At 42.5% G+C, this 142735-nt stretch overlaps 6 protein-coding genes across 8 annotated transcripts; 3 read left to right on the plus strand and 3 right to left on the minus strand.

The window, feature by feature from the left end:
- Positions 1–10766: 10766 nt before the first annotated feature.
- On the plus strand, positions 10767–26409 carry APCDD1L (APC down-regulated 1 like). Its single transcript, XM_072349802.1, has 4 exons — positions 10767–11665; positions 21456–21585; positions 21919–22477; positions 24289–26409. Exons 1-4 carry the CDS (start codon positions 11629–11631, stop codon positions 25051–25053), a joined length of 1491 nt encoding a protein of 496 aa, XP_072205903.1. The 5' UTR covers positions 10767–11628; the 3' UTR covers positions 25054–26409.
- Positions 26410–30353: 3944 nt separating this feature from the next.
- VAPB (VAMP associated protein B and C) lies at positions 30354–58309 on the minus strand. The gene is made up of 6 exons (XM_072349803.1): positions 57968–58309; positions 43440–43592; positions 37839–37942; positions 36189–36269; positions 34980–35156; positions 30354–33606 (listed from the first exon to the last, which is right to left on the minus strand). The coding sequence occupies exons 1-6, from the start codon at positions 58023–58025 to the stop codon at positions 33448–33450; spliced, it is 732 nt and encodes a 243-aa protein (XP_072205904.1). The 5' UTR covers positions 58026–58309; the 3' UTR covers positions 30354–33447.
- A 3205-nt stretch (positions 58310–61514) lies between these two features.
- RAB22A (RAB22A, member RAS oncogene family) lies at positions 61515–81113 on the minus strand. 2 transcript variants are annotated; one of them, XM_072350615.1, is made up of 8 exons: positions 80808–80977; positions 79376–79455; positions 75371–75452; positions 72454–72525; positions 72218–72324; positions 70288–70397; positions 69452–69582; positions 62898–63035 (listed from the first exon to the last, which is right to left on the minus strand). In XM_072350615.1, exons 1-7 carry the CDS (start codon positions 80841–80843, stop codon positions 69485–69487), a joined length of 585 nt encoding a protein of 194 aa, XP_072206716.1. In that variant the 5' UTR covers positions 80844–80977; the 3' UTR covers positions 62898–63035; positions 69452–69484. The 2 variants fall into 2 exon arrangements, with proteins under 2 accessions (XP_072206715.1, XP_072206716.1); XM_072350614.1 differs by having other exon boundaries at positions 61515–69582; positions 80808–81113.
- Positions 81114–81141: 28 nt separating this feature from the next.
- On the plus strand, positions 81142–97998 carry LOC140259369 (serine/threonine-protein phosphatase 4 regulatory subunit 1-like). Of its 2 annotated transcripts, XM_072350611.1 has the most exons (20): positions 81142–81264; positions 81372–81416; positions 84294–84426; positions 84784–84890; positions 85122–85264; positions 85776–85922; positions 86113–86220; positions 87317–87382; positions 87897–88055; positions 88509–88702; positions 89043–89479; positions 90343–90575; positions 90956–91045; positions 91556–91741; positions 92070–92231; positions 92719–92819; positions 93606–93726; positions 93947–94081; positions 94485–94626; positions 95099–97998. In XM_072350611.1, exons 1-20 carry the CDS (start codon positions 81258–81260, stop codon positions 95251–95253), a joined length of 2871 nt encoding a protein of 956 aa, XP_072206712.1. In that variant the 5' UTR covers positions 81142–81257; the 3' UTR covers positions 95254–97998. The 2 variants fall into 2 exon arrangements, with proteins under 2 accessions (XP_072206712.1, XP_072206714.1); XM_072350613.1 differs by lacking the exon at positions 81372–81416 and having other exon boundaries at positions 81143–81264.
- A 1175-nt stretch (positions 97999–99173) lies between these two features.
- On the plus strand, positions 99174–102588 carry ANKRD60 (ankyrin repeat domain 60). Its single transcript, XM_072349833.1, has 4 exons — positions 99174–99354; positions 99503–99633; positions 101621–101786; positions 102317–102588. Exons 1-4 carry the CDS (start codon positions 99174–99176, stop codon positions 102586–102588), a joined length of 750 nt encoding a protein of 249 aa, XP_072205934.1.
- A 14219-nt stretch (positions 102589–116807) lies between these two features.
- CIMIP1 (ciliary microtubule inner protein 1) lies at positions 116808–120525 on the minus strand. The gene is made up of 4 exons (XM_072349886.1): positions 120446–120525; positions 119956–120037; positions 118934–119032; positions 116808–116960 (listed from the first exon to the last, which is right to left on the minus strand). The coding sequence occupies exons 1-4, from the start codon at positions 120484–120486 to the stop codon at positions 116808–116810; spliced, it is 375 nt and encodes a 124-aa protein (XP_072205987.1). The 5' UTR covers positions 120487–120525.
- Positions 120526–142735: the final 22210 nt, after the last annotated feature.

Here is a 142735-nt window from a genome sequence, read left to right on the forward strand (position 1 = left end):
CGGGCTGCAGCTGCCCTACGGTTTGAGTGTTAAAATTATCTGCAGGCAATGTGGCAGATAGGAGCAAAAGGGCTATAGGAGAACTCTCCTGGTCCATTTTCCTCTGACCGCAAGCACTCAGCTATCAGCCGCGAGGAACCCACACTTCTGTATCATGGGCAGGTTGTATGGGCTTTGTGCTGAGCCCTGCTCTTCTCAGGGTGGATACATCTCAGAGGCCATGCTGAGCCCATGGAGGCTGTGAGATTTGAGGCCTGATAGTCAGCTGCTCATGGGCACCAAAGCACAACAGGAGGGCAATGCCAGCCATGAGGAGAGAAAAAAAGAGTTGGCTATGTACGGTATCAGGGCCATTCTGTGTTATTATTTTCTCACTCCCAAACTGACTCCTTTCATCCTTTTTCCTCTTGTGTATTTTCATTCACCTTCCTATCTCTTTCTTGTTTTATATCAAAAGATAAAGACGGATAATGGTTGAGTCTCCAGTAACCCAACAGTGTATCTGTGCACTCAAAGGAGATGCGAGTTCCAGAATTTGTGATCTTTAAAAAGGCTGCAGATTTTTTTTACGAATAGTTCTCATTCAAACCAGCCAATACAAAAGTCGTTCCTAGGTAATATTTAAGAAGATATTTCACTCAAGTTCTGAACAATCTTGGAATGTTTTCAAAGGAGAAAATGAAAGAAAGTCCATCATTAACAGGCAGTTAGAGGAATGTTCAGATTACTTTCAGTTTCTTACTTATCTTGGCACTCCATTAAAATCAGTACATTTGCTGCAGTAACAGACAGATTGAATAGACAGAAAATTTCATTGCTAACGTGTTTAACATTATATTTACCTCACTTAGCAGTTTTAATTCAGAGTGAGACAGTGTGCTGAGTGCACAGCCTGAACAATAAAAAATGGATAGTCATTTCTATATGGAGTCTTCAATTTTAGTAGCTGTGGTGTAATTAAACTCTAGTTTAATATATCTCTTCTTGAGATTAGAAGGATTTTAATTATTACTTAGTGTCAAGATTCCCAGTCTAGCATGAAGGAGTTCATTAAAGCTGGGATTTTAAAAGAGCCTTAGGACAAGAAATATGACCATAATTCAGTGACAGTGGGAGCTGAACTCCCTGCTTCCTTTGAAAATCTTGGGCTTTACTTCAGTCCGGAGAACTTTTTATCAAAATCCAGTGGTTCCTCAAAATGGGAACCTCTGAACCACAGTGGGTGAATCCTCTGATCATTTCCAGAGACAGAAAGAAACGAGCATCAGCTTCAAAGACTGCATGACAGGGTGGCTGCAGAGTATCACTGAACTGATTGGTCCAGAAGGCTGGCAGAGTGGTAGCACCACGTGTGCGGCTGTGTATGCTGCATCTTTGTGTGTATGAGAGCCCACGAGCTTGGGGAGCCAATGTCTGTAGGACCTGTAGTTCTCAGGGCCTGGGACACTACTTTTGCTTGTGCTAAAGACTGAACTGATAATGGCCATTTCTTTCCCATCTGGTAGAGGTTGGGATGTCACCTACCGTCCTACTCTGGCAGATTTTCCCAAATGCAAACCAATGCACCCCTGTTCCAGGCAATGCTCTTGCTGCTCAGGGACCCGTCCCTAATACTGTGCCCTGTTAGCCCCTATGGAATGTATTTAGACAAAGCTCCTGCACTGAAAGTGGCATTTCTCTTTAATTCTTTCTCCCCCAAAGTTTCCACTGGATTCCCATTACAGACAGAATATTGGCAACTGTTCAGATTAAACACCACAGTGAATTTTTTTGGCTCCAAGGAAGACATTTCTGTATCGAAAGCTAAATTATGTTGCTGTTTTTCCACCTGCTAATGTGTGGATTATATAATAGAGATATTTTTTTCACTATTTTTTCTTCTTATGATTGCACTGATGTAGAAGGCATCATGATCTTTTTCTTTTTTTCTTATTTTTTTATGCTCCACAGAATGATTTCAATTCTTTCATCATTAATAGAAAAAAGCTACTTGCTTGCAGCTTACAGAGCAGTTTTCAGTAGGAAATCTTACTGAAATTTTAGTCTAAAGCAATTTTTAAGGTTTAAATCTTTGGCAATATAAGAGGTCAGTTCTAAAATTCAAATGGTTGTGGGTAATACTGTTGGAAATGCAGATGTTTGGGTCCCAATCCGTGTGCATTTTGGGTTTCTTTGATTTCAGGGTAGCCAGAGTGCAACATCTTTTGAAACTCCCAGCTTCGTATGGTGTAGTCAGAACATTTGAAGATCAGCCCCAGTGTATAATGAAAGGGCAAGTACAAGTGGTTAGATACCTAAATTGATGGTCTTACCATGCAAGTCAGTGACAGGCCACGCTATAAGCACTCTGTTTATGTCCTTCAATGGACACAAGCTGCACACACTGCAGCAGCACAGACATCACATACTGTGTCCGCTAGTGCAGCTGGGATGTATATTTTCAGACTGCTATTGAATTCACAATGGCAATTTCTTCTTACATTTTAATCTCTCCTTAAGCACAGTCATAGTTCTTGCAAGTCATCTCTGAGACGGGGAGAGAAATATTTTCCTAACAATTACTGCAGTCGGCTCAGCTGGCCGTTTGAAAGTAACTGACATTTAAAAATATACAATAACGGTAATCTTTAAAAATACTTTATTTTAAGAAGTATATTATTTGGGGAAGAAAGTCCTTATTCTCCTTCTTCATCAGGAAATGCCCCACAATTATCTTTATTTTCTTACTGTTTGTGGGATGAATTGAAAATCATTGTTTTAGATGAATTTACCTAACAGCAATTAAAATTTAATATCCTTTAAAAACATAGAAACAAGATTAAAATGCCCAGTGGAAGGGTCACTCCTCCATGGCTGAAATTTGAAATGGACAAAAAAAAACAGCTGATGTTCAGTGCATTAATCAAGAAGTATGAGAATGAAAGCTTACATTTGATATTCCAGAACTAACCTAAGAAGCGACTCAGAAACTGGTTTTGCTTATTTTGGTTATTGAGAAACAAGTGTCTCAGATGAGCACAGGGGTGGCTATCACAGGGAAAGGCTGAAGCACACTTCCCACTGAACTCAGGGAGCCGTGGCTTTGGCATGGCTGGAAGGTGGACTAATATTTGTAAACTCAGTACTTCAGTGTTTCCTTCTGTGTAAAAGGAAAGAAGGGACTCAAATATGGCCTGAGATATCCAAATTCTAACCATACTTACAATGATACGTATTAACGTATTGCGTATTATTACCATTATCTAACACTAACCCACCTGTGGCTCTGTGAGTTCATGTACTGGAGTTGCTTTGAAAGGTAAATAATTTTGCATATGTTTTTCTCAAAGTACTCAGTTGTCCTGTACTTAGAAGCCTTACAAAGATGAATAATAAGAAACATTTTTTTTCCTATTTTCCCCACTAGCACCTGGAGCTCTAGTACATTACTGAAGGCTAAAAGCGGAAGCAACCCTTTTTCTTATGGCAGTGATTTCAACAACAGTGACAGTGTATGAACAGCTTTCTTTAAGCCAGAGAAGAAGAGCAAACAGCTAGAAAAACAAAAATGCAAATTGCTTATGCAAAAATCTGTCATGGACATCTGGACCACCCTTATCCTGCTCAGTAGAAGTAACAACAGTCATGCCTGTAACCAAAAAGAATCAATTGCACTTTGTGTTTTTGGAGGATCAAAGGTCCCCTGTCAGCTCTGAGTTTTGGGATGGGCAGCTCCTTGCAGCACTGTCTCCTGGGGCAGATCTCTGCCATCCACATGCAGCTGCATCACAAGGAGTTTCAGCATTCTGGTATCTGTGATTTCCTAGCATCCATGCAAGCAGGCAGCTGAAGAGTGTGATGCCACAGTGGTGATACAGTGAAAGAGAAGCTGGTACTGAAAGACATAGAATTCAGTTTCTTCTGTGAAAGCCTGATTCCTGACCCTGAAGACAGCACAGTTCACAGCACACATTCACTTGGATAGAGAGGTAAAGATCTTTTTTCCTGACAATGGAGATTAATTTATCCATAAGGTTCTAGGCTTTCTAGTGAGGCAGAGTACAGATTTATAACCATCTTATTTTGGAATACCTAAACTGCCACTGATGTGATAGACTGTATTGGCTGAAAAGGACTGATATGCCTAAACAGCCTGATTTAAGATGAGGTATTTTTGTAAAAACAAAGCTTTACAAAATACAACATGAGAAGAAATTTGCCATCTTCATAGCTCAAATACCAAAGAAATCTATCTCCCCAGCAGTACTGGGTCAAGACATCTGTTTTTCATGCATAAAATACAAATGCTGTAACAGCAAACCAGTTCACAACTGCAGGAACTGACGCCTGCTAGAAAGAAGAATAAAACTGGCTTGTCCTCCAAGGCAAGCAAGAAGTGGGAGGAAAAAGTCTCTTGTAATTAATGGTGGAAAATAAAATTAAGTTTTCACAATTATTATGGCCATACATAAAATGGAATTCCTCACCACTAACACCACAGGCAAAACGTAGTACTGTAGTACTCTTCACACACTGGTCCCTACAAAACAGGCAACAATTTTTGTTCATAAGGCTTTCTGCTACCCCATAGAACTACATCAGAAGATGCCAAAGCTTTGTGTCCCTCTGCCGCACACTTCATTCCCCCTGGAGAAGGCTCAAAGAGCAGTCCAAACCCAAGCCCCTCTTCACCTGTCTGAGGTTACATCTATCTTCCCTCAGGTCTATTCTTTGTATAACGAACTATGCCGTCTGCAGACTGAATCCCCCCGAGGGTCATTGACTTACAGCTTCAAATGTAACATGGATAACATGAAAAGAATCATCTGTAAAGAAATACATATGGCCCAATTCACTGGCTGCTATGGACAATGTTTCTTTAAGTTTAAAGCCTCTATTGTGCTAAATACCCAGATGTTAACAATCTCTTCTAAAGGCTATTGAATGCAGGAAGGACATGTTTTTAGCAATTAGAAAAATAATAGTGCACTTACACATGGCAATATTTAGCAGAGTTTGTTTGGTTAATAGGTCAGCCGTTTGGGACAGTTGGTGGTTGTTACGGGGCAGCAAGGAAGGTTTCTGCAACACGGCACACAGGGGAGCACGCTGAGCTGCCAGATACCATGGGGCACTCACAGAGGGAAGTGTGCTCTGCAATCCAAGGCACCCAGAAGACGTCCCTTATTCCACCATTGGTTTGATGCACACAGTGGAATAATGTGTCAGGCGTACAAGGATATGCCAGAAAGGATACTGTATATATAAGGCTTGAACCAAAGTTTGTGTCCTTAAGTACCTCCTGGGTAGAGCAAGAATTAAGTAAGTGATTAAGTGCTTTCCTGAATGGAGCACCACTCCTGGCTGCTGCTCTCCTGAATGGATGATTCTCATTCTTTGCAGAAGCAGAACACGCAATGGATCTCGCTCAGGGAGCAGGTGTATGCTAACATTGCTTCTAGAGGAGACATGTCTGCTGCAACGATTTATGATGCATTCCTCACAGTAGCATGAATTTGGCTGGTGGCCTTTGTAATTTATCTTTGCTGATATCATCATGTGCCTTGAGAACATTTGTCTTCCTGAACGTAAAGAGTAAATGATTGTTCTAATGAGGAGAAAACAAGCCTTATTATAACAGCTCTAGACCAGGCACCACAGAAAGGCTTGGATTTTCAACACTCTAATCTGTTCTAACAGCTGCCTACTGTAACTACAAGCTTTGAAGAAACAAATGCTTTTGTTTTTTACCTTTCTTTATTGATGGCCCAATTTTCATCTTCCTCTGTCTTTGCAAAACAGCAGAGGCCACAGACCTTTGCAGTCAGCCAGATCTGTGCAGTCTTCTGCATGTAGCGGTGCAATTGACACTTCTTACACTGAAATCTTACACTGAAAATTGGATTACATATACACACGAAAAGAAGAGCTGTATCCAATCCAAATAATCCATCCACTGAGCTCAGTAGTCATTTCCAGCTTTTTAGGATCCACGGACCCTCATGGAGTCCACTGACAACAGACCTGCTGTTTTGTTCTTTACTACTGAACCCTTAGATTTAGTTCAGAGTCACCACCAAGGTCCACGGAAAGAGACTTTAAATCACATATCTATGGTATTTATAAGATGCTAGCACCTGAATGTCCACAGTACTAATGAGTGAACACTAATAAACCGTGAAGATGTTTTATTACTTGCCTAGTAAACAGACTAGAGACAGGATTATCCTTGTTTTCACCTTCTAAGCCACATGCTGCCACAAAGACACAACAGCCTGCATCTGTATGTACACAGAATCCTCTCTTCTAGCAAGACTCAGAGTTGGTGGTGATTTTGCAATTCATAAGAATGAAAGCAATTTCTTTCCAGACTGTTATTCTTCTCCCTTCCTGGGTATGGGCAGAAATGGAAGAGAACAGGATGTCCCACTTATCTGACAAAGCTAAACCTCACAGTGTTAAAGTGAAATTTTAACAAGGAACCAGGGCTGTCCCAGCTCTCATGCCACTAGAGGGGAGAGCAGAAATTCATGTTGGGCTGCTGGGAATGTGAAGGAAGCAGCAGATTCACAGAAGCAGCACCAATATTTTGAATAAAGGCCCAGGTTTTGCTTTGGAATAAGAGCTTGGACTCACATGAATTATGTGGGGGCTCGGCCTTGAAAACTCAATGGGTGCTCAGTATCTGGCAGGATCAAGTCCATGCTGAACGAGAAACTCGGCCCAGATGTGAAACAACACTTCTTTCCAGCCCCATGGTGTAACCACCAGACCACAGACGTCTTCCCCACTTTTTGCTTTTAAGAAGGAAGCGTCAGTTTTCAAGCTTGGAGAAATGTGGCGGACCGAGGGCAGGAAGGATCTGTCATTCATAAGAAAACCTGGGCTAGAGTTTCAAGATCTATTTTAATTTTAAATTTCCCTAATGCTGATAGAGTCTGGGGGCAGAAGGTTCAGTTGCCTGTGGCTCTCAGTGCAACATGCAGTGAGAGCTCTCCTCTAGCTGCCTTTTAATAGCTAAAGACACGCTTAATTTCTTCACACTTTGGAAATCAGTGGCACCTTGCACAAGATAGAAAGCTGGCTCACTTCTTATGCTTTCTTCTTTCCTCAGCTCCAAAAGAGACCTTGAATTAATGTGCATTCCTGATTAGCGTGATTATATAAATCACAGCACGCTGCTTTCATGCCGAGATGTGAAGCCAGTTCTCCACAGTGCCCCGCAGTACATGTACTCTCAATAACTTGCAAACCAAACCAAGTTGCTTCTGGTGTAATGTGCTACACAAACTGTTGCAATTATCTCCAAGGATGTGGGAAATTTATCTGCTTCGAGCCTCTGCTCTTAGATATTACAAAGTTAATTATAAAATGTGCCAAGGGGGAGGCAAGGAGAAACCTTGTTAACCTTTTCTTTCTGTGGTTTGCCCCCCTGCACCCCCCCCTCCCCTCCCCGCCCCTATTGCATTTACATTGGCCTTGAAGCTTTGGGACATTTTGCAGATGGTTTAGGGTCTATAAATTCTTATTTAAATCTTCATGAGCCAAGTATAACAGGTAGCGGTCCAGACTTCTCCAGAAAAGACAAACCCCAGCTAAGCATGTAAATAATATTCCAGTGCTTTTTAGCATAGAAATACATATACTGAGCCAGGTATTCTGGAAAGCTTATACGCATTTTCTCCTATTGTTACTCTTTAAAGTGTTCTGGGTATTTGCTAAATGACTCTGCAAGATTTTTTTAAAGGCTTCTTCTCAGTGAGCAGATGAAAGCTAAGGACGGTGCCATGTCCTTCACTGCTCCTCCAGCTGAAGGTGGCTGACAAAGGCAGCCCAAACAGCTGCAGTCAGTGAGTATCACCACCAGCCCAAACAGCCTGCTGCCAGTCACAAAAAGAGCAAGAGGAAACAACCTGCCTGGTGTCAGGTTGGCAGAAGAAATAGAGGCAAACAACGTTATGCTTTCTTTACTAATGCTGAAGAGAGTGGCAATAATATAGCACACTGCACAGCAGGGGAAGTACTATACTCTGCTGCATGCTGTAGCTGAGCAAGTCCTGGGACTTAAAGTGATGACACCAGCTTTGTGTTTGGAGAATTATATCATCCCTGGAACGCAATGTCCCTGTGGGGAAGATAATACGAGCTCCATTTGGCCATGTTATGAGATTTAATGAATAAAGGCTCTGTGCATTGTACTTCAGATAAAGAATCTTCTGGACATATCAATTATTTTTACTTAAGAGTGAAAGAAATAGATTTTGCACCTTCTATTTGTCTTCTTCTGAGAACCCTTTCCAGGCTTGTTTATTTTTTATAGCTTTTTCTATCTTTGTTGTCTGTACCCACCTGCCAGCTCTGCATTACGGTACATCTGTTGGTGAGTCAGAGTGTTAAATGTATATAGCTCCCTCCAGAGTTTCCCAGGGAGATCTGGTGAAGTTCATGCCATGAGGGATGCGTCGCTCTTCTCCCACAAGGCACCCCCTGCCCCAAGTTTACCATTCAATTCCAACTATTCCTGACTGAGACTTGTCAAAAGCAGCCATGGTTTGAAAGTCACTCACTAACACTGGGAAAAAATGTTGGCTGTGCCTTTAAACTCTATCCAGAAGCAGAACGATACCTTATAGGTGAACATCCATAGCAGATTAAATGATCTGGTTGAAAACAGAGTCTGAATGTTAAGAAATATCTTTCTTTTTAATATCGTACTTTCCCTCATACTTTTGTAGCAGTCTTGTGCCTAAATATACAGCCTATCCTAGAAAGCAACTAGGCACATGAATTCCCATAGTCCCATAAAATGCTCCCCCTGAAACTAAAATAGAGTGCAAGTGGTTCTACAGGATAAACATTAGCTGTAAATGCACACACTCAGCACTTTCAGGACACCCAGCATTTTCAGCTCTGCAAACTCTATTCCCTGGTACCACCTCATAGAGAACAAGTTTCAGAAGTGGAGTTGCTATGGCTTATGGCCATGGATTTTTTGGGGACCCGAGTATCTACTGAGAGGATCTCTTTCTTCAGACAAACAGTATTTTCATGGCTGTTAGCCTATTAATCTTTGGTTTCCTGGCCTTCTGCCTTAATGTGTGGTTGCCTATCCCTACTAGTCTGGCAAAGAGAAGAGAAAATATTTGGCCTTCGGGGGCTAGGCAACTCATTGCCCTGTGTTCCTGACAAGAGTGCATGACTGTGAGTTCAAATATTCTGTACCTGTTTTGCACAGAAATGAATTTACACAAGGTGCCAGGCAAGTGAAGCATAGCTAATGTAAAAACACCTTGGTCTGGTTCCCAGCTACCCCACAGCTGTGTTAGTATTTACAGCACGGTGAGTAAAGGGCTCCTGAAACAGAATAGGAACCATTTATATTCACTTTGAATGCTTAAATCGGGCCACATAGTTCTGTTAGAATTACAGGCTATTTATTTGCAATCACTTGTTTCCCTCCACGTGCTTTGCCCAGCAGGTAGTCAGTAATTATTTGACAATAAAAATTACAGGCATTTTTACATTGCTGCTCCTCTGCAGGAACTGAAGATTACCCAGCAATTTTTACACAAGTTGAGAATTTAAGCCTGATGTACTGGCAGGCTTCCAGGCTGGAAGACCTGATTGCCTATCTAAATCCTCCTGCATTTCTAACAGGCTGTGGCACTCATCCTCATGGGGTGGTGCACAGCAGAGCACTGCGCTGTGGTGTGGCAGGAGGAATCCTTCCAAAGGAAAACTGCCTGGAACCTGGTTGCTTTGATAAAGGCCTTTGGGAGCCGCAGGGATGAAAGGAGCTATAGGAATGAAATCTATCACTGTGCCTCGTTAGTCTGATGGTTATGGGATAAAACTTACGGTAGTTTACACCTGTGTAAAAGATGCTTTGAAAATGCTTTGGTTTTACTCCTTCCCTTGAAATAAAAAGCCCCATACTCCAACTATTGCAGAAGGAATGAAGCGGATTAGGATTAAAAGTCAGAAGATGTGAAGAATCACAGTCAAAATACAGAGCCAGAAACTTCTGGTTTGCTTCTGGTGGAACCTGTGCCATCTCCTGGCAGTGCTTCACTGTGCTGCGTCCTGCTTCCTCAAGGTACCCACTGTAAAACCATTCATTTCTCCCCTCATCATTAAAAGGTTAGCTTTTTTTTTGTTGTCGATGCGTGTGATAATTGATGTGTTTGTAAATATAAGAAAACCACAGCAGTTTGGCCACTTACCGAGAATGACTGGTCTGGGGAATTTGGGAAACAAAAAGAGATAAAAACATCAGCTAGAGAAAGGAGTGTCTGCATTACAAATGGACTCTGTTATTTTTATCTTGGCAAGTATCGTTAAACTCTAATTCTTTAGGCACCCAGGGCAGATAAGTCTGTCCCACTTTGCGCTAAAGATGTTATGTTATTTCTGACAAAGTAATAAAATTGCTGCACTTACTGAGACCTCCCTCCAGGGCTCCAACGCCTCTGCTCAGCAAACATGGGAACCGGGCCTCTGCTTCTGCTCGTCGCCATCTGCAGCGTTACTGCTGTGAGCGTGGAGACCAGCTTTATTCGCCTTAATGTTTCCGTTCGTGGAGTGAAACAGCCACTGTCATTAGGGAGAGTCTGCAGAGTCGAGGGACATTGCAGTGGGCATGTCTGCGTTTTGGTTTGTGCCTCTCTCATGTGCAAAAACTGAGTCTAGTTTTTCAGTCCGGAAATAAGCGCTAAACCTCAGCCTTTAGTGCAGGCACTGCAATGAGTATTAAACTATCCGAGTCATTACAGCTTGGCCCCTTCCCCTCACTGCTTCCCAAGGCATCCCAGTCCATACGTTACCGGGACACACATTACTGAGCTTTGTTCAAAGGGCAGCAAATGACTGGTGTCACCTCTAGTCAGCATCTCATTTCCCGTTCATTGCTAATCACCGATGCAGATGAGGAAAAGTGCATTTTGCCCTAGACTCGTTTAAATCCAGATCCGAGCTGGTTATAGGCCTTCCATCCATCACTGCCACCCTGGGGGCCTAGCTCACTCAGTGGCGCCCACAGCCATGTGGGATGGGAAGAGGACGTTAAATGCTTTTAGGCTCTTTAGGGTGCACGCTGGTGTCTCTTGAGGGCTCCAGGTGAAAAGAACTGTGTTCAGATGGCGGTGCTGTGGCCGTGCTGCACGGCGGCCGCGGGATGTGCGGGATGAGGAGCCCCCGGTCAGGTGGGCGCGATGTCCGCCGAGGGGCCGCCCGGCCCGCCGGGATCCCGCCCGGAGGCGCCACGACGGAGCGGCGCTTCTCCGCGTGTGCGATGCGCGGCCGCGTGTGGGGCGCGGGCGGCGGAGTCTCCACCTCTTCTGGCAACTTGAACCTGTGGCTGCCAAGCTCCATTAAAGCTATCAGCAGTCGGAGGGGACGCGCTTCGCAGCGCAGGCGGGATAAGTTGTTGGCTTTTTCTTTTTTCTTTAATATCTGGTTGGTTTTTTTTTCTTACCCCCCTTCGAAACCCTGTGGCTGCTCCCGAGCCGGCCCCGCGCTGCAGCCGCTGACCCGAACCGCGGGCAACGCAACGTCCCATGGCCGCACCGCCGCGCGCTGCGCACCGCTGAGCTCCGCGGGCACCGGCGGCGGTCGCGCTCCTCCCGGCCAGGAAGCGGAGCATCGTCCACCATGGTCCGGTGCTGGTGGCTCGCCGGGCTGCTCGTAGGTAGGTGGCAGCCCCAGAGCGGCGGGGAGCGGGAGAGGGTGCTGGGGAGCTGCCCGCCGCCTCCCCCCACGGTGCAGCGGGGAGCCGGCGGGGAAGTCGCGAGGCGGGACGCGGCACGGGCTGCCCCGCCGACCAGCACGAGGGACCCGGCGCTGCCCGGCTGAGCCGCGGGGGGTGGTTCCGTGCCGGTGGGTTTCAGGTCTGCACCTGTCCGGTACAGGAGCGCTGCAGAAGCTCCCCCCGGCACGCGGCTGTGGGACCCTCCGAGCGGCACAGGCGGCGTCTTTGCGGCCGCCTTTCTGAAGGGCTGCGCTCAACTCCACGGTTCTTGGAGCGGTTTCAGAAGTGAAGGCTCCGAATGAAGAGTCCGGGTGGGAGAACAAAGACAGCTGAGCGGTGGAAAAGGCGAAATGATTTCTGTCGGTGACAGAGGGCAGAACAGGGGGAAGGATTCCTCATCCTCGCACAGAGGTTGCCCTGGGAAATGCTTGGAGACCCTCGTGTGGAGCTGCGTGCCCCCGAACAGGTGGAAGGAAGGAAGGGGGCAGCGTGTCCCTGTGTCCCTCTGCCGAAGCTGGGTTTCCTTTCTTTCCATTCTTTTCTGCCATCTGAGTCTCTGGGCAGCCAGATATCACACTGCCTGCCTGTGAAACTCTGGGCTCCCTTTAGTGACTGTTGTAGAGGAATTGTGTAGTGACAGCTGTTGGAAATTATTTGCACTGGGAGTAACGGAACAGACTACAGAAAGTCTCTAAGTCTCCATATGGTAATGTGGGGTTACTTGTCTGTTCCTTACCTGGGATCTTTGTCATACACGGTTCCCCAGACAGAAGAATCCACAGGTTGAGATATACATATTCTGCCTCTAGAGATTTCATTAGCTCCTGTTGCTCTGCTCAGAGATCTGCTGTGCTGCATTATGTCACATTACTCATGTAAGCCTAATTAGAATACCGCTTTCTTAGACCGTCCTGCAATTTTAGTCCAATCAAATTAAAGCCCAGTTCTTTTCCATCTAGTGTCAGTGACAGAATTTCCACTGATTTCAGTAAGAAGTTGGACCCTAAAAGATGTGTTTGAATAGCTAAGTTGGATCCAGAGCTCATTAAAACCTAAGCGAGGTTTGCCAGGGTTTACAGAGTGTGTGAGATTGGCACTGGGAATTTTGCATGAAGCTGAACATCAGCATGACACCAGTGCATCATTAGGTGAAAGAACCCCTCGGTTAGGTAACCAGACCTGATCTGGGAGCTCCTTCCAGCAAAGAATCACTCGTTCTTAGAAATGTCCCAAGAGACTTGCTAAGTTTTCTCCTAAGCTTTCATTGAAGTCTTTACGTTCCAATAACACAACACTGCTATTTTCATGTGGAGCTTCTCCTACACGGTTTTAACACGTTCAGAGTTTATTTTTAAGTTAGAAAATGACTGTGTTCAGTTGTGAGAATAGGAAGAGAATCCTCTAAGTGGTAGCACTGAATCAAATATAGATGTGTGCATATGTATTACGGGTGCATATACGTATGTGTCTGCTATTAAATTAACATCATCGTCCCTGGTTCAGATGTTTGATTTGGGCGAAATTTACTAATTTAATTTGTCCAAGTTGGGATTACTTTTTTTTTCTTCTCCAGTTCTTGAGTTGGCCAAAAAACCAACAACTAATGCATTCTGCTGGGTTGTGTGACTTGACTCTATTTGTTCTTCCATAATTATAGCTTAGCCGTGTTCAAAGTATGTGGATATAGATAAAAACAAGGCTGAGATGTGAAAAAAGCAAAAGTGAAAAGAAAAAAAAAATCGTGTGGTTTCTGTATTTTCCCCACAAGCACAAATTGTTGAGTAAGGAGATTTTCAAAAGCCAGAAATTGCTATGAAGAAAACCAAAGCTGGAATCCAGTGCTGGGGGAGGCTGCATCTGGCAGAACAAAGTTTGGAAAGAGATTCTGCTTTCAATGGGATCCTGTGTTTCCCCACAACACGGCGTATATCATCTGTAAAAACAGCGCTTTCATGGGTGAGATACAATCACTGCTGAAATCAACCTCAGAATTAGGAAGCACCTACACTGCACTCTCAGCCAGTTCCTTTGGTTTCCTTATCTGTTTGTTGAGGATAGGGCCGTGAAAACAGAGACTTCCTAATTTCATCATTTCAAGACAATGCACCTCAGATACATCATTAACCAACGGTGAGAAAGTGGGAATTCCAAAGTGTAACCCGTTTTCTATAGGCTGAGGTTGCTGCCAGAAACTGAAAATGTGATTCATATAACTGCTTCCTCTCTACCCTGTTTAAATTGTGTAACATCTGAGGGCTCAGCAGGCTGCAATCTGTTGGGCTGGTTTTGTTTCCCTTTAGAGAGTTCCGACAGTCTCATACGGTAGAGAGCAGAATTGGGAAAGTTGTATTTCTGTGTATTAGGGGAAAAAAAAGCTGTTTGAAATTCCAAACCTTCAGTTTGTTAAGTGATAAAAGGGTTCAAACCCATCATTAGTTGTAGCACTCTGATGGTGTAACGAGGTCTTTCATGCTGATGGTTTTGAGTTGGTCTGAACCTGGGAATGCTGCGATGCAGCTCAGCTCCCATGGCCCTGTTAGAAGCAGTTGCATTGGTTCAGTCATGTCTCTCTTCTTACAGTTGGTGTGCTGGTACATGAATCAACAGGGGAAACGTCACCGCTGACTGTTCAAAGAGATTTGCTTGAGTCCAGCTCATAAATTAAAGCTTTAAACTTGAGTGCAGCCATTTGATCAGTCACTGAAAAACTTCCCCGTGGTTTCTTCTGCGCTGATAGGAAGCTCTGTCAAAAATGTGACATTTTGGTCTTGTCCACATCAAAGAGCTTTTACCCCTGAGCTCTGGGATCAGCTTATACACCCAGCTCCCCACTGAGGGAAATGCATTTACCTGGCTCATACTGAAGCCACAGGTGCTGGACATTGGCAGGTTATGGCTTTTAATTGTCTCCTCTGACCTGTCAATACAAAATCACAATTACACTTTTTAAAGCTTTTCATATATTTCAGAGAACAGCTCAGTTTTCCTTGTTTGTTTTGCTGTGGAAAAAGGGAAAGAAAATCCTAAGTTTTGTTAATTTTGAGTAGCACGGTTCCCGTTATTAGATTATGCAGTGTGTAGGTTGAATGTCAACTTTGATTTCGGCATCTGTCGGCTGTGTTTAGAGGAGCTGGAACACATCAAAACTTGGCTGATGTTGACAGGAGAAACAGTAGGCTGAAATTTCAGGCTATCTAGAAACCAACCCAGACCCCAAAACACATGTTAGGAGTAACTTTAATCCTCTGCTTCAGCTGAACAGGTAACCTTTTTCTGTGGTCACTTGTGGTTCTGTGTTAAGTGTGTGTGTATTTCTGGTGTGGGACGTGTATCGGTTTATCACCTTTGTGCAGAATGTGTTGATTTCTGAGGATGGCTTCTGAGTGCTTTTGAATGCCCTCCTCATCCTTGGTTTTGTGTGGGCCGAGTAGCTCCAGACTATTAGATCCCATTAGATCCTGTTTTTATTACTATAAACAGTATCCTTGCAGCAGTGCCAAGACTCCTATTGTGTTAGGTGCTAAATAAGGAGAGAAGAAAAAGATCGCTCTTGCTTTAGAGGGTTTATAATCTAATTTCCTGGACTTCGGTTTCCAACAGCAGGGACATACTGGGATTCCCAGCTGTGTCCAGCAGTTAGAACCTATTGCAGTTGTTAGATGTTTATGTGCCTCAATGCCTTGGTGCCTCTGGCATGAATTTCTGAACCCACGGAGGCGATGTTGAGGAGGAGGAGGAGGGCAAACAATGAGCTTACACAGGAGAGCAGCTGTCTCCCATGGGAGCTGGGGACCGGGAGTGCTCCATGGCAGCGGGGGACTGAAAGGCCACTCTCAGCATCCCACCAGCTCCCTGCCAAGAGCGGGTTATTCCCTGCTGTACTAAAGCTTTGTTCAATCCCTCAAAATCCTGCCAAGCAAGTGGACTTGTGCTGCCTACTGGACTGTGCCTCAAGAAGTTCACACTGATATACAAGGCGCATTTTTTTCACTCTTCATTCACTCCCAACAGAACCTCTTTATTCGCTGTAAGGAATTCCTTCCCTTCCTTGGTGTTTATGCTTTGTGAATATTTATAGGCTGTTATCATGTCCATCTCTCTCCCAGTTGTCACTCAGCCAGGCTGCATGTGCTCTGCTCTCTTAATTCTTACTCCGTAACTCAATCTCTCCCACCCCCTAATCATTTTCTGTTGTTCTTCTCTCAGCTCCCGCCAGTTCCAGTTGCTCATTTTGCTTGGGGGGAATGCTGTATTTATGTTAATGTTATGTGGTGGGTGGTCCTCTCTGTGCTTATGGTCCATGTGAGTGATTTAGATGTTTAAAATGAGGTTGGCATTTTATAGCCAAGCCATTGCCTGATTACCAGTTCCACTCTTCAAAGCGCTCTGGGAGAAAATATGCTTAGCCATCACTATTAAAAGCAGCCACAGTAGCCACTGGTAAAGTGTCTGTGAGGGTTGGAGGGTACTGACAAACCTCCATGGATGTGCTGTAGAGTCAAAACGATGGTATGCCATTACTTTCAGAACCATGCACTGTGTTCTGTATTGAGTTTCCATCTCGTCTAACTTAAGGAAGATAAGTGTCCTCTTTCCCATTTGGTTAGAACATGAATTCTGGTTAGAATTTAAGTGAGTCATGGTTTTACCTGTATTGTTCAGCATGGTGCTGAGCTGCTTTGCTTTTGTTTCTCCAGCTGCTCTCACCCATCCCTCACCGTCCAGGTGTCTCACTGGGATCTCAGCCGTGTCACCAAAATCACACTGAAGTTCTCATCGATGTTCTAGGAGGAAACGTTCAAGCATTTCTTCTCATCCTTCAGTGTCTTTCACCTTTTCCCTCTGCATTTCTCTGTGCCAGACACCTGTGGCAGTGCTGCTCAGGGCTTAACACAGGTCACGATGTGTTCATGCTGCCTGAACTAATATGCTTTTTTAGTGACTTTCTGAAGCCAAAAAAGAAGGCACGTAGCAGTTATTCCATTAGTTATCCCATCTCTGCTCATTAACCCTCAGTGCTCTGGCTGTCAGTCAGCACAGTGCTGGTGGTGGGCAGGCTCCTGGCTGCATGCAGGCTGCTGCTGCCCGCAGGGGCCGTGTGGTGCTGCTCAGCTGCTTTTGACTAAGTCTTTTGACACTGGCTGGTCTAGTGGAAGGAGAGCATGACTCTCCTCCTCCTGAGGCTGCCCAATGCCATCTGAGCGGTGGGAAGAAGGAGGGAGAAGTGGCGTGGGGCGGCGGGGCCTGTGGCTGTCAGGGCAGCGAGCACACGGCAGGAAGGGCTCTGCTGGAAGGGAAGAGCGTGGCATCGTGATCAACATTAACTGTAGGAGATCTCTGGGGAATGTGTGCTCACATCTGCCACCAGAGCTTTTATCTCTCATGCTGCCATAGTCCTCTGTGCCAGCTGCGGTGTGCCTTGCTTTGTTCGCTCATACCCCATTTCTCCTTTGTAGTGCTGTATTCTTGCAGTGGAGTATTCATGCCAGTTCATGGAGAAGGGCACCTTCTGAATAAGGTCCTGACTCTGTGTTGTTGCAGTCATGGGATCTTTCCTATTTATGACTCCAATGAAAGTGGGATCGAGCCCTGCAATCCTATTGACAGTGTCAGGTCTGGTTTTCTTCAGTGTAAACAGCCAGAGAGAGCAGTTTTAAGAGCCTTTTTATTTAAATGTAGTTTACACTGAAGATCTTTGACATGCAGGAGAGAATATCTTCTCCCTTCTCCCTTTCCCTCCTACAAATTCCATCTGTCTTGTCATCTACGCCTGGACGTGACACTTACAGGAGAAATAAATGGTTCCATGATTCCAAGAGCAAAATATTTACTTCTCTAGTGCCTTCAGAACCTCTAGACAGCTCACCACAAGTGCTCCACTGCTTTAATTGTGGACCTGAGACAGATCAGACAATGATCACAGCCACAGAAGACAGGCTAAAGCCACACAACACAGCGTCTGGATTTGCTTTCTGTTATGCCTGAAGTTATGTTGTGAATTTATGTTTCAAGAAGTTCTTCTCCAAAACCTGGAGCTGCCTGGGACTTCTCACTGAGCTGAGTTCCCTCTCTGGATCTGCAGAACGCCGTATGTGGTCACGCTCTGTACTGCACAAGGGGCTGCTCTGCAGTGATAGCTGACACATCTAATACGTTTACTGTGCCGCTCTTCAAAGAACACAAAGAAACATTAGTGAATTCAAAGCAGCACAGACAGCATCAGCCTAGTGAAACAGCTCTATCTATGCCCACTTTACTGAAAAATAAGGGATGAATAATAGAAATACTTTTCCAGAAGCCAACCAGAACTCCAGCGAAAGCACTGGCATCGTCCCTCAACCACTTGACCACATTCTGGCTTCGGTTCAGGGAGGCATTACTAATCAGGAAAAGTGCTCATGAACTGGTTTAATTTGGAGCTCATGCTTAAGTTTCACTGAAACCAATTAGACTTAAGCATGTGCTTAAGTTCTGTCCAAAACTGGGTTCAGTTTGAATGTAAGCAAAACGCAAAGTTGTGCAGCGATACGCTGTTCCACCCCCAGTGGGTTATATTTACGTTTTATAACTTTATAATATCATAAAATAAAATAGATCTGTTCCCACAGACTTGTTCTCTTGGGAATGCCTTGTTCTGAGTCAATACAAAGCACCACTGCCTTAATCTCCACACAAATGCCAAAGAAATTGATTTGCTCAGTACGGATGTCTTTGCTTTTGAGAGAATGCTTATTCCTTTAGTGGCCACCCCAAAACCCATTCTGCATGCTCTCAGGAGAGAAGAATGCTAAGGAAACACTGCTTTGCTCTCTTAATGAAGTCTGTGCGGATAAGTACGATTTACTTAAGCAGAATATATTGATAAGTTTCTTATCACCCATTTCATTCCAGTCTGAACATTCCTCAGAAACATATCAAAGGTTTTAGGTCATCTCTAAATGAAGAAATGTGTAATGCTCCGTGACTTCAGGCACTGATCTTATCCCTGTGAATGGGTGACTGACTGAAACATTAGATTTATAAATGGGAATAATACATGCTGGCCATAGGAGGCAATAACAGAACAGATGAAGCAATCTAGCTCTGGAGAAGGGTTCATCTTCAGTAACTAATGTGGTGCCAACTCTAATGTAGGCATTTTCTCCTCCATTTACAAAGGAACAGATGTGTGACTCAACTTTGCTTTTTTCCAAAGTCAGTCTGCATGGAGAGACACAAACAAGGTTTGCTTCCAACGGAGCATATTGCAGGATTTCTCTCCTGGATGGCACTTTTTTTCCTTCAGAATGGAGAAACGGGTCTGAATCTGCAGCACGGAGTCCTTGTGGAGCACAGCTCCTGCGGCAGGTTCTCATTTCAGGCTTGGCCATTGCCTAGGAATCTTTCGTCCTAATTTTACCAAGAATTTACTTTGCGTAGGAATTTCCAGTTCTGCCTTTCTATCATTTGATGCCGCGGGTCTGATTCTTTCTAGAAGTTGCTTATACAAATGGGTGTATGGAATAGTCGATTCATATTTGCTGCTGCAGTTGTCTCAAAGCTTGGTCCAGTTCCTGCTGGTTCCAGGGATCAGCCTGCCGTTCCTAATTGCCTGAGTGCTTGTGCAGCCCTCTTGCCTGGAGACCTTGGGCCAGTGCTTTGGATGCAGCACGCACCAGAAGGCTGGAAAAAGATCCTGTTTTGTCTAGCTGCTGCACTGAGGAGCTCTCTGGAAACGCTTGTGGTTAATCAATGCAGACAGACAGGATAACAGCAGAGTGGAAGAGATCACAGTTGGAGGGGTTTTTTTTAGATTTTCCTATGAATATTTTTGTCTCGAAGATGAATTGTCATTAATTCCTCCCCCCTCTTGCCCAAGAACTCTATCAGGCCGTCAGCTCGTGTCTCTCTTAAGATGGAGAGAGGAGCTGAGCTGACGTGCGTCCCCAGGGGCTGAGTGACAGAGTGACACATGAGTGACAGCCACTTTCTGCTGCTCTTGGAATCAAAATGTGCCCGAGCTACAGATTTTAGGTCTGGAACTGAACCTTTCCAAGCTGAAACGCTGTTTGGATCTGGTGGGGCTGGGCTGGAGGATCTGAGAGAGAAAAGCAGCCACAACATTTGGATACAATCCAGTAGCTATTGGTTGGAGGATGCGTTCAGCTTGGAGTCCTGTGCACAGCTAAGATAAAATCCCAAGGAATTCCCGTCACGTCAAGTATTTACATTCTGCACGGTTCTTATTTTCACTTTTTCTCTCTCTCCCTTTTTTTCTTTCTTTTCTCCCCCTGTGGGGTTTGATCCTGATCATCAGATATTCCCTTTCCTATCGAATGTGTCAAAACCTTGCGATGCTGTTGCCACAGTGTCTGTGCTCTCAAATAATGCAGACTTTTAGTGTCTCTGCCAAAAGCAGCAATAAGGCTTCAGTCAAACACTGAGGCTTCTGCCGCAATAAACACACACACAGCAGTCAGCAAGTTCAGCACGGGGCTGTGCTCACTGCTGCTCCCTTGGTGGGACCACAGACTGACTGCACCAACACCTCCGGGGCCCTTCCGTGGTTGTAAGCAAGAGCAGATTTGGCCTGTATGATCTGCAGCGGGTGAGAGCACAGAACAAACGGTGCCATCTGATGGGTACCATGGAGCTACCAGGCTGCAGTCTTAACCAGTACCAGGCCTTTGTCTCCAGGTTTGTCATGTTTTCATGTGAGGGCTCGCAAGAACTGATATTTAGGAAGCACAATGCAATGCAGGCAGTTGAGAAGGAGCAGGCAATCCCTGCTCGCCCTGCCGGGCCCTTCACAGATGATTAAAACAGAACAATTGTGGGTCTGCTCCAGAAAGACCCCTCAGCACCAATAATGTCTCTTTCCAGCCAGATCCTGCACTGCAGCGCGTGGTGAGCTAACAGCACATCCTCCTGCTGTGCCTTTGGGCCGCTCGGCTGCTCCTGTTACTGCTCCCCTGCTCAGCTGCGCTCCGAGTGCCGTGCGGTGATTCCCTGCGGTCGTTGCAGGGTCTATGTTAACATCTGCACACACGATGAAGGCGCTGTTCCTGCGTTGTGTAGAACCTTTGCTGCGTACAGAAGTGGCTGAATCTGTGCATCAGACTCGGTCTGAAGCCCCGGCCGGGCACGTGTGGGGCAGGAACAGCGGTGGGGATGTGGGAGCTTCGCTGGGCCCGTGTTTTAAAGAGGCAAATCCCGCCTTCCTTCCCGAGGCAAACTCAGCAGGAGGGCAGCGGGAGTTTGCGAGTGAATAACACACAGCAGTACGCGTATACATTTATGTGCGTGCAGGCAAAGGTCTGCAGCATGTAACCGCGTGCTCACACGTCCCCACAGCCAATAACATCCGCTGTTATGGGAAATGAGGTAAGTGACACAAGTGCCGTCCTGATGGCGGGCGACAGCGGGGCCGCCGTTCCCAGCCCGTAATTCCCGTTTCGGTTAGTGCCGCCGCAATGGTGCGGAGGGAGCGGGGACAAAGGGCCGACCGATGGCTGCGGGTACCGGAGCTGGGAGCCGACAACCGCGGGGCTCCGCCGTGCGTGTGTGTATATATCTGTGTGTGTATGTGTGTGTGTGTATCTGTGTATGTATCTGTGTGTGTATCTGTGTGTGTGTGTGTATGTATGTGTGTATCTGTGTGTGTATCTGTGTGTATTTGCGGGTGTCCGCGGTCTCCCGGCACTGACCGTCTCCGCCCGTTCTCTCCCCGTTCTCTCCCCGCCCCGCTCAGTGTTGGCAGCCGCGGATCGCTCTCTGCGCTGGGAGCCGCGGTGCCGGCAGCAGCTCCGCCACCTGCAGGACGGCGCCAGGATCGCGGCGCGGCTCCCGCCCCGCCTGGAGGGCCAGTGGGTCTCCACCGGGTAAGGCCCCGCGGGCGGCGCGAACCCCAACCCGGCCCGGCCCGACCACCCGGCCCGACCACCCGGCCTCCCTCCTCCATGGGCCGCAGCGCTGCGCAGGGCAGAGCGGGCCGCAGAGCTCCTCCATCCTCCACGTCACACCCAGTGCCCGGCCCCACCGCCATTGCGTTTTGCTAATGGCTCTTAAAGATCTTGCGGGCTGCTCATGGCGCCGTGCCCGCCCGCACTGCCCCTCACCCCCCCCGTGCCCCACACTTCTCCCCTCCCCAGCCCCGCTCCCCACAAGGCGCCCATTGCCTTTACCTGGTGGCTCAGCACCGCCTCTGTCCCCAGGTGTGAGGTGCGGCCGGGGCCGGAGTTCCTCACCCGCTCGTACCTCTTCTACGCCAACCGCCTCTTCAAGGCCTTCCAGTTCTACTACTGGGACCCGTCCTGCCGTGAGCCCTCCTACTCGCTGGTCATCAAGGGCAAGCTGCGGCTGCGCCAGGCCTCCTGGATCACCCGCGGGGCCACCGAGGCCGACTACCACCTGCACAAGGTGGGCATCGTTTTCCACAGCCAGAAGGCCATGCAGGAGGTGGCATCCCGCATCAACCAAAGCTCGGGTGAGGGCTGCGGTGGGTTCCTGCCCCCGGGCCGTGCCTGGGCCCCCGGAGCCCTCTATGAACTGCTGAGTGCCAAATCCGAGCGTGACTGCACTGCGGCCCTGGGCTTCGCCATGCACGAGCTGAGCCTGGTGCGGGTGGAGAGGCACCACCAGCCCCTGCCAGGGCTACAGCAGAGCGGCAGCAGCCTGGTGGAAGAGCTGTACCTGGGAGACATCCATACGGACTGGCTGGAGCGGCTGCACTACCGACCCACGGGCTACCAGCGTCCGCTGCAGAGTGCCGTGGTAAGTGTGGGTGCCCAGCTCATGGGCTTTGCAAAGCACTCCTAAGTTCTGTGTTGTTAAAATGCCAACTGCCTGCATGTTGAGCCCCAGGAGGAGACGTGGGTTCCCCTGTCCTTTCCTGATTGCTGGAGTGGGATGGGTGAGCACGAGAAGTCAGGCTGCCTTGGCCTGGTGCTGCAGTTAATGGCTTTTCTTTGGCTCTGCTCTTCTTGGAAATGCAATTTCCTGGTTTCCTGCCCCACAGGCAGTGAAGGCTTCGGGCTGCGTGTTGCTGCCCACTCTGCTTTTTGCCTCCCATCCCTCTCCGTTACGTCCTTCAGTTTCAGAGAGGAGCAAGGAAGCCAGAGTCTGCCATTAAATTGTTACCGCTCTGTGTAATGCCATTAGAGGAGGAAGCTGCTCCAAGAAATGCTATTACACTGAAACCAGGCGTTCTCTGTGGCAGAAATAGAGCTGAGCAGGAGCCCTGCTTGCTTCTTGTTTTGTTTCATATGTTGCAGCAGGTTGCTTTAACTCCAGGAAAGCACATTTTCATCTGAATCGTGGCTGATCCATTCAGAAATGACTGAGCAGTGAGATGGGGGGGAACCTCTCCGCATTCTGCCAGATGGAGCTGAGTTAACAACAACAACAACGATTCTTTTGGGTCAGATTATGGGGGGCAGCATTTCCCCACACGCCGGATGACAGCAGCTGAGCCTGGAAAAAGAAAAGCACAGGGCAGCACCCCTTCCTCCTCCACAGTAACCTTCCCAAATTGGTCGAAACTCTGTAATCTTGGGCCAAACCCATATATATGAGCAAAACCAGATGGTAAACATAAACACTTCTCAAAGTTAATTTAAACCCAAACTTAAAGATACTGAAATCCACTCTCTGAGTGCAGCACTGTAATTAATCAGCTCACAGCTCTCCGCTGCATGATGTCACCACTTGGCCATCGTTAGGAGCTGCCATACACGAGGAATACTTCACACGGTGCGAGAGTGCTGAGGGAGCCGGGCAGCTGGCTTGGTGTCCATATAGTGATCAGTGCGTTGGACACGGCCTTCTCTGTTTTCTTTTTTGGTCACTGGACTCAGATCCTTCTGCCTGCCCTACTGAGAGCAGCACAGCTATGCTAGGAGCACTTTGGAACCCTCTTGATGAAAATATCACTCTTTTTCCCTTAAATTTATACCTCTTTTAAAGAAACCCATTCTCCCCAAATTACCTTTCATTATCAAAGAATTTCCTGTCTAAGGAGAGCAGATGCATTTGCCAATTTCTGGGATTATTTAGCCATAATGTACTGTGTACTGTCAGCACTCATTAAGGTGACAGTAGCAGTAAAACAAGCTGAAAATGACTAAATTACAGTAGGCTCCAATCAACTCGCATGTAAATTACCCACTCTCCAGTTAACTACTGAGTTATTTAACCTTGCTGCATACAGCGGTTCAGCAAAGATTAGCTCGTGTTCTGGAAATGGCACAACGTTCCAACCCTGCTTAACAGGACGTAAAGCAGTTGTGATGCACGGAGCGCCAGGAGGTGTTCCAGGCTGCCACAAACCCTCTGTTGGACAAAGGATGGCGGAGATGCAGGGCCACGCTCTGCAGCAGCTCGTGGCCTTCTCCAGCTCCACTGCTGCGTGCGAAACCTCAGCTCAGAATGGCACGGAGCTCCTCATCGCATTGAACCTACTGGGATGTGTTGGACTGAGTCTGTTGCAGTCGGACGTGCTGGTGTGGGAGTGGGGATTTTTAAAGGTTGTGGAAAGGGGTTTTTTGGGCATATCGGGTGACGTGAATATTTTCTGTCTCCCACAGCACCATGTGCATCCCTGCCCGGCCTGCGGGGTTATCTACAGAGCTGACGAGCACCACCCGCCCATCCTGCCTGCCCAGGCTGAGCTGCCGGTGCAGCTGAGCGGCAGCTGGGTGAGCACCCGCTGCGAGGTGCGTCCTGCCGTGCTCTTCCTCACTCGGTACTTCATCTTCCACGGCAGCAACCACACCTGGCAGGGCTACTACTACCACTACTCCGACCCGCTCTGCAAGCAGCCCACCTTCACCATTTATGCATCTGGGCGTTACACCCAGGGCGTCCCCTCCTCCAAGGTGAGGGGGGGCATGGAGCTGGCCTTCAAAGTCACACAAGCACGGGTGACACCCATGGATCAGGTGACGGTGACAATGCTGAACTCCTCTGAACCGGGGAGCTGTGGGCTGGCGAGCTCCTGGAGCGTCGGCGTGGAGCAGGATATAACGCCAACCAACGGCTGCTTGGCTCTGGGCATCAGGCTGCCCCACACGGAGTACGAGCTCTTCAGAACAGAGCACGACCCCAAGGAGCGCAGCCTGCTGTACATTGGTGAGAGGCCCACGGATGGATCCAGCCCTGACCGCCCCGACAAACGGCCCACGTCCTACCAGGCGCCCCTGGTTCAGTGCGCGGCTGCATCAGAGGAGTTCCCTAACTACTATAGTCTGAAATATGTGGGGAAAGAGGGTGCTAATGGCAGTGAAGAACTAAAACCTTTGCCTGTAGCCCTCTTGCTGTTGATAGCACTGCAGCTGTTAAGATGGGACTAGCTCTCTATTCAGGTACAGCACAGAACCCAGATAGTCTTGGTGCTAACATGACTTTTTGTAACTTCCAACTGAGCGCATCTGGAAGCAGTTTTACGTAGGCTTGGAAACACTTCAAAAGAAAAAAGGCAAAAAATCAAAGAACAGTGAACGAAGCCAAGAAGATGTGCCTGACCACGTACTGCCTGATGGCTTTATCGCCTCATCTCCCCTCGTCTTTGCATACCAATGTAATGTAGTGAGATGGATGCACTGCACGTTGCAATAAGTACTTCAGCAGTATGAGGGGAAAAAGAGCAGCATCAATTGCAGCTGATGCTTTGAGCTTTTGGCACTGCTAAGATTTAATCAAGGGCTTAGTTCAGATGTAATTCAAACATGCAGAGTGTCAGCTGCTGAGTCTTTTTGAGGTTAGGCTCCCTCCACTGTAGTCCTTATTGCTGTTCGTGCAAATTTGATCTGCAGTGTCCATCAGCACCAGATACAGTGTCAGCAAGTGCTCTAAGGACACAGCAAATCATGCCACTCCGTTTATAGATGCTTTCTGCAGTTTTCATGTGTGCACACAGTGGAGATGCAGAGCAGCAACCCCGGAGCGTGACCTGACAGGCTGCTGTGCCTGACTCTGGTCATAAGATGCAGCAAATGGAAAAGGCTCCTGTGCATAACGGTGCCAACTCCCAGCATTCTGTAGCTGCAGACACTGCATCCTTGCTGCACCATTTTGGCACTGCCAATCACAGCTCCCACTCACAGGCAGCGTGCAGAGCAAATCGCTCAGGCCTTCTCAGGCCGTATATTTTCACCGTTTCCTCTTCTAAGTGCACTGGCAGTTAATCCAGCTGTGGTATCCATTGGGCTGTCACTGCCAGCCCTGTTCACATGAAGGTGGTTTATAAATCTGCCTGCAGTGAACAAAGCGCTGAGGAGACAACTCTGAGCAGCACTGTCAGACCGTCCAGAGCTCTGCTGGCAAGGACAATATAAGAAATTACACTCCCTTTGCTACAGCCAAGAAGCATATAACTTACTTGGGGAAGACCTCTTCCCAGTAACTAAATCCCCTCCAAATAAGCCTATATATCTTACAAAGGATATTTCTGTTAAACCATCTATGCAATAGCTACCTTCTTAATGCTGTTTTTACAAACTTGCAGCTTGTACTTAAATAATTTATGGGTTTTATAGCATCAAAATACTTTTTTTTGGGGAACTGTACATTAATAATTCAGATGAGATGCTCATTAAATGTATACAGTTGTGACATAAACGTTGTCAGCATGTTCTCATGTTCCAGGCCCACATAAGCAGCCACACCTCTCATACGCACAGTGGGCAAACATTTGAAGAACTGAAGTGCACCACGAGGAACGGGGCTTTTGTCAACATGGGACACCCTGGGAAGGTGCAGTTTATGAATGAGGGCAAGCCCAGCATAGCAGCACTGCCTCTCATTGGAGCTGCACGCCATTTTTTCCATAGCAGAGCCATTTGCCATCACCAATTAACACGATGTAGAAGGTTATGGTACTCAAAACTGGGAGAAGCCCCCAGCTCCCCACAGCAGCCGCGGTCCTCAGCACTGCTCAGCTCTGCAGCACCGAGCACAGCCCTGCACAGCAGGTGGGTGTGCTGGCAGCCTCCCCAGGACAGCCTCAGAGCATCCTCGTCCTCTGCTATTCCCATTTACTCTTCAGAAAGGAAAAAAAGCCAGGAATGCATAAATACTGCAACTTTTATTGTTCTTTTCACAGTTTAGGGAGAAACATTTCTGAATTTTACAGCTCTTAAGAATTGGTGCCTTTTGTTCCAATCTGAATTTGCCTGGCTTTCACTGCCAGCCAGTCTCGTTTTGCTCATTCTCAGATCAAAGACAGTGTGCTGGTTGGTACCGTCTGTGTGTGAAGGTTGTGGTGCACCATCACCAAAATGCTCCCAGACAAACCCAGCCAACCCGGGTTCTCTCTCCCTCTATGAAATTTCACACTCACCAGTAATTCAGTAAGTTCCGAACCTCTTTTTGCATCTACCCCAATTATCCACCTTCTCTCTCAACATGCAAAGAGCCAAATTGTATCAGAAATTCCCATCTCCCGTAGCTGAGACATACAGAAGTACAATCACTGCCAGGGATAATCGAAAACAACACGACCTTCTTTGTCATTTGTCACCCTGGGACTGCCCTGGGAGCACACGTGGAGCTCTTATTCTCTGACTCTGGGCATGGATACGTTCATTGTGTTACCGTTTTCTCAGGAGTGATTTTATGTGCATTTTCACCAGTGATTTGGAAGCACCGAATTGTATCAGATCCCTGCAGAAGCCTCCTGTGAGCATCCCCATTTCACTGTGCTTCTCTTGCAAAGAGTGCTTCTGAAATGTGATCATCACAGAACAGCAGGCTTTGCTGGGCTCCAGCTACACTCAACCCATATTAATCCAAAAGAAAAAAGAGAAATAAAGACAGGATGGAAGAAGTGACTTCCACGACACCTCCATTAGCGTTCATCTCCTTTTCTATCCCTTCCCCAGTGCTGTCTGTAAGCACCGTACCTGCTCAGTCCATCCTGTATGTCACCCTCATCAGCAGGGATGGCCTCAGCCATCTCCCTCAGAAGCACTGACAGAAGTTTTCTAGATTCAGTGTAAAGATGTTAATGTTGACTGTTAAGCACCGCTCAGGAATGACATCACTTCTCCAGTTCTCCTCGCTTGTTTCACCACCTGCATCCAGGAACAACCCTTGTCTGCTGCCAACATTTCCTTGGTACCTCAACTCTTCAGCCCCCCCAAGCACTCCAGCCCATACACTTTTCCTTTGGCTATTGCTTTCCTTATTAATTTTCCACACTTCATAACTCTTATCCTTCGTGTTGATTGCTGTCAGTTTCCCTTTTTCTTGTCTTATATTACATCTATTTTTCCCCTCATTCATTACTGAGATAGGATGGGCTTTTTGCCAAAGTTGTTCTCTTCCTTAATTGCCAAACTGTTGAGGTTGGGCCATTTTCTACCTTTCTTATAGGAAACTGCCAGATCTAATTCTGTTTGCCATCTAATTTCTTCTTCACCAGCAGATTTAGTGCTGGATTTGCTGAGCTGTGCCCTTTGGAAGCACCACGTAAGTTCCCTTGCAGCTTGCAGGCCTACGCCTGAATGCAGGGGGGATCCCCCAGGGAGCACCAACTCCTGGTGCTCCAATTCCTTTCTCCTCAGCCAGCACAACCACGACAAAAGCAAATACCGTTATGCCTAACACTGTATTAAGATCAAGGACATAAGAAGCATCAGACCTGACTACTGAGCTCTGTTCACTGAGGTTCACACCTGCCTTCTTGCTGTAGCTGTGAAGAAGCAGCACGCTGAGGGCTGGTTGTACCAGCTGAAGTCAGCAGACACAGCAGACACAGCCACACATGCCTCCAAAGCCTCCCCCCGAACTTCTAATAGAGTTTTGATGATGAAAGGTACCATCTCCAAGACCAGAAAAAGCAGCAGCGCATTTCAAGCATTCTGCACACACTCAGCATTTCCTGCAGTGCAGCTGAGCAGTCTCACACCTTCAGCCCCACCATTACTCAGACACACAGCCTCGGTGATGCTCTGCTCCTGGAGCAGCACACTGATGCACAGCTGTCAACTTCAGCCTTGGGTTGGCTCTGTTCAACTTTTTCCACCCTCATGCCTGTGTTTAAAATGCTTCGGGACACTTCCTAATTCGACACCCACAAACTGAAACAACACACAAAGTTTTAAAACGCTCCTGGATAAATCATGAGCGCTGAGTCAGCGCTTTGTCTGATAACCAATCCACACTGAATCTTGTACTGACTGTGAGCACACGGCATTGAGGCAGAAGGAGACAGAAAGGAGATGGCTGACTGCACCCAGCAACTGGGAGCAACCTGACCAGCGGACCTGCAGCCCGAAAGCACACAGCAGAGTCGGCCCTGATGGATGGGGTGGGTTCTGTGTTGTACCACGCTGACTCAGGTGACCTCTCAGAAACCAAATGATACAAATCTTAAGGGGACTTAAGCTGATGCAGAGCCAGGCAGTGCTGTTGCTGCAGAGCCAGGCAGTGCTGTTGCTGCAGACATCCTCTGGTCAGCCACAGCCCAGAGCTGCAGCAGGCATCAGAGCCACCTCCCACCCCCTCCAAGCAGCCAAACCCACAGCTCATCTCTGCCATCTCCCAGCTCCTGACTTTGTACGGCCTTAATAAAGTCCTTCTAAAAGTAGTTGTGTGTGGATAATTACACATGGGAGCTGTGCCAACCCAAACACGAGGGAGTTCAGAAGGACCTTCTGGTCATGCAAGTTTCTTCACTGAAGAAAAAAAAATGCACCAAAAAACCCCTATAAAGTATGGTGAAAGTGGGGACAGCACTTCCCTGCAGGCTGCTCCTCAGCAACTCGTAACTTCAAAAGCTTGAAAAAAAGTCACAGAATTGGGAACTTATTAAATGAGAATGAAATGTACCGATGGAGAAATATAAACAGAAATGCCAGATGTATAATGTCAACTTGTAATATGCAGCTTTAATTAACTCTCCTTAATTCATTTGTTTTCTTATCTTCTTTTCCTTTGCCATCTGGAAAAGGCCTTTCTCCAATGGTAGATTATAGCAGGAAGAGCCAAGGTTCAAATCTGCTTCAGGGAAACACAGCCCTGTTTCTTTACTCACAGACTCATGAAGATGCTTCAGGACCAACCTGGGCCCGGCCTGGGGGCCTGGCCTGGTGTATGTGGGCAAAGGGTCTGCCCTGCTTGAGCAACAAACCCCTGTTTGTCCAGCTGCCGCTGATGGCTTACAGCAGCACTGCAGCCCTCTGTCAGCTCTTAATGGAGCGAACCTGCAGAAGAGCCAGGTTTCAGCCTGCAGGAGCAGGCAGCCTCGCTCAGTAGTTGGCTTTTCTCGCTGAAATGCCCACACATTGATTTATGCATCTCCTCAACAGTAAGTCAGATCTGTAGGCATGTATCCAGTTACAAAGAACAACTTCCATGCAGTTACAAAGAAGAGTAACATCCACATACGGCAGTAACTAATCCCAGTCCTGCACAGTCACCTTCTTTTTTCATGTTTGTTTCTGAATAATAATAATAAAAACAACACACAACTCCCCTCCCCCCAAAGACAGAGATGTGCTCGTTGCTACTCAGTCACCACCCGTCCTTCCTCAGCCTGCTCACTTGAGGATGTGAGTAATGGGTGCCGATCCATTTGCAAACAGGACTGAAAAGCAACCCTGAGCTGCTAAGTCAAGGTCACAGTAAGAACTGCAAGTTCACAGGTGCAGCGATTAGAAACCCTTCATGGTTTATTGGGGAGAAGAAAGCCCAGCAATATTTAAAGTGAATTTCCAACTATATCCCACTAACAGCAAAAAAAGTAACACGGAACGCCATCACCACACTATTACAGTCTTATAGTTTAGAAAATCACGTGATGATACACCAACCCCTCTCAGCATTACATACGTAGTATTAACTCTTTGGGCCCTATGGCTACTTGACAAGAACCCAGAACTGGGTGCCCAGCCCACACACACAGCTGCTGTTGACGTGCACTCACACTCCATGGCTGCAGTGCACAGTGACACCCTCACTCACACACAGAACGCTGCTGCAAGGTGGGAACAGCCACACGAGAAGAGCAGGAATCATTTTCTCATTCACTTCTCAGCACATTTCGGCTCTGAGATGTTTTAGGACTGTTTGCAGAGGGGCCCAAATTGTGCAGACGGCAGCGCCAGAGCTCCACAAGGTGAGCACCACCAAAGCAGCCCCTGCTGGCTCTTAGCAAAACTAACAGAAACCCTATCTTAAAAGAGCAGTAAGGACAATGAGCAAGTCCTAGCTTGTTTTCCACATACCAACCAGTTTCCTAGCAGCTGGTGCTGTGGGAGGACACCAGGTGATAAGCGCTATCCATGAGCTCTAAACCTCATGTGTTTAAACCTTGTGTGCATTCTAAGATACACAATGCCCTCCAGAATACCCACCTCCCATGACTCCTGAACAAAAGCTCTCCTAGCAGCAGCACCTAAGGGACAGCTTATAAAAGCTGGATTATTGTTGCAGTATCTCCACAGACGGCCTTTAGGAACTTCTTTCTCTTGCGCATGAAAGATGGGCCCAGCTAAAGGGCAGCTGACAGGGATCCTACTGAGCAGTCATTTCAAGTCCAGCAAAAGCAAAGCTACTGTCTAGGCTGTTAGGAAAGACCTTGATTATTATTATTTGTTAAAGCTGCCAAAGATATGAAGATAATTTGAGTCCTGTTTAGGACTGGAGGTGCTGCCCCTCCTGCAGACTGCAGGAAAGTTCTCAAACACATTCTTTAAAGCCAAGAATGATCTTTTTTCCCATTATTTACAACCTCGTGTTTCTGAAAAGGCCCCCTCAGCTGTTTCTGCAGAAGTTTGCTCTAATCTGTACCTGTCTCGGTCCCTCAGCCCAGTCTGTCCCACTGATCTCCATGCTTCGCTCTCCAGGTGCATCGCTGCAGCCACACTTCAGCTCTTTGCCCCTTCCATCCTGAGCAGACAAGAAGGCAGTAACATTTTAAAGTAACAAACCTCTCCTTTCTGTTGCTACTTCCAGAGCTGTGCTCCTCAGGGGAACACACCAAACAGTTTTCCACCCTCCAAAGCCATTTTCTTATTAAATCTCACTTGAAATTTCACTTGAGGAACAAATGAACAAACACAAAGTCAGTGATGGAGAAGAGCACGACAGGCAGTGGCTGCCTGAACGCCCTTCTCAGGGAATCCCAGGAGCAAAAAAGGAGCGAAAGAAGCCACACTTTGAAGATGTTTCTTCACTTTGAATGGTTACAAAGATTTTGTCAGAAATGGTTTCTGGGCATAGCATCTAAGATTTATACAAGGGTTCACTTGCTCAGAAGCCAGTTCATCTACTGAAGCCCAACACATTAAAGCAAATGAGTTCTATAAGAAAAGAAACAAAATTACCTTTGCTTCACGTTCGATACGATAGTGAGCATCTTAACTAAGGAATCCAACTAAAGTGAGAAACGAGAAGTTATGCAGCAGCTCAGCAGTCAGCGCGGCTCCTGTGAACAACACACAGCACACCAGTAAGGGATGCTCAGAGCGGGGCTGCTCACGTGGATTTTAAAGTGAGGCAGGGAAAAGTCTTCCTGAAACACAGCTACTGGTTTCCTTACGAGATAAACAAACTAAGCTGACAGATAATGCTGTTCCCTCCCCGCCAAAACAACAGTAACAAAAGAAACATTAATTTGGGGGCTTTATTTAATTTCTTTTTTTCTTCTTTTTTTTTTTTTTTTTTTTTTTTTTTTTTCTTTTTTTAGATGCTACATCATCAAACAGGATTGGTCTTTTGACAGCATAGGACTAGTTTACTACTAATATTTTTTCCCCTAGATAGTCTTATTTACATACAAAAACAGTTTCCTGACCACTGTTTCCCCAATGCTCAGATGATCAAAACTCCCAACAATTGTGTAGTGCCCAAAACTACAGGAGGCAGAAGAATCTTGCATCACTACAGCAGCAGATTTTTAGTTCTAGTCACTGGCTTTAGAACAGGTGCCTTTTCATACCATAAAGCATTAGTCAATTCTGTGACAGGAAGGAAACATGAGATGAAATACATTAAATAAGTTAAATATGCATTAAACATCTCTGAATAACATTTTAATTCAACTAAATGAACCAATAGCAATGTAGCTTGGTCCCTCCATAAGAACAAGGCATTGACTTTTACTCCAAACTAGCATGATACCAGTCAATACACGCTCTTAATGATGCCTAGCACATTCAGCGTAGCCACGTACAACTCTTTCCGGCTTCTCACTATTCATTTAAGTGTCAAGAAATCGGTAACTTGCACAGAGTTGAAGACACTGACAGAAAAACTGTTAAATTGATGAGCAGAACGGTGGGTTAACATATCTTACAGAAGTTATCAACACCTCCTGCCTAACCCAGCTCCAAACACCCCACAGGGCCAGCTCCAGCACTGGAGGAATCTTTTTTTTTTTTTTTCTTTTCTATTTTTCCTTTTTTTTTTTTCCTTTTTTTTTTAAAAAAGAGGTCATCCAGCAACATGTACCAGGGACTAAGAATGTTTAAAATGACATATACAATATTCCATTGTAGTGTTAAGTCATGATTTTCTTCCCCCTTCATCGCTGAAGAATATTCTTTCATTCATTCCCTCATTGTACATTTTAAACTTCCTAGATTATGTTACATAGTATTTGTGCAGGGGTAATTGAAAGGCAAGACCTGTGAGATGTCATACATTAATTTCTTTTTTCTTTTAAACACTGTTATGAATAAATTTAATCCAATGATATGGCAGAACCATCAAACCAATTTACAATTTCCAGCATGCTGCCTCTACAAGGCTATTTTTCCTATAATTACACCAATGACAAAGAACAAAACCACCAAAGCAAGTAGTCTGGAGCTGTGCCCTTCATCCTTGACAACAGCTGCAGAAGCAGATATTGGGTTGTTTGTCTGGGGTGCCTTTCTCATCCGAAGTCCATCTTCTTCCTAAAGGAAGACAGATTCATTATTACTTCTACTGATAAAAAAAAAAGGAGCTGAAAAGCGTGAGATGTTGAAGCAAAAGCTGCTGGTCTATGCATAAAGAAATACTCAAGAAATAAAATTGTAACAGAAGTTACTGCAGCCTTAAAATCTGACAGATGAGAAACTCAAAGCACCCAGTCAGTGTTTTTCCACTTCAGAATTCAAAGAGCAACTCATTTTCTTCAGGAACACATTAAAAGTCACAGACTGCCCGATACCTCACTGCTGCTCGAAATCTGGATGGGGGGGAACTGACGTCTGGAAACAGTAACTACTGCAATAATTACTGCAAGGAAACAAACTTTTCACTTGAATATTTACCTTCCTTTACCTGGTCTGGCACTGACAGCACCTGGTGGCTGGCAGTGATTGTTAAATTACTGTTTTTATTTTTTACTGGAGTTTTCCGAAGTTTTACAGATGCTTCTAACACTCCACAAAAGGGAACAAGCAGCTGACAGCTCTGTGATGTTACTGTAAGATGTCTGCTCAGTTCTAGCGATCTCCTGTACAGCATCTTTATTCTGTCCCAGCTGAAACCAGGACATAAATGAAACACACTCGTAGAGCTTTTATTGTACTGGGAGACACAAGAAGGACCAGGACACAAGAAGTTAAGCTCGTGTCTCTGCTACACACACACGTTACTTCTATGAGTAAAACACAAATGTTTTACAAGCACTTCAAAGAATTTCGATGTGCATCAGCCAGCCAAACAACATCAGAGCTGACAGAACAGAGTTCCTTTCATTGGGGCCCAGCATTAACAAATGCCGCATTCTCCATCAGCACTGATACCTCTGAAACTAAATATCTATAATAAATGAAACCAAAACAGGTCCCCAGCTCGGTGGTAATTGTTTCTCATCTGTTTGGTTTCGCAGTCACATGCTGGGTATGACCAGAAATGCATTTCTTGTGTTACTTCAGTCATGTCAACTATGTGCTACAGGCATCACGACTAATACGTAGCATTGGCACACAGCTGCCCTCAAACTCCCATCAGTCAGAGAGCACAGGGCCAAATCCAACACTGAATGCTTAATCCAGACTCAGGAAATTAGGTGGGGGAAAAAGAAATAAAAATGAGTGGGGATTCATTCCTTTGGGTCGCTATCCCATCAGCTTCTCCAACTGCATGAGCTGTGAGTTCCTTTCAGAGGAACCATTGATTTCCAGACTATTTTTTTTCTGGCTTTATAAAGAGAAACATAAACCATCTTTTTGTTGATTGACAACATTAAAATATCGTGCCAAGGATAAGCAACCAAACCTTTCAGTCTGAATCTTTTATGTCAGGAGAGAAACAAACATGGAAAAGAAGGAATCTTTACCTTAAACTGTTTATTCTCCTCCCGTAACCTCTGAACTTCTACTTGAAGCCTCTTATATTCTTCCATTACTTTCTTAACTTCAGTGTCATCCAAGGAAGAGCTTATTGATTTAGACATTACAGAGGAATCTGTCTTTGTTGCAGTTGTGGATACAATTTTGTTTATTTCTATGTCATGCTGTTAAAAAAAGAATGACTTCTGGTTAGTTATTAACACCACATCTGATACTCACGAGTAGTATTTTCTATCTTCAACCCTTATTTCCCTTTCCTGACCTGATCTGCAGAGGTAAGTGCTGACAGAAGGACCCCTTGTTTTCAGTCCTTGCACATATGTGAACATAAATGCCATCAGACCACGTCCCACAATATCGGAAATGTGACTTATCTGCTGACGTTCTGCTTGGAGTCGTGGTGCTTTCCACACCTTTCCCTCTCCAAGCACAACACCAGCAGCTGCTCCAAGAAGCAGCATGTTGTCAGGAACCACCCAGCTGCTCTGCTGCAGTTCTCTCATCCTTCCCCCCCGCTGGCTATCACATCTCCATCCTCCTGTTTTCCTGTGGCGAAGAGGAACTCCCAGCCCAAGTCAGAAAACAAAAGCTGCAGACTCCAAAGCCCACTGCTTCTCTTGGATTTGAATCCTCCCTCTGTTGTGCAAAGGGCCTGGGCTCTAGCAAAAACAAAACGCTCATTCCCCACCCAAATTTCTACCCATCTCTTAAAATAAAGCTTTTATTTATAAGGTATCAGGAACTTGTTACTATACCTGCTTTGTTTTCTCCTGATAACTTTTACAGGTTATAGAAGAAGTTACCCCTAAACAGAACAGCTGTTAATTCCCACTTAATTCAGATTTCTTTCCTCATCACATCTCTCAACAGGGAAGCTCTCAGCTTTATCAATACCAATCAGTGCTTTGTTTAAAAATCACATTTTTATCCTATGCGATCATTTGCTCAACAAAGAAAGGACAACTCAAAGATTTCCTTGTGCTTCCAATGCACTTAGAAGGTTCAAGTTAGCTGCTAGCAATGTTAAGCATCACTAGGATTTAAAATGGTATTATTTTATATTTTAAGAGGACGTGATGTAGGCAGCAAAACAGAGCGCTCTGCCTGTTGCTTACATGGCTGCCCGGACACACATGCCATTTAACATGATTTACTGAGGCATTAAAGTCACTTGATATGCAGCTAAAAATACTCACAGGCTTATCATTTTCCGTCGGTAGCTCAAACACACACCTAAGTTTTGAATCCATGAGTTCCTCCGGCTTTGCCTCTTTCCACTGGAATAATTTAATATTAAACAGGATAGTATAATAAGACACATCGAAAAGGTACTGTAGTACATAAACAAATCACACCATCCTAGGAAAAACTGCACAAGCGTTTATCGCATTACCATTAAACACATACAGAACCAGAAATGGAAACCAAATGCACAGCTGAGCAGTAGCTTAGAAGACCAGACTCCATCACTCTTAAAAGTCTGAAACTCAGATAACTTAAGAGAGAAAAGGGACTTCTCATGGCTTTTCCTCACTTTGACCACGCTTCTGGTATCACAGTATCGCTCAGCATATCTCAAGTAGGTGTCAAATTCTGGGTAACCCCTGTGCAACCTGCAGAAGAACTTGACTCATCCTAAACAGCCGAATCGTACTTCAGTTCTTCTCTGTGGTTGAAGTCAGAGTTCTATTTTAAGCTTGTTGGCTGCCTGAGAAGCGTTGAAAGCTTTATAGTAGCCCAGTAATTTGTCTCACCTGTTTATCCAGAATAGGAAGATATTTGGAGAGTGGTAACAAAACTGAGAAGTGATCAAATGTTACAGGAAAAGAAATGGCACTGGGCTGGAGAGCTCCAGGAAACTGAAAAGACCATCTAGATCCTTAAAAACATTCTCTGCTAGCAGAATAATATTTTATATGGTATAAAGTAACTCATAAAATTAAAGGGTTAGAGATGCAGACTGGCTTATAACGAGGCAGACATTTCATTGCTATTGCTGTTTCTCTCACTGGATCTTATTTTAAGGCCATTAAACAAACACAGTGCCATTAATCCCTTCCAAAAAGGGGAAATTCTCAGCTCTAGCAAAAGGCCTCAGCTCTGAAGAGCTGTTCAGAAGACGTGTAAAGACTACTGAAAAAACCCATAATTTTACAAAAAAAAACCCACAACCCACCAAAAAACCATGCTGCATGTTCTATGGCTGTTTTCTGTTGTTGTTGGTTTTGTTTTACATAAAGTAATATGCATACATTCAAATATACACGTAGCCCCAGACATTACAGAATAATGGACATTTCTTCTTACTTATTGTGTCCTCAATAGTTATTAAATATTCTCTCAAACTAACAGAAGTTGGAGCAGGGTAAGCTTCCTTTTGCTTTCCTATAGTAGTAGCAAAACCATCTGCTTCTGTTACTCTCACTTGTAATCCACCATATAAGATCTATACGGGCAACTTAGTTGTTTAAGCAGCAACAGAAGGGATAAAGAAAAAATCAATACTTGTAAGCCATCTTCCTGGTTCCCACTGGGCAAAGGAGCTGCTCAAGGGAAGAGTCAAGACAGACTACAAAGATGTGCAATATAAAAGATATCGCATATCATATCATATATATATATATTTAAAAATAATAAATTACAACAATTTCATATGTTTCATAGCTTGGTGCGCCATTACTAACAGCAGCCTTCCAAAGAAGCAACCATGGTTGTAATAGCAATCTGTTGATGCTCTCAAGGAACATTCAGCCTGGTTTCCAAAGAGCCCTGAAGCAATGATGTTAAAAGGTCTTATAAATTACAGAAACAGAAATACATCCATTTTATTTACTTTCAATACTTACTACTGCTTCCATATCTGAAGTATCAGCTGGAGCAAACATAGACTGAACCATAAACTTGTGTTTACTTTTCTCATTGGGGTCATAGTCAAAAGGCTGTAGCATCACTGCAAGAGAAACCCCATAACATTACATTAATTCTGTTCTGACGCACAGTCATGCACAGATGATTAGTTACAAGATTTGAGAACTACAAACATTAACATGATTGCAAAGCAGTGCATCCCTCTGACAAAAGAACAGCTGAGATCCGCAGCCCTGCATATAATAAAAATATTGAAGAAGTTAAAAGAAACAGAATTCTTCAGTCTGCACTGATTTCTGCCTGTGAAGTTTGGAACTGATGAGCACAACGCAGTACTCTGTACACACCTATGGCAACATGATAGCAATTTATAGCAAACAGGACAACATACAGATCTTCTGAGGCAGCAGGAAAGCCTCTCAATGAAAGAATCAAGTTTTTTTCTCCATCCTTGCAATAGAAGTAACAAGCCAGCAGTGTGATCAGCTGCACACAGCATTGCTGATGGCTGCTGAGAAAGGCTGCAGAGCCAGGTAAAGCCAAACACTTTAAACCTCAAGTATGGCTCAAAAGTCAGGATGGAAATTTCCTCTACAAAGTCTGAATATCTCGTGATATTTATTGCATTGAGTATTGTTTGTCCTTCAAGAATAAGTTGCTGAAAGTTTGTTAATATACAGCCAGAATGTTATGGTTAAATGTTATAAAAGCATCGCTTATGAAAGTTATAAACATTTTTTCTCCATCCGAAAACCAGAGGAATTCTGTTTGTCTTAAACGCAGAAAACACCCGCATTTGGGGGTCAAAGACATACTGCAAAAATCCTCCAAAACGTTCTAAATGAAACTGCACAAACTTCAACAGAAATCCACATTCCATGTCTGTGAGGCTCTCAGTTCAACTGCGATGAATAGAAGCGGTTCAAGACCTGGGATTACTTTCAAGCACCAGTGTTATTAACATGCACTGAAATTCACACACACCAATTGCAGGGATCTGTAGTGTACGAGTGTTATCCAAAGATCCCATTTATTGCAAATGAAGAAGAGCCAAACCAATCTGTCTCCTTTGATGAGCAGAATATGCTATGCCTGCGCCATTTTTACTGCACACACAATCTGTGGCCATCAACAACCACATGCCTTTTAAAGCTGCAGGAAAAAGGAGACAGCAAATTGTCTCAAATGTGCAGTCAAATTCATTACACACTTTAACTTGCCTTACAATAATTAAATACTAGTCCAAAATAAACACTTTCATTTCAACAGGCTCCACGTAAAACTGTTCTTCCAAACAGAAGTGACTGAACTGTGACGTGTATTTCAGCACTGCACACCACACTGCTGAAAAGCAGAACAATCTTTTTGTCCCCTGTAACAGACACCTAACATTTATTTCAAGTCCACATGATGTGCAAGAGCCATTGGGCCCATGAAGCTATTCCACAGCTGAGGGAACTTCTCCAGACCTGCAGTTGTACCAGTTTGCTTTGCTCGGTGTAACCATAAGCTCGTCTGCAAATCATTATTTCCACAGTGATAGTGCTGAAACCCGTCTTGAACACTGAGCAACTGCTGCTCTGAATTCCACTCACTGAATCACAACAGCAAGCAGCTAGAGAGGGCTTGACAGTATCAGCGTTGTTAGCACTTGTATTTTTAGATCAATACACGAAAGCCACATCGACACAAATTATTCAGCAAACGCCTTGTAAGCCAGATGGGAAGCTCAAAAATACTCCCTTTGTTCAAGAGGAAACCAAACCATTCAAAACCATTCAGCACACACTCTCGTACTATTGGGGGTTTCTGTGAAAGAGCAGTTCCATGGAAGTGCCCTAATTGTGACACAATTCACTACTGGGAGTACAGCTCCTTTGCCTGACTGCCAGTTGCATACCTTACACCAGAACCACATGAAAACCGAGGCAGGGAAGACGTTATGCAAATCTGCTGTAAAATGCTGCCAGGATCCGACCTTCCATTCCAAGAGCAGGAAGGAACAGCCTCCCTGCTCAGATCATCAGCAGCCTTCCTCTGGTTTCCATCTAAATTTATTAATGGCCCGTTCACTTGGTCTTGGACCAACACTGTGCTTACGCTTCAGTATCAAAGAAGGGGAAGAGTCCTTTACTTGTAGCATTCCAAGACATCAATCACAGTAACTCGTGGCCTCCTGGTAAACTAAACAAGCCAGACTTGGTCTGTCCTCTCTGAGTCAGGGCCCCCATTCATTCTCCACACCTGTTCTGGCTTGAATTCCTCTGCACAAGTTACTCTGTGTATACAACCATGAAATTTTATTAATGAGAACATTTACACTCTTATCTTTTCCACTGCCTCGTTTGTTTGCACACACTGCATCTGCCCTATTCACAGCCACATGATGTCAGCAACTTGGTCATCTCTGATCTGTTACAATATCCTAACATCACTCATTTTGTTCGGAACGCTCGCAATTACAGAAGAAGAAATCCAAGTACATGATCCTGCAGTTTTTATGACAAAACTCATCCTGTTTCTCTTACTGAAGCCTCCAAGGACACTCAGTTCTTGCTGCATATCTTCAGCCTCTGAATTCTACATCATCATAAGGGTTTTTAGTGTACTCTCTTTGAGCCAGAACTGCTTACAAAAGCATTTAACAAGACTAATACCAAACATCACCAGCAATTTCTATTATCATTTGAAAGCCATACATCCACCGCGGCCCATGCTCAGCACTTGCTACGTTGGCCAGTGAGGCCTGGGGGAGCAGCATGCAGCCAGGGGCAGCATATGGCTGGTGGCTGAGAAGGGGCAGAACTGCTGTGGGCAGCCCCGTCCTGAAGGAAACACAACCCACCTCTTCCTAGTGAGGTAACTGCACAAAAGATTAACTCCCAACCCCTGCAGGGTAACTGACAACACGAGGATAACTTCAGCTCTCCCCATGTCCAGGAGTCTGCTTGGGCTGCTCTGTGTAGGGCACACCATGCACCCTTCATCTCTCCCGTTGCACACCTAGCTGCAGACATCAGCACCTGCTTCTAGTTTCTCACTCTTCATCTGGAATTCATTTATATCTTTTATTTAGATTTCAACCTCTCGGAAGCCACAAAATCAGCTGTCTTTGTTCAAATAAGACACGCGTAACAAAAACAGAATGGGTGCAAATAGCCTTCTTTGCCAAGTACTTACAACCAAACGCAATCAAACAGGGTGACAGCACACATACACTTCCTGACAGTTACGTAAACTCAGCTGTTAAAATTACACACCATTATATAACAGGTGAAAACATGGGCTACAAACCTGACGTTGCAGCAAGCAGTGCATGCTGACAGAGACTAAAGTGCTGGTATTTAGGAGCAGCTGTGATAGGGCAAAATAAGCCAGTATCCAACACTTCAGTAGAATAAAGAAAGCTTTGCTTTTCTAGTGTTTTATGTGTGTGAAACGAGCCAAGACCCGGCATGAAATAATGTTCTGAGAGCAGCCTCTAAGGACAGAACACCTTCTTATGAACCTCAACCAAAATAGGACACGCCTGTAGAACTGTATGTAAGAAAGGCACTCAGCTGCTATGGTGCAAGGAAGACAAGGCTGCCCTGAACCCAACTGTCAGTAATACTCCAAGAAACCAATTCACATCATCTACCCATAAATATACCTTAATGTGCCACCTCCAGGACAATGTATGCGAACAGCTTGCATTTAATACATAACATTAATAGAAGGGCTGGTAATTTAGCACAGTTTATTACCATGACTAAGAAAAGAGAATCATGAAAGTAAGTAAAACAAAAAATGTAAGCTCTGTGATTAAATATACTGAAGTCATTTGCAAAACTGAATCATAAGTCACAAATACTACAATAAAAGTTATGCATAAAAAAGGCAAGTTTTTTCACAGCTTTGTGAGCAAAGCATAACTTAGGGTAAGCACAGCAACCTTTCACAACAGGATACTTCAGGTCACGTCTTGGACTGGTTTCTGTTTGGGATGCTGCTGGGAAGAATGGGACTGGAAAAGCACATAAGATACAGGTTCACACAGCACTTGCCTATCTTATGTTCTGCTCGAGGCAGAGCAAAGGGTCACCGTAAGCAGAAGTTTAAGAAAAAAAGTTGAGATCAAGAAGATGTTTTAAAAAGCGTGTTACTTGCTAGCAAAGGAAAAGAGCTTTTCATTTTGAAAGTTCATCTGAGAGATGAAAAGAATCCCCATCTTTAGAGAGTAAAGATAATTTGTAGCTAGAAACCACGCTCATTTTCCTTATCGCTTCATTGATTTCAGTGCATTTAATATGCTTGCCTGTAGCTAGCATAGATGACAGGCAGCTTTACTTGGGAATTTTCCCCAGTTTTAAAAATTTCAATTCCTCTCCAGAGACCTTTTTCATTTACATATTAGTCATTTCAGAGCTTACTGCATATGCGCCAGCCTTCTCCTGAAGCAGAACTGCTCCGCCTTCCCCTCGCTATAGGTACCACGTGGCACTGCTTACTGCCTCACTGTGACATGCTCCAAAAATTAAGTGCAAGTGAGGCACAACTCTGCAATCATAGCCACACTGCATTGGATGCAACTGAAAGCCTAAACAGAAAAGGTCAGTGAGTGTGCAAATGCAGGGTACGTCAAAACCATTTCCCATGTCTTGCCACTATCCACCCTTGCAGCTGGTAGGAGACTAATTGACAGGTTATGTGTTTTGCCATATATAACTTCTGTTCTGATCATTTTCCCATTGGCCAGTAACCCATCTGCTTCCATTATGCAGCATTAAAATTTAATTAAAATAGTAAAAACAAATCTTCAGAAATCATTCCTGAAATTCAAAAACCAGACCTGATTTCTGCAGCCTGACACTGAGAAATGCTTTGAAAGAGTTCTTTAGACTATAAAAATACTCCTTTATGCTTCCAATGTAACCCACTCCTTTGTTTTTTCCATTACCAAACTTTGGCAAGTGAAGAACTACTGACTCATTAGAGAAAATCATTAACCTTTCATATGAAATAGCACAGTTTTAGTCACTTGATGTTTCTAGCACCAAAGCATATTACATCTCCAAGGAACACAAAACAAGCATGGTTTCAAAATAAATGTTTTCTTAACTGGTTGGTTATATTGGGTAGTCTGGCAACCAACTATCAGCCTGAATCGGCGTGGCTGCAGTCCACCCATTTTTATTCCTCCCTCAGTGTGCCTGTCCAAGCACTCGTTAGATCCTGCAGTGAGCTGGTTCAGGAAGTTAAGCTGGCAAAAAGCTGACTGTACCAAAATAATCCCACTGGGAGGGCAGGGCTGCAGCAGCACTGCCTTGGATAGGCTGGCTAAGGCTGCTACGGAACCATATAAATTATTTATATATTCCTCCTCCCTCCCTCAAAACAAGACGTCAAAACAAACCCATTACTGCTAGAGCAGGACTAAGAGAAGCAAAGATATATGAAATGGCTGCTCCTCCATGAAATCGTAACCTCCTGCTTTTACAAGCATTCTACACAGTACTTCTGTATTGCAAAACAGTCCAAGAAATAATTCATTTGATGAAGCCATCCTCAGTCACTAAAGAACTGCTTGTATGACTTACCAGAAACATTAATTGATGTTCCTGCATCAATAATTCCACTGTTAGGCCTTACACAGTATCTACGTGGTGCTGTGGTCTTAACTTTGAAGCACACATTTCTGTCTGTAGGGTTGCCGAGTTTCAGGTTCGTAGTGACAACATCTGTGAATGGACCTGAGGAAGAGCAAAAGCAGGATTTAGATTGCATCAGAAAGCACTTGACAAGTAGAGGCTAAGCAGGTTACAAATCTCTGCTCACAAATCTTATAAAGTAATTAGATGTTCAACTTCCATCTATGGCCCGTACAGATAACCACACACGCAAAGTCCAGAATGTAGTGAGGCCACTAAGCATGGCTGTATGCTCACAGCGCAACAGCTCATCATTAATAGCAAACAAAAAGGGGGGAATCATTTATACACACTACCAACACAACAACGTGGTATTCAAATGAAGCCAAATTCTCTGCTGTATCAGTTATTCCATTCTAACTGTTGAATCACCCAGGCTTGCAGAGAAACCAATTACACCAATGTACAGAGAGCAGAGGAGGATACTGAAACCTACAGATGTCAGTAAACTGTGCCTTACACTCATAAACTGCGTGTGTAAGCAGCACCTCCATGAAGCCTTCCACCCGCTATTTAGAAAGGCTGTGCCAAAACCAGCAAGACGAGCGTCCACTGTGCATCACATGTGCTTGTTTTTAAAGAATCCTTCTGGCTACAACAAACGATACATCAGAAGAGATCTTCATAAAAAAATCCAGCCTTACTGAGACAGGAAACAACCACACGCAAAGAGGGGAATTCTTGGATGCTGTCAGCACTGGCAGTGATTTCTGTATTAGCAAAGCCGGAATCAGACCACTGTCAAGTTCGGAAACAACAAGCAGTAACTTCTCATAGACTCACTACCTACTTGAAACCATCAGAATCCCCTGGGTTAGGGGAAAGGCTCATTACTGACTTTCTATAAGACACAGATAAATGAGGCAGGTGTTGTGTGACTGCACTCAGACTGTGGAGAAATAAGATTACAGCAATGTAAACCCTCTTTGATCAGCTGTCTTCTGCACAAGAGAAGTTATCTGCTAACTGAATGAAACACCTTCACCTATCCCCAGAAATAAAAGTAAACTCGAAAAAGAAAAAAAAAACAACAAAAACTCTGTCAATTCTTTTCCTTGAAGATATGACAGCCCTAATGTTTAAAAACTGTGAACGATCATTTTTATAATTAATAGTAATAATAAATATGCTCATATGCTCAGCCAGCAGCGTGCCACCTTTCTGCCTGCTCTCCGAGCAAGCCAGCTCTGCATTCACAATGCAACCTGGCAGCAAAGAAGGTGAAGCAATAAAACGCTCAGATCCAATGAGAAAGACCCAAACCTGCACCTGGTGAAACACCGAGATGCAAACAAGAATGAAATACAGCTGTTGAAGTTTTGTCTGCATTCTGCATGCGGGCTCTTTAGGTCTGATGGAAAATAACTGAGCAGAAGCCAAGAGCTGTTAAAGAAACTCAACAAGCCCAGCTATCAGAAAAATCCAGCAAAACATTTCGGTATGTAAAGATGGCAGCAGATCTTTCAGGTAGACCTAATTGGGTCTAACATTTCAGAAGAAATTACTTGATGCCTTAACATTATGAACGTCCATTTACAAAAATTACAGTGTGAGCTATTCCAGCAGAGGGAGGCTCGTCTGCACACAGCCCTACATGTGCAGCTGCAATCCTCAATAGAGCTTTACTAGTCTGCATGCTGGGACAGATTTCCTGTGGGAAATACGGTGTTTTTACTTGGCTGATCCATGAATGCATGTGGGATTTGTGCGCCCCAGCACAGAGCTGCTGTTTGTAAAAGTAATATGACAATAATTCTATGTGTAAAATAATTTCCAAATGGATTTACTTATTGCTAACACAGACCATACCGAAATATTTGGCAGCAAAACCTTCCAACAGACTGAAATAATTTCTTCTTGTCTGCTCAACTTTTCCCTCTGCAAGGCTACAGAATGTTTTTTAGATACATTTCCCCCAAATTATGGCTCTTAGAGGTCAGCCAGCACAACTGCACCACAGGGCTGACGTCTGCTTTCAGCAAACTCCCATTCAGTACAGCACCGCTATTAGAATAGCAGAGCGAAGCAAATAGAAACAGACAAGTGCAGGATTAAAGTGTCAATACAGGTGTTTTGAAGTACAGAAGAGAAGGAGAAATAGACTACTGAGTATAACGGGTAATCAGGGCACGGCAGTGAAATACTATCGCCCTGCTTGGCCTGCCTTCCAGAAGCGAGTGCCGTGGGCTGCCAGCTCGGGCTGAGGTGAACTCTGAGCACCTGCTGCTCTGGGACTGAGGCCTGGGTCAGGCTTCCAGGGGAGGCTGGCTGTGGGAAATGGGAGATTGGCCTTTGCTTCCTGCAAGATGTATGAACAGCAGCTGAGGGCACCTGCCTCAGCCCAGAGGAGGCTGAAGGGAGGGTTCATGGCAGCTGCAGCTCTGCTCTCTAGTGACAGCCAACAGGCCCGAGGGAATGGCATGTGGCTGTGCGAGGGGAGAGCAGGTTTTTTCCCAGGTATGGCCACACACCTACCCAAGAGCTCTGCTTGTCAATGTGGGGCACTGGATCTTCTGGAATCGGCTCAAAACAAAATCATCTTTTTGTGACTGTTTTCATTCCTAGAAAAGTGAAACTTCTATTTCTGTAACAAATGCACTGACAAATGTCAGTCCGCATTTAGAAAAAACAAACACAACAAATTATTCCCGTTTATAAAGATTGTGAGAAAAAAATGCCACTGGTACCAAAGGAAGGGCAAAGTTATGGGAGACTCGGGCTGTGTGTGCATCACGTGGCACGGAGCTGCCATGGGAGTGAGCGGTCTAGGAGGAGGAATGTAGCAAACAGAATCTGGTGGTTAGAGTTTGGAATATTCCACAAGGACCCAACTTCTCCCTGCAATTAGAATGAAGTCAACTTATGTTAATGGAATAGCGGGCATCTACTAAATAGCAGGCACTAAAATAAAAGCAACAACACAACAAAACCAAACCCAAACCCACCACAGACATCATGTTCAGGACCAACAACAACTATAATGCTTTTTCAGGGCATTACTTTTCATCAGGCCCAGTTTCGAGCTACAACTGCAGCCTCCCACCCAGAAGATACGTACACAAGCTTTCATATTTGAAGATCACAGCATTATCTCCGAATTTGCCATGCTCCATTTCCGATTCAAACACCAGAGCTGTACCAATCTTTCCTAAAACTGTCATTCTGCAGTACATTGCATTATAATACCCCAGATCACTTCAGTAACAATACAAATGCCTGAGAATCAGGTCAAAAGAACATGATGTCAATGCTATTTAAATTTTAAGTAAGTCTCACTGCAATAAAAAAAAGTGCATGTAATTGAAACAGCAAACCCCAGCTGATCATTCTTTGGTCAGCACAGCACTTGCTTTAAGTTCCTTACTGCCCTGCTTCAGTAACCATGTTACACAGCTACACCCCTTGAGCAGATCCATATCAACTATTCATACCTTAATCAAAATTCCTTGCTTTAGTCTGGCGAATAACCCACCCTCATACACATGCATTTCCAGTGCAGCAAGACTACTGCTGTAGCATGACTTGCTGTGTGAAAGAAGTTAGTGTAAAAATCAGAGGCAGAGCTTGGATGGCACATGTTGGATAGCACACGCTTGGCAGACTTCAAACTAAACAGATACAGTCCTCTGCAGATCTGCATGTGCAAATATTATCATCAATACTTCTTTATCATGAACTACAAGCATTAGCTGGGCCACAGTCCCATGGTCAGTTTATTCGTGCGCCAGCCTGTCTCACTGCAGAGGGAGGTGGCCTGACCTCTCATTTCTACCAACTGCTTCAGCAGTGTTCATCTGCTGCACCAAGAACTGAGCCAGGAGCTGCTAAGGTTCAAAATTAATCCACTTAAAAGACGGAGTGAGAGAGGGGACAGTGAGGAAGGGAAAAAAGAAAATCAGTTTTCAGCCAGACCGAGCAGTGCTCAGACACTGGCACTGGGGACCTGCACCTTCCTGCAGAGCAGACATATCAAATTAAGGTAACAAGGTCTCCTACTTAGTAGGTTAAAACTAGAACATCCAGGCACACGCTTTGCAGTCACGCTTCCTCTTGAAGTGCTGGCATAGTTGTTTGAAGTAATGAAGGCACATGCTTTCGTACTTCAACCTAGTGCAAATTCTTATCTGCTTAATGCGGGGCATCCCCCCAGCAGTATGACATTACTGAACTAGTCTTATTCAGAGCAAATGCACTGAAGTATCATTTGGTACAACCGCAGACAAGTCAGGTGAAAACGGCAATCACTGACTAGGAAGACTGCAAATAAATTCCCGTCAGCCTGTCCATATAACTCTCAGAACATCTTAGATGCACTTTCATCACCTGTCCCTAAATAAGTTTTCACCACTCCAACTCAGCACCACATACACGTATTAGAAGGCATTAGAAGGCACCAGCTCCACAACCCAGGGCTTCACACTTTATTCAGGGGGTGCCTACCAGCAACAGGGAGACAGTTAAAATAAACACACCAGTGGCAAAACTAAACATTAGCAAGAGGGCTCAATACCAGGTGTAGCATTGCCTTACTATGTATTTACTTTGAAAGTTACATATGAAGTTGGCGACCTTTAAAGATAAATACTGAAATGAAAAAAGCTGAAATGTCAAGCAATGCGTTCTGAGCCATCAGCCAGGTGCCTGTGAATCAAGAAGACCTAAGATCCAATCAAGGTCTCCCACCACCTTACTCATCTTTAGGCAAATCAGTCGAGAGCTTGATCTTTTGCTATTAAAAGCCTTAAGAGTTGACAGCAGTCCCAAAACAGAAGCAGGTTTGGACCCTTATAGTTTCTCTCTCTGTGAAGTCAGGAGAATACTTACCTAATTACAGAAAATCATTAGTGTTTTAGAAAGCACTGGATGCCAAGTTTTAATCACCACCACCATCTGGCTCTGGAGACATTCATAATTAAGTGAGCATCAGCAACTTTTGAAATCAAAGAAGTTGAAGAAAGAAACAAGAAGTGCCCGTGTTGCATAAACATCTTTATTTCACAAGTCTCTCACTGCAAGGACAGAGCAAACCCAAATTCGGTCATTACTTTTAAGGCAGAACTCAGGCTGCTCTTCACCCTTGTGTAAATTACTTGAACTTTTCAGTCCTCACGTGGATATTATAAAGAAGCCCCTAAAAGCTGCGCCCTTGTGGGATCACTTTTGTACCTTACTATGACCATCCTCACCAAAGAGCCCTCAAAGCAAAGCAAATGTAGTCAAGTAGCCACTTCTACTTTTGCTGTGCAAGCCATGATGAAAAGATTATTTTAAGTGCCATCCAAATCGCTCTCCATGCAATAATTTATGCTGTGATTTATTTTATTTTTTTTCTTATAGCATGTAATCAATAAAATGGTCTAAGAGGTGGAAAAAAGGGCACGTAGAACAGCAGCAAAATTACATGATCAAGGTCTTAAAGTCAGGTCAGGGCTGGCAGTAAATGACTCCATTTGGATGGATTAATCAGGGTCCTTCCCTGGCCTATTCTGACTCTACTTTTGCCAGAGCATGCCTCACATTCAATAAGAAAAGACTGTCAAAAGACAAATACGAGACTGAAGACTATTTTCAGAATATCTATTACCATGTAGTTTTTGTCACCTCCTGTTCCTCAGAGGATTATTAACAGTTTGACTTCACAGCTCTAAGAACTGTCAGGCCTCACAAGGTTGCAAGCAAAACGGAAGAATATGCCCTTCCTATAGTATTGCTATCAGTGTCATCTGGGGTTTTCCTTCCCCCAGCTGACCTCTTCAGATTTTTATTAGACTCAAACACTATTTACAGAAATCTCTGGCAACAAAACCATACACGAAGAAATATTTATTCTATATCCTCACCTTAAATCAGGTTTCCGCACACAATTAAATAACCAAAAGCCCAACAACAGCCGGCTAGCTTTTAGAGGTATATCTGTTTCAACTGTGCTTTCATATCCCTTCAGAACCGAGTGCCAAGCATATTGTGTTACCTTGTTCATTCCATTCACCAATACCACACATAACAACTCTCCGCAGGTATGAAAACAGGTCAGAAAACAGGGCCACACTCATCTTGGTGGAACAGCAGCCACATCTCTTTCAATAAGCATGAAATACTAAGGCCCGTGTATAATAAGATACCTAGTTATTTTGCATAGCCTCATTCACACAGTCACAGCTGGTATCAAAAGGACTGAAACAAAGCACAGGCCCTGGGGAGCAGCAGGGATGCAGCAGTGGAGTGGGGTGTGATGGTTTGCTGTGCAGCTGCCCCAGAGCTGTGCTGGCTGCAGACTGAAGGTGCTGGGAAGCATCTCCTGGCAAGAGGCAGCACTGTTTTATCTTCCACACCCCACCCCAAAGTACCCTTTTCCTTATACTTGTCAAGCAATTTTGTTGAGTCTAATTTAATCACTAATCTCTATTTCAGATGCACACGCAAATGGTAGGGAAGGAGCAACTGAACCAATCTAATTTTATGCTCATAAATACTCTTCAAATAGACAAATCTGATGTGTAACTTACATAGCAACTCTGCAAATACGTTAAGTGCAGAATTATGCCCAAATTGCAAATACCAAAGAAAAGAGCAAAATTAGAGATTTTGGGATGCACAACAAGTAGCAGATTTTCTAAGTAAGTTAAAAAACCCAAACCCACAAAAATTAAATAGGCAGTGAGATACTAATTACATCTATAAATGAGAAGGAATCCTGCATTTAGCAAGATGCTATTCTGAAGAACCATCTGAAAACCAGCCCATTAACTGTGCTGTAAAGATCAGAGTAAAAATAAATAAATAGGAAATCAGTCAGAAGCAGTGGGAGAACTTAATGAAGGCAAAAAAATACCCATGGTTTATACTGTTTGGCACAGGACGATATACACGTATGAAACTGCATTCTGCAAACCTAAGCTCTCATAAGCATTATCTGCATCATTGTATGAGTGATATCAAGAAGTACAGCATAAAAACAGCTGTAAAAACACTTAAATTAGTGCCCTTAGACCTTTGTTCCTGGTCTGGTGAACATGCAGGAAGGCCACAGGAGGAGCCACTGCAAACCAGTGAAGGTGACACGTGCAAACATTCTGAAAAGATGCAACACGCACTGAAAGCCAGAGATCTCAACAGCTGCAAATACAAGCAGGTGAAGGGCAGTCCGAAGAGCTGCAGGTCTGGGCTCCTGCATGAGAAACAGCAGCAGCACCAGGAGGATGAAATAACTGGTTAGATGAAAAGAGCAGTCGGATGGAAAACAAAACATTCTGTGGTTGTTTTGTCTTATTTATTTATTTTTTAATTAAAGAACTACACAGTCATTTTACACGCCTTCTAAAGCACAACCAAGTCAAATTAAGTCTCCAGAAGTGTTTGTGAAAGCCCAGGATCTGGTTGCATAGTGAGTCCTACACAGATGCAATCCTACATTCTGCACTGAAAGTAAATGGATCACCAGGCAAACCTCCCCCTCCTCTGTTCTGCACCCCTTGTGGCAACCAACCAAGAAAACAGGATTAAATTTAGAACGATGAAATCTTTAATCCACCGCACCATGGTGTGAAGGACGTTGGTTACCGCTCAGAAAACCAGACGCTGAAATAGTTTAGCAAAGAGATTATTTTCATAAAGAATTTCTAATGACGCGGGATAAAGTCCTGCAGGCAGCAGACGTGCCCAATTTGTAGGAATGTTTTTGAGGCCAGAAGAATTACAGTGGAGGTGAGCAATTTCCAGAAGAGCTGTAATGCAGGAAGGACACATCCAGTCAACTCCCAGCCTGGATTGCCTGAATAGCGTAAACACTCCAGCACTTCCATCCACATATGCTTTAATCTTGCACTGAATTAAACATGGAAATGGCAATTTGCTTTGCATACATTCTCTATGCAAGATTGTGACAGCTGCTCCAGACTGATGGCACAAATCCCTCTCTACAAAAGGTGGCCCAGCAGATCACATCTTCCAGTCCAGCAACAGCCCAGACACACTAAAAAAATATATTTGCCTTCTGTAGAGATCTCAGGTATAAGAAGATTTATATATTGAATAAATATTGAATCAAAAGCCAGAAGAAGAGATTTGGCACAAATCTGTCATTAATTTAGATAAATTGGCACTTAAATATTGATATAAGTAAGCAAGATAGGCTCCCTTTCTGCCTCGCTTCTCACACAGCAGGATGCTGCCAGCACTGGGTGCTGTGCCTGGCAGCGCTGCTGGAGCACCTGCCGTCCTTGGAGCAGAGCAGAGCGGAGCTCTCACTGGGAAGGACTCCCAGCCTAACCAAATCATCACGTAAAGCAGCGAGGATTTATTTGGAGGGAAAAAAGGGCTCACGGCAGCGTGATGATAATGTGAAAGATCACATTCCCAACAAAAACAAAGATGAAATTTAAGTCTGAAGCAACAGCTGTTACCACTAACAAAACTGCTGCAAACATCATCAATAAAGCTCTCAAAGACAACCAACCTCACTGGCAAAAGAAAAAAAGCCATAAGACAGTTACTGTACCAGCTGGGAACTGCTCTCAGCAGTTATGAGTCCTTCCAAGCACATGGACTGATATGGTAACAAGACAGTAGAAAACGAATGTGACCGCAAGACGTGGGCAGGCTTAGCAAGGGTCATCTGATTCCTGCATTGTCTGCAGCTCAGCAGAAAGCTGTGTTTAGAGGCACAGGGAAAGCAAAAACAAGAGAAACTCCCAGGTCACCCGGTTTTCTTTAAGAACTGCACTGTAACCTATGCAGAAGTGATGTTGCCCACTTAATCCAAAGCTCATTGGACACAATACCTTACAACAAATTACGCTTCTCTTAAGGCGGGCACTTGTTCACAGATGCATGCTGAGCTGAGCTCATCAAGTTGGATCACTCCCTATGGCGATGATGCCATTTTTCCAGCTGAATATCAAAACAGATCTGACTATTTAAAGGTTTACACTGATTTTTACAATCCTAACTCTGAATTAAAGTACAATTAAGCAAAATTCAGCTTTGCATTCAAAGGTAGCTAACCCGTTTAAAAATAAACACACCATTGCAGAACTACTGGTAAGTCTTTACAAAGCCTGAACAGACAGGAGATGCAATAATTCATTTCCAGTGCAAAGATCAGACAAACCCATGCAGGTTCTCAGTGCCCGTTCCTCTTTCCCAGGTGACAAGGCACCGCACGCAGGCAGAGCAGCAGCTGGGAAGCAGACTGTGCTGCCATGTACTTGTCAACCTGCACCTGCTGTGACACATTACCTGTGCCGTTGTTTCAACATGACTGCCACATTCCCAGGGCTCAAGGCAGTCACTCTCTGCCCTATATTTATATATACATATTCAATGTCATTACCAGGCATTTTCTGAAGCGATGAATAGGAGAAATGTGCCATCATCCCATCCGGACAGGCATTCCACCACCCTGAGGAGCTCTCAATAACCAACTAGATAGCCTTGCTTTCCGTGCATCAGTGCAGTGGTTCCACAGCTGAAACTGCACAAGAGTTTCCAATACAATGGCCACTTAAAAGAACAGTTACAGGACCTTCCTAGAAATAGTAATATTTTGCTCCCATTACTGCTCATTACTTCAACTGCAGTTCTTAGAATCAGCGTGGTACAAAACAATTCAGAAGCCCTTAACCCATACACCACACCAGCTGAAGCCTTCAAGATGACTGCAAGAAATCAAAGCAGTCTTAGGAGACCTAAATACATTAATTAAATCTAATGGAAAACGTGGCTAAACTTCATCAGCTCCACACATCTCGAGTCACTGTTACTTGGGTCTCTAACCAAAAGCACATTCTATTTTAAGGCTCAAATTTTTGCTAGCCCTCTCTTGATTAGCTCCTCACCCTGTCCCTGTGGACCTGACAGTGTCCTGCATCATGCACAGGGCACCAAGCAGCTAAAGAAGCACAAAGCAGCCCTGCCTCCAACTTCCTCCACCTTTCCAAAAATGAGATGCACCATCAGTCACCAGCACTGCTCTTGTAAAGTGAAGAGTCTGTAGAAAGTGATGGAGTATTTATAAAATTAATACATATGAAATCAGAATAACACAGTGAGACGCAAGCCTGTCCAACTAGAATGAACGCTTAATAGTTAGAATAAGCTACTAATTTTGCCAAAGTCGCAGTAATAGCTAGCATAACATGAACTGCAAATATTTAAACGTGACTAGAAAATGAGTAATGAAACATAAATTCACACAAATTTATGAAGGCTGTTACTGAAATACTGTGTTCTCGTTTTAAGTGTAAAACTTGGTAATTAAATTCAAATATGCAGAAGGATGTGAGGGCTTACTCCTATTTGATCTAACAGTGACTTTATTAGAAATAGGGCAAAGAAGAGGGCAGCAGGTTTTCCAGCAGAAGAGCAGACAGCCATTGGCACAGCCTCGGAGAGCAAAGAAACCCAAGCACCGACTGCCATTACACTGACAACACCAGAAGGGTTCTAACAGTTAAAAGGAAACACCACATAAATTCTCAGCTTAAAAGATGCATATTAATTACACTAAAGAGGCAACTTCTCACAACACTGTCAGTATTTCACATCCATAAACAAAGCCTGTTCCGGTGGCAGTGATGAGAAATCCCTATTTATCCAACACAGGATGAGCACAGTCAGATCCCCACGCACACAGGCTGCAGCAGGGCGGCAGAGGAGCTGCCAACTGCAGCGCCTATGAAGTGCTGAGCCTCTCCTCTGAGGCCGCTGGTAACACATGCACACCAGGCCAACCACCCCCATACACTGCTGCGCTGAGCAGCCTCAGCTCTGTACCCACATTCAAGGCCAGGCTGGATGTGGCTCTGGACAACCTGGTCTGGTGTTGGCGACCCTGCACATAGCAGGTGGGTTGAAACTGGATGATCATTGTGGTCCTTTTCAAGCCAGGCCATTCTGTGATTCTACAATCTGTCCGACAGGAGGTCTGCACACCTGCTCTGCCATACACAGACCTGGCTACAGCGCACAAATGCACAAGAAAGAGCTCAAACTCTCCTGCAGTACAGCAGCCACTGGTCTGTCATGCAGGCTGCTCCAGGCTGCAACCAGCACTGCAGGAAGGCCCCAGGGCCCAGCACAGCCCTCCCTGGAGGGGAAGCAGCACCGCCAGGCCCACAGCTTCATGGGGAGCACTGCCCGTCCTGCTCTATTGTTGTGGCCTTTCCCGCACAGTCACACAGCGATGTATTGCACGCATGCAGGTGGAAAAATCACACACTGGAAACGGGAAACAGCATTTCCAACAGGCAATAATTTATGCTGGCAAGCAAGGAATAATTTATCCTGGCAGTACTGCTACTTGCCACTTGGGGAGCACTGCAACAGCGAGTGCTGAGTCATTAGTCCAGGCTCACCTGGAGCAAAGCCCCGTGTGGTGCGCAGGGAGCAACCTCCACCGGCAGCACCTCAGGTGTGAGAACGCTCTGCCAACCTGCATCGTGACACTGCGCTGCAAAGAACATAGCATTCAAGCAGCTAAAGATCCAGGCAAGTTCTAAAATGAGTTATAATCGAACAGTATTCTGCTTGCTGGAATTGAATCTACTCCAGGTGGGCCCGTGCTGCCGGAGGATGGATGTGCTTCACCAGGAATAAGGCAGCATCCTACAGCAGAGACACGGCACTGGAAGGAACGATTTTATCAACATGTGCTTCACAGAAGGCACCAGAGCTGCACATCTGTACTGAGCTTGCAGTCAGTACCTTCAGCCAGGCCCCTGACCACTGCAATTTAACTTACCACCCTCAGCAGGTCGTTGGATGCTCTTTAGTCCTAGATTAACAGAAAAGGAAATGTAGGTGCAAACATCACATGGAACAAATATGGTCTTTTTCATCGCTCATTACCAGTAAAGCCTGAACAACAGCCTCATGCTTCAGCCTTTCTCACCCAGGCTGCAGGACTCTGCTGACCAACCAGAGGAAGTCAGAGCTGCCAGCATCAAAGAGCACAGCGAGGAGCAGAGACCCGCGGCCAGGAGGGGCACATCCTGCAGCCTGTCACTGTGCTTCAGCACACGGCCGAGCTATTTTGGAGCACATGTGTTATGGTGTAGGAGGCGGAGGTGGGGAGGAAAGACAACCCCTGTTCATGTTCACATGCTACGAAAAAAACGTTCTGGCACAAAGATCTTCTCTGGTGTTTCTGCAAAAAGACACAAAGGTGGCGTTTTGAAAGAGAGCTCCAAACACGCCGAGAGGAATTGCTGCGAATGAAGGGGTACATAAGACTCTTAAAAAACATCTTCAAACCCTCCTTTAATTGCAAGCGCTGGCTGACAGAGACTGCTGCAGTCCTGCATTGGGACACACAGAACAAACCTGACTTTGGTATCTTATTCCTGCATTCCTCTCACTGTCACACCTCCCTCTACATCTTAAGATTCAAGAATCACGCTGTAACAACAGAGCTGGTAACAGTCTGCTTTTTCCACCCCACTGCATTCTGACCAAGGCTGCTCCCCACTCCTGGTGTTGTGGAGCCCAGCCTACGGTCTCACCTCACCAACACCGCTGCCCTGAGTTTTCCATGCACGGCAGCAAGGCAGCAGGAGCACAGCAGCACCACCGCCGTCTGTCATGCATCAACCCGCTCCGTGCAGAGCGATGCCCTGCAAATAAACACCGCTATTTACAAAGGTGAGAAAATCACAGCTCCACACTGCCAGGCAATACACCATCACAAACTGCAGGACGGGGACTTCTTAGGGCAGACGTTACTTGGTGAAAGCTTCAAACGGGCCCTTCCTGAATGAAGGACAGCGGTCAGCACTCCTGTCAGGAAGGACTGGAGGGCAGAATTTATGGCCAAGGCAGATGAAGGCTATCCGCAGCATTAAGCCTATCTGAACATTAATATTTAAGCACACATTAAAGCTAAGCCATTTGCTACTTGCAGCTAGTCGAGCCGTGTTTTACATTACGAGGAATATATGTTGCTGGCTGAAAATTGGACACAGAAAACCTCCGTGGTTGGTGGATTTAACAACTGTGGCTCCCGATGGCGGAGGCCAGGCGGGCTGACCCAGCAGCACTACCCCAACAAGCAGCCAGCCTGCTGCTGTACCTGCCTGTGCTGAAAGCAAAGCCTCGAACCACAACCGCAGCCTCACTGCTGGTCAGCACCAACTCAGGACACACGTTTTGCCCACCTGAGTTTGGATCTGCCTTCTGGTTGGAAATAACATTACTTGCATCCAGAACAAGATGAAAATAAGCCTTTAACATAAACAATATTGGAACAACAGCTTACTTCTTAAGCATGTTTGATTCCGCTGCCATAACAACATGCAAACACTACAACTTACCACAAGGACACATTCATTCCAGCCAGCATTTATTACCAGGCTTTTTTGATAAGCCCACTCTGCACTATTAGTCCTGATGTGTTTATTGCTAAAACCAGGTAGAGACTTCCCCTAAGTGTAAAGCATTCCACGAAAGCCTTTCAGATAATGAGCAGTTTAACCAGGCGCCAGCAAATAAATCACTATTTTTAAATAAAGGCTACTGGCCAGGTATTCGTATGAAGCTGTGAGTACCTCTGACTCCGGGAGCATAAATAAACTTGCCGAATGCTTCCTGGTAATCCCTGAGCGTTGTATTACAGCAGCACTATCTGTCAGGTTACAACCTTGGCATTTCAGTGCCAGCAGTAACTCAAACCCATTCAGAATCTTTATTTAACATAAAAAACGCTGAGTTCTGGGCAGTCAGACCGCGCACAGTGCGCGCACCGAAGGGGCTCGCGGCGTTATTCCGGCGCTGACCACAAAGAACGCAGCCGGGAACGCGGCCGAGCCAAGCGCTTCCCCGGCGGCAGATGCCCCAACGCCGCGCGCCCTGACAGATCTCGCGTCCCGCAGCGCCTCGGGGCCGGATCTCAGCGGGCAGCGGCCCCGCGCTACGTCAGCTGGAAAACCTTCTCCTTCCACCACACCTCCGCGGAGGCCGAGGCCCCTCCCGACGCCCGCGGTTCCCTTCTCCCCCGCCTTCCCGCTCCTTCCAGGCCCGGCCCGGGCGGCCCACGCCCTGCGGGGAAGGTCAGCCCGGGGGAAGAGCGGGGCCGCGCTGCCGGGAGCCGGGCCCTGCGGGCGGCGGCCGCCTCCCCGCACCCCGCGCGCTTTCCCCATCGGGCCGCCCCGGGTCGCGCAGCACCGCCCGCAACGCGGGGTGGGTGCGGGCGGCGGGGGCAGGAGAGGCCCGGGGCGGCGGGGAGCCCGCGGGGCCGCGCGCCGGGAGCCGCCTGTTCACCCGGCCCCGCCCGGGGATGCGGGAGAGGCCGCGGCGATGAAGGACATTTTCGCGGCGGCGCCCAGCCCCGGCCCCCGGAAAATGGCTGCCGCCGGAGCGGGGCCTGCGAGCGGCGGATCGGCGGGGCCGGAGCGGGGCAGCGGCGTAGGACGGCGGCCGCGTACCTTTGAATTTGAGCTCGTGCTGCGGTTCGAGGCTGAGGACCTGCTCCGCTTTCGCCATGTTCCTCCTCCTCCTCGGCGGTGGCGGCACCAGGCGGAGAGAGGAAGGGCCGGGGGAGGGAGGGAGGGGAAGGAAGGAAAGGAGGGAGGGAGGAAAGGAGGGAGGAAAGGAGGGCGGGCAGGGCGGTGCGCCCGGGCGCTGTGCTCACAGCCGAGCGGCCCCGAAGCGGTGAAGGGAGCGGCGCTGCGGGCGGCGGAGCGGAGCCGGGCGGGTCGGAGCACGGCGGGCAGCTGCACGGAGCTGAGGAGGGACGCGGGCGGAGGGGGCGGGGCGGCGCGGGGCGGGGATGGCGCAGCGCGGAGCGGCGCGGGGACGGGCTGCGGATGGCGCGTGCCCCGCCGCGGGGATGGGGGCGGCTCCCGCCGCGCTGGGGCGGGCGGAGGGGCCGGAGGGAGCCGGGCTGGGGCGGGCGGTGCAGCCGTACGGGGTGAGGTCGGGCCAGTAATAAGCCACGCGGTTCAGTCACCGCGGGGTGCGGGTTACCAGCCGGCCGGTTTAGCCCTCGCGCTGCTCGGACCCCCGGGCGTGGCGATGTCCGGAGCGGCGCTGCGGGGCCGCCAGTGACTCAGCTGCTCCGGAGCGCTCCTCCACAATAAGGAACAACGACGGGCCGAGCAGCGCCCGACCCGCAGCGCCAGAGAGCGGCTCTGCACGCAATGAGATCCGAAGGCTACGAGGGCGCGAGCGCAGGGCAGGAGGAGGAGCGTTACGGGACTGGGAAACGGTGCTGCAAGCCGGTCCTGTTATCAAGCGCTAAGAAACGCTAACTTGGTCATGAATAAAAGCAGAATTAAAGTCAGCGCAGTGGCTTTAAGGCTTTTTTTTTTTTTTTTTTTTTAACTCTATAAAATAACTTAAATGTACAGGTTGCTCTGAGATGAAGTACTTACTGCTTTATTGGTGGCCTTAGGCCAGGGCAGTACAGCAGCACCGCTTAGGTCCTCCATACCCACTCCTCTTCAACATGCCAGAAGTTCATAAGAATCCACAACCTGTTTCTGTAACACAGCAGATGGAGCAGGAGCTCACCGTGACCAAGGCTTTAAGGTCCTAAAACCTGATCGCTTCGATACAAGTTAAAAATAGCTTATATACACACAAAAAATGTTTATTAGGCTGCTGTGCTTGGGATACGTGGCACTGGGGAGGAGATAGCGCATTTGGAGGACTAAAAGCAATCCTCTCGACACTGAAAATGTTTCAGAGGATACCAACTATTACAGTACAGTTATGTTAGAACAAGTGCTAATGGCAACTGGTTTGCCAAAAAAAGGCAGAAAATGGCTAAAAAGAACTGGAATAAAAGGGCCGTCGGCACTGCTGGCAATGCAAATGACTGATGGACACGTTAAAATTAACACCACTAAATGGGACGATGACATTCAGTGCTGTAAGGAAGCCTGCACAGTATGTCTGCAGTATTTATACCACATCAACACTTCAGCTGCTCTTGTCCGTGAGAACCCTTAGTTTTCACCCAGAGTCATCTACAAACACGTTTTATCCTTTGTGGTTGTTGCAACTGCTTTCACTCCACACCAAAATAACCCCCCGTATGTATTTAGTATAACTCTTCATTTTACATCATGCAAATGAAACTTGGTAACACTTTCTAGCTAATAAATACAGCAGGAGGAGTCAGAAGTTTCAGCCTTGTGTAGCAACATGCTAAAATACCTGTAACTGCTGCTCTGCCTTAACTTCCTTCCCTGTTGGAGAAAAGGTGGTCACAACATCATATATGTGAGTTGGCTTTGGGGTTTTTTGATACATCTGTGCTATTCTATTTCATTAGATTTGGAGCCTAGGATGTCCTTATCATTTTTGCTATTTTGAGGAGTCTGATTTATACTATAAACTACAGATTATGTCATAAGATTTTGTTAGACCTCAAATTAAGAAGTGATTCAGTTCACTCACATTTTTGAGCAGAGCTTTTTCTTGGCTGATATTCTGGAAAGATGATCCTCTTCCATGTCATCTCTTCGATTGTTTTACTTTTATAAACAGATTCTCTCACTGCGCTATAAAACACAGCTGTCCATAAACATTCCAAGTAACTGGTAGAAAGAGATAAGCTTTATATATATATCTGCAAGTTAATTGGAACATAATGAGAAATAAGACAGAGGAAACCTTATACAACATACAGTCATACATAATAAAAGTCCCCAAAGCAAACAACAGCTCAGCATTGCTGCCTGCACCCTTCCACTTCTTCTGGCAATATAAAGTACAGCCTTCAGTGTTGGATGATAAAGGGTACGCCAGGCTGGATCACCTTACAAGAGCAGATTGCACTGAGCAGCTCTGAACTTACCTGCTTGGATAGCGAGCATTCCCCTGTGTTCATCCATGCTGAAACATAGATAAAACACAGCAGGTTTTTTATGCAAAGCGGACAACTTACCAAGTCTAATGAAAGCAGTTTTCTGGTTGTATGTAAATGTGCACGCAGTCAGTATTGTTCAGATCAGAGTAACTGAAATGGATACGCGTCACAAAACCACCTGCAATGCCGCACCATTGTCAGTTAACAAAACAACCTTCATCTCATTAACAGTTCAGCCACTCCAAGGCTGGAAGGCACACGTTGCCAACATGCATTTCTGGTTAACAGAAGGAGCAGATTGGGATGAACGCCACTGGGAAACTCTGCAGGGCACTAAGGAAGCTTTGGACAGGAGCAGTTTTAAAGAACACTTTAAATTCTATGGAAGTCTCTATCCACATTAAATGAAAACCAGGATACAGGTATTTCAGGTGAAGGAGCAGTTCTAGGAGCAGGATTCTGGGGGGCTTATGCTTTTGGAGGCTGCTGTCAACACGTTAAATTGCATCACACATTGAATCAATAAAACTACATCTTTTAATCACCAAACAAGACAAGGGAGATAACTCTAGCCAAGTCCATTTTGTGCTGTACATAACCAAAGCAGCTTAAAGCAACCACAAAGAAAAAAGGAAGCAAGCACCCAGCACATCAGAACAGAACCCTTTCAAGCACAGCAGCCCCCCAGAACACTGTGCAGATATTAAAAGCACTTCACATTCTGATTGACAGAAACCTGGCCTAAGCAGTCAAGAATTCAGCTTTTGATGCATTTTAAGCTAAACGCAATGCATTAAATAACTTGATCCCATTAGAATTTGTCAGGCCTCGCACAAGCTGACAAGGCTGTGTGTGGCCTGCAGTTCCTCAGCCATCATGCTGCAAAGGAAGGAAGCATGAGACAAAAGCTGCATTCTCTCTGCCATTTTTACTTCATCCCTTTCTGTACAAGCTTGTCTTTTGCCCGTCTGTGTATACATAAACCATGGAAAACAGTCAGCTTCTGAATGATCGCTAGCGATAGCTTCTGGAAAACAGCTATGCGAACTATCACTTACATTCACTTTGCAGTGATATTGCTTAACCTTCCTCTCCCACAATTCTATTCCTAGTTTTGACAGCACTGAGAAATTTGGAACCACTCAAACAAGGCCAGCGAGTTATAAACAAAGCTTTTTATTAATAAAATGTTTACACCTTTTTTGCACAATACATCGGACTGGTAGTGATTCAGCATGTTATTACACTATAAAAGTTTATTATGAATGCGTAAGCCGAAAATGCCGTTTACATTATGCCAAACCAACATTTCTTAATTGTCATTCTATGCACTACATGGGAGTATAACAACACAAACCAAAAGGAGAAAACAAAAGCCTGGTTTTCCTCATTAGCATCTACAAACCAACAATACAGACAAACCTGTACACACCCTCGGGACCAGCCCAAGAGAAGACTAGAAAAGTCTCAGAACATTCATTAGCTTGGGAACTCATCACTGTAAGATTTCATCACTTGTGATCTAACTGCGTTTCATGCAGTGAAGCAACGGTAGTAAATTTGTGCAGTTTACAGTGCTGCAAATGCTCTGTAACTTTGAGAGGCTTTAGTTTGTTTCCATAAGAGACACTACAGTAAGAAGGCACAGACCCTTCCATTTTTTAGCAGGTTAACCCAATACCGCAAGGAAAAGGCAGATCGTTCTTAAGAGGGACAAGAACTGCTGAGTCAAAAGTTAACCTTCATGCTTAATTTTACAGGCATACGTGTATTACACTGCAAGAGCTAAATGCACATCAGGTTATTCCTGTGCCCTGAATACACAAATGCAAAGTTCTTGTTTAGACACTTCCAGAATGATTCCCTTTTTTCTTCACCATACCGGGGAATGAGAGGGTGCAAGGGGAGGATTGCCAAGAAGTCTGAAGTGTCCTACATCTAAATATCCTCCATTTCTTTGTCTTATGTCAATTCACCGTGCCACAGTTTCAGTGCTGGAAGCACTACATTCAGAAATGCCAAGTACAAAAGAAGTTAATCACTTCTGTACTTCACACGATGCTGTTAGGGCTTTACAATAATTTACTTCCTGCAGACGAATGTGCTTTTTGCCCTTACCTAGTGGAGTGATGCAGTGGTACATGTCTCAGCTGCTATGGATTTCTTAGTGCAGCTTCATGAAATCGTTAAGAGGTGACCATTTTGTTCACAAATATTTGCTGCTGTGACAGATATTTCTCAAACTTTTGAGGAAAAGACACTCGTCACCTTTTCTTGGCTAAATCCCAGAAGGAAACAAACAACAAATAGTCAAGAAAACATAACGGATTTAATAACAGGAAATTCACACTGTGACAAGAGTGAAAATGAGGCAAGAAAGCAGCAGTGACTTTATCAATGGGTCTGAGATGCAGCAAACCAAAGTGCAACAACTGGATGGTGTCTTCTATCCATACCAATAACAAGAACAGCAGAAAAGCTTGTCTGTATCCTTCAGCATTAGAACCGGAGTAGCAGTTGGTTTGTTTGGTAATTCATGTTAAAAACCACTGACAGGAATGAAACAAAGAAAAACCCACCTTCCTTGAATAAAAGTTAGTGTTTAAGCGAAACCTTAAAGCTCCTAACTTGCAGGATGATGCAATGAGAAGAGCAGAACCATTTCTTCCAGGGATTTTCTGTTTTAGAATAAGGACAGTTTCAGTAAATGTTGCACCCATTTTTGGGGGACAGACTCATCTTAGTGCTTTGATTTTCCACATAAAACAGGAGGCATCAAATAACTGAACTACTACAACACCTGTAAGGATTTTGAAATAGCTGCTTACAGCAGGTGCACTTAATTCAGGGTTGGGAGGGGAAAACTGTGAGGGGAAGGACAGAAGGAAAGGAGGACTTTAACATGTCAGAGACGAAGCTCATCAATAGTCTTATATCCCTCAAAAGCCCTAAGGATCAGCGACACTTCATGGACAGTCTGGTAATGCTTATTCAGTTTTTGCAAGTCAAACATTTTTGATCCTAGCTGATAAGAAAAAGTTTGCATGCAAATTTTCAGAGACTACCAGAAGATCAAGAGGGATTCTTTTAAAAACAAGTAATGAGGTCAGAAGGCCCAACAGTTACAGAGATATGTTTTGGCAATTGAATACTTGGTAAGAAACAAAGATACAGTTTCAAGCTTATTTCTTTTGACGTGCTGGACTCCTACAACTCTGAAAAGGTCAGCTGACATTCTTGTTCTAAAACACTGCTAAGAAACGTTAGAGTAGTAATTGACAACAGTATCTTCCATGAATTTTCTGTTGCCTAACATTAGCAGGGATGTGATCTATTAATAGAGATGTGATGTGAACACAGAACAGTTGTAAAGAACCTACAAAAATCATTGAGTTGAACTGCCTGACCACTTCAGGGCCAACTGAGATTGAAAGCACAGAAAAGCATCCAGGCAGGATTTGAGTATCTCCCCAGGAGACTGCTCTGGGCAGCTGTTCCAGCATTTCCTCACCCTCAAATTAAACAACTATTTTCTCAATTAAATATGGAACTCCCTGTGCTCCCATTTTGCCCACTGCCCCATGTCCTGTCGCTGGGCACCACTGAAAAGTGCCACTTGTCTGCCCTGATGAGGGTAGGTAAGATCCCCTCTCAGTCTTGTCTGTGGTTCTCCAATGCCAGTAACAAGCATCAATCACTGGATCAAGGATTCCTGAACCCATTTGGATACACTGATAAGAACTTGCAGAGCCCAGAGCTGCAAGCAATATCCAAGGTGAGGCCACACCAACTCTAAATATGGCAGGAGATGCACCCCTTGACCAGCCAGCTATGCTGTGTGTAAAGCACTCCATAACACAGTTTGCCCTCTTGGCTGCCAGGACACTCTGCTGGCTCATTGTAAGCCTGCTGTCACCAGCACTCCCAGGTCCCTTTCTGCTGAGCTGCTCTCTCCAGCTACTTGTCTCCTAGTCTGTACCTGCATATGGCACTGCACTGTCACAAGTGCAACACCCAGTGTTCTACTGTTGCTGAAATTCATGCCACTGCTGATTGCCCAATGCTCCAACCTATCTAATCCCTCTGCAAGGTCTCCTGTCCTCCAGGCACGAGCACCTCCCAGTTTATTATCATCAGCAAATGTGCTGAGATTGCATTCCACTCCTGCACCCAGACTGTTGATGAAATGATCGAACAGAACTGGCTCTAGAAGCAAGCCCTGGGAACACTGCTAGGGACTGGCTGCTGACCAGATGTAGCCCCATCCACTACAAACTTGAGTTCTACCATCAAGTCAGTTTATCAGCTTGGTGGGACAGTTTGTCCAGAAGGATGCTGAGAGGGAAAGTATCAAAGGTCTTATTATATCTACTGCCTTTCCCCCACAGACCAAGCAGTTGGCTTGTCATTGAAGGAGATCAAAGTACAGAGGCAAAGCATCTGTGAACTCACGTTGTCTATGCCTGACAAAAGCCTTTTTCCTCCCTCTAAGAGCCTTTGAATGGTACTCAAGGTACTGCTGAGCAGTAGTCTTTTCCATAATTTTTCCAGGGACCAAGGTCTATGGCCTTTGGTAAATTAAGTCCAGATGTTAAGACTTCTCTCTGGAGAATTCCCTGCAGATCTTTGAAAAGCTTATTTCCAAGCACAGAACTGTTATGCTTTAAAAAACTGCCTCACTGTAGTCTCAGATCACTGCAAAACAACTCCCTGCTAAGAAAACTTATCCCTATCTCTTGTCCACAAAAAAGATGAGCCACAAAAAGTGTTTAAGAGAGATGCCTGAAGCTTTTTTTAACAGGCAGTAAAGAAGCTTAAATTACTTGGGTGTTCAGACTCTGCCCATGCTTGCAATGTTTTTTCACTTTTATGTGGGTATTGCTACTTACAAGTGAGGCTCTCCCTACAGTCACCTGCCACGAAGCTTAGACTGCTTCTGTCCCATAAACCCTCAATTCCCAAGGCAGCCTTTGCAGATTACTGACACACCACAAAGACTACTCCACCATTACCAAACACTAAGCACAGTTTCACAAGAAATCCATTCAAACAACAATTAAGCTTCCTTTCCCAGCTCAATAGATTATAGTGAATATGAACACTAATGTTGAGGAACAATTTAGGATTAGCATCAAAACAATAAAGCTTGTTAGTGCTAATTTTTAAACCATTCAAGAAATTAAAAATTACATATATATTTTTTTTAATAATTAAAACGTAGATTTAATCATGAGGGTAATTTCCAGTGCATCTCCTATCTCTTGGCCAGACTGGGGGACCTCAATTCCAGATCAGTAAGAAGACACTGGCTCCTCTCCTCTTACTCTCCTCCCAAGCACATCAATATCTTTTCTTGAGCAGGCTGGTAGTATTAAATTGGTGCTACACACACCAACATATTAAAAATGAGTTTAAGCTAAATACCCCTCTAAGCTGTTAACTGCCTGATACTGTGGCACTTAGAGAAAAGGTCTCACTGAAGTCAGAAGGGATTTAAAGTGCAGTGATTTGTTTTGCTTCAACATGTGTCTGACAGTATAAAAAGTCTTTGCCACCCCGTCAACAGCAAAAGTTGTCAGAATTCTCCTAGAACTTTTTAAAGCACCTATTACAAGTTTCAGTGGTTTGGCTACTAAATGCCTCTGTTTTGTTAAGCACAAGCTTCCACATTTCACCTAAGGCATTTAGCATGTCAGCTTTGAACATGTATATAAAATATACTACAAAACTACTCGGCACAGATCAAGAGCATTATGGGTCCTTTAAGAGACTGGGAATTTATAGGGAATGATGAAGGCTCCCTACAAAACATAGGTAGCACACTGAAGTAGCTCCAAAAGAACAAACTATTTATCAAAGGACATTTTTGTACAGATCTGTACCTTTGTGAGGGAGAGTTGCTATTGTTAAGAAGTGGAAATGGTAATACTCTCAGCTAAAAAAAATGCTCAGGATCAATGATATGACACACAGCTCATTTCCTTCTACATATCTGATGTTTGCCCCTTCAAAAAACTTTGTGCAGCATTCGTTTCCCTTTTATAGCATTTTAAAATCTGGTCTCTGTGACAAGTGCCATTCATTAATGAGAAAGGCAAACCTCAGGACTTCAGATTTATTCCACTATTTCAACAGCTCCTTAACAGAATTAAGAAGTTAGCTGAAATGGTTGATTATCAGTACTTCAAACACTCAAAGGCTAATCTGCCTTCAAACAGAGAAGTTATGTTAGGACAAAATATAATTAATTTCAGTCAGCCTAGTACAAAATGAAAGCAGATGGCCTAAAACTAATACAGAAGAATCCATTTTCCTCCAACGAAAATGAGACGTTGAACATGTGTGTCTCATCTAGCGAGGACTGCACATCAGCTTTCAGCTAAAGCCTACCGATCAACAAACAGTTATCTTGGCTCAAACCAACTTACATGAACAGTCTGTCATTTTACACAGGCACAGTCTTTAGAAGCAGCCTCACTTCAACATCTGGGCAATCCAAAACAACGGCCTTTTTCATGGATTCATTAACTGGAGCACTTCAAGATCATAACTGCAACTCTCTGTCTGGAGTTACAGCTACAGCAACCTCTATATGAACACAGTTCTCAGTCTAGCCTAGAATCCAATATTTTCTTCTCAAGTCAATAAATGTTGGATAAATACCATTAGACCACTTCATTATTTCATTGAAAAAAAGATTTGAACACAAGTTTTATTCTGTGCTAAAAACCAACAACAAAAAGCAGCAGGTTCCAATACCCTTCTCTACAAGCCTGCATGGAAGATATCCCGATTAGATTTTCCTTTTCTCAGTTCAACAAATTTTCCAGATTTGTTATTAAATAAATGCACTATTTTCTATCACAGTTAAGATACTACAGCACCTGTAGTATTTTATTATAGACTTCTAAAGCACCACAAACACCAAATCTAGATTTTAAAAATCTGATTTATTGACATAACCACAATTTGTATTTTAAAAATTTGCCAGGAAGAATAATTGAAATACTGCAGAGAAATTAAGGATTGCCACGGCTGCCTCTGCTGCAAATCCTGCATCCAATTGCAAGGCTACTCTTTTAAAAGAAGAAATCTGTCTGAGAGCAGGCTTAGTCTGTTCTTTCTTCACCAATTCTACCTTCCACTGTAGGCTTCCATCAGGCATTTTGCAGGAGTACCATTTTGTTCTGTTCACACACTATTAGCTTTCAATGACACACCAACGTATCAACATAAGGCCAAATATTGACCATTTTTTGCCTCTACCATCTCTGTTAAGGTCCATCATTTCAAAAACGTTTCAAACAGCCTTTTAATGAAAATAAAAGCTTCCTAAGCATTCTGTCAGCATGAAACCTGCGCAGCTGTGGCAAAGAAGGCAGAATCGAGCAAGGGCATGGTCAAAACAAAATGTAGTCCCCACATTTCATTAGAACATACAACTAAAAATCTCATCCCAATAGTTTAGCTGTTTTGCTCCATAATAGCTTCACAAGAATTTTGATTAGTGCAAACTAATCTGAATTACAAGTCCTTCCATTTACTAATTCTTTATGTGATTCCTTCAGAGAAAATACTTCAGATGATAGAAGGCCAGACTGCAAACAGAATTTTCACACTAAAGCTTAACAACGTCTTAGTACGTACTTGAGACTTTTGAAGAACTTCAATAGTGTCAGCAGAAAACAAAGAAGTGAAAATAAAATAAAAAAAGCACAAAAATGTATGGTCAATCTATGGTTTAATTGCAAGCAAACTTAAACCAACACATTATAAGGTAAGCATTGAATTAAAAAAAAAAAAAAAAAAAAGAGAGAGAGAAAAGAAAGAAAGAAGGAAAAGCCCCCACCAAAAAGAATCAAAAATCCAACCCTAGCAGGAAAAAAAGCCCAGGAACTTAGAGGCAACGATCTACATTACCACCTGTCTTAAGGTTACTTTTTATTTGTACTTGTGCCCAAAACAAGAAAGACTGGGCGCACCACAGGTGAAAACCTGTTCAGACAGACCTCACTCTGTACCAATAGCAGCCTCTATTGGACCTTTCAAATGTGATTTAAAGAGAACTAATTTTAGCTTGTCTCTGGATGGAATTACAGCAACAGTACCTAAAATATGCTGGAGAAAAAAACCTGATGGAGAACCCCAGGAGTGCACCCATAGGTGTGGAATGGAAGGAATGAATAAGACTGCTATTTTTAAAAGACTGTTTTCATATAACTTATAGTATTTTAAAAACTGGTCTTATAAATATAATATGAACACTTTACACATGCTAAACAGTTAAATGCTCTCCCCCAAATCTTTTAAGTCTTATCAGAACTATTGGAATCATCTGTTTACAGCATCTGCTTTTAGTCAGTAATCACTTCATTTAGTCAGAACTACATTTAGGCTTTCTTTGACCAACAACTTAACGTCAAAAACTTGTAAGAGCAAGAAGATGCCTATAAGCACATCAGTTTGCCTCAAAGTGATTAAGTCAGCACAGAAAAAAAAGATTGTCCTTGGTTTAAGATCTGTTGTATGTGCCCCCACCCCCACTGCTTATCTTTAAATAAAAAGTGCAAATGGGCTCTGGGGAGTGGACGGACTGATTTGACTGTTATCTGCCTTCATTTGCTTATTCTGTAGCCACCTCAAAACCAACTGTCCCATTGTACTTTGGATTAGCTACACTTACTTTTCAAATAAGGCTCACTGAAGAAAAGGAAGAAGCGCCATCTCACTAACCTTCAAAATCCAGACTCCTTCTATCCACCCCCAAGTCCCACAAAAGTGCTCATTTCCCTTTTTACAAAAACACAATCTCGATTACAAAACTACTAAACATTTCAGTTCAACCATTCATAGTCAGCTTCCTTTTAAGCAAGGCCAAAGAAGTGATGATGGATTCCCTTTGAATGCAAGAGATACTACAACTTTTTGTAAGTAAACAGGCTGACATACGATGGCAGTCTTTTCTGCGAGCATACAGATGTCAGATGAACTGGTCCATTTTTACTGGACCGTTGGCGTATGAACACCAGCAGATAGAGATCTAAGACTGATAATATAAATCCAACGTGAACTATTAACTTCCAAGACCACCTACTGTATAAACAAGTCTGATTTTCAAATGGATCAGTCAACAGCAGCTGCGCTTTGTCACCGACGGCTGTCTTCTAAGCTTGAAGCCCTTACCACTAGACGGGGGGTTGGTGTCAGTTGATGGAATTCTACGACCTACAAGGAGGCAGAAAAAGACATTTATGGCAAACATATTTGAAACTAATTCTATTCATTCAGCATACATTAGATCATATGTCATTAACACGTAACAGAAGAATGGCAGTAAACAGTCTATACCCTGTCTGCTGGAGGCATGGAACCACAAAAGAAAAGTGAGGCAGCATTAAGCTAACTTTACACTTCAGGCTAATCTTGTCTTAGAGATCTAAAGCACAGAAGCACCCAGAGAATATGCTCTGTAGGATGGAATACCTTATGGAAACTCTCCGCTCTTGATCTGTCTTTTCCCAGCAGACCACCTGCACCAGGCTTAACACCAAATTGCTTCTAAGAATAGCTGCTTTAGTCATTTTATCATTTTATCAGCTGTATGAAGTCTGGATATTTGCCACACCATTTACTGTCCCTCCCATAACCTTGGAAGTATTAACTGAATCATCCAATAACAGACATAGTAATGCGATACTGACTGCTGTTTATCTGGCAGCACTAGAGAACATGAAGGTTCCATGTCGGGACTTTACATAAATCATTAGATGAGGAAAAATGTATGCAGCTCATTTTGCAGTTAGTATTCATACTTGGATGCAATACTTAAATCAGCACACTCTTGCCTAAATAGCACAAAAACCAAACACTATCAAATTTCTACTTGAGCTTCCTTCAGAAGAAAAACACATTACCTGTTTAAATACTTACTAATTTCTATAAAGAGTTCATTAATGTTTATTGCATTTTTCGCACTTGTCTCTACAAATATTGCATGAATGGAATCTGCATAGTCTTTAGCATCTTTTTCCATGACTTCCCTGAAAAGAAGCAAAGAAAGAACTGAATGTAGAAAAATACATAATTCAGAACTTTAAGAGACTGATAAACTTCTGAGTGTCATGGTTAATGAGTATTCTGTATTGCCTGTTTTGCATCACCCTGCTCCCCCATCCTGAAACTGATACTCATTTTTCACTCTGTGCTGTCTCCTTGCTTAGAGGCAGGATCATCACTAAAGCACAATCAAACTAACAAGGCCATTTAACATGACAATGGAGTTTCATTCTAGACTACTCTAAGTGTAGGTCTGCAATCAATCATTGGGAGTGGTTTATTTTTTCCACACATAAAAGTTTTAGATGCATTGAAATGACCCTCGTGTTCATTCCCCTAATCCAGTGATTTCCTACAGCTGCTTAGAAAACCAGGCATCTCTCAGTGCTGCGCAGATCATTAGTATGGCATTTAGTTTACTTGAAGCAATGAAGACATAGATATGAACAGGAACTTACTTCGACTGCACACAGCTACAGAGCCAAGAAGTGAAAAGAAATATTTCACAGCCTTAAGCAGGAAAGTTGCTAGTGCAGCATTTCCTTCAACAACAGAAAAAAACCCCAAACCAAAGCCCAGCAAATAAAGAGAAGGCTACGCTCTACGTGTCTTTACATAATGTTTCAAAAACACAAAATTACTTTCAGTAACAAGAGACTTAGGACATCAAGACACGAAAAAACGATCAGTGTCTCAAACACTTCCTCTCACACAGAGAGGAATCTTATTAATTAGCTTCAATTGCAGTATGTACATGATTTACAATTTCAACTAAGTATCAAGAAATAAGTGTAAGAATTAATACTGCATGCTTACAATTGGCACATAGATAATTTTATTCCATACTGATTCCAAGAGACACACTATTTCTATCAAGTTATTACAGCATGCTAAGTAACTAAAACATAGGAACAATTTGTAAAACTATACCAACTTTGCAGTGGTTCTTCAAACACATAACCACCTGTCTCCCTTGGGACAGCAGCTGCAGTACCTTTTCCAATGAAAGCTAAAAACAAGGAGTGTGTGCGCACCTTCATTCTGAATTCTGGATTATTTAACCTGGATACAAATAATAAAGGGCACCTTTTGTTTTTAGTACATGCCTGCTTGAAAGTTTGGCTGTTCATAACGTTTCTCGAAAACTTTTCCCACTCCCTGCAACCATTCAACCACAGCCAATTCCACACTAATGCTTAAGCAGTGAGGGAAGGCACCTGAACAAGCAAGTCAGAAAAACCTACACAATGCTTTCCAACAGCCTTGATGCTTTTCATAACAAAATGAGGTGCTACAGATTGACAGGAGTACTTCTTATAAAAGGTGGTAAACTGCTTGTATTACACTGTAGTTTCATAGGCGGTTTTAAGCTTGTGTAACTTGGCACTGCCACCAGAAAGGTAATCCTGCCTCCCTGTAAACTTCTCATTCCTAACCCTGCTACCCCACCTCTGCCATGCTAGCAAGTTATAATGTTGTGAGCAAGTGAAATACATGTGGATAAGTTTTCCTTTTTAAAATTGGTTAGTTTTAATCTCGATCAATCTTACAGCCTGATTTAGTGCTATATCACACGTACTCATACCAACAAAGGGGAAGATGTGGGCAAGAAAAACAAAGGCAAACTAACCAAATTTTCTGGAGTCAACACAGCTGAGTCTCCTTGTGAAACTACAACGGCAGTGCAAAGAAAAGCTTAAATTGCTCTAAATCTTTTACTAGCTTTGAAATCTTAAAAGTAGCATCTTTAGCACTACGAGCCTGCCTCTGAAACAAAGGCTCCAAAATGACAACAATTATTTACCTTACGTCGTTAAGATCACATTTATTTCCTGCAATAGCTACAACAATGTTTGGAGGTCCGTGTTGTCGAAGCTCTTTAACCCAATTCTTTAATGTTGAGAAAGTTTCCTGATGTGGCACAGAAAAAACAAAACAGAATTAGGAACCAGAACTGCTTCATAACACAAAAAGAAGAATTGGTAATGCTGAGTAAAAAAAAATATATATATACATATATATACATACTGAATTTCTTACCTCTTTTGTGATGTCATAAACTATAATGGCAGCTGCTGACCCTCTATAGTACATTGGGGCTAATGCACGAAACTAAGAAAAAAAAATAATTTATTATGAATCGGATTTTTCTCTGACCTCCAGAATTTGCTTCTTAATACTAATAAGAGAGAAAACTATTTTTAGATGTAACATTAGCACAAAGCTTTTCTTTGCAGAGAACCAGCACAACAGAATACGTAAGCTTCATAGAAGTATTATATGAAGGCCAACCAATAAATAGCTTGGGGATCAGCAGCACACCTGCCATAAAAAGCAAGCAGCCTAACTTGATTTTGACTAAACTAAAAATCTCTCCATTAGTAGACCAGTTATAAACAGACAAACCCACAGGACATACAGTCAACTTTGAAGGGAACAAGGTCAAAATTGAACTTCCTTATTCTTGATAGTGCTTTTGGAAAGAAATAATTCAAGAAAGCCAGCATCTATCACTGCAGATCAGAACTGTTCAGAGGATCACGTCAATGGCCAGTCTTGCTGAAAAGAGGTTAAGTCATGCCACTCATTAAATTAAAGACTAGAAGAGCATTTTTAACTTCTGGCTTTAGGAATTTTGATCAAGTTTTTCCTCAAAGCTCAGAAACTTGAAGCACATTTAGAACTAAAAATGGCAAAAGCCCAAAGCTGCGCGATCCACTGCAAACAGCTGTTTAAGGAACATTTTGGAGAATAAAAGCCTACAGTAATGTTATTGCAATACTCAAAGTTAAATCTATGTAAAGATATTCATCTAGTTGTGAGTTTACAGGGTATAAACCAGGTCCATACCTTCATATAGACAAAATGTTATGAATCAATCATGGCAAGTAAAAACAAAAAGGTAAGGGGGGGGGGGGGTACATGATTGAATATATTGCCTCAATTTCCTAAATATTCAATGTGATATTCTGCTCATTAAAAATGAGGAACCAGACAACTATCCTGGAAGCAGAATAAGCTACATGTGCCCTTCTGATGTAACCATATGCAACTTTGTGTATCTTGCTAGCAAGGAAAAAAATCATGAATAGGACACAGATTTTCATGAAGGCTTATTTGGTTCCTATAAAACATCAATTTCCTTTTGCTTAGTACAGTTAAACATATTATATATGATATTATATATCACAAACATTTTGCTGTAAGGGAGAATTCCAGATAATCTACATTTGGCTCTCAAATTTTGTTTAGAAAACAGTATTTTGAACACAAAGTTCACTATAGAAAAGTATTTAATAGTGGGAAAGGGAAACACAGGCAGACATTCAGTTCACTCTGGGGGTATAATCCCTCCCCTCCACAAATACTAAAATGTAAAGGGAAACATATTTGGTAAACCACCGCTTGGACTGGTTGCAATTTGGCTTTTTGATTACTTGACTGTTTACCTTGGGAACAAACCAACTTTCACTCGGTGATTTTGTAGTACTCTCATTTCCTGCCTGCTAACACTTAGATACATTTTTCCACTTAAGAGCAGTCAGCAGATAAAATACATTAACAAAACAGATGTTTCCAGAAACACTAATTTTTCCTTTTGCTGTTTTCGAAGACTTCAGCTTGCCATCTCGACTGATTAGCATTTTGACAGAACTAAGATGTAATTTCTACAGAATCCTAACTTCTTTAAATAGCCTTCTACTGACTTTACTCAGTGCAGAAGAAATGAGAGAACAAATATGGTGTATGTGTGTAGCTGTATGTCCAGTGAACATTTCCAGCACAGAGCAATGTTAGTTTGCCACTCCCTGAAACTATTTAGAACCAGAGGCTGCCCCCAACTAGTTTACTAATGGGATTTAGAAGTAGAAAACAGCAAGAGCTCCTCCAAAAGCCAGGACCAGTAGTTGTGTTTATAAGTATCATAACTTCTTAGAGATTACAATTCCATGAATGGTTTGGACATTGTTGGTGTTCCATACCACTACAAAAGGGATTCTTTCCATGACACACTGTCAGATGTGCTGCATGGCCAGAAAACCATGCAAGACATTTCAGTACAAGGCATGTTTACAGATCAGCTGTGACCGGCAGAAAGTTACAGTACTGGCTTTTCCTTGGAAATATGTGGGCCGCACAGAAATTTCTCTCAGGTGTGGAATAGGCCTTAGAGAAATCACAGATCTCAGGCCAGGAGCCAGGCTAAGTCATCCTTCCTTTTTTGAATAAAAAAAAAAAAACACAACAAAACACCACCAACAATAACAATAGAAGAATTGAATAGAAGAAAAGTAGAGATACCACTCTGACTAAAAACAGAAAGACACGGAACGTACCAGTCATGTACAGAGAGCTTCCTCAGATTGTAGCATGCTGAATCCAAACAGGATGGAATGCTAATACGTAATGGATGCTTCCTGCCAAGTTGTTGCAGGCACATTTGTAAAGCTTTCTGTTGAAGAGTACCACTCTCTCAAAAGTTGTATTTTACTGCTCAGAAGACTCACATTCAAACACTACCATTTCAGAATGCGCTGTGATGTTCATATAAGGCAAACTATTAACAGTAAATGCTGACTGATTTCTGAAAATAGAAGGACTGGGACATCTTTGATAACACGCATATACACACGACATACCCTTGATGATGAAAATTGGCTTTATCTCATGCTGCTGGGAGGAAATTGGTAGTCATTTGGAATCTAGAGTTCTGAATGCAATACAGATCTACCAAAGTGACTTTCTAGACATCAGGACTGTTGGCACACTAAAAATCCAGCAAGTCAGTTTCAGCAGGACTCCTGAAGGTCAAACAACTGCACAGGAATAAATGAGCCTTTACATGATAATTTATTTTCCCTCTTTGTGGTTTGGGCTTGGGTATGGGTAAAAAACATCCCAAACCGTAACCAGAACTGTATTTGCAGACAGGATGAAAGATATTGATGCTACTTACCCGCTCCTGTCCAGCTGTATCCCAAATTAGGAATTTATGCAGCTCATTTTGATACTGTACAGTCTTGGTCATAAATGAGGCTCTGGAAAATATGCCAAAACATGTCATCTTAGAACACGACCACCATGAACTGTTCAACAGGTTTCTATTTCAATTAAATTGCTTTTCCTCCCTAGATGTGACTGATCAAAGTTTTCATATTTAATGTTGAAACTGAGGCAAAGGGCCCTATTCAAAGGATGAAGTTTAACTAACAAACCAGAAGACACAAGAATGCAGGCTGTGAGCATTTTGACAAAACTAAAAAAAATCTATGATGACCAAAAAAAAAAAAAAAAAGTCAGAAAGGTCAGTTTTCTCAATAACACTTTTCTTAAAAGAAGGAATTGTTACCACAAATTATCTAAATGTGTACAGGACGCCTTCGGAGGGTAAGAGATCAAAGCCTAACCCTCTGCATCAGCTTTTTATTTTTTTTTCCCTTTAACATCTCAGTACTAAAACTCAAATGAATTCTCCATCATTCCACAGTTGGGAGTACAGCACAGGAGAGTCTTATCTCCACTTGTAGGTGTTAAGGGGACAGACATCAACAGTAACTCACTTGCTGTCTCCACTCTGTACAGCTCCCATAACCTGCCTGTCATTATATATTTCAGCCTGCAGAGGCTCCTGCAGATCTAGAAGACAAAAGAAAATTCTCTTCTTCAAAGGCCTTCTCCCACCCAGCTTCCACTGTATTACAGTAACTACTTCTGTGTTTTGCTTGATCTGCTTAATGTGAATCAGAGTATATCCCAAGAGCAGGAAACTCACAGACCTAATATTTTAAAAGAGAAAGTTCTTGCCTGCATCTGTAACCCGTAGCCATTTTTAATTAGAAAAAGAACACACTGAATGCAGATTCTTGTAGACAAGGATCTCTAGATGCCATGATTACTTTTTAGACACATGAGATCATTACAGCTTTTATATGCTAAATTTCCATCACTAATGATGTTGCAGATTTCCAAATGCATGCTACTGACAGTTTTGCACAGGATGGTAGATAGTAACCTGGAGGCATCCTTTGCTAGAGCTTCTTAAACTACATTAAACTTGGTGTAAATTCAAAGCAGAGAACAAGGGTCATTCAGAATGACAACAACACTAAACATCAACATCCAAGACTCCAAATTTCAGTTTTTCTTGTGCCCTACATTTTACCAGGGCATGAACTTTTAGCACCCATTACACTTTTGTAGCAAATAGAATTGGGATCTTTCAGCATGTCTCACCATCACAGGAGGAGAAAATTACTATGCATGTTTAAAATAAAGGGTAGCAATTATGGAATGCTTTCCACTGTTAAGAGGTAACCTTCTCCCCATTCCTTAAGCTCACATATTTTGCCAAAGTGCAGGTCACTGTCCAAAAGTTCACTGTTCATTTAAGAACCTAAATATATGATCGCAGCATCCCTACAAAGAAAGGATCTAACTACAATTTCTTTAAATGGAATAAGCTAGATTTATTTTAGCAATGAGTAAAGGTAAAGAAACGGATAGGAACATCTGTTGAGAAGTGCAATGGAGTTTGGTTTCTTTAAGATTGCTGGAAATTAAGCATCACTTCCTGAATTAGACTCTCACTGACAACTTCTCTGGTTCTACAAACCAAACCATACCAGTACATTCAATTTGAATTGAATGGCCGTAATTCACCTCACAATTAAACATGCCCCAAATGGCAGCTTACTGTAAAGGCTCAACTCCATCTGAAACTCTCTGAGGAGTGTAACAGAAGCAAGCAAGAGTGCATGAGCAGGCGAGTGCAACTCAAAGACAAACAGCTCTGGGAGCATTCAAACTAGAGTTATCCTTGACTTGTTCTAAGAAAAGCAGCAGCAACCCTCCAAATTTCCCAGCTGCTTCTCCCAGCAAACACCATAACTACATGAACACCTGTATTATACTCTTTCAGTAGTGATATAAAGAGTGGCACAAGATTCTGCAGTAGCAGCATGAAATGCCCCCAGCATTGACAGCACAGAATATCCAACATTCTAACAGGGTTTCTACAGGCTGCCCACACTAAAATTTGAAGCATGAATTAATCATAGTGAAGTATGATTGCTCATATATTCTTAGAACTGTGAAAACAGGACAGGAAACATAAGATCGTATCTCATGCACTCAAATACCCAGGAGGAAATATTGCTTTAGTTCTCACCTTTAGCTTTGAAAGATGCTCTAAAACTCCTCTCTAGTCCTCACTTCTACCTCCTGGTCTCAATTAAGAAATAAAAGCATGGTCTAGCAAAAGATCCAATCAGCAAATTTATTTAACTTCACACAGTCCAACACATGGAAGGTTTTGATCAATTATATTACCATTGCAAAGTACTAAAATACAAAGTCCTTGGACCATTTAATTTACCAAGATCACCAAAAGACACAGACTTATAGTCTGTCACTTCAAAAACCACAGGAATCCCTTAACTGTATAAATCGAGGAGAATGCAAATTCATACCAGGTTACTCCAAGGTTTAACTCAGTCAACGTAAATGCGTGGTCACACACATCTAACTACAAAACAGAGCATCCCACAAAAATAAATAAGCACTCCTCACCTCCACAAAGCCTATGATTCTGTTGCCACACCTGCACGCCTACTAGATAAGCAGATTTATTATTATTATTTAAATTAAATATCAAAGACAATGAAAAGACCACAGCATCCAAACAAACAGGATCTGCGTGCATGAGCACAACTGCTAACTCTGGGCCTGTGCTGATACCACCCGTACTAACCAGCTATTTAGCAGACTAAACTATAAGAAAGCAAATGTTTTTATTTTTGTTTTTTAAAGTCTCTGGACAGTCAGGAATGAAATCAGGTGCCCAATTTCTCAGAAATCCTCACGTAATACAAAAAGTAAACTGATCTTTCAGTAGTGCCTGTCTCAACAAGGGGTTTCGCTTGTAGCTGATGTCACTGTGAGCAGTAGGTCTTAACTTTCTGCACACACTAAACTTAAATGTTTAGAACACGTTGTCCTTTGGCTTAAGCAAACAGTACCACAGCTACTGTCCCCACAGCAGTTTCACTGTCTTCCAAAGAAGAACATTCTTGTAGCTAGCCTGAGAGCCAAGAATGTTCAGTCCTTGAAAGCATAACAAAATAATCTAGCAATCTATCTCAATGGCTACCTCTGTTAACAAGAAAATTGGAATAAAAACATAATTTCTACAGAACGTCTTGCAGTTTGATACCAGTATTTATACTGAAAAAACAGGAAGAAGAGAGCAGCGAGGAAGAGAGTGAAAAGAGAGAAAGATCAAAGAAACCACGTTCTTTAGAAGGACAGAATGAGATGTAGCTGATATCTAATCAGCAGAATCTTTTTGATCAAAGCTGTAATAGATGCTGTGTGGCACCTGAGACAGGAAGATGCACTGCCCCCCTTCTCAGCATCAAGTCATGTCCTCCTGTAAGTAAAGAACTGCTTCTGAGCAAAGCATAAGGCATTTTGAAAATAAAATAAAAACAGCAAAAGAAACCATCAGAAAAACTTTCAAGCACTCCAGGAATTCCTGATGTCCTCCTTCTTATCTATTTGAAGATCTGAGCTCAGTATCATTGCTCCTCTGAGGCTTACCCATAAAATATCCTTAGCTGTGATACCAGCAGCACTAGCAATTTCTTCAGTTACTTAAGAGAATAGGTACAGCATGTCAGTGTATAACATTAAACTGAATTAATGAGAAGAACTATCACCTAATTTAATATATTAATATCTGCAAAAGCCTTGGAGACTTGATACTGTAATTGACTCAAAAAAGAAGGTCACAGTTGCATTATAATCAGACTTCAACATTTAAGAATAGAGTAGGAGAAATGCATATTGTTCACATAGCAGAAGCACCTAAAGTAGAATACTCCTAACAGGATTTTAGGAGCTGACGTTAGCAACACAATATGGGTCCAGATCTTACAAATGAAAACTTTTTTTAGTTTCTTACCCTATTGTTGGGTTGATGTTGGGATCAAAGCTATCTTCCACAAATCTCCACACGATACTTGACTTGCCCACACCAGTGTCCTAAAACAGAACAGAAACATGAAGGGGATATAACTTGCTGTAAACAACTCTTTTTGTCCTCCCATCTTGCAGTACTTTGTAGGAATAACAATCTGCAGAGAATCTCAGTGAAGTCAGAGGTTCAGAAATATTTCAGCTATTATTTTCTTTGTTAGCTAGAAAAATCTATTCCTTATTATCAGTCATTCAACCTTCCCTCAGCCCCCTAACGGCGTACACAAACCATGAATGAACTTGAGCAGAGAAAGACCTTCTACCACATTTAGCAGCACACACAGAAACTGAATTTGTTACTTCACCTTTGTAAGCCAATCCAGCACGTGGAATTATACAAATGTGACACACGCATTTCAGCTTCTGACTAATGCTGTCCCACCCTGCTTAATGAAAGGCCTGAGATGTCTCCTATGACACACACCTAAGACATGTCTAAAATACAACTTTACACGGTCGTAAATGGAAGAAGAGGAAATATCACATCAAAATTTCATGTCATGTTTGTATTTGTACCATCAACTTGATTGTTAAAAAAAATAAATAAACAATATCAGGCACATCTAGGAGTCTGGGAAGCAGTTCTCTTTGGCGCTTCCTCTCCTCTTCTTAGACAAGGAAACGCTTACAGGACAGGGTGAACGCAAAGCAGACATGAACTCTGCATTGCTTGTTTCACATCACGGCGAGCACAGAAACGCACAGCTTTCTCTCTGAAGGGCAGTGGGGCCATCTGGGAGCCACGAGAACCCCACCTGCGATGCCCCCAGCACAGGACGGGGCTCAGGGCACTCCATCGCTTCCCACAGCAGCTCCGCAGCGCAGCCCCGGAGCCGAACAGAGGACGGCAGCGCTCAGCTCCTTCCAGAGATTTTAGAAACTTCGACGTCACTTTGCTCCAAGTCTCCTCCTTTCCCACTGCTACGCTTAAAGCGCTTCCAAAGGCTGCATATACCGTTAAACAAATAAAGTTCTGCTTCCATACCTCTTTCGAGTTTGATTTTGGATATTTGAGATCTCCAAGCCCGAGTTGGCCTGCTTGGGAAGCATGAAAGCGCCCACCGGTTGCCCGGGCCTCCTCTCTGCTCCTTTTCAGACGATAACGCTGAAACACCGCAGCAGCATCGTCCCGTGAGGAGCCCCGTCCCTCAGCGCGGCTTCCCGCGCTCCGCTGCCGGGGCCGGACAGTCGGGACCGAGATCAGTCCCAGCTCCGGCGGGGCCGCGGCCCAGCGCTCAGCAGGGCAGGGCCCGGCACTCAGAGCCGCCAGAAGGCCGCGCCCGGCGATCCCCGCAGCGAAGGGCGCGGATCGGACGGCCGCCTCCCTCCCGCCGCCGTGCCCCGCACAGAGCACTCACCCCCAGCAGACAAACTTTCAGCTCCCTCAGAGCCATGGCCGGGCAGGCTGCACCTTCAGCGAGCGCCAGAGACGCGGCCCACAACGCTCATAGCCCTCCTCGTCGCACGAGCGAGGCCCGAGGGCCGCTGGCAGCCGAGTGCCAGGAGCGCCACCGCCGCCTCCCGCTACCAACACCTCTCCCTCCTCAGACGCCGCGGACCCGACGCCATCTTGGGCGGCCGCCGGAGTCACCTGACCACACCCCCCAACGCGGCCGCCGCCGCCCGCAGCTTTCCTCCCTCAGAGGAAGGGACGGCGGCCGCCGAGGGGCGATCCGCCCGTGGGGAGCGGCCGGCTGTTAAACCGGTCGCGTTTGGAGGCTGCACCGCGGGCAGGAAGTGCGAACGACTCCTCCCTGCGCCCTCCCGCTCCCGTTCTCCTCCTCCTCCTCGCCCATGTCCGATTCAAGATGGCCGGTAAGTGGGCGCGGGCGGGGGGCGGCACCGGGCAGCACCGCCACGGACCGTCCTCATCGCCACCCCCCAAACCAACCCCTCGGTGTCTCTTTTGTTTTTGTTTGTAGGGATCCCTTTGTATTTTGTGGATTTGCAGGATGACTTAGATGATTGTGAGTAACTGTTTTTTATTTTTCTGCCTCCCTGCTCAGGCCCTCCCCCGCCCCACGGCCCTGCTGTCCGCGCTCTTTTCACCTCTGCGTTTTTACCCACGGGAGGGCTTTTCGGACGGTTTGCGGGGTGTCCGTAGGATGGCGGTGCTGGCAGGGCAGCCCGCATCGCTCATAGCTGTGCTGAGGGGGAGCGGGCCGGGGCCGCCGAGCTGCGGGGCTCAGGGGCGGACGGTGGGCCGGGGGGGGACGGGGTACATCAGGCGGCGGCTTAAGGGATTAACTGCTGCTGTTGTGACTGAAAATTGGCCGGGGGCGTCTGGGGGATTTTGTGCTGCCGTAATTCCGACGGGTGAGGCCTCTGAGGGCTTCAGGCGCTGCTTAAGGCGCTGTGTTTTGCTTTTGGAGCATCACTGAAGTGTAGGAGTTACTGTGCGTGCTGCTGGAGCAGGGGGGGAAAGAAAATCTGCCTCGGTGCTGCGGTTGGCCGACACGAACCCGTGTTTTTAGGTTAAGTGTCCTTCATTGAGTTCTGGATAAGGCAGCAGCCCCGACACCGGCAGGTGTAGCCCGGAGGTGCGTTGTGCGGTTGGAGCTGTAGGAGTGTGGGGCAGCCTGGAGGGGGCTGTTTCTCAGGAGATTAAGCTTTGGTTGCTGATGGTTTGAACTGGAAACCAGCTGGTGCACAGGGCGGTTGGGATGCTGGCTGGAGTTTTCCATTAATAAAAAGAACGAAAGCGGATGCAGAATTTGTTTTCAGTGGGTGCACTGATTTGTTTACCACATGGATGATACTGTGTAATAGTGCTTGAAAATGGTAACTGGTTTTGCTTTCAGTGCTTGAGGCTTCACCCTTTTGGTAGTAGGACAAAAAGTGTTCATTTGTATTTTAGGAATGTTTAGAAAATGTTGGGATTCTCTGAGATGAAATTAAATGGGTGAATGGTGGGATTAACTGTATGCAAGATAGTTCCTGTTTCAATTTATGCTTAAATCTGTAAGCGTAGTACAGATTGTCTTTGATATTTGTGCAGAGAATTAAATTGTAATGGTGTGAGCCTCAGTGAATTTTAAAGTATCATTGAAAATGAGGAAACCTTGGAGGGTAATGCTTAAGTACACAAGTTTTTTGGTATGTAAGGACTTGAAGCCTTGTTAGTGCTATAGGGAGTTGCTTACAAGTAGGTATTGAAGGTTGCTTCTCACTGCAGTCATTAAAGGAAAGAAGGCCATGCTAAGTCCTCAAATGACAAAGCATGCAAGTTTTTGAGCAGGATTTAGGTGGAAATGAAATTAGATGATTCATTTCAGCATGCTTAAACTGATCTGAAGACTGTTCTGTAGAGCAGAATCAATCTCACCTGAGTTTTTCTAACAGCTGGAGAGCTGCAACAGCTTAAGGCTTAACACTTGGAATTCGTTTATTCTTTCTACTTTTAATTTAAAAAAAAACAAAGCCAACAAAAATCCTTTTCATAGTGCTAACGAATGCTTAGCTCTGTGAATTGATCTTTCTGAATTGTTCCCAGTTCCCTGTTTCTTTTTTTTCTCCGCAATAAAACAAAGATAGTAGTGTGTCATCTGAGTTCTGTTTGCTGAGTGTAAAGCACAAACAGCAGAAATAAGGGCCAATTTCTGTGGATCTTGTCCTGGAATTAGGTGCTCATTCTCCATTAGTTTTTTTTCTCTCTCTCTCTATATATAGTATGTCCTGTTCTTCCCATTTTTGTAAGTGGGAGAAAGTGATGCTAGAAATGAAACTGTATCTGGTTTGTTTATTTGTTTAGCCATTGGTTTGCTGTTTTCTTTTTGGTGATGCTTTTTGGTGTATTTTTTTGTTACTTTCCCTCCCTGCCAAGAGGAACTCTCTGCCTATTAGAGGCATAGCCTGGACTGCCCAGATTTTAGTTTTATAGGCAGTTTCCAACACAGACGATTTGGCTTGTCGTTGTGCTTACAAATTATTACCAGTTTTGTGGTTTTTTTACCAGTCAAAACACCTAATGTGATGTCCTGTCAAGCCAGGAACTGGAGTCAGTTTTGCAGTGGTTGTCACTCCTAGTGTGTATGCTGCTCTGAGATAAACTATTTCTTGCATCTGAGGGGCAGTACTGGCATTATTTGTGCTTAAGAAGTATCACATTTGCTGTTATTTGTGTGAACAAAGTCTAAATAATTCTATGCGTGCTTTGCTGGAAAAGTTTTAAACCGAGAAATGGCAGCTACTGCAGTGTGGTATTTTTTTGCCACTTTGATTGCTGTGTGTGTTTCTGTATGAAATGAGAGAAACTCAGTAGTTAAAAATGTTTGTAGTAAAAGGCCCCCTTACAAATGAGGTAAAGTTGGGGTGTTTTCCAAGCTACCAGTGTAATGCGATTTAGATGAGCGAGACCCATGACTTCAGTGAGAAAGATGAGCCTCAGCAGCTTTGAAGCTGACACGAGTTTGTGGGTTCAAAGCAATATGGTTTGGGATTTTTTGTCATTGCTAAAATTACGGTTTCTTTTAATGGGTCTGATTCTCTGAATTTGTCTGTTAGTTTGCTGGCTTGCAATTCTTTTAGCCGAACCCTCTTTAAAGTGCATGTACTTAGTTCACTCAAGGTGCAAAGTAAAATGTGTTAAAAGGGAAAGATATTATGACAGCTGAAATAGATTTCACTTCAAGGTTTGACTTTACAGTTCTGTACACAAGTGTTGCTCTTTACTGAATTAGGACAACTTAGAGATTTTTTGAGCCGTTTTCAGTGCTACTCGGATAGTTTTGCTTTGAAGGATAGCTCTGACAAGAAGTGTTGGTACAGGGTATTGCTGACTTCTGTGTGATTATTTTCTTTTTTTAATTTTTTGTTTTGTTGTTCTGTTATACTTGTCTTTCAAGTTGGATTTGAAGATTATGGACCAGACTGTGATAGCATGAGGATAACAGCATTCTTAGACATTCCAGGACAGGATAATTTGACTCCACTGGCTCGTCTAGAAAAATACGCCTTCAGTGAAAATGTATTTAACAGGTAAGGGTACAGCAGTTCTGCTGGATGACAGTCTGAGTCTGATAGCGTTGTGGATGTCAGCGGATCACCACTTCTTTCATCATTTTGCTAAATTGAACTTTTTTTTTTTAAAAAAAACCCAAGCTGTTACAAAATATTTTCCACAAAAAGTATTTTAACTTGTTGGTCATCTAACTAATGTCTTTGGACTCCATCTTCATTTTGTTGGAGTCTGGCAAAATTGCATAACTTGTATGTCTGAATGATTAGAGTAGTTCTTGATTTTAAGGTGCCCATTTGGTTTTGCTGAGGTCCTCCCACGTTCCACCCATGTTGCTGACAAGAAATTAAGGCAATTAATATGTTGTGTCTTCACAGGCAGATTATTGCCAGAGGTCTTTTGGATGTCTTTCGGGATTTCAGCAATAATGAGGAAGATTTCCTGACTGTAATGGAAATTGTGGTCAGGCTCTCTGAAGATGCAGGTTTGAATGTATTCATTTTAATTCTTGTAATTAAATTATTCTGGTCTCTGTGTGAGGTTATTCTATTTATTTCCTTTAGAAACCAGCAATTTCAGTGGTGGCATTTTTGTATGTTTTGAGTCCGTTCATTTTTGTTCATTTTGTAAATGTTAAACCAAAATGAAATCCTTCCTTTTTAAAGTTTTTAATTTTGAATTTACTGATTTAGTTTTTCCTTTTTTTTATTGGCAGAGCCGACTGTACGTACAGAGCTGATGGAACAAATACCTCCAATTGCCATTTTTCTGCAAGAAAGTCGACCAAAATTCCCAACAGCATTTTTTGAATACCTTATGCCCATAGTAGTGAGATATCTTACGGATGTGAACAATCAGGTAGGAAAAAGAGGCTGTGTGGGTTAAATATCTGGAAATTTTGCTGTAATCCCAAAGCATGCAAAAAAAAGATAATAAGAAATTCCTTGTTAATTGATATCTAGCTCTTCTATAGTGCTTTGTATTTATTGATTGCAGCACAATTTTCTTAGGAAGTCTGAATAAACATATTTTTAGCTACTTCCCTTAGTGGGGAGCTTGTATGGTTTGGATTTTAGATCCTGACTTATACTTCAGATTTTGGCTTCTCCTCAAAATTGGATACAAAGTCATCTAACAATTATATTAATATTTAATACATATTACTACTTATGTATAGTGTTAAACTTTAAAAAACAAACAAACAAAAAAACCACTTATTTTTAATTTTTTGTTAATTTTTTTTCCTGTTTCTTTAACTTCTACCTTTGTATTCAGTGGAAACATACCTCTTGTGGCCATACCTCTTGTGGCTCTCTCATCAGTAAATGTTGTTTTTAGAGCTGTGGATTTTGTTTGTTCATATTAACAGGTTAGAAAGGCAGGTCAAGAAGCGCTTCTCATACTTTTGGAACAAGATCTTGTTTCTCAAAGTGACATTGAAAACAAGGTGTGTCCAATTCTTTTGGACCTCTCTGCTCCTGACAGTGATGATGAGTACAAGGTGGAAGCTGTGAACGTGAGTGAACTTGAAAGAAAGCTTGTATCTTTACCTTGTTAGGCTCGTAAGTTCTTAAAGAATTTGAGGTCAAGACTTGATACCTTATATTGAGAGGTTAAAAAAATTAAATGTTTAGGAGCAGTTTGGGACTTTGCTTATAAGCTTTCTAATTTTCTTGTCCTTCCAACTATTCTCTTCTTGATTTCAGATAATCTGTAAAATGGCTTCTATGCTGAGCAGAACAACAGTTGAGCACTTGCTACTTCCTCGTTTTTGTGAACTTTGTAGTGATGGGAAATTGTTTCAAGTCCGAAAGGTCAGTGTATATTCAACTGAAAAAGAATTGGGGTACATGTAGTTATTCGAGTGCCTACTTAAAGATTAAAGCATAACTTTTGCTGGTGAAATTGAAAAGATTCTTAGAAGAATACTTTTCACTTTTTGGAATGGCTGTAGTTTCTGAAGTTCAGCAAAGAAATAGGTAACAGTCCTTTGAGAGCAAGTTTGGCACCATACATTAGTTTTTCACAACTGGTACTTAAACCACCACAGTCAGTTCTTTAGTGCACACAAGTTCATATTTCAAGATTGTATTTGAGACATTCATCCTTCTTTAAAACTTGATGTTATTGAACAGAGAAGTCTCAGAAGAGTGAGATTTATTCTAAGTCATGATCAAGTACAAAGGAAACTCATGGTATGGAGTCTTAAAGTAGTTCAGTAGATTTAAAGGTCATTTAGAACTTCGGTTTGGGCCCTAACATAAGCTGTGGTTGTTGGAATGTGACCTGCCTTAGAGCATTATAATTTTGACTTACATTTAAATAAATAATAAATAAATAAATAATAAATCATATATTAATTCACGCCCATGTTAATTGATTTTAGATTTCAGCTACTTTTTTTTTTTTTTTCCAACGCAGATGAATGTCCTTTCCTGCTTTAATTATAGAATTTGTAATTTAATGCACTGTAAATGGCACTAACTTGAGACCTTGATTAAACTTTGCTTCAGCAAAGCACTTAAGCCAGCAAAGATAGTTCTGTCAGTACACCTAAGTCCTGACCCTCATATCATATTTTAGTCTGCTTTATTTTTGACAGCTGATGTTCAAAGTCATTAAACTTCCAGTAGGCTTGTTAGGCCCTTTTAATTATTAGTGAAGCAAATGAAACTCATCACAATGCAGAAGACCTTTCACTATTGATTTCAAAGACATGTGGTTTATGGAAGTCGGCTCTATTGAGTCTTTATCTGGGGTGAGTTAATGTTACAGGATGTAGTTACATGGCTGAAATTTGAATAGTCAAATGTGCAGTTGTTACTGTGTGTAAGTGGTGAAGTTCATGATGAAACTAAAGTACTTGAAAAGTCCAGGATGTTGTTACTGACTTTTTTTTTTTTCCTTTAGATTTGTGCAGCTAATTTTGGTGACATTTGTAATGCAGTTGGGCAAGAAGCCACAGAAAGACTTCTGGTATGTCTGGGGGGAAAAAAAATCCAAATCCATTTATAACACATGTATTTATCAGTTCAAACAGTTCAATAATGAGGTATTTTCCTGTAATCGATGTTGACGCATTTTTGAAATGGTTTTGTATGGGGCTTGGTTGCAATTGTATATCAGAACTGGAATTGAGCAGGAATGAACAGCTCTTGTTTTTCAGAATGTTTTTAAATATAATTGATGGGTCACATGTACGCTTTTGAACTACTGACTCTTTCCCTGAACTGGATGAATGATCAAGTTATAATTATAAATGGCTGATTTTCCCTGAAATTGTATTTTCTAGGGCATACATAAAGTCCTAATAAAAGTAAATGGGAAATATATATTAACTGAAGAAACTGGGGAAAAACTACCTGTACTCACTCATTCATTTGTTCTGTGAGTTTTCATTGTCTCCAGTTCCAAAGCAATATATTGATAGTAAGTTGCTGCAGTCTTTGCTTAGTCTTTAATTTGTCTTTGTTTTGCTTATTTTTGGCAGATTCCCAAGTTCTTTGAGCTTTGTTCTGACAGTGTTTGGGGCATGAGAAAAGCTTGTGCTGAATGCTTTATGGCAGTGTCCTACACCACATCTCCAGAGGTCCGCAGAAGCAAACTGTCCCCACTCTTCATCAGTCTTATTAGTGACACTTGTAGATGGGTAAGTAACTCACTTTGTCACTGATGCATCCCCCCAGGTAGATCATACACAAATTATGAGCAAGTCAGAAGCACACTGTGAGTTCTCCACACAGCGTTTGCTGGGATTATACTCTAATCTAGTAAAACCTAAGTTTCTCTAAAAAGATTTTAACTTGCTTTACCTCTCTTTTGTTACTTCTAAGAGAAAACTGATAGTGATTATAAGTCTAGTCTTCAATGAATAGATTTAACAGAAGCAATCTAATCTCTGAAGTCTGCAATGAGACCCTTACCATGTCTGTAGATGCATGTTTAGTATTCTTTGTATAGATGCCACTTATTAGTTGATTGGTTATATTTGGTATTAAATGAAGCTGTTATGGTAAGAAACAAATTCAAACCTAATTTTATTTTCAGCATTAACTCTACAGAAGTTGCATTAATCCTGAATGTTGTCTTTCTCCTACACCAGGTTCGTCAGGCAGCTTTTCAGTCTCTTGGCCCTTTTATTTCTACTTTTGCAAATCCTTCAAGTGCTGGACTCTACATTCGAGAAGATGGGACGCTGAGTATCCGACCACCAGCACAAGATGTAAATTCCAATTCCTCTCAACCAAGCAACGATATAACTGTAATTGCCTCTACTGCAAATGCTGCATCATGCAGGTAAAATCATAGGAAAGATGTGCTGTAGGGGAAGGGAGAAATAAGGTAATTCTTTTAGTTCCTGCTTGGGGCTAAAAGTCTTGAAAATAGTTCCAGGAAAGGTATGAAATAAGATGTATTTCTGTTTGAGTGCATGTATGTATGTCTGTATAATTGATTTTTATGGCTTCAAGGGGAGATAAAGGGAAAACTGGTGAAATAAAGCATAGTACTAACATCTTTTCTGTCCTTCTGCAGTGAAAATAACCTTCTGTAGTTGAAACTATTTTTTTCTGAAGTATTTCACTGAGGAATTATTGTTATAGATATTTTATATGGATAATTATGTGTTTGTTATCAGTTTGGAACAACCAATGGAAATCAAATCAGAGTCATCAACTGATGAGACTTCAGCTGAAGTTAATTTGCCACTCTCTGCCGAGAATTTCAATAGAGACACGTGGGTAGCAAGTTCAGATTGCTGTATGAGTTCTGGAGAAGATCTATCTAGATTGTCTCAGGATGATGGAGTTGGTGCTGGTGAGGTAGAAGTCACTAAGGACATCACTTTCCCAGGAGTTACCTCAAGGCTACAGTCTTCTGAAGATGTTTTTAATACTTTCCTATACTGGCGTCCTCCGCTGCCTGATATAAGTCAGGATCTGGAGTTGCTTCAGTTCAAGACTGAGAAACACAAAGACAGCTGCTCAGTGCCGTGTAATAACTGTGTTGCTAGTAGTGAAATAAAAAAAGTTCTGGAAAGCTTACAGGAGCACATAGATGATCCAGATGTTCAAGGTGAGTCTAACAAAGAAAATAACATTCTCTCCCAGCAGACCATCACCTTTACAAAAATCCTTGGCTGCTTTTTGGTGTGATGAGATATATATGACAAGTCAGTCATTTGTAATCAACCGAGTTTTTCATTCCACTGAGTCTCTTGAATGTTGCAGTGAATTATCTTGTAAATATGTCTGTTACCAATTCTACTGTTTCCTTAATTTTCAAAGCTTTCTGTTATTCTTCACCTTTAAATTATCCTCTGTTGTGTCTTGAGACTATGCTTGCTCTAGGCATGTGGAAATATAGCTACTGCAAAGTTTCTTGCGTTGTGAACAGTTAGTAACTTCCTGTTCACAGGAGTGGTGCACCATAGCAGTGCAGTTTGCCCTCAGTTAACTGGTGATAACTGGTCAGTGGTAAACCTGACCTTTTATTTCCATCTGCTTCTGCTAACCAGTTTAGAACTGGTTTGACTAATTTTCTTCCCTAAATAGAATTTCTAAAAACATTTTAATATGCATATTCAGCTGCCTGGAAAAGGCATTAAAAATTCAAGAACATGAAAAAAGAATTTGTATTAATATATTTGACATGGTGAGGAGTGGGATGTGAGCTGGTGTGCTGTGATGCTTCATGAGGGATTTTCAAAAATATCTGTCAGTAGTAGAAGTCAGTAGATGCCTCTGCTGAAAACATAAATTTAGAGCAACAATTTGGATATATTAATGTGAAGGTTTTGTGCTTTCCAGATATCAAGTGTTCGCGTACTGTTTTTTGAAGCTTAGTTTGGACTTTTTATTCCTTCAGTTTAAGTAATTACAAGTTTAATTATTTTAAGTTCAGAAAAGAGACTAAATGGTCTCTTTTGCTTTATACAGCTCAAGTCCAGGTGTTGTCTGCTGCTCTCAGAGCTGCTCAGTTTGATTCTGTTGGGGACTGTGAGACCAGAAAAATGGAAGAGAGCAGTAGTGAACTTCAGAACAAAACCATTTCAGATCAAACAGCTGTTTCAGATGCTACGTGCAACCAGGTGGAGGAAGACACTCTTTCATGCTCTATGTCCCAAGATGGCATCAGTGAACAGCCCACTACCAGTACACTGAAAACCACAGTAAGTTTGCATTGTGCTCTGTGGCTGATAGGAAATGTGGTTTGTTGTTTCTACCTTGTTGAATATTTAATTTCAATCCAAGAGTAAGAACTGTAGTAAAAGTAGCCATTCAAAATCTGAATGAATGTTGAGTTTATTGCGTTAAAATGTCTTTGTTTTTATAAGTAAATCTACCTACCGATCCCCTTTAGTGTTTGTCTTTAGTATTCAACCATTATCTTTTTTGCACTTGTATAACCACACTGAGCAAGGCTTTGCCTGTAGAAGGTTTTGTTTATAAAAGGTTCTTTTGTATCTGAATCCTTCTACTGTGATGCTTTGAAATATTGCAAACGGTGTTAAGTCTGTCTGATTTCCTTAGCTAGTATGACCTGTTGCAGGACTCAGAAGAACACAGAGGAACCAGCGTATTTTTAAAGAAAGAACAGGAAAATCATCCACCATTTGAAGATGACAAGTCAAAGTTACAGGTAACTAAAAAAAAGCACCTGCTTTAGCTAAGTACTAAATACAGTTCATCTTATCCTTAATACAGAGTTAGCTTTTGCAATTGGTCAGCTGTGGAATGTGAAGAAATGCTCTGAACATTTAAGGAGAAATTTAAAATAAATTTGAAAAGTAGAAAAATTGCTTCTGGTAAATAAGCTTATCCGCTGCCTTTTAGGTAAGGTAGGAGTTAGCTGTACTTTTCACTGGATTTATTGTTTGTTTTCAGTGAAGAATTTGCAGTCTGATTTAATGTAGCATGTTGATAAAGTAATGTTTACTGTTCATTACTGACTGGTGTATCTTAATGGGAAGACAAATAACTAGTCATTTACTATTTGTAAAGATAACCCAGAAAACAGGGTTGCTGTTGTCTTAATTTAGATGCCAACTGATTGATAGCAAGAGAATACTGTAGCACAACAGGAATGTTTTCTTACTGATTTTAAGTTAAATGAAAATGTGTGTTTCTCATGTGCTCCCTCTCTCTACAGGATATCATACCTCAGCCTTTACTAGACCAGTACTTGTCCATGACTGACCCTGCTCGAGCCCAGACAGTTGATACTGAAATAGCCAAGCACTGTGCCTACAGTCTTCCTGGAGTGGCCTTAACACTGGGTAGGCAAAACTGGCACTGCTTGAAAGATACCTATGAGACACTGGCCTCAGATGTACAGGTAAAAAACAAGTAAAAAAACATAAGCAAAACAAAACAAATGAAGATGTCTTCTCAAGCCAGAGTTTTGAGCAGTTTTTGTTGTTGTTGTTGGTTTGCTGCATTGAAGCTATAATAGACTTTCTTGTAAGTGATTAAATGTAGACTAAAAATAAAACAATCAGAATTTAAATCAGGCCATAAATGTAATTGACACTTCCTACTGCCATGTAGCTTGGTCCACTTCTTATGCTCTCAGTCCCTCACATGGGTGTATTTGAAAGCTGTCTTTGTTGTTTTTTTTTCTGATAATTGTGCCTAATCTATGTCCCTTCTTAAATTGTTTGCAGTGGAAAGTGCGTCGAACGCTGGCTTTCTCTATACATGAACTGGCAGTTATTCTGGGGGATCAGCTAACAGCTGCTGATCTGGTGCCGATTTTCAATGGTTTCCTGAAAGATCTAGATGAAGTGCGCATTGGTGTCCTTAAACATCTCTATGATTTTCTAAAGGTAGGAAAGTGTAAAAGCGTAATGTAATTTCTCAAGAATATGTAATTGAGTAAGAAACAAAAAAAGCGTTAGAGATGCAGACATCAATATCTAATTGTACAAGCTATGTTTTGTGCTATACTGCTATTTCTCTTTTATGTCCCAATAAAATATCATACCTGAAAACTCTTCTTTAAATGTGGTTGTAAATGCTCCTGATACAGGGAAAGAATTAGTGCTTTGTGCAGGCAAGTTGGACCACTAGCAACTTGTATTTGTGGGCTGGGAGAGAAGGGAGCAAATTTTTTGTGGTCTGCTGCATAATAAACAAAAATGTGTAGGTTTTGATTGGTAATTGTTATGCCTAGAGATGGTGCTTTGTCAGATATCCTTGCAGAAGGGAAGACTTGCTTTTTTTCTCTCTCTCTTTTTTTTATGTCATTGTATAGAGAAATGCACCAGAGTTTTTAATTTCAGTAGTTTAATGGTAGTATTGCTTTTCTTTCAGTTACTTCATGCAGACAAAAGACGAGAATATCTTTACCAGCTTCAAGAATTTGTGGTGACTGACAACAGCAGGAACTGGAGGTTTCGTTACGAGTTGGCAGAGTATGGGAATTTTCATGTACATTACTAACCTGGAAATGGATAATCTTGTTAAGGAGTTAGTGGATAGTAATCCTAACTAGCTTTTTTTTTTTTTTCTTACTTTCTTAAATGCAAATTGTATTATAATTGCATGATAGAGGCTTGAACGCTTGTCACATATCAGAGTGGACATCGACTTGCATGAACTTTTGAAATAAGGTGGTCTGATACATGCTATTCAGTGAGGTTTCAGATTTTACTCAGTTCTGGACTGACTAAAGTTAAAGAAAGGTATTATAAAATGTGCTGTGGTGCAGCTCTGTTGTACAGCAGTCCTCTGACATCTAGTGGAGACTGCTGTTACTTTCTGGTTGGTTTGTTGATTGCTGCAGTAATGTAGTTGGTGTGACTAAAGTGAACTCTGTGCAGTTTCCTAAATCTAAATCATTTTCTGAAACATAGCCTTAATTTCCTGTAGAAATCTGTCATTTTTACTTTGCAGTAAGGTAGTTGATACTGGGCTGAAGTTGCAAAGAAACTTCTCATTCTACTTCCATTTAGAGTTTTTGTTTTTTTGATGCACTTGTACATCTAGTTTGGGTTAAAGTTTCTCTTGCACAGTTTCACTGAATAAAGCATGTGCCTCTTAAATGTGTGTTGTACTTTTCTAAAGAGAAGATCTGTTCAAGTGCTTCATAATAACCATGGTGATTTCAAGGCTCTGAATGATCCTTCCTTACCTCTCACCGTCAGTGTTGAAGCAGGTTAATGGTGCGTGTGTGTGACTCAGTTGCTTCTTTGTTTCAGGCAGCTAATCCTGATACTGGAACTCTACAATCCCAATGATGTTTATGACTACTTAAGACACATTGCATTAACTCTCTGCTCCGATAAAGTTTCAGAAGTTCGGTGGATCTCCTTCAAACTGGTTAGTTTTTTATTTAGCTTAACTTATGCTTTCTTTGCAGAAGTCTTTTCTCCATAATAAACAAAAGTAATTCATTATATTCTGTAAGCAGAGCTGTTTGTGCTGTATATGCTTGTTTTCTCTTTGTGAGATTCAAATACAATGATCTCCTTTTCCAGAGGGCTACAACATGTCTGATTTCTTTCTTTTTTTCTTCTCCTCCCCTTCCTTTGCTTTGCAGGTTGTAGCAATACTACAGAAGTTCTATGCAAACAATGCAAGTGCACTGGGATTAAATTTCATTAATGAACTCGTAGTGAGGTTTCGTCACTGCTCCAAGTGGGTTGGAAGACAAGCTTTTGCCTTCATTTGTCAGGTTGGAATTTTCATTCTTTGTGGTTATACATAAATACAGTTTGGGAGCAGTTTGAGGCTTTCCAGTAATGTAGTCAAAGCTGAGATGTGGAATCCAGAATTTCTTAAAAAATTCTGTAAATTGATCTGGCCTTGGTGGTACTGAATGGCTGTCCAGTTTTGGAACTGTCACCTCTTTTGTGCTATGCCTCCTGCTGGAAAAACTGATCCTTGTAGCCAAGACGGTAAATAAGTCCTAGTGTGATAAACATTTTGTAGCATCTACTTTGAAATGATTGGATGAAAGCTTACAACATTGACTTTTTTGAAATTTCAGGTAAAATTAAGGACAAGATAAAAAAAGAATGACAAAAACAGTCTTTTTAACACAGATTTTGCTCTTATTTTTTGCTTTTATCTTGTAGGCTGTGGTAGAAGAAGAATGTATGCCTGTTGATCAGTTTGTTGAACACTTGCTTCCCAGTCTTTTAAGTCTTGCTTCAGATCCTGTGCCAAATGTAAGGGTTCTGCTCGCCAAGGCTCTGAGGCAGACGTTACTGGAGAAAGGTATGGGCACTAACTTCATCTGAAAGGACCAATGTCTCGTGAATGTTGTCCTTCATCTGCCAGTGCAGTTATTCATAAATTGGCTCACTTGACTGGTAAAAACTTGTTTAGTTGTGCTTATAATGAAAGCACAGTTATACACTGTAATCTAGGATATTGCACCGAAATCTATATTCCTGAATCTGAATTTACACATGTATGGCACAGTGGCCTTTTTGACTTGGAGTGATTGTTCTTCATCATCATCCATAAAGGGCCATAAATTGTCATAGATAGTACATCAAATGCTTCATCCACTAGGGGGCAGTTACATACTTGCTTGTAGCAGGAAATAACACTATTACTACATTACTGCATGTGTTTGTTTTTTGTATCTACAATGCTTATGGCAAATACATTTTTATTTAAAAATTTAAACATCGTCTTAAATACTCTTGCTTTATTTTTATTTTATTTTCTTCCCTTATTCTAGCTTATTTTAAGAGTGTTGGCAATCCTCATCTAGAAGCTGCGGAGGAGACTATTCTAGCTTTGCAGTCTGACAGAGATCAAGATGTGTCCTTCTTTGCTACCATAAAACTAAAACAAAGCAACATGGACAGTACTCCCACTGAAAAACAAAACTAGTATGTTCTTCTCCAGTAAGCTCTGAACATCAATATGATTATTTGCACAGCATTTGTGGTTAGTATGAATAAGATGGACAAACAAATACTTCTTGCCGCCTTGAGTTAAAAAGGGCCTATTGAGAATTGCCGTAATCTTCATTCCATGACCACCTTTCATCTACAGCTGTTTTTCTACCTTTGTTTTTGAGCAGTTGATTTTTGGTAATTGAAAATTATGTTTCTTTTTTTAACAAAACAGTTCCAGTAGTTGTTTCCTTGCTATAAGCCCATATCGTTTTCTAAATCTTACAGTTTGTTTATTGCAAATTTACCTGAAGATATTATTTCCTCTGTTTTATTGTGGTTTTTGTATTGTTTCAAGCATTGCATTTTATTTTAATTGGAGGAATTGTATATATGTGTATAGGTCTTAAATTTTTAAAAAAGGATGAAGAGTTTAATTCTGTATCAGTGGAAAAAAGCTCAATCATTTCATTTTATAAAGCAGCCATTCTGCTGGAGGTAAAGCGCGGTTCATTTTTACTTAATATAATGTGGTATTTTTCAAAGCACAGAGCTCTGATTTTTTTTTTCTTTGTGACTGTTACTTTATTTCTAAACTATACTCTTAAAGATGTAAACACTGCTTCCATTACTGCTGGTGCTTGTAGCTGTAGAGAGACTGTTAATTTCCCCAACTGAAAATGACTTTATTCTACCTTAGTGAAGTTCCCTTCAACTAAAGGATTCAGTTCTTACTGTGCGTGTATTATCTTTAGAAGGATATTACAGAATTTTACAGACTTAAGCTCTTTTACAGGTTTATTTCATGCCTGCTTCATTTGAAAAGCACTGTTAAGTGGGCCAACATTCAGTGTTCCAGGGTAAAGGTGTTAATTCAGTTAGCTCTAGAACTTTATTATATGGTAAGTGTTGAGGCAGACAACAAAAATAGGCTATTGAGATCCTTAAGCTTGAGCAGGACATGCCTTTGTTTTGATTTAGACAGGTGTTTCAGAAAACAGATGGAATTAAATTCCATTAATCTGACAGCTTCTGACTAGTTTGTGGAATTATAAAGCTAGTACTTTTTGGTGGATGCTGTCTTCTGTCATAGGTAATGTAGGGCCTGACACAAAAAGAGGCTCGGTTTGGTTTGGTAGTTTGTCCTGTTCAAGAAGAAGTTCTCAATACTGGAAAAATGGTTTCATGTAGTAAGTTACTTTCTGTACCCACTAATTTGTTGTCAGTAGACCTGTGGAGATATTTCTGTCCTCTTCTTTTACTTCCTTAAACTATTTTTTAAGATGTGGCATGTCTAAGATGCAGAGCCAAGCTGAGGAACCTACTTGCTGTATTTTTTAAGGGTACAGTTTTGTATAAGTTTGTCTAACTTGTCTTGTATTATAATGTACAGTATTTGTAATAAATTGTTTTCTTGTGAGTTCACAGTACTTTTGGAAGGTAAAGGCAGAAATGTACCATGGCCATCACTGCTCTTACAGAAACAGTATGAACTGTAAATTCTGCAATGTTCTACATTTAATTTTTTACAATTTTTTAAATAATTTTAAATGGTTCTTCACTACAGACTTTTTATGATTGCAATTTCTTAAAGATTCTTCAAGTTAATTTTTTCTAGTTCTAATATCTTTTTCTAATGCTGGCATTATATTGGTATTTTATAACAGTTCAAATTTTCTAAGGCCTTTCTGATAAGGTTTTACTTCTGTTTTTCTATTATCAGCTCATTAAATTTCTCAGCACTGATCAAAATTTTTGTGTGTATATGTAAGTATGTTTGTAATGTACATGAAGTTGAACATTGACACAACCCAGGTTTCTGTTTGTTAGATAATGTTTTGTCACCTTGCAATAATCCACTGAAAAACACACAGGCTTTTGTGTTTTGGCATGCTGGATTAGTGTTCATTAAGAATTTTTAGTTAGAATATATATATGAACAATAAGCCACCATCTGTAGAAGTTCACTAAAAACTAAATAAAGGTCTTTGTTTTTGACAGTATTTAATACCTCTCTAGCTCTGGAAATCACATCTGTTCCAAATGATAAAATTTCAGCAGAGCATTTATAAATGTGTTTCAACTCTACAGTTGCATGCACTAATAGAGGACACCATAGCTCTTGGGTATGTCTTTTTTTTTTCTTTTTGTGGACAATGTGCAGGTCTGTTAATGCAGGTTTACCCCTTACAAGGCTTGCCTTTTTGGTGTAATTTTCTGCTAGAGATGATTTCAGCATGACTGAAGACTGCACTTTACATCTTGTTCTAGACAAGTGTATACAATGATGAGTAAAGCTGTGTGTTAACATATAATTATCTGGGTTTAGATTATGCAAAAAAGTATGTATTTTAAAGCCAGATGAAACAGAGTTGGTTAGTTGATCCACTTCCACAACAGCAGTAAGAATATCACTTTAAAGCATTTCTAGCTAAGGAACATGAAAATAACGTTTGTGGGTGCAATATTGCTTGACTGTTATAGGAAATTATCAAGCACTTGTAATCCAAAGCATGTTAGTCATGTTGCTTGGAATTCAAACTCACTGGTATCTTGTTGATGTACACTTGGCATCTGTGGGGATGCTGCCCTAGTGGCAGTTGTGACTGTACACAGTGTTGTTTAGAACCCAGTTAAATGGAGACACTCTGGAAGTGTCATTCATTTGTCAGAATAGAGAATATATGTAACTTTCTATTTGTATTTATCTCAATAAAATCTGTGACTGTTTTATAAATCAAATTGTAGTAACTGACTTTTGTCATTAGTGGGATAAGATCGTATTCCTTTGGTTACTGAAACATCTCTTTAAACCAGCATCATTTGGAATTCATCATGATGTGTAATAAAAAAATCCATTAGATGTCCAGAGATTTGAAGTAGCCTTCATCACTTACTCCTCAAAGCAAACATGCCAGCAGCACTTTGAGACTAAGATTCTGTCAGAACCGAAGCTCTAACAAGATATATTTTAAGTGGAAAAGCTTGTGGACGTGTTGGGTGAGTGGCATTGAGATCTTTATACTAAATCCTTCCAGACTTAAGAGCAACATTCTGGACTTCTTTCCAGTGTGATGTTGCTCTCAGACATCCTGCATAAATGAATGACTATGAAGCTTTTAGACTTTGACTGAGGAATGAGTAATCAACACCTGGCTGGTTGGATTGGCTTCTCATATCAGGAGTCTTCTGTATCTTGCTGCAGTCGTCCTTTTGTTTGTTTCAGACACTGGCTGTTCCTTCTCTTGCTCTAGAACTTTTGCCAGCTATTGCAAAAGAATAAATGATCTCTCCCCTTCTTTACTTCTCCACAAGCTTTAATGATGTAAAAATGGAGAGAATGAGCAGCCCCTTGCACCTCCCAGTAAAGTGTTTCCTCACTCTGAGTAGGAAAAACCTACGTAGTAAAAATGGAAGCACAAATGGAACAGCCATGTGCTCTTTTTAGGACACATCAAGTTAATGTGGATATTGTGACCTGAACTTGAACAAAGAAAACAGGAATGTGAAATATGGGTGGCTTAGATGTTTACTTGAGTATTTACTTTGTTTCTTTACTGCTCATCTTCCAAATAAGTTTGTCATCCTAGTGAAAATCAGGAGACGGTGAAGAACAAAGAAATCCTTCTATTACCATCTTGGAACATTACTTTTGGTAATGTTCTTTTGCTTTCTTCATACAGGCTATTACATCACACAAGCAGGCTGTACTTTTGTGATGTCAGTTTATGCTGCATAGATACTGTAACATGCTAGTGTTTCAGGGCAGTCTATCCTTAGTGACATCTATCCTGCTGGCAGGGAGAGTGCCAAGGGAAATGAGGAATTACTACTGGTATTAGACCCCTGTCCTTATAATGGTACCAACCTTTGTTAAGAGGAAAGCCTCAAACTTTCCTAATCAGTAACAACTGCATGGCCAGTTCTTCCTTGCCTCTGAAGACCTTTAGAATCCAGCTCCGGTTAGCTGAAACTAATGAGATATTTTCACTACCTCGGTGCCAGAATGACTTGACTCTGAAGCAGCTTAAGTCTGATTTAGAATTATTGACTGGGATCCCCTTTCATTTCCAGCGGCTTCACTACCTGGATGAAAGTAAGAACCTGTAACCTCTGTTGTTCTTGAAGGTTATTGATAGTGTCTCTTTATCTGCTTGTTCACTCACCATCTATTTATTATAGTTTATGTTTGTCATACTCTATGAGGGTATGTTGACCTGCTTTTATTTTATAACTCCCTTCAGTGGATCTGCCAGATGATTCTACATTTATGGACAATGATATTGTCCCTGGTGGAACAATTACAATGCGCATTTGGAGACAAGATGGCTGGGGACAACTCGTGGCAGCTGCTGCAAAAGGAGACACGATGAAGGTTGATTCCATTGCTTCTGTGAATGGATGGGGTACTGTCTGTACAAATGCTAGAAGTGTATTGCTGAACATCATAAGTGCTTTTATAAAGTAAGAGTTCTTAGAGAAACGGGTGGGGAAGTCCTTAATGGAAGAGAAAATCATTAAGTAGGTTAATTGTATTTCCTGCAACTCTTAATAGTGAAAACTGTAATTTGGAGGGGGCCAGCGATCCAAAAGCAAGAGGAGAAGTCAATCCTTAATGCAGGCTGTTCAGTTCAGAGATGTCTTTTTGCTGTTATTTGTGGACAGCATATACAGTTGAAGCCCAGTTTTTTCTTTCTCTGCCTTGGGACTTCTTGTAGGGCTGATGTGAGTATATTCGTGGTTTACTTTTCTTGTTCCTGTTACCTGAAAAATGTTGTTGAGCTGCCTGCTGCTTTCTTCTTTTGATGTGTTCTGTAAAAAGGTACTTAATTTCAGTACTTTTCACATAGGTAAGAAAGATGATGCATAGTACTCAGTAAAGGCCATTTTCTTAAATACCTTAACCATTAGAAGGCTTTAGATTATTTCTTCTTAGGGATTAAAGAGGGGCTGAGTGACTTGTTCATATTATGAAATGGAGGCAGAAACTTTCCTAGTCCATCCTCCTCTGGCAATACTGTTGGCAAAGGAAGGATGGGAACTGATGCTTTTTCAGAGCATGTAGCAGATTCAAAAATCAAGGATTGGGAAACATTTTGCATCCCTTCCACTTCACCTTCTGAAAGCTTACAGATTGTCTTCAGTTTGCAATGCTGTCAAGCCTGATTAGTAAGACAGCCTTAATTGTGGAACAAATAGTTTCTGTGGCTCTCTGATAGAGGACATGCTGCTTTCTTGATTTAGGACTGAAGTGTTGTCTCAGCAGAAGTTGAGGTACTCTGATTTGTACTGTAAACCTTTAGGCCCAAGCAGATGTGATCATGAAATATCCTTTGGTGCCTTTCATAAAGCACCATTATCGCTGTTGTCCTGGCCAAATTCCAGCTTGGCTAATTATATTCTGTTCCTCTGTATCTCCCCAGCCACTGCCTATTGATACTGCAGGATTCTTCACTTGCTGTCATTAACTGTTGTGTAGTGTTGCAGTTCATTGGTAAGCAGCTGTTCTACTTCATGCCACAAACGGTTTCCATTTTGCCATTGGGCCAAGTGTTTTTTTTCTCCATGCTTTAAGTTCCTTGTGTATCTTCCCTCTCAGTGTAGAGGCAAAAAGATGTGCCAAAGGCAGTGGTCTCCTTTGAAATGAAAGATGTATTAAGAGCCCCACAAGAAAATTGTTGACACTTTTGACTCTCGAATATACTTAAAAAAAAAAATCCTCAAAGAAATAACTGTGCTTCCTTTTACTAGGTGAGAAGGGCATGGTGCAGTGTTAAAGATTTAGTTCAAATTGGAAGTGCCATCTTGGGAATTGCAGCAGCATGAGTCACCTGGAAATTGTTCCTAAGAGGCCTTTTGATAATGCTTGAGATATATTTGGCTTTATTGTCCAAAAAACCCCACAGACCACCTTATGGAAAGAAAATAATACAAGACTGTATCCTGAAGCAGCTTATGTTGATGAGTTGTCTACAAGAATTAAGTCTTAAGTAGATTCTAAGGAACTTGTGCTTCCATGGCAAGTGTCTCCTGTCTTTGTTGCCTTTCCCCAAAAGCGTGGAGCCTGATCGGTCTACAGAGAACTTAGGAGGGGAACAGAGATTTTTCTTTAAGGTTTTGTGAAGCTTGGTAGCTACATACAAAAAGAAAACCCAACTTAATGTTGCCTTTAAGGGGTGGCTATGAAAAAATGTCGTTAGTGGCAAATCAAGATAGGACAGCGCAATATAAAACAAGCTATTTAGCTTAAATTAGAATGACTTATGCAGTATGCTCTACATGCAGATAGGAGAGTGTTGATATTTTTAAAGAATAAGGCCATCTCTATGAAAGAGACTAAAAGGTTTCTGTTTATTCTGCAGCTGGCCCAGCTGGGAGTTACAGAGGAGTATGTTGGCACCTCTCCATATGCAAAGACACTGGGACCGAAGCAGAAAAAGGCTTGGGTAGCGCACCGTGCTTTTGTGGCTCTGTTTGTTGCCAGCCACAGAGGTCATGTTGACACTGTGAAGTTTCTCCTGAGTCATGGTAATGTTATTAGATAGAATTATTTTCTGGCTGCACTTGCATAGCATGCCACCTTCCTGCTTACCAAGTTAGAGAATTTTACCTGAATTATCTTACAACTTTTGTATTTGAGTTAAAGAATGCATTCAACCCATCAGCTCTAGTGAAGACTTGAAAACAATCAAAACTGCTCTTAATAAGTGTAACAAGTTTGATATTAAAGTAGGTAAATTCAGAATGGTAAACAGGAATTAGAATTTTTTACTTCCTTGCTTTTGACGCTCAGTTGTTTCTTGCTATTTTCTTGTTATCTAAAAATGTTGTTTTTATTAATCTTGTGTAATGCTTTACCTGTCACTGCAATGCAAGCAGAGCTGCAAGTTCTGCTTCCACGGCTCTGACATTTGGGCATTCTCTCAGTGAGAACTCTCAGTGCAGGAGTAATGGCAGTGCTCAGTTTAAATATGACTTTTTGTGAACTCTGGCCCATGGGTGCCATTGCCCCTTTCTCTGTGTCCTGTCACGCTTACACTATGTGTGTTGCTTTGCAGGTGCAGACGTGCACTCTAAAACTCCACTGGGTAGGACTGCGCTGCACGTAGCTGCTGTCATGGGCTGCTGTGAGTGTATCGAGCTGCTGGTGAGCTGTGGGGCACGAGCCCTTGACCCAGACTGCGAGGGGCAAACTGCAGTGAAGCTGGCCCAACTCTGGGGCCAGAATGAGAGCAAGCGTGCCCTGATGAGCACCCCATCACAGCTGGCTGGTGCCAGGCCTCAGTGCCAGGATGGAGCTGTGCAGCAGGCCCATGGCCAGCCAGCCTGACAGACACAGGCTGACATGGTTCTGGCAGATCTCTGAGGACAGTCAGTAACCTTCCCAGTGATGCACACTTTAAATAGAGGTCACTGAGTACCATTTGTAGAGTTTCATTATGAAATAATGTCATATTATGATGATGCTGCAGCTAAGGTGACAGCTAGCTCAGCCTCACAGCCCTTGAACGTGTGCTTTATTTGTAATTTAAGCTTTTTGATGCTTCTTCAATTTCTTGGAGTTTAAAGTTGCAACCTACAGGGAAAGCCCCCCCTTTTTTTTTTTTGCCTGTGGATGTTGAGGTTGGGAGGTGGCAGTGGGGCCGGCAGGGGGTGTCCCAGCACTGCACTCAGCTGCGGGTGGCAGCGCTGCATCCTCCCCCGGCTGTGGTGCTCTGTCTGTCTCCAGTGTAAGGTGATAAATATCCCCTAGTTTTTTGTGTGAATAGAGTACCAAAGCAAGGTTCAAAACCTTTGTGCTATGCAAGCCAGTTACTGTGAAAGAGTGTATAGCAAACCTTGTATGTGCTGGCATTGATCTGAACAAATGCAGAATTCCTGCGGTAACAATGCCTTTATGGTACCGTTTAAGGGAAGCTCACTCACCAGTTTCCTGTTGGTTATTAGTTCTATGCAGTTCAAACATACAGATGTTGGGTAGATGCTTAGAATGACAAGATCACATTCTATAAAAGTGATCAATAGACGAGATATAAAACGATGTTTGGTGTTCTGCTGAGCAGTTGGAAGTAGGATTATATGGAGAAATCTTTAGAAATCCGTTATTCTTTCTTTGTATTGTCTGTCTAGACTGTCTGATCTGTGCTTAGGCTTCTAGAAAGGAGGAGAGGATTTGTAGTTGCTTTTAGCCATTATGCAGCATAACTCGGGAGAACACAAGAATGTCATACACAGAGAACTGGGTGACTTCAGGTTGAGGGTGCCAGAAATGGTAGAAAATTACTTAGTATACAATCGTGTAGGGAAGACAGCAAGTATTGTTTGCTGGGAGCTGGAAACCCTGAGGAAAGAAAAAAATAGAAATTGCCAATGCATTGTGGCTGGGAAATGAATATACACCAATCCAAAATTGTCATGGGGCACATTAGAATAGAATTAACATCTGGATGAGGCCAGCACTGGAACAGGGTGTGCTGTTTTACTTAATCAAGAAAGAAGAACCCAAGCTAAAGAGAGACACCCCCAGATTAACCAAGGAAAGGAGGGAGTTTGTCCTCAGGAGAGGACCAGGAATATGAGGCATTTTGCGTTGCGGTTGTTACTTTCTCTTCTCTCTGCCACAGTACAGGGAAAGGATCAGTGTTCAGAAGGCTTTAGTGAGGGCTTATTAATGAGCTTTGGGATTCTCAGATAAAGGAAGAGGCTGATTGTTATGAAGAAGAAAAGGTACTAAAATGCTGTGGGTTTAATTTGGCCCAGGGAAGGACAAATGTCACAACTGTCTCCTAATATTGGGAAATCCAAAACAGCTCTTTTGGAAGGTCTGTGACTCCCCTGGATGTAAGAAGGAAAGTTAAATAAAGATAAGCACAGCAATAATTCATCACACTTTCTTACCACTGTAGTTCACCCCTTTCCTTGCCTGGGCAGAGACCACCAGTGTTGCTCAGAGCCATCACAATGACTGCTGCTCCCTCAGAGCCTTAAGAATGCCAATGCTCAGCAAGCCTGACGCTGGCTGCTGCTACTTAGAGGTAGTTGCTGTAGCCAGGGACAGCCTTGGATGTCTACAGACTGTCACCTTTAATAATTCTGAATAATGATATGTTCCCCAGACATTTCCCCTTCCTCTGGAAACATTTCTAACTTTAACTGAGTTACATCCCAAATCTTTGCTTTGTTCCCATTAGCTCCTCTGAGATAGCTGTTGTGCAGAAGAGAAGGTCTTGTGTTGCACCAAAAGTGGTGTGCTCTCAGGACATGCCCATTGGTGAATGGATGCATCCATAAAGAAGTAGTGTTGCAGGGTCTGTTGCAGCAGTAATTTTCAAGCGTTTTGTTGTTTTGTATCCCAAAGCTCTGTGTGAATGACAGCTCTCCCTGTGCAGTGGGTGGATCCCACCTACTTGGCCAAGAGCTGTGCTTTTGCTTTTGGGAGCAAACTCCCTCTGCACCTCTCTGGTATTAAAAGTTCCTTTCAGTGTAGACAGAGGGGCCATTTCTTTCAGAGTGTGTTACTCAGTACTGGAACTTCCATGCTAGTGTGGATATGGGTCTCGTCAGAATCAGATGACACATAAGTAGACACACGCTGGTGTGTAATACTGACACTTTTGGAAGCCAAATGCTACAGCTGCTCTGGGCTAGAGAAACACAGCCTATAGCAGACCTCCCTATGAAACTTGGAGGCTGAAACTTGAGAGCAAAGAACCACAACTACTTTGGCATTGTGCAAATAACTTGTTAGCTCAGTGTTTTTTCTTTTTAAAGAGTCATCTTGTTGTTATACCTGTTCCATATTTATCTGTAGTGCAGAATGCTGTGGCAATCATGACATTCATTTCTCAAAGTGAATCAAATGAATAGAAATTGTTAAATGCTAGAGTACAATATAGCTTATAAAACCCAACAGATATCAGGAAAGTTGCACTGATTGGACTCTTAGATGCTGTTTTCCTCTTGCTTGAGAAACAGAATTGTAGTCAGCTTGCAATCTCCTCGACATTGTTCATGGAGGAAGCAGACAGAAAATGCCAATGGCTGCAATTTAGTTAATTTTATGCTAAACACAATCAGCATTCAAACTGGGAGTTACCAAGTGAAAATGTATTGATAGAGAAGCCAAAATATTCTCTGTGAGTAAATGGTGAAATGTTAAAACAAAATCTCCAAGAGTCCTGGGAAGTGTGTAACTGTAGGGCAGAGAAATGCAAAAGTGAAGTTTGGTGCTTCTGAAGTCAACAGGTCAGTGAGGTCATGAATTAATCCCCAACATGGGAGGTCATGAATCTGTGTGATAGGAGCCAGTGCAGCACTGCTATAACAGGAGACCTGGGAACAACAAAGACAAAGATTTAAAAAAAATGATTCAAAAGAGTCATTAGAAGAGTGATTGCTTATTAAAAAAAAACAAGACTGCTAAGGATCTATCCGAATCAGGAGCTATATATGTATGCTTTCTCTGCCATCAGTTTTTCAGTTTGCAGTGTTCCTTGCATTTAACCACCAACTGTGTTCAAAGACAACCAGAATTTGGTTGTGAACTTTCTGAGGATCGTGTTGACCATTAATATTTAGAAAGGACAGTGGTTCACAGAAGGAAGCCAAAAGCTTTCTAGCATGCTTCCAACATCTATTATGCTTCCAGCATCCCGTTTAGGTTGGTTTAATGCCTGACCTACGCTGCAATTGAGGTTAGTGCTTTGCTTTCCTTGCAGTTCTCCATATGCTGTTCTGTTTGCATGATTTGCTTGACATAACTGTCTGGTATGGTTTGATGGTGTTTTGCTAGGATTCCTGTGTGTTCAGAAGCTAATAAAGGAACTGTCAACTCAAAGGCCTGTCTTAAAATGTGGCCCTACTGGCTTGGGATAAGAAATGCAGAGATTCCTTGTCCAAGCCTCTTCTGTGGAATTCGTGACACTATTTCAATTCCTTTGGTTCCCAGTAACCAAAAAAACCCCACAACTGGGGTCAAGCAGAAGTCAAGGTATAAAAATTAATTACTGCGATCTTCCTTACTTATAAGCTGGGCCATATGTTACAGGAATGAACAGTCCTTATATCTCTTGATGAGTGTTTGTATGCATCATTCAAATGTACACGTGTTTGAATTCCAGCCTGTACTGATTGAATTGGTCTATGATAATAAACAGGATAAATAAATCAGATGAAAGTAAAAGCATTGATGTGCTTGTAGAATGGTGTGGGATTAAGTTCAGTGCTGTGACCTTGAGCAGGATGTAATTTCAAAAGTGCCTTAATTATTATGATGACATAAAATAAGGCTGAGGAAGCTGGAAAGTCAGAAGGGTAGGAGGCAGAGGGACAAAACAAACACATTTGAAATGACTTGGTTTTACAGGATTACAGGCTGATAAGTGGCTTATGTGGTTTATGGTAGGGAAGTGTAAGGCCAGGGACCATAGGTAGTCAGGCTCCAATTGGCGTGAAAGTAGTGTGCAGAACAGATCACAGCATGGCAAAAAGGGCACGTACAGCATTGGGGGAAATTGTTTCTAAGGTGAATTGCTGTCTTGGTGCTTCTTTTCTGACAGAGATCTGCTATACAGCTGTGCTTGCTGCACAGCTGAGGAACTGCTGGCTCTGCTGAGGGGCTTCTGTTCAGAACTGGCAATGCATGAGCTCCCTTGTAAATGAGAGATGGGTTTGAAATGGTCTTTCTCCTTAAGGATTTTCAGATACAGATGTACCTTGTTCTTAAAGCAAAGGGGAAGATGGAGGAAATGTGTCCATGTCAGCACAAGTTAGGGTGACAGTTGGGTTTTGTCTGCCGGTATAAATATGGCCCTTTCATGCTGGTTTCTCCTGAAAAAGTCCTGCAAGACCTATGAGATGGGAGCCTGCTGATTGCAGATGGGAGTGGGGATCTGAGCTGCCTACTGTTTCTCTCTTGTGGCTGAGTAGCTTTTGAAACTCATTTTAAGGCAGAAACAATAAAAGGAGGGCTCTCTGCATTGAAGTCTATTGATGCCCTCCCAAGTTTCTTTGTTAGGTAACATATTAACCCCTCCTGTTCAAATGTGCTTTCTCAGAGTTGGCCCATATCCCCAACCATCATTTTGAAAGAATGGGTATTTAAAAATGCAGTCTATGTGTCATCTTTTACTGACCCAATTTCATTTATATCCAGAAAGTTTCCCAATGGTTAATAATTTTTCTCGTATCTTAATGCTGCATCAGCAGTACATGGACTTGTCTTTTTCTTTGCTGCTGTGTTAGGTGGAAATCCATCGCTGTCTAGAAGCTATGACTGAATTGGTTGTTTGCAGTGGTTGTAAAGGCAGTGAGGAGCTACAGGGGAAACTGAACTGGGAAGGGCAGAAGCCAAAGCAAGTCATGAATAATCCTAGTGCTTTACGCCAGATCTAAGCCACAAGTGTAGAATGGAAAAAGAATACTTGGGAAGATAAGATACGCACTTGGAACTTTTCCTTTTCTTGAGTCTTTTTGGGTCTTGTAGCCTCTGTTTGACATGTTGGCCATTTCTGTGTCCATGCTGGGAATGCTGGAAGCAGGCACAATGTGCTTTGATGTTGATTCAACTCCTATCCAGCTAAGCACCTCCTCCTGTGGTTATTTATACTATTGTGATAACAGTGATGAAAGAAAGGTGACTTCTGTGTGCTTGTGCCCCGTGTTTCTCTTACCCATTGGTTCTCCATAGCACATGGGCAGCGTTAGAATCTGCATCCTTGGAGTTCCTTTGTCGGTTTGAGCTGTTGTCACACGCTTAGCGAATACCCTCTAGTAATTTTCTTATTCACATGCACACTTAATGTCCTTAGTCATTAGACTGAAAAATGTTAACCTTGTCATAGTTAGTGACTGGAAGCAGAAAGGTCCATTTAGTTCTCAGGGGAATGAATTCTAATTTTCTGCTTGTCAGAAAGTGACATTTTACATATTTTTCTCCTTTATTTTTCCCCACCATTTTAGTGCTAAGTTTAAATGTGGGTGTCATTAAAGAGACTGTTTGTCTCTGCTAAACACCCCAAAAGGCTTGGCAGGTATCCAACGCATGAGCCTCTTGACCAATAGCTACTGCTCGAACTTGTCTCATGTGCTGAGGAGAATGGGAGGTGAGAGTGAAAAGTTAGAAATAAGGGGTTATTGCGGAGGGCATATTAACATTGCACGTCAGAATGCATATTTTTTACCCTGGAAAATATGGATGAAAAGCAGCTCATCTGGAATAAAATATCCAGTGAAGAAACAAATTATGTTAATCAAGCAGGCTCGTACTAATATTAGTCATTAAGATGTGACACCTTCCATATAATGTCACAGACTGCTGCAACCCTTTGAGAAGTGCGCTGGTTTGAGGGCAGCGTGTCTGCAGTTACTGAGTTCACTGTTCTGTGGAAGGGAATAACTCATGGCTTGAAAAAATAGATGGCATTTATGGCAAAGAGAAATAATCCTCCCACAGATTACAGCTGTTCTTTGCATTGTTGTGCTGGTGGTCTTATCTCATCAGTGGATATTTTCTGTGTTGGTTTTTTTTGGTTGTTGGTTTTGTTGTGTTTGTTGTTTGGTTTTTTTTGATACATTTCCATAAAGCTGTTCTGAGGGAGAACATTGTGTGCTGGGAGCTGCGTGTATTTTGAGAAAGAGACACTACTACAAAGAACTCGGAGTCTAAATTGAAAAGATGGATGAAGTGAAAATGAGGGATGGTTATTTTGCTTCTTACAGATGGGAACTGAAGCAGGAGAGCGTGACTGTTGTGGCCAAAGTCACCCTGGGAGTCCACAGAACTGCATCCTGATCTTTGAAGTCCAGTTTCAGTATCTTTATCTTTTCTGTTCCTTTGCTGCTGAATCTAAGATTAAATATGCACATGTGTAGTGCGATAAACATGTTCTACATATGTTTAGCCAAATTCTGACCTTAGGGACATTAAACAGGCTCTCACTGATATAGACAGGAGCGCTTTCACGAGCAGACTCAGCCCAAGGAATACAAAACAGCGTTGGCATTTAGTTGGTGAAACATCCTCTTGTAGGCTTGAGGTGGAACTGGTGTTTTAACCAACTTGAGCCTCCCTGTGAGGTCTGGAGAAGGCATGCCAGGCCAGCGGGTAACAAACTGCAAGGCTGGTTGTCTGACTCCTGTATTGTCTGCACACCAGATATTGATTGATGATTTGCATGTAAGAAATGAATTAATGGGGGCCATAGGTTTTTGAGGAAATAGGGTGTACTTATCTATTTCTTCATATTAAAAAATAAATAATGGGAAAATGGCCAGCACAGAGCCCTTCTTCAAAACAGCGTGAGATTTTGGCTCACTGGATATGATGATCCTTCCTCATGTTTGGATGCTTTTGTTATACCATGAGTACTGTCTGCATGTGCACTATTCAGCTCCAACACAACCACGGCAATACTGCCAAATGCACAGTGAGAAGAATATAAAAAGCATTCTAAATAATTTCAGTATTTATGTGCTTTGGGGTCTTTTGTGTTCCATGGAATCTCAATGGATTGTTTGTTGCAACAGAACCAGGAGACCGATAGGTGCAGTGCAGAGCAGTCTGACCAGAATGCCTGTCCCTGGCAGTGACTGATTAGCAATGGCTCCAAGGGTAGGAATGAAAGGAGAATTAAAAGCAGATTTAGGGAATCTTCTTTCCTTCTTGCTTCTTAAGTGTATAATACTGCATAAATACATCAGGAACATCTTAACTGTAATTTGCTGAGTATGAAGAAGATTGTTTCTTCTGAAGTTAAATAGCACTGACCCAAGGTGAAGGAGTTAGTCCTAAGCTCTGTTGCTTATAGCTGGCCCTTAAAAATGCTTATTTTCTCAGTGCTGTACCTTAAACAAATAGGAGGGCAAACATTTGTGGTGAAATATTTCTCTCTGAACCATGGTGAGAGCTGTTGAAATTGATCTTTTCCCATTTGCATACAAGTAACTCAAATGATTAATGGCATTGCTTCCGGGAGAACAAACATCAGCAGTGCTCCCTGCAAGCCAAGTAGTTGGCTGGTTGGCACTGCAGCATGTTACCTTTCTCCTGGCACTGTGTCCTGGTCAGAGCCAGCTCCCAGCCATCCAGAAGTGCAGGCTGAAGGAAATTTTACAGTCTTGAGGATTCAGGGGCCATTTCCTGGTGTTCTGTGCTTCTAGGAAGTGTTGGAGCTCTGCTTCCTCACAACCTTGACCCAGCAGCACCGGTGCTGCACAGACCGTTGTGCCCAGTGACAGAGGCACACAGCCAGCCTGACTTCTCAGGACTTGGGCTTAAGCAAGGAGGGACATTTGTCACCCCTGAGCATGTGTCACCAGAGATGTGACTGCAGCCAGGGAAGAATTTAGGTGCAGACAGTGCCCCTCTGCTCAGGTGAATGGTAAGCAGTGTCTCTTCCTGCTTTCTCTGCAGCCCATGAGGCAATGGCACTGCTCAATAACTATACCTTGGCTTCTCCTAAGGGAACTACTGTGAACGTACAGGGTTTGTTCCTTCAGCAAGTGTTACACTGACATGGAAGCTGCACTGCACATAATGGGGAGCACAAGAAATGGCTGTGGATTTTATTTAAACAAAGGATGCAACTGTGCTCTGACAATACCAGCATAATGTCTGCTTGGTTTTTCCAGACAAGGGCTGTGGCTCACTGGTGTGGGTTTTTTGGGGGGGAGGGGCAGGGAGCTCTTGTTTTGTTTTTGTTTTTGCTGCTGCTTTTAAGGATGAGAATGTTGTGTCTGACGCGTGTCAGCAAGCAGAGGAGATTTACTAGCATGGCTGGGTTTGTCTTGCTCCCCTGTGATGAATAAAAGCATTAACCGTCTCTCACTTCAGGAGGAGAAGGGGGGCTGTTTTCAGCCTGTGAGAAGTGAGAAGGCTTTGTCAGGTTTGGGTCAGGCAGAGCACAGGGCTGTATGCTGCTCACAGGGTGGACGAGCCGGGTGTCACACGGCAGCCTGCAGGCAACGCTCGGAGAGGCAAGAGACAGCAGTGTGCGTGTGTGCGTGCAGGGTGTGCGGGTGAAGGCTGCCATGTCTTGTTTTAGTGCAAGGCTGTTTGCTGCAACTGATCCCTCTGGAAAGCAGTCTCAGAAAGATGGATTGAATGAAGAACAGAGTGAGAAATGGCTGCTTCCTTACTCCCTGTGCTGTTGTCTGGGCGGTTACAAGTACTGCTTAACAAAATGCCTGCCTAGTCTTGATCCTGGTCTGGTACATATGAGGCCTGATCCTGTGGTCATATGTATCCAGTGAAGCTGGTGTCAGTGGAGCCATGTAACTACATAACCAAAAAGGACGAGGGGGACTAGAAAGGATCCTCTTTGTTCTGTTTATTTCTGTTTCTTCTGCAACGTGGTTGCATCTAATTTTTTGCTTTGAAATTCGCAGGTTTATTTCAATCACAGCTTCTTTAATGAATCACATGAAGCACGGGGGAGGGAAATATGTAGGAAATTGCCAAGTTCAAAGTTGGGTCAGAGTTTGGCAACATATGCATCTGAGATCAGGAGATGTAGTTTATATTAATAAAAATGTGTTGTACTGACTCATCACTTCGAAATTTCAGCCACCTTTCAATATAGCTGTGTATCTGTGGAGTACGTCACCAAAACAGGCTAGAGAAGCTTATCATGTAATAAAGAAACAGTAGAGCTTGGATAGACCGGGTCAACTGCCTCGCCATGAAATGCAATCTCTTTGTTCCATTCCAAAACAGTTAAGTGAAACTTAAAAGTTGTAGTTTGATTCATTATTGTAATAAGCATGCAATGGGTGGGGGTTTAAGGGTCCTTTAATGCAAAATGAATTCAGCCCAAACCCTCGCAACTTCAGCTGGGTAAACTTAGTTTTGGCCTGTGCTAGATCCAAATTGTGGAGAAATGTATGAACAACATGGAGAATATTCTCAGTTTGTTAACAGGAAATGTGAAACTCTCAGATGGTTTCTACAGAAAAGAAAAATTCACCACTCCTGGGTGGAAAATGGTTAATTTTGGCCTTAACTTTCTGTTACCGTTGCAAATCAGGAACAATAAATTTAAAAGATAGAAAAGTACAGGAAATTATCCTCAGAGTTACTCTCTAAATAAGATATTTTAACGCACTGTGCTATGATGTACCCAGCATAACGTAACATGTAACTGCTGTTAGGTACTTCTGAACAGGAGGAAGCATGCTTACTTTAAGCTCAAGTTTTTTCAGATGCTGTCATTTCTTACAAAAGAAATCATGTGCCAGGCGGTAACAACCAGGCTTTGATCTACAATTTCCTGTGCTGTTGCTAAACACAGTGAATTTTTTGTACTTGCAGAAAGTTTACCGAGGCTGCGTTGTGTTACTTTTGAGATCAGCGTACTGGTTTAAGAATAAAAAGAGCATCAAAGGCTGGAAGAATCTTACACTGGGGCTCAGAAGTGATGATGCTTTTTGCTAACCTGCTTTACAGCCTTTGGAAGTGGCAGTGTTCCGAAGAAGAGATTGCCTCATGCTTTCAGTAAGAGTTTTATGTGCTATAGCAAATAGAGCTGTGTCTGCTTAAGCAAATAGGAATTAAAAGTAAACACAACAAGTTAATTTTATGTCTGACCCCATCTGATCCTTCCCTGAGCATCTGGTGCACTGCCTCCATCTGAATCCATCACTGAAGGAAATGATACATGTGAATGGGGAGCCTTGCAACTCCAAAAGGGGAAAATCAAATCAAATCAATCCACATTCTTGGTTTTGTAAGGCAGGTGATTTCAGAATGAAGCGCAGGCTGCAGAGTGGTCAGCAGCAGGAACTGGGACAGTAACTTCTGTGCAGACTTAGGACTAGAGCGCTTATCTATGAGGACAGCTGGGGAATGGGGCTTTGTAGAAATGTCCCATGTAGAAGAGCAATTAGTTACTCTCTAAGTGGCCACTCTCTACAGCAGCAAAATCAATTGGCTATCTGCATGCTGCGCCTGCTTTTCATTTTGCTTCTCTCGGTGTGGTGACTGCAATTTGATTAGTGCTACTTACACAGAATCACTATTTCGCTATCATCTAATCAGAAATCTTCACTCTCTGATTCAAAATGCGTTTTAAATAAATACTTTCAAATTTGAGCTCTCTGTAAAATATCTTGTATTAATTAAATTATAAATAGCCGGAGCCAGTTGTGTGCCAGTTCTAACAATGTGCTGTGAAGGAAAATGTTTTTTGCCACCCAGTGATGTGGCTGATGAAGCAAGCAAGTGCTTATGAGAAGGATAATTCTGATCTCATGGTCCTTCAACTTAAATACAGTTGTAACTTAAGTCCCTACTATTATTTCATCACACGTCCACAGTCACAAAGGATGTGTGGCTGATTTCATGTATTGCTGTTGATTGTGTACAAAATACACATGTATTTTTGCATACAGAATTCTGAACGCATACTCTGTAGTTTCTCTTTAAAAACAGCATGTTAGCAAGGAACTAATTTAACTGAAAGTGCAATAAGACGAGATGGCCTCAGCTCTGCAAAATATTGGTCAGCTGAGGAGGAGTTGCTGATTCACTTTGTTGATGTGAGCCTCAGGCCACCAAAAGCATGATGAATGTCTACGTTAAATGAAGCTTACGTTGAAGCGTAGAAGACAAATATCATCTTGTTTTCAAATTTCAGTTTAAAATAATCCATGTAACATTTTATGTATGTTTAGATACATCTCTTTCTGCTCCGTCTTGCGCACAGCACAAACTTAGACATTCATACAGAATTACATTTCCCCGACTTTTGCTGCATTTTTGAAGTGATTTAAATTTGCTGTGAAGCCTCTCCCCCACTACGTGCACTGAATTTACTAACACAGCCCTGACCTTGGAAATAGTGTGATATTTTACAGTCTGCAGTGACATTTGTGTGTGCAACTTAGCTCCGAAAAATAGGTTAATTTCCACAAATGAGATGCCAAGTTTGAAACCTTACAAGATGATTTAATAATCCTGTATCAGCAAGTTGGGTTCATGACTGAGGCGGTTGACTGGGCAATACATTGTCAGTTTCAAATCTAAAACTACTTCACATATTTTTCAGGTATAAAGAATCAAATTAAACATGCTGGGAAAAGAAATAGGTTTCTAGTTTGTGTATTCTTGAATACCGAAATCCCAAATGTATGGATCAGCAGTTCACAGATTTACCCTATAGAAGTTAAAACTTTAGGCAATAATCTCTATGTATCCCCCAGATTATCTTGATCAAAGTATTTCTGGAAGTAACAGTATGTTAAATGATAGTTACTTAAAAGGAAAAAAAAAAACCCACAACTTAATTGTTCATACAGGGTCAATATTCAGACACTGGGAGTAAGATTCAGAAATGTCCAACAATAGGTGGTGGACAAGGAGCTTATTTGGGTTTCCAAAATCAGTAACTCATATGGAGTTGGTTTTCACTTCATACAAACATCTACTGGATATTAGATACCAGCTCTGGACCTTTAATGTAACATTTTAAATGAGTGGTTGTGAAGCTCCCCTTTCATTTAGCTGGAATTTGTGTAATTTAATTGCTACCAAATTACATATTAATGTTACAATACCTGTTTATCTAAATCAAACAAGAGTAAAAGGATCTATACACGACCTTAAAACAAGCTAGGGAACCATGTTATATATGTAGATACACACATAAATACAGAAACCTAGCAATTAAAAGAAAGCACTTAAAATTGAAAAGTGATGTAAAATATAATGATCTTGCTTTTTCATTAGCAGTTTGTGTGTTATACTTAGTAGCAAAAGTGCAATTTAGTTTAAATTTCCAGTGTGTGATTCCAAGTAATTCTTCATTCTGTTTTCTCAGTCTGAAGTTAGTTCAGCTATGTATTCTCATTCTTTGGTGATCTTTCCAACGGATATGATTCACTCCTCCATTATTTGTAAAGAATATGGAAAAAGTAAAACATAGTTATTTTGTGGGCACTTGGAACTGGATGTAAAAAAAAAGTAGGTGGGCTGTTGATCATTGTGAGTCATTTCTTGGGAAGAGGGAAAGAACAAACGCTAACTGCTGACCTACTGCTATGAAAGCCAAGGGCTTAGTGCTGACTCAAGTACAAACTGATTGCTGCAGAAAACAATGGAGATCTAGCAGCAGGATTACAGAGGAAAGCCTTTTCTCCCTAAGTAATAACGAGGATTGAAGAATTGCCTGTATGGATTTCTTGGAGTCTGTTATTTGTTTCAATAGTTGTACATTTTAAATGTTAGTTAACTAGGATTTGAATCTGCTGCACCTAAATGAGTCTCCTTCGGTTTTCAGAATTCCTGGCAGACCTGCAGGTAGGTGATGAAGTGCAAGGCTGAGCCCTCTGACACTGAGACAGCTGCACCAATAGCTCCCAGTGCAATCCCTTACTGTTAATGAATACGTCTTCAATGTGAAATGTAGTTTGCAAGACTGTAACACAAGAGAACAAATGCTACAGATTTCAGAAATAATCTATTGTATGGAGACAGGTATTCATGTGGCTTGCCATTAACACATTACTCTTATCTCCATTTGCTTTGCTAACATCATAGCAGGAAGTGTTGAAAAGCATCCAAGGGAACAGTGTGTCCTTTCTAAACCAAACATCTCGGATTCCTCACTGCTTACAGGAGGAACCAATTCATGCAGCTTTATCTGAGAGTGCGAGACAGGAGTGACCCTGTGCTCAGTCTGATCCTCGTTCAGGTATTTGATTGATTGAATGGCAGGTGACAGTATGGAAATGTATTTTATTTCCTCTCTCCATGCTGTATTGTACTGTGCTGTGTGCTTGCTACACTGCTATGTTTGGTAAACAGGATACAGGTGAGATTCCACAAGCTGCCAAACCAAAGTGTGACAAACCTTCCAACCAAAGGCTATTTGATGAACTGAGGAACACCTGGTGGGCCATTCAAGAAACTGCTGCGTTGTTCATATGTTTATTTCTGCACAAATATCTCTCAAAATAGGCTTGCCATAAGAAGTGATTTGATAACACATTGTCTTTTTTGTGCAGAACGTGTTAAATGATGGATGAAGATGGATGTATTCAGAAATTTTCAGTGCAAGAAAACACTTGTAGGCCAATTTAGCTTCTCTCTTTTTTTTTCAGATGGCGTTTCTTAGACTCCAGCAGTCTGTTGCTGAGTTCCTACCAGTCCTGCTTGATATAAACATTAGTATAAAAAATCTGCAGCAACATAAATACTTGGTAGCATATTTTTGCTTTGAAACTTATGCTTAGAAACTTGTATCCTGAACAACAAAAAACACTTCTGACATCGAAACTGCTTTTAGAAAGTGACTTCATTTTACTGAATGGCCTTTGTAAGCTTTACTTAAACCAATCAGGCAGCTCCATTGGAAACTAGGCAACTCTGAAGCAGGATTCACAGCCTCAGTGCTACAGGTTCCAAACAATCTGCAACAAGCAAAATGCTCCATCGTGATGTTCACGCATTGCCCCGGTGGTTGTGGGTCCCCGTACAGGTGTTCAACAATCCATTAGCAAATATTAACTTTGGAGTGCGAGTGCTTCTATGTGTCTACTTGTTATTTCCTACTGTCAGTCAGAGGGCTCACATGGCCAGTTCAGATCCTTGAAGAAGGCGCCTTTGCAGCTCTGGATTTGCAAACGTTCAACTTGGAGCTCTGGAACAGCTGATCTCCAGCCAATAAACCCCTGGGAAGTCTTTGGAACCGGAGGAGATGGGTTCACCTAGAATAAAAGTAACACGTAGAATTCAATGATTAAAAGCTTTTTGATGGTAATTTCTGTCATGCAGCATCTTCCTTTGTGCTCCAGTGGGGCTGGAAATGAGAACGTATAAAAATAGTGGGTTTAGATGCAATCCAATGAATGAATATCCTGAACACATGCTGACACTTATGGAAGATTGCCTAGCTGCATAGATGTTTGATTTATAATACAGGATGTGTTATTATATAAAAAGTTATTAGGATAATTTAGGTCCCATTCTGTAGCAAGGCACAGGGGAAGAGAGAAGTTAAATGGCCAAATTCCAGTGAAGTAACTAACTTTCATTTTCCATTCCTTAAAGTCCTTTAGTGCCTCGAGTGGTACATATAACAGGAGCTCAAAACTCACCGTTATCATTCACTAGTATATATTATGCATTTTCTTCATACATAGAGTTTTGTTCAATATATTTCTAAGGGCTTTACGGTATTAGAAGGGTTTATTCTTTAGCTTTAACAGTAATCTTTAAGCTACCTGCCTTCTCTAAACAGGAAAAACAGCACTTCATACTCGCCGCAGTGTATTTGGTAGCAATGCTGCCATGGAATAACAGTTCTGTGGCCAAATGCTAAAGATATTACTGACCAAGCTGGCGTCCAGAAGTACTCATCCATTCCACTTTCTACTTTAAAAGATGGGTAAGCATCAAGTTAATCTGCAACTAATCTTGCTAAAAAGGAAACAAAGCAAGAGCCAGCAGCCTCTGTTCAGTGACTGCTGTGCTTACTTTGGCTGAATCATCTCAGTTGGGCACTTTACATGGTTTTAGCATCTGGGGACTTAGTGAGAAACACGCAGTAAGAGAACAATGTTTCAGTTCTCTTGCCAGAGTTGCTGCACTTTGTTCTTTGGCCAAGACTAGACATGTTTATGATATTTAGGTGGAGCAGTTCCTCCAAAAAGATAATTTTTATGGCCAGAAGTGCCACCCACCGAGCAGGATAATAAAGGAAATCATTTCCTACTTATGATCTGGGGGAAAGGACTACGGAGAAGCAATTATGAATCCAACCCAGAGAGAAGAACAGATGAGTGTAACCATAAAGGTGAATGCGCAGAAAGACGCATCGTTCTGAATACCCTCATGTGCAGCAAAGGCAAACCTGACTGAATGAGAGCTCTGATGGCAGAAGTGCTGCCATTTGATTTCTGTCACACCCAGCACTTGCTCTCTTATGCAGTTTAGTCTCACCTTATCACACCACCCTTGGGATCCCTTGAAATTTAGGTCAATGATTAGGAACTTTCAGTCTCTTTTGTTTCCTTCATCTCGGAGCGAACTGCCCTTGCTTTTTGTTGGCATGTTCTGCCTCTCCTTTTATGACTGTGTTCCTCTCCCACTGTTGGCAATAGAGCTCTATGGTTGTTCTGTTTGGTGGTGATTCGGGTGCCGCACATTTATAAATCAAACACACTGACTCATTAGAGCTGACCTCTCCCGGCTGATCCAATTTGTGCCACTAAAAGGACAAAGGCGTCATCTCTGCCAAAAATAATACTTACATATAGATGGAAAAAACGGCCGCGTCTTAACCAACAGTTAAAAGTGAGAGATGAGGCTACGATAAGCCTCGAAGTAAGGCGTGTGCGTGTATATTTGAACAATGACTGCTCAGCAGGTGTAAACGGGTCTGGGCGTTCTGCTATAATAAGCTGTACAGCTGACTGTTCTGTTAGTCGATGTCACTGAGAACAGGGGACGTGCTTTAGGGAAAGATGATGACATCCAGTGAAAGCCCTGTGAGCTAACAGCCACATCCAAAGGGCTGTTCCTTCTTCTAAATGAGGGCTTTCAAAGCATCGCTTGGGCCGCTAATACAATTTACTCTGACCTTGAGCTAAAGGCCCGCCTCTACAAGTCAACTGTAGGGCTTGGGTGGTCTCTTCAGACAGGCATTGCTGTACCGCAATCTCAGAGTCTCATTTCTAACCTTAATGTATTTTTCCAGAGGTGTCACAGGGCGAATCCGCAGATGCTCTGGGAGCTCTATCTTGGGCTTTGTTTTTTCCTTCTTTTCATCTTCAATCAACTGAAATAAAAACATCAGCACTAAAAAAACAGGCCCTGAGATCGATCCCGTTCCCCTGACTGTTGTGTCTGATTTCCCTGTTCTTTCCACCTAAACCAGGAGCACGTATCACAGTGTTTTGGAAATAAATCTGCATTTCGGGTGAAAGGCAAAATGCTGCCGAGTGATTCAACTCTTAAATTGTACCAGTAGTCCAGAAAGGGCTAGAAATATATCCTGTGTTCCTTATATGACCACAAAGACTAAGTGTGCCAATAAGAACGCACTGATTTTGTCTGCTTTTCAGCTATCTATAATCTATCAGCTATGTGCCAGACAGCGGTTATCACGGATGGATGCTGAAGTGCTGACGTGGATGCCTCCAGGAGTGTTCAAACAGCCTGCAATGGATGCAGTGCTTCCAGCTGCATGGAGGGTAACTATGGCTGCATTCAGGGCCCGCACCGATCCTGCTCTTTAGCAATGAAGTATCCCGATTCCACCCTAACATTATGCAATGCTATACACTCATATCTAAACACTGGTGAGAACAGACACCTCTCCAAATATTTGAGTTCACTGTAAATTTCTCCGCTGCAATTTTAATTAGCTAGAACCTTTCCCCCGCGGTTTTTAAAGTACCATATGGACAGACAAAGGGGAAATGTTTTCCTGTCAGTGTGCATCTCGTACTTGTTAGCACTGCTGGGAGTCGTGTTTCTCAGGAGAAATACATCAGGCTGTGCGTGGCATATCAATTACCACTGGCTGCATTTCCTTCAGAGGAAAGCCAGATCCCAGAGCCCATCGTTACAGGTGCTACATCTGCAACCTGTGACCCTGGCTTAGCAAAGCACGCACGTTACTCTGTGCTCATCGTGCTGTGTGTGCACAGCCCCGCGTGCCACCCCGCTGCACAGCTCACCCAGCGCCGTTTGTTTTACCTCCTCAAGAGCTGTTTTCAGGAATCCCCACTTGTGAGTCCATCTTCTTGCAGTTTCAAGTTCAGTTTCAACGGATCGTTTCCTGAAAAGGAGAAGCGTGTGAGAAAACTTCGAGGGCCACATTCTAAAAGTGTAAAGCAACGAACCCAACCACGAGTGATCAAAAGCACAGCACGGAGCACGAGCCTTCAGCCCTCCGCCTCAGAGCAGCAGGTCCACGAGCAACACGGCTGTGCTGCCTGCTCTGTGGCTCGGAGGCAATGGGAGCTGTTTGCCACGGGCTGGAAAGGAGGCGCTGCACGCGGACGCAGCTCCCTGCAGGCCGTGTTCAATGTGACACCTGCAAACGCGAGCCCCGAGCCGCCTCCCTTCCCCTGCCCGCAGAAAGGTCTCCGCGCCCTCGTGCCGCTGGAAGGAAAGCACGAGCTCTGAGAGCGGAGCCGGGCGCACGGGGGCACGACGGGCAGCAGGGAATGCAGAGCAGCGCTACCAGCAGCTGTCCTCGGCCACGGCGCTGCGCGGCTCTGCCATCTCCACGCCGGGTGGGTCCGCGCGCTGCGGCCGTTGCGGGGCGGTGAGCGCCGACGGCGCGTGGGAAGGAGCGCGTGGGAAGGAGCGCGTGTCCGGAACGTGCCCGAGGCGCGGGGCAGCCTCGTGTGCCGCGTGCGGCGCTGCTCCGCTTTTGTTCTCGGCCCGGACAGCGGCCCGCCTCGAGCGGGAGCGTGACCCGCGTTGTGCAGGTGAAGGGCTGATCGCACCCGCTGCTTCCTTCCCAAGGAGAGCAGTTTAGGCGCGCTGCTGCACCTCGCATCCATCGTTTTCGTTGATGTTTGGACGCGGTTCGCTAGGGATCCACGGCAGAGCGAAGCAGGTGACAAAGTGCGCTTCAGGGCAGCGGGTGTTTGCGGAGCTCCGGCTGTTGGGGGGGGTTCAGGCCGGAGGGAGCTCAGCGCTGCCGCCCCGCATTGCCGGCCCTGCGGAGGAGCTCCGGCGTTTTACGGCGCACCGGTGAAATTCCCCAACCTCGTGCGGTTTGTAAGAAGGACTTTTGCGCTTTTTCCTCCTCCTCCCCCATCAGCTCCTTTATAAATCGTTTCCGCAATGAAAGCGGCCCCTCGTGGCGCGGGAGGTTGAGGCAATTCCCGCCCCTTGGTGGAAGCTGCTCTGTCCTTAAATGGCTTTTCCCGCTGTTGGACACTTACTGTAACATAAATGCAGGCGTGTTTTGACCCCAGCCGGGCGGTTTGTAGGCAGTGGGTCTGAATCCTTATTGGCTATTCCTTTCTTTCTTTCTTTCCTGTCGAACAAAGTATCTAAAAGCCTCAAATATTTGCGCCTAAGAGGGCTGTGAATGTTTTAAGCTGCCATGTAGGTAGGCCAAGAACTTCAGTTGGAATAAGAGGGGAGGAGGGCACTCTGCAGCCCGAAACCAGCAGCTGATGCAGCTCTCACACTCCAACCATCAACAAATGCAATATTTCACTTGTGTGCCGCTTCTTGGTTCCCTGTTTGATAATTAGAGCGGCAATTAGATCAGCCGGCTCTGCTATCGCACCCATAAATGGATTTTTGTTGCATTATATAAACTAAAATCAAACAGTTCACGGTCTTTGAAAGTATTTTTTTCTCTCAGCAGAGTGCATGTTTCAAATCAGAAGAGTTGCCTTTTTTCTTTGCATGGAAGGCGGGGGGTCTGGGACATTTTAATAGCTTTCATATTCAACTCTGCAAATATAGCATTGCAGCACAATAGTTTCTTTGCATGAGAATCGCTTAAATGATTCAAAATGGATTGAAAAATATATTTCAGGTTTTAATTTTATGCACAGAGCATTAATGAGCAGTGCCCCTTAGAGACATACTGTCAGTTTAACATATTCACAATAATCTCAACACAGATGTTATCCCATTTCAATCCTTTTAGAGAGAAGAAACCAGCAATTTTTCCTTGGAGAACATCAGAAAATATATTATTGTTGAAATCACGTTTTGATCCCAGAATGCTGTGTAAAATAGCGCTGCTAGGATGAAGAAGTGGCACATTATTTCTGATGATAAGCCTGGAAAACTTTTCTGAGCCTTCTGTAAATCCTACAAACAAGTGACAATCCTGTTAGTGCCACGCGGTTCAGTTTCCCTGGAGGATGACTGTGGCACGATGGCTGTGAGCGTCTCGTTGTGTTCCCCTTTAAGAGGCTATTTGTTTTAATTCAGAATTCTCTATTTGCAGCTCTGACACGGTGAAGTTGTCTCTACCAGAGACGTTTTACTGCTCCATCCCTGAGCACGTGCGTTAGAATCCCTGCCTGGAAGAAAGCATGAATTCAGAGTAACGTTTTGTTGCTGTTGGAAGCATCTGTAAGTCACTTTGTGTTCTGCAATATGCCAGTGCTTTGTGTTTCTGCTTAATGTACTCACGTTGTTCCCTTATATTTTGAAATACTTCTTGGGGGGTGACTCATAGTGACGGTTCTGCTATTTCCACAGGCTGCCAAAGCCCCTCCAGGACTGCACAAATGCAAGAATGGTTCTTGGTTTTGATAGCAAAGTGCAGAACGTGTCACCAGTTGTTGGGTGTTTGTTGTGGGGATGTCGGGGTGTGGAGTTGGGATGGTGGGGTGGGAATGCAGTTGATTCTTACAGAGTCAGAAGTAAATGCAGCAGTTCTGGCCAACGCTGTGTTCCAACCCGTTCCTTGGGAAGGGCCTCCACCCCCTGCAGCCATTTTGTGGAGTCCATCATTGGTAAAGATTGCAGTTTAGAACACATTAAGTTCAGTGTTTCGAGGCCAAAAGCAGTTTGATGAGCCTTGATGCAGAACATTGCATAGGAGAATAACTTGCTGGGACTTTAAGGCAGTGCAATGGAATATTCTTTATGCAGCAGTTCTTACTCTGTATGAGCACGTGAAATAGCTGCTCCTTTCTCCTTTCTGTTGTTAAGAACATTAGAGGAGAAACAACTGTTAACCTGATGACGTGAACGAACTGCAGAACTGTAAGCAAACAAGAGCGGCTCAGAACATTCCTGAGTCCAAATAGAATATCTTTTATTTAAAGTTGGAAATGAACAAGAATCCACTTCAAATTTGAAGATAATTCACATAATGCTACCACTGAATTTTTTAAACCACTAATGCATTTTTTATTGATGGAAGTTGTAAATGTAAAATTTTGACACGCATTTAAATATTAATAGAAACTCCTTCTAGACACAGAAGTAAAAAAATCCTTCTGTGATTTTTAAAGACCAAAGAATACAGTAATTTCCCTACGCTTGTAGGCGATGGATTGCAATGTGTATTAATGACATTAAGTATCATTTGCTCATGAAATTACAGCACTGGCTACATTTGCTTCTATTGGTGCTTCGTATCTTTTGCTTATATCATTTTTTAACTGTATCCCTGGTAAGATTTGCTCAGCTTTTGTCAGATGTGAAATCTGTGGAGTGTCATTTAGTGACCAGCGTTGAAAAGATGATAATCTTTAACAGAAAATATGATCAATGTTAATGTCTGGAATGCTCTTAGATTAAGTCCCTGCCTGGAGAATGAATTCAGTTCCTCGGCAGAATACAGAGGAGAAGCAATGCACTCTGCAGCAACCTGGGTTGTTTGGGTTTTTTAGTAGCTGTGGGAGGTCACGGGATTTAAAATATTTACGGTGTCATTGTGAAATGCAGCGATCCCAGGCACACGCAGCTGCATTCAGAAGACTCAATATTTAGACATATGCTCTATAAGGAATGTTGCCATAGTGAAGAATGATTGTATGGTGACTGTGGTAGGAAAAACGAATGCATAAATCAATTCAGTATTGATAGTGGGGAAAACCAGGGTGGTGGTACTGAATTTAGGGTAGGATTTTGCTGCTTTTTTTACTCTAATGTTTTTCTTTATTAAAAAGTCTTTATTGTTACCAGTAATTTTATCCAAGGTTTGGCAGCTTTCTTTGGTCAGACTTGCACCTACTTATGTGACCTGTACTGGGAATGTAACACGAGTGGGTTCTTTTCTGTAAGGATAATGAATGGCTGGGTAGGGGCTGTAACAAGATGGAAGCCGCAGGTAGGTAAACGATGAAGCATCTTCATGTGACTATGAGCTTTGGTTTGATGGAGTAACCCAGGTTATGAAATGCAATTGAACACGTGTACCCCAAATAGAGGAAAGCAGCTTTATTTTCAGTAACAAGTTAAATAGAACCCACTCATGCAGGATTTCACATTCAAGTAATTGTGGAGGAGGGGGAATTACAAGGACAGAAAGAAAGTTTACTCTTCCTCTTCGTAGTGAAAGCAAATGTGTTTTTCTCCAGAATCTGCCAAGCCTGTGTTTTAATGATTTAACAGATGGAGTTGGCACATGTGAACCTGGAAGATGCATCTGTCTGATTTTTCCAGTCTGAGGATTTTTTAACTGCATTAATAGCACACACAGACGATGGTAAAATATCACCTCCCCAGGCTGCTTTGCTCTCCTAACACATAATGTCTTTTAAGAAAAAAAAAAAAAGTGATAGGAGTCTGGGGTGAGGAAAAGGCCAAAGAAACGAGGTTTTGAAAAGTTTAATATCTTCTGCCTTCACTACGCCAGGCTTTTAAACCTCTCACTTTGATGAATTGTGTGTGTGTATGGCAGGGAAATGGAAATTCCACTCAGGCTCCCTTATCTGTGATACCAGCTTGGTTAATTACTTGCTCTAAAAAGGGCCCTATTACGATTTGCTTTATTTTAGGGTGTATTTCTTCACTTTCAGCCTTTCTGCTGAAATGGAAGGTGTGGCTACCTGCGTAAAAAGCCTGGAGATTATGGATTAAATACTTCAGTTGTGTGTAAGAGTTGCCTAAAATTGCAAGTCTTCTGCAGTGAGAAATTCTCACTTCTAAGGAAAGCATTGTCCAAGGGCCTGATCAGTCCCAGTGTTCAGATAGCACTTAGTAAGTTGTCCAGATGATTACACTGCTGCTAAAGACAAGATCTTGCCTCCAAGGGAGGACAGCAAAGATGGTGATGTGTTCAGAGGACAGGGATATCAGAGTGGTTGGGAGGAGGCAGAGGGCAGGTACTGGAGCTGAGGGGGATGGCAGGGAGCTGAGTCAGGGGGGGTCAGGTTGGGTGTTAGGAAAAGGTTCTTCAGCAGAGGGTGCTTGGGCCCTGGAACAGGATCCCTGTGGTCATGGCCCTGAGATGCTGGATTTCAAGGGGTGTTTGGACAAGGCTCTCAGACAGAGGGTTGGATTTCGGGTGGTGCTGTGAGGAGCCATGGATGGGACACTATGGTCCTTGTGGATCCCTTTCAGTTCAGGATATTCTAAGATTCTATAGGATATGGAAGGGGTTCTCATTCCTTTTCCAATTAAAAATGCTGTGGTGAAACGCTGTCATTGCTTTTCTATCACAGGGAAGTAATAATCTGTTGAGCTGCCTGTCTGTGCCCTTTCTTAATATTCTGTGTGATTAATGCTGTGAGCACCGATAGTGACAAGGTACCCCAAAGTGTCCATCACTGTTTTTAGACAAATGTGCAAAACAGGACAAAAGGCTTTTGAATTCAGTTGTGTTTGGCTTGGATGAAAGATGCAGTAATATAAAGTTGTGTTACCCTACTGTATGGTTTATGCATTGCAAACCATGGTAAATCAAACACAAAGCCAACCTTCTGTGTCTTGTTGAGCCCCAGTTGGGAAGTAGGTAGCTTGCTTCTGTCTGAGGCTGAAATTTTAAGCACTGACAGTGCACTTCTTGCAGAGGCTGTACTTGCTGAAATGGCAATGGCTTTCACTAACAGCTTCAGATGAAATTGAGGAATGACAGGTTCTGGTTTCTAGGGCAGTAAAGTCAGAAGATCTGGCCTTATTGAAACCATTCATCAAGCAGTTCTGGTGAGCTGTAATAAGACTTCTGAATTCTCAGGCAACTTATTGTCAGTATGAAAGGTAATAAGGGAAATTTTCCCAACTCAAGACATATTCGACAATTTTTTAGAAGTTTGGAGAAGTTGGAATTAAGAAAACGAAGGACTGTCCAGTAGCTGCTTTTCCTGTACTGTAGGTTTTTCACAGCAGATATTTTAGTTGTGGGTTTATAAATGTAACATACAAATTTTTTTTTTTTTTTTCCTGAGCTGAGAATAAGTAATAATGAATCTGTGATAGATTTAACCGTGTTGCAGTGCTTGTGTCATTTATTCTCTGTGTGTGTTCAGGGCTTTATCTTGACAAAAACTGAACGATTCAGCAATGATCTTGTCTTCATTTGAAAGGCCACCAAACTCAGTGAAATGACTGACACCCATAAAGACTGACTGCAATTCCCTTATAGTTAGAAAAAGAAAATATCTAAAAATGTGATGTAGATGAAATAAGTTATAAGTTCATTCCACTTGCTCTCGGATATCACAGTATCTGCCCCCCTTTGGAGATGACGGCTTCATTTGACACTGAAACCTCATACCACCAGTTTCAAATACATTTGTAACTTCTGGCTGAAGTTAGGTGGGTTTAGTCCTACTTTTGCTATATATCATAAAATAAAAAATAGGAGAGTTACATGATGCTTTTGCATGGTTGATAAAAACAAAACAAAACAAAAAAGACTTGAGACACTGCAGTATTGAACACATGTATTTCAGTAGCCTTGGTCTGATTCTTGCAGACAGGAACTGATAGAACGGGTCTTTTTGCTTCTTTTTGTGAGTCAAAGAAGAGTGCTGAGAAACTGGAAGCACTGGAGTCCCGGAAAGAAGAGAGTGCCAATTTTCTGCAAGCACAGGACATTGAAAATATCATTGCGTTAACCATAGCAAATACCACTAGAACTGTTTGTTTTAATACCCTCTTGTATTTTAACAAATGGCTTCACAGTTTTAAGGTTTGATTAATCAGTTCATTGTGTTCTTCCTTCAGAAGAAAACGTGTTGCTGATCTCCCTTGGCAGGAGAGACGTTCAGGTTCTAACTGAAATGATGAAGCGTTCTTTAAATTAGCAAAACAAAAATATGCCTTGACTCTCTGCTTCTGTTCCATCCAAATTTCATTTGAAAAGAGTGATGTGGCCCTTTTTGTCCTTGGCTGTGGTGACCGTACTTCATCTGGGTGAGATTCTTCGTGTTTGTGAGATGTGGCACACAAGGCATCGGCAGCAATTGGTTGTCATTTCTCTTGCAAGATCCACTCATGCCCACATGTGCCTTTTGGACGATGAGTACGTTTTACTTCTCCAACTAATTCTGAAAACAGCCGTGTTGCACATTCAGGGTTTTTTTATGAGCTTTTATTTCCTTCTCCTGTTATTTTTCTTATGGACAGAGATAAGTGGGATCATTTGGTTTTTATTTTTGTTACTTTGGTGATGGTGTGGGGAGTAATTCTCATTTGATGTCCATTCCATACTGTGCTGCCTGGAACCCCTCTGGTTGCTCTAACAGCTGCAGTCACTCAACATTCACAGTATCTTAGACACCAGGCGTTTTGATCTCCCGTTGTAGCAGTTCCATTATGATGTTAAGGTGTAAACGTGTGTCATGTTGCTGGGCAGTCTTTTCTCTCCATGTGAATGTGTAGGTATGCCAGAAACAGAGTTAAAGATTGCATTGGGCACTGACTTAGCATTGTGATTTGAACTTATAAACATGACAAGTGAACTTGTGCTCAGTGCTGTTAACTTCTAGAAACTAAATGGAAGTTCATATTGAAAGTACCAGAAATCCAATAAATCCTGAGGCTATTTCAGTACTGGCAATCGTAATTATTGTTGGTTTTGAGTGCCAAATTTCTTTGCATGGCTTTTCCCTTCCAGTTTCCTGTCTCCACTCGTGCAAATTGTGAGAGACTTCTGAAAGACTGGGAACCTGCTTTGGCAGGGTTTGGACTGGATGACCTCCAGAGGTCCCCTCCAGCCCCTTTGATCCTGCAGTTCTGTGGTTCTCTATCAGTGTCTTTGTGCATATGGTGCTGGTGGCTGTTGTTGAGAAACTGTTTGTACTCGAGGATAGATTTAGATTTTTTTAGTAATCTGTTTATTATTTTTTTTTCCCAAGGAATAGAACAGTTTGTGCGGAAAAAGAAAAGGTTAGTGTGATTTTATAAACCATCCGTTATTTAACAAACCAATTAGAATGATGACTTGGCAAAACCAGGCTTAAAGTGAATTAGATTGTACCCCATATTATAGCCCACATTTGTTTTTTTTTTTAATAGCTTAAATCAGCTGTAATTTTGATCCAAGATGTAAAAAGTAATAAAAATTGCAATTATCAGAAAGGAAAAATAGTTCTAGATGAGTTTTTGTACTTTCAGTTTCAAGTTTATAATAGGATTAATCCTTACTTGGTTTATCAAACAACAGTTTCGTGTTGTGATCTTGAAAGAAAGGGGATGGCACCAATGCAAGATATCAATAATTGTGAAGGGATATTAAATCCCAGACACCGTGGCTGTTACGCCAGCTCATGTAAGATGCTAGTGGAGAAATGCAGGGGCCAGACTGACCTGAGCTGTGGAGTCTTTCATCAATAATTTGAATAAGATTTGTCTTTTACTGTAATCAACAAACAAAAGAGAAGCATCAGCTAATAGAAGCTTCAGTAATAAAGTATAATTGAAGTAAGACAGATGAACAAGTCGTCCATAATGACAATGTTGGCTGCCATCTCTGTAGCACTAAACTCTGAGAGAAGACAAATACTCTCTGCTGCACCGAGTGTGACTGAGTACCTTTAAGGAACAGAGAGTGCTAAATGACCTTTCATCACTTTAATCACTCGACTGGGTAGAAATACTTCTAATGAAGGTCAGATGACTGGAGAAATATCATGGCTGATGGTGTAAGTGGCAAATTCTTGACTGTTACTGTCTGATAAGGTGTGTTTTTTTTCCCCAAAGAAAGTTCTTTGCAATGAGTGTCTCTTTAAAATTATCATTTTGAAATAGAAGTTTGTATTTTAGTGCAGTAATAGTAACGGTACCCTAATGAACGATGTGATACCAGATGGTGCAGACTGGTGAATCTTTAAAGCAGTGGTTGGTGTAAAACAAACAAAGGAAGAAGAGCAGAAAGGAGAGCAGGGCTTAGAGGTTTGGCTTGACTTTGACGTAGATTTGTTTGGTGTAATCCTATAGGGAGTAAGCGATTGCTTACAGGGGTAGTCTGAACTGAAGGAAGATTGTGATATATTGTCATGATGCTAGTGGTTTTATTTGGCAAGATTATTTGGCACTGAAGACCTTTGCTCTCTTTAACTATAAAATTTGAAAGTCAGTTTATTGAAGTGAGAAATCACTGGTTTTGTTTTATATTTTTGTTGTTTTTTTAAAATACAGAAAAGCAGGAAATTGTCCACTACTGTCAAGAAGATGATAACCAAGAGTAGGAGATGAATCACAGATTAAATATTCACGAGTAATAGACCCAAAGCAAGATGTCATTCATCTTTCAGAGATGATTGACCTGATTTTGTGCAGCTCTACAACTAGAAATGCTGCTTAGAAGTAGTGCTGGGAGCCTGCTGTCTGTGGGTGCGCCCTTTAACTCTGCCTTGTCTGGGCATACTGGCAAAGGTCAGAATTGGTGACTTCTGGATTTTGCAGTTCTTTGATGCTTGTACTTTGCTGATGGGAGCCACTGTTGGGGTTCTGGAGATTCAGTTTATGTTCACATCAGCCGATTTCACAAGAGTGCATTTATGCACACTCCTTTTGCTGTAACTTGAGAGGTTTTTTATTGTTTCTTCTCTAATTGCTCCAATGAAAGCAGTCTGGAGAAGCATTAATATTGAATATCAGAAGACAGTTCTGCAAGTAGAGCATGCCTGCATCTGGTGAGCCTCGCTGAGAGAGTTGCAGGGAAATAGGTTTATGCTGGCATTAAAAAATAAAACAGCCCGCCTTGTTTCAAACAGAGACAAATGAAACATTTGCATCCTTGGTAATTTGGATGCTGGCAGAGTGGCCCTGCTTCTCAGTCCTTTGACTTCAGACACTGTCGTATAATTTTCACTCAGAAAAAAATGTACAAAATGTACAAAAGAAAAAGGAAAGCAAAGTATGTTTATTATTTCTTTACATGTTCAGCAGGAAACCAGTGATTTGTTATGCAGACACATCACTTTGTTATGCTACAAGATGCAATACCATGAAGCGATAGATCCTGAAAATGAAAACGTGTCTCAGTGGGACAGTCACTCGCAGGGTGTTCATCTATCAGTTTGCATTGTGCCTTTCCAAGCCAAACCAGAGCAGCAGAAATTCCAACATCTGTGATGTGTGCTCTTCCTTTTCACAGATAAAATATAAACAGGAGGAGGCCTGTTCCTAAGATGAAATGCATCAGCTTTGTCATAGCGTCCTTAATGTTCTGTGTTTCTCAGCACTGAATGACTATTGCTGTGTGACACTGGGATTTGAGCTTCAGAGAAGCCTGTGCAAATGTTGCCCTTCGGTTTCTGACATGTAAATTCATTCCCTTTGCCTCCAATAAATTTTCCTATCAGTCAGAGATTTCAGCGGATGCAGACATACAATAAAATTCAGCGGGAGGAGTTAAGTTTCCATCTGGTTCTGCACCAAGGCAGACTCAGCACAAAACCATAAGGCCTGGAAGTTCATGTACCTGGGCCTCCTGTTTGCACAAAGCTCAGCAGGATTTGGAGAAGTCTTTTTATTTTGAGTTTGTCATCTCATTTGGAAGCTTAATGACACACATGGAACTGCGGCAATTATTCTAATTCAGTGCATTTCCTTAGCAGCAGGTGAAGCAAAGGAAGACAACAAAAAGAATTGTGGTAGGGAAACTTTTACTTAATATGCCAAGAGATCTGCCTGTGTTCCTCCCATGACAACTTGCTTGCTGGTTTGCATTCCTGAGCCTCAGATATCACTATAAGTGAGACATCTCTTGAAATGTGACCTATTTATTCCCTTTCTGCTCGTAACAGTTTGGTGAGGAGGCTATGTCTGTGTCTGACTGTGGCTTACAAGGAAAAAAAACGTAGAGGAAAACAAGTTTCATAAGTTTTCACTTTCAGAGAAAAGCTTCCATGCAAACTGGAAGGGTTCTGATCTGGCAGAGGTTGTTGAGATCTTGGGGTGCTGCAAAAGATGAGCATGAAAAGTATACAAGAGAAAACAGTAAAAAAGTAATTCTCACTTTTTATGAAATCTGCTCGACGGTGATTGATGGAGTGAAGCTGAAAGATCTTAATGTAAACTAAAATCAAGACCATAAATTGTGTTGGGTTTTTCAACTCGTTCTATTTCCTTTGCCTTCTGCTTCATTGTGAACTATGAGCTTCTCCTACATGTGCACTCTTCACAAGTAAACATGAGCTCTTTTTCTACTGAAAGATTTCACTAGCATTTTTAAACTGGCTTTTACTTGTATTGCTGTAACGTCCAGCAACCTCCTAGCAGAGGATGGGATTTTATGTTTCTAGATGCCTAATGAACACAAAACGTGCCAGCTCATGTTCTAAAGAATTTGCAGTGCCTGTAGGCACAACAGACTGACTATTTGGATATAGCCTGTGGAACCATTCTATCAGATCCAATATGAAATCACAGAAATTCCCACTTGATTAGAACTTGTGTCATGGATAAGTTTAACTGTACCCTTCCTATGTAGATATCAAGCTGGAATCAACACACTGTGCAGACTTTGTGATATTTTTGTATATTTGAGATTTTTCTCAAATTTCAACTTCTTGTAAGTGACCATACAGTAGTTCCAGCTTCCCTTCTAAACTAGATTTCTAGTCATTACGGCTACTGAGAAAAGCTTGATATTCCAAGTAAACACAGGAGCATTTCTTTGTTTTTAAAGGAAACAGCAACAACAAAAAGTTGTTGCTCATCCTAAACATCACATTTTCCAAAAGCTCACTGTTTTGTTTATGAAGTTCTTCAGAGTTTGCAGACATTGTGCAGAATGTTTCTGTATCAGTACATCAGCATGAGTGCTCCAACAGGCATGTAAATGGAGTGGAGGCCTTGACCTGGCTGTCTGCTCAGCAGTGAATTTTACCTCGTCTGGTTGTTATCCCGGAAGGTAGAAACAGCTGCTGCTGTTAGACCGTAAGATGGAAAGTAACTTCAGAGACTAAGACACTCTCCATCTTCTAAATAGAAAAAGAGAGATGGAGGATTGGCAGATAGCTACAAATCACAGCCTATGATTAATGTCTCCTCAGCTGCTTAAATAATGTTACCATTTTTACTAAATGCAGACTCCCAGTGCTTCATCGATGGGAACAGCATGTATTTTATTTTTATGCCCAGATCTCACTGAAAGTCTGCACCACCTGGCATAGATGCTGTCCTGAAGCTTTTCTTGTTCAATTCATTCAAGGCTTGATTTTGCAGCTGCTACTGCAGTGGCCCTTTCTCAGGGTTCTCTGTCTGCCCATTGATTCTATCAAGTCTTATTGTGAACTGCAGAGAGTGGTGCTTTCAGAAGGAGTGGAATGACTGAAGCTGGACTTCAGTAGGACTCTGGAAGAAGCAGAACATAGAGGTGTCTTTTTTGTTTTTTCCTCCTGCCCGTTTCCTTCCTTCTTGTTCTGTAGCCTTGAAAACAGCATTTGGGAGAGAATGATTTTACATACCCTTCTGAGTCTCCAGGGTGGAGTTGGTGTTGTTCTGAAAACAGTTGTGGTTGGCTTTGCTTTACAGGCTTGGCTTCATCTACAAAAATGATCTTTTCCTGAGGTAGCAGCTGGGACTGGGGGGTAAACACATCATGTGCTTCTTCTAATTGAGCTATTTTGCTTTTTTGGCTTGTTAGATGATTTTTTTCCAAGAGCCCTTTTACCATATGATTGCTTCCTAATCTCCATGGCCAAACGAATGTGTTCAGCTGGGTGTCATCGTCTGTTATCATATGCAACAGCTGTGTCACTGGAGTAAACTGATGGTGTTTTGATAACATATATGCCCTTTCAGATCTCACCTGAAGGCTGAACAAATACGTGACGTTAGCAGTTTTATCTGATCCAACGTAACAGTTCAGCACCAAGCGGATTGTCTGCTGAATTATCAGTTTGTGCTGCTGTGCTGCAGCTGTTTTCCAAGCCACCATGTGAACAATGGCAGGTCTTAAATTCTGCCTTCAGTCACAGCCCAACGGCCATTAAGGAATAAAAGAGAAATGAGACAAATGGCGAGGCTGCATTGAGAACAGGGAGGTCTGTGGACAAATAACAATACTGTTCTGACTACCTGATGAGGGAAGACAGAAGTGTGCCTACATGCACACACCAGCTTGAAGATCTGCTCTTTTGATCTGTGTGGTGTTTGAGTGAATCTTCAGTTCTCCTAGGAAGCCATTATTAGGCTAATTGAAATGCTGCTTGTGTGTTTAAAGGCAGTAAAATGCTCTGGTACATGCTTAAAGCCTTTCCAAAAATTATATGAAATTCTTAGTGGGAAATCAGGCACCATATGTATATTAACACTTCAACCAGTGCGTGATTTAAACTGTAGATATTTCCACATCCAACAGACTTTCTTTGTGTTTTAAACAGAATATTTTAATGGTTTTATGACGTTGCCTGGCAAGATGAGGGTATAAGTGGGACTTGGTCCCAGAGTGGCGACATTTTTGTAGGAAGATTTTAGCAATGGGAGTTCTATTCTCCTTTTTAGAAAGCAAATGGCTCACAGAATAGTTGCTTTCACTGCTACGCTAGTATGTTCTAGTCAATTGAGATACTGTTTTGTCTTCCCTTTGAATGAGAACATGGAACTAATAATCTATTAAATCTCTGTGCAGCTCCCTCTCTTGTTGGATGTTTTAATCATTCACACCAAGCAGCCAAATTGCCAAATTCTCTAGCGCATGTGTATGCTGTATTGAAAGATAATGGATGCATATGTTGGAACTAAATTTGGCCCACAGTCAAGAAACTTGACTGAAGGGGCTGATTCTACTAAGCAATAATTGAAAACTATTGCTAACAATAGCCTGATATAAACTTGTCCTCGTTGTTGTACAGGATCTTAAAGGCTCAGCTCTGTGTGTTAAGTGCAGAGCCTCTCATTGACTTCAGTGAACACTGGATTGAGCTTGAATCGGTTTCTTTGTCTCTGTATGCTTTTTGCACCATCCCTTATTATTATTTTTGTTGTCAGTTACTCCAGATATCCAATAATTCTTTTGCAACAGTCGTGAATTCATTTCTGTTCTTACTCCATCCCACTCCAAATTGTAATTTCTCATCTGTAACTCTTTAAAAGAATAATGCAACATTTCCAGCAGTTGTACAGATAATTGCTGCCCCTACATACTGCTATCTCTGTGACACTTTGAAAATTAAAAACATTCCTTTTATGTTCCCTTACATTTCCTTTGTGTGTCACACTTTTACTATGGGAATGCCTAGTCTAGTTTGTTGACTCAGTTTTGCAAACATCTGTATAGATGTCTGTATGCTGAGTCACAGCCTGAAGCAGTGATGGAGCACCTGGTGGAAAGGCAGGCACAGCCCAGGGCAGCTCAGATGTAAACATTGCATCTGAGTGATGGAAGGGCTGCAGCCAGGATCCATCCCTTCCAGCCCTCATTTAAGAGTTGGCTGGGCAGGTATTTGAGCAAATCCTCACTTGCTGCAGCATGGAACCTCGCTACTCTGCTATTGCTGCTGCTCTTTCTACTGCATTACAATACCCCAAAGAACTGATGGTGTTTTGTGTTGTGTTAGAGTAAGGTTCTTGCTCTGCTGTGTGAGTCAGAAGCTATATGAACGTGTGAAGTAACAGATACATGGCTCACCAGTGCTTCTGAACTCCAGCTGTGCTCATAAAGTGCTAGTAAGCTCGTAATCTGCATAGAGCTACCTGAAATGTCCTTGCAAAATATTCTCTAGTGCTATTGCTGACTAGTCATGACACTTCGACTGTCTGGGAGATATTTGACTTTTATGTGGAAAACAGTTCGTTTTTACACAGATAATTCTGGCAAGTTTCTTCTGTGGCACAGAAACAAATCCAGCATGCAAAGCTGCTAGGGCATGTTTTAAAAGAATTGTTTTCTGAACCTCCACTGCTTGCACTGCACGGGAGGTTTGGAAGCATCAAAAATGTGATGCAGTGCAAGTCTGTCAGGCATGTAACACCGTCACTTTCTTTACAATAACTAGATTATAGTTTCAGCTGCAGATTGTAAATTGGTGTTGAATCTGCATGGTCAAATAGTTATGAAGTTTGGCTTTTTAACCATGGAAAAACATTAAAAATAGCAGATTTTTTTAAAGTTTTCTTCATGGGCACCTGTATTTTATTGGAAGAAATGCTGCGTGAGCCCGGGAAGTGTAAAAGAGTGGCTTTGTATAGATACGTCACCTGCTTTGAAGTTAGGGTCCTCAGGGAGAAGTGTGTTGGCTACCACTTAGACCTCATGGTATCTTTCTCACTGGAATTTGAGTTTGTGAGCATATCTAGCAGTCAGATGGAGACATGGAGGCTTAGCTAGCCCAACGTGCTAGCCCTCTGTTCTTACCTCTATTAGTGACTGAGCAATAGCTTGCCTTACCTCTATTATCTATCCTGCTAATGACACAAGATGCTCAAGTCCTCAGGCCAGGGCCTGGAAAAGATAAAAGGAAAGTATGGAATTATTCTTCTTCTTTTGGAAATTCATACAAAATGAAATGGCTGACTCGAATTCATGCACGGTATTTCTGGCAAAGGCAAGATGACTTTTCAAATATAAGAAAATAGTTCTTCATTTATGTCCACAAGGACTAGATTTCAAAAATATGCTTGATTGACTATTTAAAATTGCTTGTATATTCTGATACGCCACAGTAAAATGTTGTGGTCATTTGGAAGTTACATTCACACATTAAAAACTATAGTTACGGTAAAACAGGTAGTTCCCAAGTATTCTGAGCATGTTCCAAGTCAGTTCTGTAAGGTACCATCAGGCTTTCAGCTCATGTACCACCATAAGCAAATGTAAATGGATTTGTAAGTGATAGCAGCTGAGGTCGTTGTGTGGCATGATAGATGAGGCTGGCTCCAGCCATGTTGGGAACAGTATTTCATTCCTATTCTTTCTTTTTTTCTTAACTTTCACAACTAGTACAAAACATTTTTATCTTCTAGACTCAAGCAAGTCAGCAAGCAGAACTTAATGCATAGTCAATTGAGATGCTGCACATATTGTCGTTTTTAAAAGGCTAGGAAAATTTGTGTGCTTAACTATTATATCTAGAATGTTTCCAGTATTTGGAAACTGCTTATTTTGATAAATAGGAGGTCACGTTCTTGGCTGATACTAGTCAGTATAGTTCCTTGGGAACCAAGAGTGTTTGCCGGGTGGAGGACCTGGCACAGCAGTGTGTCACATAATATCATCCACAGTCCTTGGGAAAATGAAGGGGGTTTTTTGTTTGTTTATTTTTGGAGGGCAGTGAGTTTGCGGAACTCTGTCTCTGGGCTTAATCATAGCAGGCAGTTGTCATTAGTGGAGCGCTGTCAGGACCCGTTCTGAATTGTGTAAATGCTCAGCTGCACTGCAGAGAGAGCCTGGGGTTTGTTACTGCTCCAATGGGCTGTTCCAGAAGCAGCCGAGCACCAAGATGGAGTAGTGAACTTGAGCCTACTTTGAAAATTAGTGCATTTATTCTCTTGGGAATTAGGGATATCTGCTTAATGGCTTGAAAATAGAAGCGTGTTTCAATGAAATTGGGTCTGTTTTCTCCTACAGATGGTGCTATTTTCACAGAAAAAAAAAGTCTTAAAAGTTTGAATGTCAAATAACTTCAGTGCAAATTCATTTTCAGCCCACAGGAAAGAAAAACAACAGGGAGTTGCAAGGCCTATTAAACAAAATATGAATCAGTGCTGCCGTGGAAGTGGTTGAAAATCAATAGGCACTTCCCAGTAAACTCCTCAGAACTGTTCCTCTTCATTTTGCTCAATCTGAGCTATGGCAAGTTGTCATGTAAATCGCAGCAATCTATTCAAGTACTGTGAGTACTGGTATGGGCACACACATGTGAACAAGTGAAATAATATCTTCCAGATCTTTTATCCAAGAACATACATGGAGATGTATTTTATCCGTTCCTTCTCCCTCCATCTCTCATTTTTTAATTGCATTTGAACATCTTATAGGCAAAGCAGGGGGGTTATAGGTGCTTTATGCATTAAATATAGTGGACAGAGCTTGTATACTGACAGTTGCAGGAGTATTGTGGGTGCTCATTCCAGGTCTTGGTTGATACTCAGCCTGGAAATTTTCTCAGCAATGCATTCTTGCTTTATTACTTTTTCTGCTGACTGATCTGTTTCAGTATATTCCCCTTTAAAATAGATATCTAATGCTGTTTCTACATTTGGCAGGTATAAAGTTATACACAAGGATGCTCCTTGTAATAACAGACTTCTGGACTATTTGTGGTACTTTTAAACCTCTGTCTTCTCTTGGCTGTATGGCGGAATTTTCAGTCTCTGAGTGCTTCTCATACAAAGCATTGTTATAATGTGGGAGAAAAGGGAATTTGATGTCTCTATTAAAAAAAGCCAAACAAAGTGCTTGTAGATTTAAAGTCAAAGTACATTGTAAAAAGGCAGCAACAGCCCATATTGTGTTTTCTGTCACTTTCAGAGAAGCCCCTTCTTGGTGTGTGCTGTGAACAGCCCTTGTTGCTGCTGATTCAGGCTCAGGCTGAATCAGAAATTTTTTCAGGAAAGATTTCTGCTACAGAACCCAAAATGTCAGCAAGGCAGCAGTGATGGTGGGAGGAGCTGCCCTTCTCTGACATCACCCAGTGGGAGTACAGAAAGGAAATCGCATTCCTCCTTATTCCAAACCAGCAAGGATTTGGTTTTGCTTTTTAACTAAATGTGTATCATGGGCTGGCGAGGGCTGAACAGTGAAGGCAGTCGCTGCTGGAAGCTTGCTGCTGCCAACAGAGGGTGTGACCAAAACAAGATCGTTCTCTTTTTTCCTTTTATTTCTCCTTTCAGAACAACTCCTAGATGTTCTGTATACTGGCATGCAGGAGGAGAAAGAGACAGATGGTGTGACAGTGGGAGAACAGTCTATTTTAGCACTAATAAAAATGAGACTTGAGATCCACGTACTGCAGAGAAATTAGGAACTTGGAGAGCTGGGGAAAAAGCGAGACAAGCACTGACCTTTCAGAGCTACACAGCTATGCACTGATGGTTTTTCTTTTGCACTTGAAATAAAGCCAATGATGGTACTGATACAGAGTTTAAATTCTGTCTTAAGCAATATTGAGCAAAATACAATTTGGTTACTGAAGATGGAAAAGTTCCCATGTTCAAAAGGGTTTTCCCACCTGTGTCATTCTTACAGCTGCCTGTTCTGTGTGGTTTTCTTTTCTCAAACATAAAAAAAAAAACAACAAACCAAAACAAAAAACCCCACAGAAATGAATGTTTTCTATTCTGTGAACTCGAATGGATCCATGCCAAGTCACCTGTCTTGTTGATGTAGAAGCCACTGAGCTTGTACATCTCTGAGGTGGTTAATGTCAGCTGGAAAAGAGCCCTTAGCAATCCCCATGGACATATCACTGTGTTTGACTGGAAGTTTTTCTCCTTTGTCATTAGTAGCTGTTTTATTTTGAGGATGTGGGTAAGACTATATTTAGTGTGAGCTCTTAGAAACTAAAACAATAGGATTTATTGTTTAGTCAGCCATGAGGTCTCATCTCTGCCTTTGTATCAAGGTTCCTGTGGACCTGGAGGCTTTATGTTGGTCTGCAAAGCTGGTAGCCATCAGTGCTGAGAGGATAAGGGTTGTCAAAGTGAAATCTCCACTTGGGAGTGTTTTTACAGCTTAGCATGGTAGGCTTCTCTTAAAGGATTTATGTGATGGAACTTTCCTGAAACGAGTGCCTCTGAAAGGAAGGAAGGAGAGAATAGGGAAGACTGGATGAGATGCTAAGTAACCAGTTCTGCAGGCTGGTACCAGGAGTCTGTCTATCTTCTCAGTGGTCGAAAAGAAGAATATTTCTCCTCTTTAGGAGTATAAACACGGCTAATTCCCTGTGAACATCATCTGACATCTTCCAATGTTCAGAAGTGACTGTCCTCCAGTTGATAAAATAAGGTATTTCCAGAGCTGCTAAAGATGAAATTTGCAAAATGATTCCATCTATTCTGTTTGCTTCCCGTTCTGTCTCACTCAGAAAAGTCTGAGAGGAAAAAAAAACCCAAAAACATGGAATTTCTACATCTTTCTCCAAAGTGTCTTGAAAAGAAATCTGACTCTTATGGACAGTCCCATCAGGATTGGCAAAATGTGAGATGTTGACAGAGAGAGAATGAATATTCCTGTAAGGAGGGTCTCTTGGATGCTTCTGCCATTCTTTACATGCCTGCAGAGATTCCTGATTCAAAGTTTCCTGTGTTTCTAGGAGTTTCCTGCACAGCTCTGTTAACTGAGTTGTACGAACATGTGTGTGGTGTATTACTGTTCCTAAACTGTCCTGGTTATTCGGGAATGAAAATGAGGGTATGATAGAAATGGTGTGGAAGGAAGGAAGCAACGGAAGCCCAACCGAACTCATGAAAGTCTATAGGAACTTTTTCCACTGACTTAATGGGAACTGAATTAAGTTGTTGGTGAGAGGCTGTGTTAAAAAAAATCTCTAGGCCTCATGTTGTATTCCACATCTGTAGGGGATCTGCTGAATTTATTAGGAGTAAAAGTCTAGTTTACAGCATATGGAAAATAGAGAGGGTGAAGGTTATGAGAAAACCCCAACTTACTGATGTGGGTGTGGAAAAGTCCTGCAAAACGAACTGTTTCAAACATACTAAAAACATACCCCTGAAATCCCACAAAACCTTCCTGCATTCGTAGTCACTGACTTCATCAGTTTCACAGCATTACTTTTCAATCAGCAAACATCATAAAAACAGGAAGGCAGATTTATGGCTCTTTATTAGCCAGCACCATTACAGTATTTACTGTAGTGTGAAAAAGGAAATCAAGAAGTGGTGCTATAAATCTTATTGGCTGCACCCAGATGCATTTATTTATTTACTGGATACTTCACTGGTAGCTTAGCAGATGCCTGCTAGTTTTCACATATATTTTGAGCAGATCAGCAGACTGCTCTAGAGGGATGGGTGTTAAATTCTGCTGGAGTCTGTTTTGGACAGTACTAGGAAGAAGCTAATGAGAAATGTTCAGCTTCCACAGTTGAACTAGTTGTTGGAGGGTCACTAACATGTTAATCAGAGCTTCTTTAAATGGAGCATAATTATAGAGGCATAGTCTTGCAATAACAAGAAAATAAAGATTTGGCTATTAAAATAATACAAACAAAGCAAAATGTTTGTCTCATTGAGCAGCTAATATCTTAATGTTCAAACTGGAATCGCAATCATCATAAAGCTTATCTAAAACCCTGGAGCTGTGATGTTCCACTCACTCTGGTGTGAGTAGCATCAAATACAGGGCTCTGTTTCCTGCAGACCAGCCCCAAAACGTGCACTGTACCGCTGTAGACAGACTTATAGTTTATGCAAAGAAAGTACATCTGCTGATCCTGGATGGCCCGTTCCTATCTGCAGTTGTTAGTGTTGCCTGTGAATATGGTTGTTCTCAGATGTGCATAAATGCACAAGTACCTTCCTTAAATAAGACAGTTATAATTGTTTTAAGCAAATGCCTTTTTCTTTGAATGTCTACTTCATAACAGCAAATGTTACACTGGTAAGGCCTACTCTTTGCAATTTCATTATCTATAAAAAATCTAATTGATCAATGGAAGTTGAGGTGAATTAAATGTAAAGTGTTAACATAAGCAGTAAATGTCTGAAGGATCTATTTCATTTTCCAACTTTCTCAATAAAAACTCAGCTTATTTTATGTAATTCGATTCAGATTTGTGGTCAAATGCAAAATGCTGGATCTAGAATTCTGTTCAAAGTCCAAATGTATTTTTCCTAAGGGAAAATCACGGCCCCATTCAAGCCAATTGAAATATTTCCATTGACATTTAGTGATCCAGGAAATCATTTCATCCCCAAGCCCAAATGGTGCAACATCTCTATAAACCACCTTGGGTTTTGTTATTGCTATTATTTGTCGTTTGTTTCTACTTACTGCTGGCTTCTGTTTCTGATGTTTTTTAGAATGAACAATAAAATGCAGAGTATAAATTATAAATGAACAGTTTCAATGAGGCTGTTGATTGCAATGACTAAAATCTAATTAAACAGTTTAAGATCTAAGTGATATTATTATTAAAGAAATACATTAACAGAGCATTTGATCAGCTTCTTTATTTGTTTTATGTGAATTATGCTTATGAGATAATGTGATTCTGAGTGACAAAAGGGTCGATTCTTTTTCTTTCTTTATTATTGTTACTTTATTTTTTATTTTTTGAGGGAAAGCTAGTATACTACATTTAAGTTGAAATAATTTGACGGAGAATTCTCAGGGAAACTAAAGCATTGTTTTGGCATTGCCCTCCTACCCCTCACTGCTTCTGTCCCATAGGCATACCTGGTTTGGGGATCAGCTTCTGGAACCCTCTTGATAAACTCCTCTGTTCTTGCTGCTGCCCAAGCTGTCCCTTTTTGTGGACATCTAGTGACTGTAATTTCATTGGAATATTTATTTTGAAGCGTTCCTTGCAGCAGATGGTCTCTGACAGGGAAAACCATCTTTCCTAATTCACATTTATTTTCAAATTTCCAAAACTGGAGAGAGAGGAGGAGGGGGGTGGGGGAGAAGTAAGAGGGAACATGGGAAGATGGAAACGTAGCGCATTTAAAACAGAGAAAGATTGAGGATGCCAGGCGGTGTGGAGGGAAGAGAAAGTCATGAGACAAAAAATGACCCTAGGAAAAGAAATACGACTGGTTGATTCACTCTTGCACCGTGCTGTTACTCTGTGTGCTTTATGACTCTCATAGGCAATAACCAAATCCTTACGCCTAACTCTCTGTCCTCCTTACTTTGTTGTGCTTATTCTCGTATGGTTTGTTCTGCATCATTCCTTGAAAACAAGCTCTAACGAGCCTAAGTGTGTCCTATTGTCTTTGAATGCACTCTTGTTTCTCTTGTTATGTCTAGAAGGATGGAAAACTACTTTTGCTCTCAAACTGGTTCAAAATCTTCCTCCCACGCTGAGGAGCTTGGAAGTAGGGTTGGAAGACAGTATTTTCTGGCTGTGAGCATCAAAATGAGATCCAAAGGGCAAGCATCTTTAAATATTTAACTACTAATAATCTGGTTCATAAAACTGACGTGGTGTTTATGGAAGATAGTTCTGCTACTTTATGGTATTGATCCAACAGATGCAGTTAATCCTGTATTTTAGAATACAAAAAATATTCAAAATCCATTCTGGACAGATAAAAATGAGTATTCAACTCAGCAAAGTGCTCTTAAACGTTGATGTCTCAGCAGCCCTGCTATGTCACTAACATTTTTTTCTTTATATTTTAAATTGAATCAATACTTTTTTTGATGTTATGATGAAGCACCATAAAACATCTTATAAATCTGTTTGCATTTGATGTATTTTCTGTTCCCTGAAAGCTCTGTGTCTAACAGATGATCCAGTAGACAGCATTAGTAACTACTGGCAGATCATGGCTGAAATTTGAATGACTGCTTTTGATATTTCAAGTTTTAAGCATTAAACTGAATATGCTCTTAAAGAGATTTAATTTTCACTGGTCAAAACTGATTTTCAGAAAGCAGGCATAAACTGAGGGCCCTACATCAATGCTCTCATTAGAAGTCACAAGAATCCCATGAGAATCCAAAGGCTTACGGCTT

Source organism: Excalfactoria chinensis, chromosome 15 (assembly GCF_039878825.1).
Source record: "Excalfactoria chinensis isolate bCotChi1 chromosome 15, bCotChi1.hap2, whole genome shotgun sequence".
NCBI classification, from domain to species: domain Eukaryota; kingdom Metazoa; phylum Chordata; class Aves; order Galliformes; family Phasianidae; genus Excalfactoria; species Excalfactoria chinensis.

Bases quoted from the DNA above. Each gene is read 5' to 3' on its own strand.
- VAPB (XM_072349803.1), bottom strand. From the start codon at position 58,025: ATGGCGAAAGCGGAGCAGGTCCTCAGCCTCGAACCGCAGCACGAGCTC. The intron at 43,593-57,967 runs GTACGCGGCCGC...GCTCTTCCTCAG, and splicing joins GCACGAGCTCAAATTCAAAG to GTCCATTCACAGATGTTGTC. The intron at 33,607-34,979 runs GTAAAGATTCCT...GTCTTCCTTTAG, and splicing joins AGGAGAATAAACAGTTTAAG to GAAGAAGATGGACTTCGGAT.
- ANKRD60 (XM_072349833.1), top strand. From the start codon at position 99,174: ATGGCCAGTTCTTCCTTGCCTCTGAAGACCTTTAGAATCCAGCTCCGG. The intron at 99,355-99,502 runs GTAAGAACCTGT...AACTCCCTTCAG, and splicing joins GCTTCACTACCTGGATGAAA to TGGATCTGCCAGATGATTCT. The intron at 99,634-101,620 runs GTTGATTCCATT...TTTATTCTGCAG, and splicing joins CAAAAGGAGACACGATGAAG to CTGGCCCAGCTGGGAGTTAC.
- RAB22A (XM_072350614.1), bottom strand. From the start codon at position 80,843: ATGGCTCTGAGGGAGCTGAAAGTTTGTCTGCTGGGG. The intron at 75,453-79,375 runs GTAAGAAACTAA...CATATTTTCCAG, and splicing joins AACATCAACCCAACAATAGG to AGCCTCATTTATGACCAAGA. The intron at 70,398-72,217 runs GTAAATAATTGT...GCTTCTTTTCAG, and splicing joins TGTGATCTTAACGACGTAAG to GGAAGTCATGGAAAAAGATG.
- LOC140259369 (XM_072350611.1), top strand. The intron at 86,221-87,316 runs GTCAGTGTATAT...TTTTTCCTTTAG, and splicing joins AATTGTTTCAAGTCCGAAAG to ATTTGTGCAGCTAATTTTGG. The intron at 93,727-93,946 runs GTTAGTTTTTTA...TTTGCTTTGCAG, and splicing joins GGTGGATCTCCTTCAAACTG to GTTGTAGCAATACTACAGAA.
- CIMIP1 (XM_072349886.1), bottom strand. From the start codon at position 120,486: ATGGCAGAGCCGCGCAGCGCCGTGGCCGAGGACAGCTGCTG. The intron at 119,033-119,955 runs GTAAAACAAACG...TTTTTATTTCAG, and splicing joins TGAAAACAGCTCTTGAGGAG to TTGATTGAAGATGAAAAGAA. The intron at 116,961-118,933 runs GTTAGAAATGAG...CTTTTATTCTAG, and splicing joins CTCTGGAAAAATACATTAAG to GTGAACCCATCTCCTCCGGT.
- APCDD1L (XM_072349802.1), top strand. From the start codon at position 11,629: ATGGTCCGGTGCTGGTGGCTCGCCGGGCTGCTCGTAG. The intron at 21,586-21,918 runs GTAAGGCCCCGC...CTCTGTCCCCAG, and splicing joins GGCCAGTGGGTCTCCACCGG to GTGTGAGGTGCGGCCGGGGC. The intron at 22,478-24,288 runs GTAAGTGTGGGT...TGTCTCCCACAG, and splicing joins GTCCGCTGCAGAGTGCCGTG to CACCATGTGCATCCCTGCCC.